At 46.1% G+C, this 144,179-nt stretch overlaps 1 protein-coding gene and 2 long non-coding RNA genes across 6 annotated transcripts; 1 reads left to right on the forward strand and 2 right to left on the reverse strand.

Moving 5' to 3' along the window:
* Positions 1–13,116: 13,116 nt before the first annotated feature.
* Positions 13,117–118,481, forward strand: HUNK (hormonally up-regulated Neu-associated kinase). 4 transcript variants are annotated; one of them, XM_082459768.1, is made up of 11 exons: positions 13,120–13,993; positions 54,225–54,517; positions 66,278–66,333; positions 71,706–71,841; positions 84,690–84,817; positions 92,958–93,093; positions 97,496–97,658; positions 101,528–101,611; positions 106,470–106,517; positions 111,843–112,023; positions 115,132–118,481. In XM_082459768.1, exons 1-11 carry the CDS (start codon positions 13,733–13,735, stop codon positions 115,788–115,790), a joined length of 2,145 nt encoding a protein of 714 aa, XP_082315894.1. In that variant the 5' UTR covers positions 13,120–13,732; the 3' UTR covers positions 115,791–118,481. The 4 variants fall into 4 exon arrangements, with proteins under 4 accessions (XP_082315897.1, XP_082315895.1, XP_082315896.1 ...); XM_082459769.1 differs by lacking the exon at positions 106,470–106,517 and having other exon boundaries at positions 13,119–13,993; XM_082459771.1 differs by lacking the exons at positions 84,690–84,817; positions 92,958–93,093 and having other exon boundaries at positions 13,117–13,993.
* LOC309659772 lies at positions 84,112–92,950 on the reverse strand. The gene is made up of 2 exons (XR_014262951.1): positions 85,125–92,950; positions 84,112–84,552 (listed from the first exon to the last, which is right to left on the reverse strand). It is a non-coding gene; the product is annotated as an uncharacterized lncRNA (long non-coding RNA).
* LOC309659771 lies at positions 97,665–106,459 on the reverse strand. Its single transcript, XR_014262950.1, has 3 exons — positions 105,490–106,459; positions 101,735–105,448; positions 97,665–98,249 (listed from the first exon to the last, which is right to left on the reverse strand). It is a non-coding gene; the product is annotated as an uncharacterized lncRNA (long non-coding RNA).
* Positions 118,482–144,179: the final 25,698 nt, after the last annotated feature.

Raw genomic sequence — 144,179 nt, forward strand, 5'->3', positions numbered from 1 at the left:
GAAACCAGGTTTACAACAAATGCTAAAGGAGCTTCTCTAGGCAGGAAACACAAGAGAAGGAAAAGACCTACAATAACAAGCCCAAAACAATTAAGAAAATGGTCATAGGAACATACATATGGATAATTACCTTAAATGTAAAAGGATTAAATTCTCCAACCAAAAGACATAGACTGGCTGAATGTATACAAAAACAAGACCCGTATATATGCTGTCTACAAGAGACCCACTTCAGACCTAGGGACACATACAGACTAAAAGTGAGGGCATGGAAAAAGATATCCCATGCAAATGGAAATCAAAAGAAAGCTGGAGTAGCAATTTTCATATCAGACAAAATAGACTTTAGAATAAAGACTATTACAAGAGACAAAGAAGGACACTACATAATGATCAAGAGATCAATCTAAGAAGATATAACAATTGTAAATATTTATGCACCCAACATAGGAGCACCTCAATACATAAGGCAAATGCTAACAGCCATAAAAGGGGAAATTGACAGTAACACAATCATAGTAGGGGACTTTAACACCCCACTTTCACCAATGGACAGATCGTCCAAATTGAAAATAAATAAGGAAACACAAGCTTTAAATGATACATTAACAAGATGGACTTAATTGATATTTATAGGACATTCCACCCAAAAACAACAGAATACACTTTCTTCTCAAGTCCTCATGGAACATTCTCCAGGATAGATCATATCTTGGGTCAGAAATCAAGCCTTGGGAAATATAAAAAGCCTTGAAATCGTACCAAGTATCTTTTCTGACCACAATGCTATGAGGCTAGGTATCAATTACAGGAAGAAATCTGTAAAAAATACAAACGCATGGAGGCTAAACAATACACTACTTAATAACCAAGAGGTCACTGAAGAAATCAAAGAGGAAATCAAAAAATACCTAGAAACAAATGACAGTGAAAACCTGACGACCCAAAACCTATGGGATGCAGCAAAAGCAGTTCTAAGAGGGAAGTTTATAGCAATATAATCCTACCTCAAGGAACAAGAAACATCTCAAATAAACAACCTAACCTTACACCTAAAGCAATTAGAGAAGGAAGAACAAAAAAAACCCAAAGTTACCAGAAGGAAAGAAATCATAAAGATCAGGTCAGAAATAAATGAAAAAGAAATGAAGGAAACAATAGCAAAGATCAATAAAACTAAAAGCTGTTTCTTTGAGAAGATAAACAAAATTGATAAACCATTAGCCAGACTCATCAAGAAAAAAAGGGAGAAGACTCAAATCAGTAGAATTAGAAACATAAAAGGAGAAGTAACAACTGACACTGCAGAAATACAAAGGATCATGAGAGATTACTACAAGCAACTATATGCCAATAAAATGGACAGCCTGGAAGAAATGGACAAATTCTTAGAAAAGCACAACCTGCCGAGACTGAACCAGGAAGAAGTAGAAAATATAAACAGACCAATCCCAAGCACTGAAATTGAAACTGTGATTAAAAATCTTCCAACAAACAAAAGTCCAGGACCAGATGGCTTCACAGGTGAATTCTATCAAACATTTAGAGAAGAGCTAACACCTATCCTTCTCAAACTCTTCCAAAATATAGCAGAGGGAGGAACACTCCCAAACTCATTCTACGAGGCCACCACCACCCTGATACCAAAACCAGACAAAGATGTCACATAAAAAAGAAAACTATAGGCCAATATCACTGATGAACATAGATGCAAAAATCCTCAGCAAAATACTAGCAAACAGAATCCAACAATACATTAAAAGGATCATACACCATGATCAAGTGGGGTTTATCCCAGGAATGCAAGGATTATTCAATATATGCATATCAATCAATGTGATACACCATATTAACAAACTGAAGGAGAAAAACCATATGATCATCTCAATAGATGCAGAGAAAGCTTTTGACAAAATTCAACACCCATTTATGATAAAAACCCTCCAGAAAGTAGGCACAGAGGGACCCTACCTCATCATAATAAAGGCCATATATGACAAACCCACAGCCAACATCATTCTCAATGGTGAAAAACTGAAACCATTTCCTCTAAGATCAGGAACAAGACAAGGTTGCCCACTCTCACCACTATTATTCAACATAGTTTTGGAAGTCCTAGCCACGGCAATCAGAGAAGAAAAAGAAATAAAAGGAATCCAAATTGGAAAAGAAGAACTAAAGCTGTCACTGTTTGCAGATGACATGATACTATACATAGAGAATCCTAAAGATACTATCAGAAAACTACTAGAGCTAATCAATGAATTTGGTAAAGTATCAGGGTACAAAATTAATGCACAGAAATCTCTTGCATTCCTATACACTAAAGATGAAAAATCTGAAAGAGAAATTAAGGAAACATTCCCATTTACCACTGCAACAAAAAGAATAAAATACCTTGGAATAAAGCTACCTATGGGGACAAAAGACCTGTATGCAGAAAACTATAAGACACTGATGAAAGAAATTAAAGAGGATACGAACAGATGGAGAGATATACCATGTTCTTGGATTGGAAGAATCAACACTGTGAAAATGACTATACTACCCAAAGCAATCTACAGATTCAATGCAATCCCTATCAAACTACCAATGGCATTTTTCACAGAACTAGAACAAGAAATTTCACAATTTGTATGGAAACACAAAAGACCCCGAATAACCAAAGCAATCTTGAGAAAGAAAAACGGAGCTGGAGGAATCGGTCTCCTGGACTTCAGACTATACTACAAAGCTACAGTAATCAAGACAGTATGGTACTGGCACCAAAACAGAAATATAAATCAATGGAACAGGATAGAGAGCCCAGAGATAAACCCACACACATATGGTCATCTTTTCTTTGATAAAGGAGGCAAGAATATACAATGGAGAAAAGACGGCCTCTTCAATGAGTGGTGCTGGGAAAACTGGACAGCCACACGTAAAAGAAAGAAATTAGAACACTCCCTAACACCATACACAAAAATAAACTCAAAATGGGTTAAAGACCTAAATGTAAGGCCAGACACTATAAAAGTCTTAGAGGAAAACATAAGCAGAACACTCTATGACATAAATCACAGGAAGATCCTTTTTGACCCACCTCCTAGAGTAAGGGAAATAAAAACAAAAATAAACAAATGGGATCTAATGAAACTTAAAAGCTTTTGCACATCAAAGGAAACCATAAACAAGATGAAAAGACAACCTTCAGAATGGGAGAAAATATTTGCAAACGAAGCAACTGACAAAGGATTAATCTCCAAAATATGCAAGCAGCTCATGCAGCTCAATATCATAAAAACAAACAGGGGCTTCCCTGGTGGTGCAGTGGTTGAGAATCTGCCTGCCAATAATGCAGGGGACACGGGTTCGAGCCCTGGTCTGGGAGGATCCCACGTGCTGCGGAGCAGCTGGGCCTGTGGGCCACAATTACTGAGCCTGCGCTTCTGGAGCCTGTGCTCCACAACAGGGGAGGCCGCGATGGTGAGGCCTGCGCACCGCGATGAAGAGTGGCCCCCGCTTGCCGCAACTAGAGAAAGCCCTCGCACAGAAACGAAGACCCAACACAGCCATAAATAAATAAATAAATAAATAAATACTTAAAAAAAAAAAACAACAAAAAAAAAACAAACAACCCAATCCAAAAATAGGCAGAAGACCGAAATAGACATTTCTCCAAAGAAGATATATAGATTGGCAATGAACACATGAAAGAATGCTCAACATCACTAATCATTAGAGAAATGCAAATCAAAAGTACAGTGAGGTATCACCTCACAGCAGTCAGAATGGCCATCATCAAAAAATCTACAAACAATAAATGCTGGAGAGGGTGTGGAGAAAAGGGAACACTCTTGCACTGTTGGTGGGAATGTAAATTGATACAGCCACTATGGAGAACAGTATGGAGGTTCCTTAAAAAACTAAAAATAGAACTACTATATGACCCAGCAATCCCACTACTGGGCATACACCCTGAGAAAACCATAATTCAAAAAGAGTCATGTACCACAATGTTCATTGCAGCTCTATTTACAATAGGAAGGACATGGAAGCAACTTAAGTGTCCATCAACAGATGAATGGATAAAGAAGATGTGGCACATATATACAGTGGAATATTACTCAACCATAAAAAGAAACCAAACTGAGTTATTTGTAGTGAGGTGGATGGACCTAGAGTCTGTCATACAGAGTGAAGTAAGTCAGAAAGAGAAAAACAAATACTGTATGCTAACACATATATAAGGAATCTAAAAAAAAAAATGCTCTGAAGAACCTAGGGACAGGATAGGAATAAAGACACAGACGTAGAGAAAGGACTTGAGGACATGGGGAGGGGGAAGCGGAAGCTGGGAAGAAGTGAGAGAGTGGCATGGCCATATATACACTACCAAACGTAAAATAGCTAGCTAGTGGGAAGCAGCCGCATAGCACAGGGAGATCAGCTCGGTGCTTTGTGTACACCTAGAGGGATGGGATAGGGAGGGTGGGAGGAGGATGCAAGAGGGAGGAGATATGGGGATATATGTATATGTACAGCTGATTCACTTTGTTATACAGCAGAAACTAACACACAATTGTAAAGCAATTATGCTCCAATAAAGATGTTAAGAAACAAAACAAAACACCACAATGGCTTGGTAGAATGGCTTTTATCATAAAGACAAAAGATAAGAAATGCTGGAGAGGGTGTGGAGAAAAGGAACCCTCTTGCACTGTTGGTGGGAATGTAAATTAATGCAGCCACTATGGAGAACAGTATGGGGGTTCCTGAAAAAATTTAAACTAGAACTACCATATGATCCAGCACTTTCACTTGTGAGTGCATATCTAAGGGAAATGAAATAAGTATCTTGAAGAGATATCTGTACTCCTATGTTCATTGCAGCAGTATTCACGATAGCCAAGATATGGAAACAACTTAAATGTCTGCCCATGGATGAATAATAAAGAAAATGTGGTGTATAGATATAATGGAGTATTATTCAGCCAGGAACAAGAAGGAAATACGGCCATTTGTGACAACATGGATGAACCTGAAAGACATTATGCCAAGTGCAAGAAGCCAGACGCAGAAAGACAAATACTGCACGCTGTCAATTATATGTGGAATCTAAAATTGTCAAACTCATAGAAACGGAGAGTAGATGGGACTTCCCTGGCAGTCTAGTGGTTAAGACTCCATGCTTCCACTGCAGGGGCTGCAGGTTCAATCCCTGTTCGGGGAACTGAGATCCCGTATGTCACGAGGCATGGCCAAAAATTTAAAAAATAAATAAAATGAAGAAATGGAGAGTAGAATGGGGCTGGGAGAAGGGGATATGAGGAGATGTTGGTCAAGGGGTACAAAGTTTCAGTTACACAGATAAATAAGTTCTGGAGACCTAATGTACAACAATGTGACTATAGTTAACAATATTCTATTGTATGGTTGAAACTTGCTAAAAGGGTAGATCTTAAGTGTTCTTAAACCACGCAGATAAAAAAAGGCAACTACGTGTGAGGTGGATATGTTAATGGATATGTTAACTGACTTGATTGTGGTGAATATTTTGCAATGTGTACATACACTATATCAAACCATCCAGTTGTATCTCTTAAATATACAAAACGTTTCATTGTCCATTAAAACTCAATAAAATTCTCGAAAACAAGATTATTGAGGCTTCTGCCTTGCCTTCTCTCACAGACTACTGCACTGGGGGGAAGCCAACTGCCTTGTCATGAGGACGGTCAAACCATTTGGAGAAGTCCACGTGGCAAGGAACTGAGGCCTCCTGAGAACAACCAGAATGAACTTTCCCATCCATGCCTCTTGGAACTGGATCATCCAGCCCAAGTCCAGCCTTCTGGGATGGAGCATGGGCAGGGCCTGATGGCCCAAGCAAGCGATATAAGCAGGTAGCTCAGACCTCCATAACCTGCACCCTTTTTGCACCCGCAGCTCTCCATCAGCTCGCACTTATGGCCACGTTTGGAAGGGCATCCCTGATGATACACTGATGGAGGAGGAAAAAGCACAAGCTTGGTTCTTGGTTGGTGTGTGAGGGTACTAGGCAAAAATACACAGTGACACTATGGCTGCTCCCAGGATCGGCCTTAAAGACGAGAACGAGGCGAATTCCTTCTAAGGGTGGCTTCAGTGGTGTACCTGGTCATCCACTGGTCTAGATGGAGAATATATGTCATACATCTACTATCTCTACACACAGACTCATCAGCAGTGACAAATGGCTTGGTCAGTTGATCAGAGGTCTGGAAGGAGAAACGTGGGAAGATCATCGTTAAAGGAGATCTGAGGTAGGGGCATGTGGATGGACCTATGATAGTAGGCACAAAGCATGAAGTTGTCTCTACCCATGTCAATACTCCCCAGAGAGCCTCCACCTTGAAAGGAAGAGGCTCTGACTGACTACATCTTTTCAACCATTCACTTTCTATTTTATTTTAAATTCACTGATTTCTAGTGTATGTCCCAGACGCTTTCCATTTTGACTTAAGACAACAATGACCAAAATAGCTTCTATTTTCGTGGCACATTCATGCATATTTGCCTCATTTTTTCCAGGGGACATTCCTGGGAACTAGGAATGACAGAAAGGAGTTATTGCCTTTACAGGTGGAGAAAACTGATGTCAGAGATAATAAGTGCCCTGTGGAGGGTCACTAAGCCAGCAGGTGAGGGAGTTTCTTGTTTCCAGACTGGTGTTCTGTCTGTGGCTCCTTGGGCTGTGGAGGGAAAGCAGAGCTGAGTCAACCAGCAGGGGGCGCCTGATTCTTGTTGTCTGGGTCTGGCCACTGACCGTCCAGAGCAGGCTTCTGCCATCAGCCTGCGTGAGTGTCTGACGTGTGACTGGTGAGTGCGCTCAGTTCCAGAATGCCCTTCCACTCACTGACCCTCCACCTACGGGTCACATTTTAGAGTTGCCGCACTGTGTGTGCTCACTCTCCAGGTGCCACTGCAGACCTGATGATGCCGCGTGGTTCTGCCCAGTCCCCAGCAAGAAAGGGACAGACGTTCGCACCTGCAAACGGAGGCCACGTATTTCAAGCCTTAGTGCTGATAATAACCTTTCCCTTCCTGCCATACTACAAATGTGGAGCTTGTTATGGAGGTTTATCTTTGCGGCATGAATACTGATTTTTTTTTTTTCAATTCTTTCTTTTTGATGTGAGCTTTCTCTAACAGAACTCAGTTTTGCTGTGTTTCTTTTTTCTGCTTTCTCATTTATTATGGTCCCCTCTTCGGCAACGGGAGAACCTGTGAATGACAAATTCATTTAATCACGACAGATTTGTATTGAGTACTTCCTGTGTGCCTGGCACCACGCATAGAGCACTGAACAAGAAATCCCAGCCCTCATGGAGCCTCCATTCTAGGGAGGGAGACAGATAGGAAACAAAATAAATAAGGAAAATATATGATTCGTCACATGGTGTTAAGTGCCAGGAAGAAAAACCAAGCAGAGAAGGGGAAGGGGGGTAGGGGAAGAGGTAGCCTGGGGGACGTCTGTTCTGTAAATGAAGAGGTCAGACACAGGCTCACAGATGGGGTGACCTCTGAGCAAAGACCCAAAGGCGGTGAGGGGGCTGGCTCTGCAGATACTTGGGAGAAAGCTATTCCAGGGAATAGATAACTTAAAGGGCCCACGGCAGGAGAAGTGTGGCTTCACTGGAGTGAATAGGGAGAGACAGGTCAGAGAAGTAAAAGGAGGGGGAAGGGGTGTGGGTCAGGGAGGGGGAAGGGGTGTGGGTCAGGGAGGGGGAAGGGCCTCGTAGTTCACGGGGATACTCTTGGTGTTGACTGCCAAGGAGAAGTGCAGGCAAGGAGAAACAGTCCAGAGGAGTATGTGCGATGATCACCTCCTGTAAAATACTTTAACTTCCAATCCTTCTCAATAGCCTCTCTCTGGAATTTGGAGGAAGGGGCCAAACCTTAGACGTGGAATCCTAAAGCCCAGGCTCCCGTGTGGCTGTGAGGTAGGGGATACATTTTTCTTACTGAAATAGCCATGACATCTGGCTCCTGGGGCCTGATGGAGGTACAACCATGATAAGACTCGCGCTCTCCTGGGGGCAGCCATCAGGATCTTGTTGGAAGAATGCACCTTTCTCTTCCTGACGTCAGCTCAGTGCTGCTGGGAAGCAGTCGCAGGAGGGCAGGCTTGGTACCACCATCCAGACTCCACACATGGGCATATCAGGAGTTGAGATGGGGTTCCACGGGTGTTGCTGAGCTCCTACAATATGCCGGGCATGCACAGGGGTTGGGATACAGCCAACGTCCTGGCTGCATGGACCTTAAAGTCTAGAGGGAGAGAGACACGCATAAACAAACTAATGTGCACCCTTCTGTCAGCTACTGACCAAATGGCACAAGGAAATATGGAGTAGAGTTTGGGGGTAGAGGATGGCAATGAGGGGACCTGGGGAGGTCTCCCTGCTTTCTGATCCAGAGCGCAGAACCCTGAATGAAGGGAGGGACAGACCACACGAAGATCTAGGAGAAGTGTGTTGTTGGCAGAGGGAAGAGCAAGGGTAAGAGTTCTGAGGTGGGAAAGAGCTGGGTGGCTTGCAGTAGGGGCAGGAGGGAGGTACAGCTAGTGAGTCTCGGGAGGCCAGATGCTGAAGAGGGAAGCAGGGGCTGCACCAGGATAAGGCACGTGGGCATCTTTTCTGTGGTGGGGGATCTGTTGGACAGTTTGGGGAAGGGAAGTGGTGTTGTGATAGGATTCCCATTTTTAGGGCATGGTTTGGGCTTTGGTATGGAAGCAAGGGATACCAGTTAGGAGGAGAGAGAGGATGGTAGCTTGAAGAAGGTGACGATGGTGAGAGTGGCCAGCCATGGTCACATGTGGGTGTGTTGTGAAAGTAGAACCCATAGCATTTGCTGAGGGACTGGATATGAGGCTCAGGAAGGAGAGGAAGCAAAGGATGATTCTTAGATTTGGGGGTGAGTTGGGGTGAAAACCTAGAATAGGAGTGGAGCAGGGTGTGTGTGTGTGTGTGTGTGTGTGTGTGTGTGTGTGTGTGTGTGTGTTGAGCCCAGTTTAAATCTGAGATCCTTTCAGACAGCCTAGTGGAGAAGAAGAGGGTTTGGTCACAGGACTCTGGATTCAGGGAAGTGATCCAACCTGGAGAAAATGCATTGGCTTCCTCAGTAATAAGGGTAGTTGTGTTTGTGGAATTCTGGGGCCTCCTTGAGTGACTTCTCCCCATGTTGTGATGATCACAGTATTGATTGAAGGAGTGAGAGCTAAAATTCACCACGTGTTTCTAAGTGCCAGGTACTGGGCTGAATGCTTCGTGTGCATTATCTCATTTAACCCTCACGCTTCCTTAATATCCCACTTTTACAGAGGGAGGAGACTGAGGCACAGGCAGGTGGTGAGTCACGATTCATTTTCAGAGAAGGACATCACTGCGGGGTGTTGCACGCTTCCTGCTCTCCAGTGCCAGCCTAGGCTGCCTCCACACCCCAGTCTGTGACTGAGGGACCCCACCTTCCTCAGCCTTTGCATTGTGCACATTCAACAGCTGAGTGCTGTGAAAAGATAACGGTGCACATGAACTCTGGGGACACGTGTTCAAGTCCTGCCTCTGTGATTTACTGGAAGCTTTGTTTGGGGAGAGTTAACATATAGGGTTCAGAGAATGTCTTCCAGGCAAAGTTTCTTCATGCCTCTCTTTGCTTTGCTCTCCGTTCCTTCTCCAGTCACCAGCCAGCTTTTGCCATCCTAACCCCCTCCAGACAACTTTCATTTCCTGGCTGTGCCAGCCTGATTACTTCTAATTGTCTTTGACTGCTTCCAGCTGGGTCTCCTAGCTGGCGTTCTGTGGGAGCACATAGACAGTCTCCCAGCCATATGGAAGGAGGGATGGAGAAGGAGACGGGAAGGAGGCAGCTGGTACGAGTCAACTGAGAAAGCTTTTCACGGCTTTCCAGCCCACTGTAATTGGTAATGTTTTTTAAAGGGTTAAAGCATCCAAATTAGAGAATGGCCCATCTTTGACAAGACAAACAATTATATTTGTTGACTGCCATGGGCAACCAACAATATAACTGCAAACGCTTTTAGAAAGTTATTAGAAGTCTCTTCTCCCAGGACGGAGGGGATCTTGCTGTCTGGAGCAATGAAGCTCCACTCATTTGAGAATCCGTGAACGATTGTTTTCTTTTTTTTCCTAAATTTATTTTTTGGCTGCATTGGGTCTTCGTTGCTGTGCGTGGGCTGTCTCTAGTTGTGGCGAGTGGGGGCCACCTTTCATTGTGGTGCGTGGACTTATTGCAGCGGCTTCTCTTGTTGAGGAGCATGGGCTCTAGGTGCGTGGGCTTCAGTAGTTGTGGCGCGTGGGCTCAGTAATTGCAGCGTGTGGACTTTAGGGCAAGCAGGCTTCCGTAGTTGTGGCTCACAGGCTCTACAGCGCAGGCTCAGTAGTTGTGGCACATGGGCTTAGTTGCTCCGTGGCATGTGGGATCTTCCTGGACCAGGGAACGAACCTGTGACCTCTGCATTGGCAGGCGGATTCTTAACCACTGCACCACCAGGGAAGTCCCACGATTGCTTTCATTTATGCAAATATATATTGAATGATGACCGTGTCTCAGGGCACTGTGCTAGGTGCTCTAGGGCAAATAGAATCTCTTGTTCTCAAAGAGTCTAAAAGAGAAGAAAGACATTCACAGGAAGTAATACAGGACTTAAGAAGAATGAGTGATATAGAGTAAGAGAGAAGGAGTAGTGATCAGCCTCTTGCAGCTCACTATTGTTAAACTACAGAGCCCACATGCTCTGGAACCCACACGCCGCAACTACAGAGCCCACACGCCCTGGAGCCTGTGCACCACAACTAGAGAAGAGAAAACCCGCACACCACAACTAGAGAGAAGCCCACGCATCACAACGAAGAGCCAGCGCTGCAACGAAAGATCCCGCATGCCTCGACAAAGATCCTGCATGCCGCAACTAAAAGACCCTACGCAGCCAAAAAAAAAAAAGGTGCAGAGGTGAGGAAGCCCCATCCCGGATAAAGACAGCTGAAATGTAGTGCTCAGGGACATCCCACAGGAAGAGAAGACATATAGTTTGGAATAATTAGTAGAGAATCTTCAATGACAGACTATGACTTTCAACAAGATGTTTTCTACGTGTCTATCTAACATGAGGGCAGTCCATTGTTTTGTGTACTAATTTGTCCTACATAAAGGAATTTCTGGGCTTATTCCTTATTAAACAAGGCCATTTCAGAGAACAGGACCTATAGTTCAAAAACCAGTGACTAAGCCCAGGAAGGGTAGGATTTGGACTTCTCTTTGGCATCCATCCCAGCTGATGGAATTAGCAGTGAACTTGAATCAGACCCAGGCATCAGGCTTGAAAAAGAACTAATGGACCTGGATTTTCTCTCTTCTTCACCCCTTTCCTGACCTCCACCCCGAGAGGATAATAAAAAGGAAAGAAAATCTCTATTTCATTGTAAATATCTTCCACCATGTTTGTGCCTGAATTGGCTGGCTTTTTTTTTTTTTTTTAGGCCATAAAGATAATTTGATGAACTGTCTCTGACATTTGCCTTACTCTATAATAAAGTGATTTCTAAATTTTCATACAGAGCTAATTATCCTAAAATTTAAAGAAATTCATACTCTATTAACACATAGGCTACTAACTGGGGAAACTCTAAAACCTTTGCAGAAAGAAGATGCAGAATGGTTTTGATCCCAAAGTGAGCTCCATATTCCTCGTCCATCAGATCTTTGTTGAACATTCACTCAGTGCGGGTCATATAGCCCCCTTCTCCCACCAGGTTACTGTCCTAAAATTTGATTATTGAATCGGAGACATTATAGCGATTGGATTGGCCTTGTGGAAATTATGGGGGTGGGGTGGTAGTAATGAAGTCCCTTAAGCACAGCAAGAAAAACATTTGAAAGTGTATTTTTAATATTGAGAAGAGGGAACAATGAGGAGACTGATGGAAAACAACCCCAGTCATAACACGTGAGTAGTCGATCATAGCATATTTAAAATTAGATCTACTTAAAACAGGCGTTTCTCTGGGTCACTTTTCACATGGGTCAGAAAGCCCCCAAGACACTGGATTAACGACTGCTGTGCACCCCCTCCTCTTCCCGCCCCGCCCCGATCTCAGAGCACTGACATGGATCATGCCATAATTGTTTACCGAGGAGTCAGTAGTGAAAGGAACTTGAGGACAGAATCCTGCCTTTGAACTCTGGTGCTGTAATATCAGGGGTTAAGTATGCTTGAAACGCTTGTGCCTTTTATCTGGCTGCTCAACAGGTAGCATTCTGTAAATGCCTCCCCCTTCCTCTACCCCCCCCCCCCCACCTCCCTGCCACGAGATTCCTCATTTTTGGTTTGAGAAGACGTTGGGGATCCTAGAGAAGATCAGAGTCGTCAGGGCAGCTGCACTTGTTTACGAGGGATGAGCAGTGTCAGGGCGCGCACAGAACAAAAGCCTCCAGGAGCAGGGAGCGCTGGTCCATCGCATCCTGCAATCACCGGCATCATTTCAACGGAAAGCAGAGAAGGTGTAGACGTACGAGCAGAGGCAGCAAATGCCCTGGTTCCTACGTTGCTGCTGCTACTAGTATTGTTGCAGCTGCTCCTCCTCCAACAGAGCGTTCCCGTCTGGTGTGAGCCCGGGCAGACACCCCGCCACCTCTCCATCCTTCCTTCCACCCATCCATCTATCCATCCATCCAGGGTCCAGAGGGTCCTACTATGTGCCACGCCCGGGGCTGGACACCAGGCACCTAACCCACAGTCCACCGAGTTCGAGAGGGCCTCCCTCCCTTCCTCCTGCCCCGGGTGGGTGCGGCTGGTAGTGGGGGGGATTTCTTCGCCGAAAGGTCCAGAAAGCCCGAGCCCCGAATCCGGGCGAGAGGCGCAGCCGGAGGCGGCCCGACTTGGGCGGCCCGGGAGCGCGCGTCTCCGAGGCAGCGCGAGGTCCCCCTGTCCGGCGCTCAGGTGGCTCCGCCGCCCACTCCGCGGCTCCCCTCCCAAGGCCCTCCCCTCTCCGGCGAGGGTCGAGTTTGGCTGTTGCGCGCGGGGAAGGAGGGGCTACGAGGGATTTGAAAGTGTACAGGCTGCGGAGTGGAGCTCGCATCTGTTCCCGCCGCCCGCGACCGGATTAAATTTCTGCAAATTCAAACTGAATGGGGCTTTCTTCTGCTGCCTTCCAGAGGGCGCCTGCAGCCCGCCGCGCGCTGCTCTCGGGCGGGAGCGGCCGCCCGGCGCGCAGCTAGGAGCCAGCGAGCCGGACCCGAGCCCGTGCGGGCCAGCCGGCGGCGGCTAGGGCGGAGGCTGCCGAGGCGCCCGGGCTCCGGGACCAGGCACCCCGGCTCCGGGACCGGGCACCGGACCGCGCCCCCCCTCCGCGCCTCCGCAGCCGGCTCGCTCGCCGCGCACCCGAGCGGGGCGACTGTCACTAGCCGCCCGGACGGGACCCCGGGCGGGGTCTCGGGGTCCCGAAAGGGGCCCGGGCGACCCTCCGAAGAACTTCTTGTGGGCGGGTCCCCGGTACGCTGTGGCCCGGGCGACCGCTATTGTCTACGCGCGGCGCTCGGCGGCGGCCCGGGGCGCGGGAGCCGCGGGCCGGGCGGGGCCGGGCCCGGGGTGGCGGCGGGAGGAGCCGGGGGAGTCGCGTGGGCCGGACTAGGAGGAGGAGCCGCGACCGCGGGAGCCGAGCCGGAGCGGCGCGGGCAGCGGGCAAGCGCGATGCCGGCGGCGGCGGGGGACGGGCTCCTGGGCGAGCCGGCGGCGCCCGGGGGCGGCGGCGGCGCCGAGGACGCGGCCAGGCCGGCGGCGGCCTGCGAGGGAAGTTTCCTGCCGGCGTGGGTGAGCGGCGTGCCCCGCGAGCGGCTCCGCGACTTCCAGCACCACAAGCGCGTGGGCAACTACCTCATCGGCAGCAGGAAGCTGGGCGAGGGCTCCTTCGCCAAGGTGCGCGAGGGGCTGCACGTGCTGACCGGAGAGAAGGTGAGCCGCCCGGGGCGCCGGCCCCTGGCCTTCGGGTTGGGGGATCGGGGCGGCGGGGACCCTGCGGAGAGCCCTGCGCTGCGAGTCTGGCTGCGGAGCCCCGGACGGGCGCCTCCCGCTCCGTCTGCTTTTCCTCTCGTGTTGAAAGCGGGGTCGAGCCAGACGCGCGCGCAGACCCTCGCAGCCGGGATACCGGCCTTTCCCGAGGGGCGATCTGGGGTCACTTTCCCCAGGGGGCGACTGGTTTCCCCGCGAAGCCGCCCCCAGCCTTTTTTGCTCCTCGAAGGGCGCCGCCTGGCGGACACCAGCGCGGGGGTGGGGTGGGCTGGGGGCTGTGGGACTCTGCTCTCCCGGCCGGTAGGGGCGGCAGATCAGTGGAGAGGCTGGAACCAGGAATGGAGTGAGTGGGCCCTTACGCTGAGGGTGGGAGAGCTGATTAGCCAGCCCTTGGGGGAACTTAGAGTCTGATCCGCACCCTGGGCTCTGGGTAGGAGGTGGGGGAAGGACGAGAGCCCAGGGACGTACCCACTTGTGCGCTGCGGCAGCTAGGGGAAGTTTTGCGTGCTCACGGGAGGGTTTTCACACGCCGCCCCTCCCTCCACCCACCCTTCCCAGCCCTGCATCCCCATATCACCCCCTCCCCACCCTCAAGCATTCCACCCCCTCCTTCCCTCCTCACTCCAGCCGCTGGGGTGGGAGCTGCAGTAAGGATCCCGCTCTGGCATATGCAGAACTACACACCGCTCTCCCCAGATTTCAGAGGTTGGGAGATGCCTTCTTATCTTTCTAGAAGAGGGGAAAGCAAAGGAAGAACCCCAGACACCTGCAAGGGCACCCCTTCCAGCCTTGTGAGAGGTTAGCAGGGTGTGAACCCTTGCCAGGCAAGCCTCAGCTAGACCTAAGTTGTAACTTAGATCTGTGAGGAGAAACCCATAATATGCATATGACTTACTTTTGAGGTGAGGCTCCAGCCGGAAGGCTGCCCCAGCCTGGGAGTTACCCTAAGCTTGGAGCTACTTCAGGCTGGGGTTGCCCCAAGCTCATGATCATGTGAGACTCAAGGCTCCCCCCAGGCTGGGGCTTGCTCGGCACAGGTGGGGTAGTAGCCCCTTTTTGTGGCCCATTCACAAGGGAGGCATCAGCAGTGTGGGTGGGACCGGGAAGCTCCAGGCTTCCTACCTGCCCTTCCACCCTCTGCCCTGGGATCCTCTGTCCAGCCTGGGAGTTCCTGGGAATGCACTGCTGTGCGACCTCTGATTACTGGGCGAGCTGTCCTGCCCCCCAGTCCCCAGTCTCACCTGGCTTTAATCTCCCTCCTCGGTTCCCCAGTGTGTCCTGGAGCCCCTTGCATTTGAGTGAAGGTCTCCATCACCCTTGTCACTTGTCCTTTTCCTACAGCCGCTCTGGGTGGGGTGCCCTTTGTTTTGGGTAAGTGGGGTTACAGTGAGCAGTTCTAAAAGTGCCTCTTGCTTGAATTTCCATGCAAAATGGGAGTGTTCAGGATGAACTCACTGAATTGAGTAACTCTTCAAAGAAGAATAAGAATAAGAAAAAACAAAAACAAAAACAAAAAACTCCAAACCTCATTCTAGTCCAACGGGAGCGCGGCACCGTTTACTCCTGGGTTCGCAGTGGGCTGGGAACTTAACACATCCCGTCATGGCGCGGGGATGCCCGAGGCCCCAGCTTGCTAACTACAGTGCACTCACTTCTCCGTGCCCGGCACGCGGGGGTAGAACTTTATTTTCATTTGAAATGTATAGGATTCAGTCTAGTTGTGTATGTTTCCTCTTGAAACTTAACAGAAAGAGACGAGGCGTTATGCGGGCAGCAGACTGGGCAACGTTAGGAGTACGCTCGCTTCCCTGCCCTGCCGCTCAGCTGCTTGGGGCTGCCTCCCACATTGTGGTCGCGGCTGTGGGTCCAGCTCCTCACCGCTGCATTTTTGCGCCTTAGCATCAGGCTGTTAGTTTTGGCTGAACTGCCCGAGGATGCACTCAGAGCTCAGTCCCTAGCGGGATGCTTGGGTTCTGGAGCTCTGTGCTGGGCCCGAAGGCACCCTGGAATGTGGGGAATTCCTGCCCGGATGGGGTCCAGTGAAGACTCCCCCTCACCCTTAGGTGCTCACGCCCGTTTATCTCATCTTGTCTTTCTTAAATGATGCATCTCACTTCCTCTCCACAAGGGGAGGAACAATTAATTGGATGTAAAATTATTGTGCTGGACTAACTGATTGGATCTAGTTAAGGAGGGTGGTTGTTTAGGGTGGAGCCGGAGGTTGAGAGATTTTTCTGATGTGCCCTACTTCAGCCCTGAGAATCAGCGCTCAGGGAATGCAGACATCGTGAGAAATCTGGATGTTAGTTCACTTAATGGCCAGCTTGCAAGAAACAATGGGTGTCATTCATAGCTTTTTATCACCTTAATGCTTAACTACAAGATTTGGTTTTTGGCAGATCGTAGAGATTAAAATGTTTGTGTGTGTGTGTGGTGTGTGTGTGTGTGTGTGTGTGTGTGTGTGTGTGTATACGTGATTCTGCCTGGGAAGTATTACTGAATTCATGAGTCCCCAGCCCCACTCATGTGCTGGATAATGTCTTACTAAGACCAAAACAAAGGTGAAGTCAACCTCACACTATTTGCAGCCTCCAGGTCTCTTTATAAGGTGACCTATTAAGAGGGTTTTCGCCCAGAAAGGGGTTACTCCTGTGAGCCAAGCAAGGGGACACCTCGAGGTGACAGGACCCAGAGGAAGGGAAACGAAGTGTCCCCAGAGTGGGTGATATGAGTGTTCCAGAAGGGCCTCTCCCCTCAATAATTCCCCCTTTGGGGAGGTGCATACTTTCTGGAGAAAGCACTTCACTTTTCTCCATTCCTTTTTTTTGGAAAGGACACAGACCACCGCGGGAGGGGAATTAAGTCATGAAGGCTGTCCTAAGAAATAGATGTATCCCCCCCACGCGATCCCCTGAGTGGAAGGATCCAGGGCAGCCTGTCCTGAGGAATCAGTTCATGAAAAATCTGCAAAGGGGGATGGAGAAAGGGAAGAAGGGGAGGTGCCCCACACCTGCAGTTGCAGTCTCAAACTGCGCACATTGTGTTGGGTGATTTATGCCAACATCCAGAGTATTACTGGCTTAGGATGCGTGTATGTGTGTGTGTGTGTGTGTGTTGTGTTGTGTTTTGACGTGGCGCACGTTTCCAAAAAGCTTTTCCTACGTGGCTCGCTGAGAATTACTGTCTGAGTCAGTCTGACAAAAGGAGCCGCTTTTTCCTGACTTTCATTCAGGCTTCAATCCTATCTTATCAAGAGGCTCCTTTTCCCACCACTGCCTGCAGGACAGTATTTTTTTTTTTTTTTTGGCCAGCCTCTCTCCAAAGTTGTTTGAAAGTCATTTGAATCCAGTTGGCCCTTTTACCGCTTGAAAAGAAAGGATGGCTTTGGGCAAGACCTAATTTTGTCCTCCTGTAGCTTTGAGTTGCTGCCATCCTCCGTTAACGCGGCTTTGAAAATAAATCATTCACTCGATCATGTGAAACTCTTAACCGGCACGTTCTCAGTCTGTCTTTGACTAAGTTGATGATTAGACAAGGAAAAATGATCACAAAATCAGACTTTGAAAAAAAAGGATTCTCAGTGGCTTTGAGACAAAGAGCAAAGTTGCTGTGCAGGAGCATTAAGTGATAACTTTGAAATACGCAGGAAGAGGTGTGCTTGCGGCCTCTGTATTGGTCCCCAATGCCTATGAAATGCATAGTCTCTGGCACTTGATAGGTTATTCATTTTAAAAATGAAAGAATATAGTTGCAGAGGCTTAGAGAGAGGAGCAGAGGGGTATCTCAGGTATAGAGCAGGTTCCACAGGCAGGCAAAGCTGCAAAAAGGGGAAAATAGTTGAGGCCACAATTACTTCTTTTTGTGATTAAGTCTCTCTGAGAGACAAAGTTAGGTACAGAAAACGATTGGTTAAGATGTTTAACTACCTTGTTCTAACCTTTGGTTAAAAAAAAAAGCCTGTTTATCACTTTCATTGGAGCTATTTTGGGGCTAAAAATAAGGGTTGCCTGCTTAGTAAGCTGCCAATAATTATGCTTCAAGCATGACAGCGCCAGATACCTGGAGTGAAGGAGTTACTAAAAATACAATTTACTATGTTTTTTTGGAGCAGGAAAGATGACTAATTTTAGAGGTGGCCTTTCGGCAGATCTGTTTTTAGCAAGTATTTCGGAAACAAACAGGTGCTAAATCCTGTATTTTTTTTTAAAGTGCTAGAAATTTAGGGGTAATAGCTCTGAGGCTCAAGAAATGCCTAGGGAACTGGAAATTCCCTATTAGTTCCCAGCAGGGATTTCTTGGCACACGAAAGGCATTGGGCAAAAGCACCTGCTCAGTGTGTTGCTTGTGATAAGGCAGTGCCTATAATTTCCGAGATTGCATGCTGCAGTTCACAGGCACAATCTTTTTGAACTTCCTGCCCTGCCTCATCTTTTTGAAGTCCTTGTGAATGATGGAAATTGGCACTTAGGGCTCGCTTCTCAGTGTTCATTGATACGCAGGTCCCATGGACTTCAAAGGGCGCTTTGAGTCAGCACAACAGCGCTGAACGGTGCCCACGAAGAGAGGCACAGCCTGACATTTTCTCTGCGGGTGTGGAGTCACCGGCACAGGCCGGGCCCAACGACAGCGGTCCGCACGCTGGTGGCCGTTCCAGGGCCGCGTGGCAATCATGCATCCCAGGGGTTAACTTTTCCAGGAGGTGTGGGGAGTGGCAGCCGTGTCTGCCCAGAGAGAGCAACAGACTGGGTGTCCTCTGTGGGAAGGTGGTTTGGACACCAAGTATCGTTTACCTTGGGAGGTACGCCCCATCTCGATTATTCATGGTAACCCGGCGACCTGCTCTCTTGGCTAATTGAAACCCGTAGATAATCCCCAAGCCTTACTTTTAGCAAACTGGTGAAACCTCTTCCTCCGCTCAGCCTGGGCCCTGGCCACTTTCAAGTGCTGACCTGAATTGAATTTCATGCTCTCTGATGAAATGGTGCTGGCTGGTAGGATGACCAGCAGGGAAGGGGTGAACCACGGGACCTGAATGGTACCCGAGGAGGCAGATACTTCTACAAAGGTAGACAGAGCTATTGCCTCTCCTGTCTCCTGAACACCAGCTCAGCGGTATAGCGCTTTGTGGCATATTCAGGGTCTTCCGTGCATTTTCTCATTAGTTGCTAGAAGCAACCCTGGGCAGGTGAGAACCAACTCGCTGGTGTCCTTACCTGTGTTGACTACGTGGAGGTATGCCCTGGGTAGATTTTTCCTCTGACCTTCTCTTCTCTATTGCTAGGGCTGCCCTAACAAATGACCACGAACTGGGTGGCTTAAAACAACAGAAATTTATTCTCTTAGACTTCTGGAAGCCAGAAGTCCAAAATCAAGGTGTTGGCAGAACCTCTGAAAGCTCTAGGGGAGGATCTTTCCACGCCTCTTGCAGCTTCTGGTGTTTGCTGACCATCCCTGGCATCCCTTGGCTTGTGGATGCAACACCCCAATCTCTGCCTCTGCCTTCATATGGACTTCTTTCCCCTGTGTGTCTTCTCTGTCTCCAAATCTCCCTCTCTTTATGAGGAAGGAGGGGAATGTGGTCTTAGGGTGTATACTCGGGACCAACACCTGTGAGGGGAGGAGAGGTGAGGGGAGGGACAAGGCAGCACTGGGCAGAGGCAGAAGTTGGGCCCCGATGCAGTCCCAGCTGAAGCCCCCCGCCCATGCCATGCTGCACTCTGGAGCTGAGACGTCCAAGCTGGGGCTCTGTATCTTTATATCTACTGAGGTGTCCAGGTTGGGGCGAGGGGACTGAGCCTTCGTAACTTTGGACCCTGGACCCGTCATTGGGTGAGGGCTGCCCTGGGAAGGAGGCGTGGCTTTGGACACTTGCTGAGGGTAGTTCCTGGGGCGAGCTCGCAGCAGAGGTCAGCAGCTGGGGAGGAAGTTCTTAGTCCAGAAGGGGAAGTGGGGCAGCGCGGCCAGGTGTCCACTGCTTACTGGGAGAGACAGGCCAGAGTCCAGGGTCTTGATCTGAATCCAGGCCGGATCCATAAGCAAAGCGGGCAGCTTCCCGCCCTACCTTGCCCACCTAGTTATGGCGCTTCTCCACCTGCAGTGAGGGGACAGCCAGAGTCTGCTTCCTAACAGTGACCATCCTGGGAATATTCCGGCCTCACGTTTCTTTCCACTTAGGATGCTCAGGGCTCACTGTTGGGTTTGTGGGTACCTTTGGGGTACTTTCATGTGTTCTATGTGTTTTCTCTTGAGGACTTTATGGCCACAGAGTTGGGCTAACTTGTCGACCAGCGTGTCTAATCAGAGACAGTGGGAGAGATCCTCCCTCCGCCATCACTCCTGAGTTGTGGGAAATTGGATTGTTGTCAAACAGAGTCATGATTCGGGACGTTCAGGTGACAGGAAGGATTGCTCTGGTGGGAGCCATCTCTTAACACCCTCTTACCACCTCTACCTCCAGTGAACCGGCTCTTCCCTACCCAGCTATGCAGTTTCTAATTACTGGATTCTTTCTGGTTTTTAATCACGGGTGTGTGTGTTTTAAGATTCGTTTGGCTAAAGTTTGGAATAGGAAATACAGACACGTGGTCTTAAATGGAAAGGTTTCAAGAGGGGATGCAGTGAAAGGTAATTCTGCCTTTACCTGTGCGCCTCAGTGATGGGTTCCTCTCCCCAGAGGCAACCCCACTTCTAGTTTCCTGTGTATCCTTCCAAACATACTCTGTCTGCATACAAGTGTACATACATTTGATACTCCATGTGCATGCATTTGTAAAGGTATAGATATAGGGAAATATATTTTTACACTATACATGCTATTCAGTATCTTGCTTTTTTCACTTAACAATATATCTTGAACATCCTTCCCCCAAATTACTACAGAATTGCCTTATTCTTTTTAATTACTGCATAGTATTCATCATATGGAGGTACCATGTTTACTTAGTCATTCCTCGATGAGTATGTCAATGGACGTCACTTAAGGAATTAAGCACAATTAAAGAATGGACATTTAGGTTGTATACAATTTTTTCTTATTCCCCAATAGTGCAGCAGTAAATATCTGTGCCTTTGTGTCATCTTGTAAATGTTTCAAGTATATCTGAGGGATAAATTCCTAGTCTTAGGTGAAAGGGTATGACTGGTTTTTTTTGTTTGTTTGTTTGGCCACACTGTGCAGCTTGTGGGATCTTAGTTCCCCAACCAGGTATCAAACCTGGGCCCTCGGCAGTGAAAGCTCTGAGTCCTAACCACTGGACTACCGGGGAATTCCCAAGGGTATGACTTTTACCTGTTGACGAATATTGCCAAATTGCCTGCCAAAGAGGTTGTCCTAGTTTATACTTCCATCAACCTGGTATGTGAGTTTCTTTCCACATCTTCATCAATATAAGGTACTCTTAAACTTTCTGATCTTTGCCAATCTAGTGGATTAAACACGGTATCTTTTTTATGTGTAGTTTGTCATATTTGTAAGTGAATTGAACATATTTCATATGTCCAAAAACAATTTGGATTTCGTTTCTGTTAATTGTTCATGTCCATTCTCCATCTTCCCTTGGTTTTTTGGTCTTTTTCTTATTGATTTATAGGCACTTTTTATATTTTAAGGCAATCAATCCTCTTTCAGTGATATATTTTGAAGCCTCCTCCACCTTGCTTGCTCCCTGTTTATTCTTTGTCTTTGTTTCTTGGTCATCCTCACCATTGCAGAGGTTATTTCCCTGGATTCTACTAACTAGTGAGGGGGCCATAAGGAGCTTTGCGGTTCCATGGACCCCTACAAATTGTATGCGTATAATTATATTTCTGGGGCAAGGATCCATGACTTCATCAGATTCTACAAGGAATTATTTACCCCCAAAATGTTAAGAGCCACTGCTTTGTTGCCTATCCGTATCAGCAATGCTGTCTGAATGGAGGTTTGTATGTTGGGATCAGGATTTGGATCACCTTGGCGTGTTAGCACCTGTGCTAATTGGGCTGAAGTTGCAGATTACACTCGGGCTAGGCAGGTGATTCTATGACTGTGACCTTGGCCTGGCATGCCTAATTTCTGCCTTCCTGTCCCCCACCATGCCTGGGTCACAGGGAAAGGGCATGATAGAATGTAGACAGAGTTTTGGAAGACCTTGACTCTTGCTAGGACATGTTTGAATCATGTCCCATTATTTCTTCATGGGAAAGGTGATAGATACAGTTTATGGTGGGTGGTTGAGAAGAAGGAGAAAGAGGAAGTATCAAGGGAAATGAAAACCTTTTAAGGAGCAATAGCTGTCTCTTAACTTGGACATAAAATGCACCGAGTCAAGTGTAAGCACGTGTGTAAAAATATTCCTGGGACCCTTTGGGGCTATTTTGTCCACCCACGAAGCCCTCCGGCGGGTGGTACTGGTGGAGTGAACAACTGGGCCTGTTTGGAGTCCTGGAGATCAGCATGGCCTCGCTCTGATGACCCTCTCTATTGCTCCTGTCCCCTGTCACTCTCTGCCCCCTCACCCTGCTTTGTCTTTCCTCAAAGTGCTTCTTACCACCTGTATTAGTTTGCTAGAGCTGCTGTAACAAAGTACCATACACTGGGTGGCTTAAACAGCAGAGACTTATTGCCACACAGTTTTGGAGGCCAGAGCCCAAAATCAAGGTGTTGGCAGGGTTGGTTCCTCCTGAGGGCTGTGAGGGCAGGATCTGCTCTAGGCCCCTCTCCTTGGTTTGGGGATAGCTTTCTTCTCTCTGGGTATTTTCACATTGTTTTCCTCTGTGTGTGTCTGTCTCTGTGTCCACATTTCCCCTTTTTATGAGGACATCAGTCATACTAGGGTCCATCCTAATGACCTCACTTGATGACTTCTGTCAAGATCATTATTGCCGAATAAGGTGAAATTCTGAGGTACTGGGGGTTAGTCTGAATGTTTGTGTCCCCTCAAAGTTCATAGGTTAAAACCTAATCTCCAGTGTGACAGTATTAGGAGGTAGGGCCTTTTGGAGGTGATTAGGCCATGAGGACAGAGCCCTTATGAATGGGATTCGTGGCCTTAAAAAAGAGACCCTAGAAAGCTCTTTTGCCTGTTCTGCCATGTGAGGATATAGCAAGAAGATGGCTGTCTAGGAACCAGGAAGAGAGATCTCACCAGACGCCACATCTGCCTTGATCTTGGACTTCCCAGCCTCCAGAACTGTGAGAAATAAATGTCTGTTATTTATAAGCTATTTGACCTATGGTATTTGTTATAGCAGCCTGAACAGACTAAGAAAGGACTTAAACAGATGAATTTTGTAGGGGACTCCATTCAGTTCATACCATCACCTGACCCCATGGTATATATTTCTGTGTTCATATGTTTATAATTTTTCTCCCCATTAGACTGTAAGCTCCATGAGGAAGGGATCACTGCTTTATGCTTCGTGGCTAGAATAGTATCTGGTACAGAGACGGTGCTCAGTAAATATTTTTTGAATGGATCAAAGAATGCTTTGATCTCCCCAGGCCATGAGGACGGTTGGCCAGAATGGTTTTGTTTTGTTTTGTTTTTTGTTTTTTTTTTGGTCGCGCCACGGAGCTTGCGGGTTCTTAGTTCCCCGACCAGGGATCGAATCCAGGCTCCCTCAGTGAAAGCATGGAGTCCTAACCACCAGACCACCAGGGAGTTCCCTGGCCGGGAATGGTTTGACAGCCCTGTCTCTCTCACTTCCTTGCAGCTCCTGGGTGCGCCTGTGTGAGCAGTGAGTAGATTGGACAGCTTGTTCAGCGGGCGCTCTTTGGGAAAAATCCCAGACCCAGGACAGCTGTGCCTTCTGCAGGGACTTGTTAAAGAAGTCACCTAGGTATCAGAGGGACCAGCCAGAGACAGAAAGATATTCTGCAATGTCATGGGACTGTTAATGGACCCTCAGCTCTTTCCTGAGAAAATGTACCAACACTGCAGCAGATGGGCGACGTTGCTATTTGCAAACATACATTTCTTTGGATGTTGCCCATGGAGATATATGGAGCTTTGGAGTCTGTCTCTTTAACTACAAATTTTTTTATAAGTTTATCAGTCTCTTAGCCAAATTGCTGCCAAAACATTTAGCAAACCTGCTTGCTTCTCTTGCCTGTTCTCTGAGCTATTTGATTCGTTCTCATCCCTTTCCTTGCGTTATCTCTGTCATTTTTTGAAGTATAGTTGACTTACAATGTTATGTTAGTTTCTGCTGTATAGCAGAGTGATTCAGTTTTATATATATGTGTGTGTATGTATATATGTATATATATTCTTTTTTTATATTCTTTTCCATTATGGTTTATCATAGGATATTGAATACAGTTCCCTGTGCTACACAGTAGAACCTTGCTGTTTATCCATCCTATATATAAAAGCTTACATCTGCTCACCCCAGCCTCCCACTCCATCCCTCCCCCAACCCCCTCCCCCTTGGCAACCTTCAGTCTGTTCTCTATGTCCATGATTCTGTTTCTGTTTCATAGATAGGTTCATTTGTGTCATACTTTAGATTCTACATATAAGCGATATCATATGGTGTTTGTCTTTCTCTTTCTGACTTACTTCACTTAGTATGATAGTCTCTAGTTGTATCCATGTTGCTGCAAAGGGCATTATTTCATTCTTTTTTATGGCTGAGTAGTATTCTATTATATATATGTACCACATCTTCTTTTTTTTTTGGCTGTGCTTCGCGGCTTGCAGGATCTTAGTTCCCTGACCAGGGATTGAACCCGGGGCCACAGCAGTGAAAAGGCCAAGTCCTAACCACTGGACTGCCAGGGAGTTCCGTGTACCACATCTTCTTTATCCATTCATCTGTCGATGGACATTCAGATTGTTTCCCTGTCTTGGCTATTGTGAATAGTGCTGCTATGAACGTAGGGGTGCATGTATCTTTTTGAATTATAGTTCTGTCTGGATATATGCCCAGGAGTGGGATTGCTGGATCATATGGTAGCTCTATTTTTAGTTTTCCGAGGAACCTCCATACTGTTCTCCATAGTGGCTGCACCAATTTACATTCCCACCAGCAGTGTAGGAGGGTTCCCTTTTCTCCACACCCTCTCCAGCAAGTGTTATTTGTGGACTTTTTCATTATGGCCGTTCTGACTGGTGTGAGGTGGTGCCTCATGTAGTGTTGATTTGCATTTCTCTAATAGCTAGAGATGTTGTATCTCTGTCATTTTTACCTCCTATTGAGTTTCTGTTGTCTTACATCCTGCCCCATGGCTTTTTGGTAAGGTGTCTGGCCATCCCTCTGACTCTGTTCAGATACTCTTGTGTCACGAATCTCCTCTCTTGGTCACGACTTTCTCTTTGCCAGAGCTCTGTGCACAGGGCGCAGGAGGGGTGAACAGCAGTGACGGATGCTCCCTGGGCACAGAGCATGGTGCTGACGGACAAAGCAAGCGGAAAATGCAGCAGCCGCCCATGAGGAGGCTTGCTCTCTCTGTTTCGGATGATGGGATGAAGCTCCGAATCCCAGTGATTCTCTTGTCTACCTGGAGCAGAGCAGGGTTTCCGTGACCTTCTGAATCACCAAAAACCTACAGGAGAGGATTGCGTGCTTGCCCTTTGCTTTGACCACGAGGATGTAATACTGATAACAGTAGTAATAATTAACATTTATGGATCGCATACCATCTGCTAGGCCATGTCCTAGATGCTTTGCTGCAGAATAGAATTTATTCCTTACAGAGGCTTTTGTAGTAGGCAGTGTTGTCCCAATTTTGTAGCTTAGGTTGACCAGGCATCCGGGGTGCCCAAGAGTCTCTGAAGTCCTGCATTTGGGGAAACTCCTAAGGTAACAGCAAAACCAGATGAACCCAAGAAGACATCTCATCAGTATTTGGAATCCTACTGAGGGTTTTCAAATGAAAGTATTAAAGAGCAGTTAATCAGGTCATGAATAAGTGATGAACGAACCAAAGCCCAAAACCCAAAGCCCTGGGCGTAACTGAGATGCTTGCTGTGGATGATGACCTCCACTTGTGGTCCTGGGTGGTGAGGGGGGCTTTTCCTATCCCTGGGCTCCAATATGCTAGGTTCACCGTGCACTCCAAGTCTCCCGGGTGGGCAGAGGTCCTGGTCTGCCATCTTTTACAAGTTCACAATGAGATGAAGAGCTTGAGCCTGCTGTGTGTGTGTGTATGATTAAATAAAAATCATAATACCGAGCTAAATATAAACACACATAACTCTTTTTTTCAAAGATTTTTTTGATGTGGACCATTTTGAAAGTCTTTATTGAATTTGTTACAATATTGCTTCTGTTTTATGTTTTGTTTTTTTGGCCATGAGGCACGTGGGATCTTAGCTCCTCGACCAGGGATCGAGCCCACACCCCCCGCATTGGAAGGTGAAGTCTTAACCACTGGACCACCAAGGAAGTCCCCACACATAATATTTTGGTAGCAGATTTTCTTAATGAAGGAAGCAATGGGGACTAGGAGTTACCTTGAGTAGCTCTGATTAGCGTTCAGTCTTAGTTTTAATACCTTTCTTTTGCATTGGAGGGAGAAAAATCTGTATGAGGGGAGAGAGGATTTTGAATAAAGGTGAAGCTGCAAATGCACGTCTTACGTAGCTCACTGAACAGTCCCTGAGAGTCTCCTTGTTAGACCACCCTCCTTCAAGAATGAACACAGATTATTTATTAAAAACAAAGCAGAACACCCAGTGCCTTTGCCTGCCTTATTTATGCAGACAGTTGGAGCTAGACTAGCTTTTCTACGCCTTTGCTCTGTCCCCATTTGGGCTAAGAAAGGACGCTGGAGCCAAACGGAAGGAAGTGCCCAAGTGAAAATGCAGCTGCAAGGAAAGTGAGTGTAAAGTCTGGGATCAGAATATTCTAGCATGTTACCTGAGCCCTACTTTAGTGAAACCAAATGCATAAGTGTTATCACTTACGTAATCTGGTCTTTGGGTGGAATTACTGTGGCTTTGATGTAGAAGTCGAAGTTTTTAAGTGTATTCTTTATTCCAGGTTAAAAATTTAATTAGAGAAACTAGTTGATGACTCAGTTCTCAGTTGAACATTTACGTTTATAATACTAATAAAAAACTTGTTTTGAAAACACTTCTTCAGGTTTGTAAAGTGTCAGTCCCACGGGATGACATTTTATTCTATTAAAAACTAACATTTGTGAGCAGTGGTTGTAATTTCAAGCCCGACTTGACGTAATGAAACTTGAATTTCCCTCTGGAGGGAAGGTGCTTTATGGCTATGGTACTCCCACCCAATTCAGTACCCTGAGATGCTTCTTCCTAGATCAAAACTGAGCTTTTTGTCATAGAAGCCATTAAATTAAAGCACCTGAGAGCACATAGAGTAACAAATGGTTTCTTTCCAATAATCAGACTTGGAATAATGTGCTACAGATTTCAGCAGGGCATATTTATTTAAAATATATATGTAAATCATCTAGTATAAATCCGTGTTTTTCCTATGATCAGCTATAAATATTTTTAAAATAATTTTTTAAAGTATTTTGGACCAAGTACATCGTGTTTTAGAAGTTTTTCAGCTAGTCTAGTCACTGGCACATTCTAGAATATTTGTGGTTTTTAATTAATCAAAATAAATCCTAGGCTAATATTTGTCAATTGCCATGTATTTTGTTCTTGCATAGCCACTTACATATACTATTTTCATTATTAACGCTACCACTTGCTACCACACTTGACATGTCTCATTATATACTCCCCTTCTGTTTTAGATACCTTAAAAAAAATTATCCTTTTTTAATCTGATTAATGAAACATAATTTTCCCCCCTGGTTCCTTGTGGAAAATAAACACAAACACGAAGAAGAAAGTAAAAATCACCTGTAATTATACAACCCAGCAATAATCACTGGGTTTAGGTGTTTGGGCTGGTTACATGTGATCCAGATATATATATATATATTTATACACACGCATATGTGAGTGTGTATATACTTTTAAAAAGCATATTTTGATAATTAGTAGGGTTTATCATAATTTGTGTACTTGATTGAAAATGTGTTTCCTCTTATGAACAACTGTTAATGATTTTTCCCCATTTTTCTCCTGTTTGTCTTGTTGATTTCCACAAACTCTTTACATATTAAGGATATTAGCTTTTTCATCTGTTATGTTGCAGATATTTTCTCCCAATTGATATTTGTCTTTTGATTCATTTTATGGTTCCTTTTTTGGGGAGAGGGTACATAAAATTTTATATTTTGTATAGTTAAACCAATTAGTCTTTTTTGTTTAGTTTTCTCTTATTTTTTATGCTTAAGTAAACTAGAGAGTTTGTTGTTGATTTTGCTTTATAAATTATCAGTGAGTCTTGCCAGTGTTTCATTGTCATCTGCAGAAAAATCTTTGTGTTGGGTAGGGATTTTTGACTGAATTTTCTAGCCTGTTGCATGATTTAACCTAATGGGGTCATGTACTAAAGCACAGGCTTAGGAGCTGAAAGCCTTGGGTTCCTATGGCCTTTCTGCTGCTACCTAGTATCTGTGTGATCTTGTGCAAGATATTTAAATCTTCTAAACTTCAGTTTTTGTATTTGTAAAATAATGATAATAATATCTCACGGGAATTCAATAGAAATTTGATTAAATATATATGTGTGTGTATAAAATACACATGTATGTAAAAAAAAAATATATATATACTGTGTATTTGGTGTGTATGTATGTGTATATATGTGTAAAGCACATAGTTAGCCTGAAAATGTATTCAATATTGTGTTAGTGAACAAATGGCAGTTGGTTATCTTCTTCTGTTATATTTTCACATTTATATTTAACCCTTAAAGATTTGTGTTAATTAGGGTCTTTCAGACAGCGAGTTAACAGACACCCACTCAGTTCATCATGGAAGATGGAGTTTATTTTAAGGATAAAGGGAAGGTGAGGAAGAAAGACTAGGGCTACAGCTCTCACCTCTGCAGTCAGCACCTCCCTGAGGCCTGGAAGGTCTGCAGGACTCCCCAGGGCCCTGGATGTCTGCATTCCAAACATTGCGCTTCCCTTCCCTGCCTCTGCCTGGAGCTTCCCAGGCTCCTAGGGAATATTCCTCGGTCCGGCCCATCCTCTCTGCCTTTTGGCTTCTCTGCCTCCTGGTCTTCACTTTCTACTCTTTCTAAGTATTATTTGGTTCCCTGATATTTTTTGAATTGGTGACATAGTGCTTGGAAGGTCTGATCGTTGAATCCATACTGCCCTGACCTTCTTGTCACCTTTTTGGCACTGAGCATCCTTTAACAGTAGAAAATCATTTTAACAGTAGAAGAAAGAGTCAATTTATAGGTGATTCCCCACGAGTTACCAGATTGGTATGGTTTAGAAAAATATATTAGACAACTTAGTTCTCCATGTTTTTGATTTGGTAGCCAACTCTTTCCTTAACACTCAGTAAAACATTTTACTGTCTTTAGGGGTTCTGATTTCTTCTACATTTGTGGTTTTGGGGATATGGCACTACATTTGTTAACTGGCCCTTTGCTAGAAGTTCCCATTATTTCCAGTGTGATCTAAGATCTTCTTAGAGTCCAGGATTGGATTGAGAATTTTTTATTGGATTATTATTGCCCAAATATCTGTGTTTCCATTTCCTATAGTGCCTCCCAAACTTACCCCCCCTTCAAAGGCAACTTTATTCTTGTACTTTTTCATCTACATTTGACCGCCAGTCGTCCTATGATGTGAGAATAGAATATTGATTGTTTCCTGTTGCCTGTGGGACAGGAATGCTTCTTGAATTAGAGCTAATTTTGGAGTTTAAAGTACTCAATGTCAACTTTTGAAGATAGCCTGTTTAAGATCACTTTGTTACACAAGGGAAGGTCATCCAAGGCTGAGGGGAAGGGAAAGGAAGAAAGAGAAGGGAAAAGAGAAAAGAGCTGATGACTTCTTCTCCCTCTTCTGAATCATTCCCTCTACACTCATGGAGAACTCTTTCCATTTTCATATTGTCCTTTTTAAAGATTTATTTCTTAATCTAAAGCCATTTGCTAGGTGTACTGTGAGGTCAGAACGTTCATGGCTGGAGAAGTTTCCCGGTTGTGAATGGTTTTTAAAGAAAGCATTACCTTTTCTTGGCCGTTGGAGATGATCATGTGTTTTTTCATTCAAACATTTATTGATTTCTTTCATTATGCACAGCTGCTGGCAACTTGTATGGGCTTTTGTACAAATGAGAAAAGGCATGTATGTCTAGACAGACTGGTTAAAAAAAGGTGTTGCCCTGGGCAGACTGTTTAGAAAAAGGAGTCTCCTTTGCTAGACCAGTTGGAAAAAGATGCCTCCCACGAGTGGCTGCAGCGCCATGGTACCTGGCACCTCCAGGGCACACGGGTTGGCAAGTCAAGTGGAGTTTGGGTTTCTGTCCCAAACGGCCCCTCCAATGGGTGTGTGTGTGTGTGTGTGTGTGTGTGTGTAAGGCACCAAACGCACTGTGAATAGGCAGAAGAATCAGATCTGCCCTCAGGAAACCCGGGTTCTAGAATCAGAACCAAGCCATGAACCACAAACACAGAGCTCATGGTATTACAGTGAAAATGTTTCCTCAAACCCTACTGTATAGCATAGGGAACTATATTCAATATCTTGTGATAAACCATAATGGAAAAAAATATGAAAAAGAATATATATATATATATATAACTGAATCACTTTTCTGGACAGCAGAAATTAACACAACCTTGTAAATCAACTATACTTCAATAAAATAAAAAAAAAAAGTTTCCTCAGAGAGTGACAGATGAAGAGTCCTAGGGTCTTAGGGAAGCTCCAGTAAAATTCTGCAGAATCAGTCCTGGTTCCTCTCTGGAAACGTCCACTGTGTTACTTTGCTCAGTAAGAGAAAGACAAGCAAGATGAAGCATCTGGGTGAGAAATAAATTCAGTTGTGTTTGTGTTACTCACTGTCCGGGAGACATAAGACATACTCCGGCATATGTAACGTTAAGATCTTGGGGAAATGCCCTTCACTGGAGCCTCAAGGCCTGTGACCCGACCCATCTCCTGAGTCATCATTCAAGCCGATGGAGAGGCCCAGGGCTCAGACTTCCTGTGTGTTAAGAGCTGCAGCAGCTGTTCAGCTGGGGTCCCATAGACCCTGCTCTATGAGTCTGAACCGAAAAATTCCCCCAAAGCACTGATTGCACCTCAGGCCCCTCAGCACCATACCTCCCTTGGATGGCTAAATAGTGTGACCGCTTAATAAAGGGTCAGCGACAATTACATGCAAGTGGAGAGAATGAGAAGCAAGAATCTTTGAACAGAGTTGGCTTTTGTTGTTGTTTTTTCTGGGAAAGGAACGTGATAGTTTTGGGTTTCTCCGTGTATGATCTGAGAGGCTCATCCATCTCAGTGTGACAGAGGAAAATTTCAACATTAGGAGAGTAACTTTTGATTTATCACAAACAGCTGGGTGGGCCATGCCTCACTGGTACCCGGGCATCAGTGACCTTTTCAATATAGTTGCTCAGTGCGGCTTCTGCCCCTGAAAGGGTGTGTAAGCTGGTGCTTGGTGTTTGCAATGGTTGTGAGCCACTGTCATCCTGAACATCCTCACCTAGAGACCCAAGTCTTGCATCTCTTGGGGTTTTTGTTATGGGCTGAATTGTGTCCCCCAACGCCCACCCCCTGCCCCCAAATCCCATGTTGGAGTCCTAACCGCTAGGACCTCAGAATGTGGCTGTCTTTGGAGATAGGGACTTTAAAGAGGTAATTACAGTAAAACGAGGTTGTATGGGTGGGCTCTGATCCAGTAGGACCGGTGTCTTCCTAAGAAGAGGGGATCTGAGAAGCTCTGCCCTGTGTTCTCACCTCTCTGCCTTCCGTGGAAGCCTGCCCATCTGTGGGGCTCCCAGCTCAAGTCTGGGTCCGGTATTTCTCAGCCTTGATGTTCACCCACGTGCCCCTTGGTGAATCCCCACCTGGCAGAACCATTTTATGATTCGTGGTTACTATCAGGACCAGCTTTGTATTTTGGGGTTTTATTAGTGCAAAAGTAAGTGTATTGAATATGCGTTTTGCCAGCTCTCTTTTCTTCCAGACTCTGGAGGCCTCTCCTCTGTCTCTGGGTCACCCCTTGGAGAGGCCCAGCCTTGAACTTTGCTGTGGATTTGGGTGGGACAGGGCAGGGGCGGGGCGGAGGCTGATTAACGTCGGCCCAGCCCTGAGGGAAGTAAGGAGTTCAGGAAGTTTAGGGGAAAGGCAGTTTCTGCTGATACTCAAAGAGATGGATTTGAAAGTAAAGACTTTGATATCCGCCAAGCATCCAATCAGTACGCTTAAATAGTTTGCTGGGAGCCTCTTGGGGACTACCGTTTGTGAACTTACTCTCCTTTATGGTTCAGTGTTACAAACATTGATGATGGATGTTACAGGGGAAACAGTTTCAGTGATTATAAGTTATCACCGTCTTCCACTGTTCTGATAGGTATATGAGTATAATGGGGGGAAAGCTGAATCCCGTACTTAGTGCTACAGAGGAAATGGCTTTAGGGCTGGCGGTGATTTCCCGATGAGCTAACCCTCCTCAGATCTTCTGTTTCCACATTCTGTATCCGTTTCCTGGGCCCGCCGAAACAAAGTACCACAAACAAGGTGGCCTAAAACAACAGAAATTCATTGTCTGACAGTTCTGGAGACGAGAAGATCCGAAATCAATGTGTCATCCGGGCGAGGCTCCCTGTGAAACCCGTAGGGGAGTTTTTCCTTGCCCCTCTTCCAGCTTCTGGTCTGCCAGCAAGCTTTGTGTTTCTTGGCTTGTAGCCGCATTACTCCATCTCTCCCTCTGTTTTCACAAGGCGTTCTCCCTGTGTCCCTTCTCTTCCCATGGGGACACGAGCCACCTTGGATAAGGGACCCTTCCTACTCCTGTAGGACCTCCTGTTGCCTTAACTAATTACATCTGCAATGACCCTGTTTCCGAAGAAGGCCCCACTCCAAGGTCCTCAGAGTTAGGATTTCAGTGTATCTTTTTGAGGGGACACAGTTCCACCCCAAACACATCTGTCTCCTGCGCCAACAATCTGTGCCCCCCGATTGCCTCTTTGCCTTCCCTCAGAGGCTTGGTGTCCTCTCCTCCAGCTGCCTCAGCCCCTCCTGGGTTCTTTGCAGCTCCTGTGAGTTCCACTTCCGCGTTGCATTTTGATTTTATCACCCACTGACCAGTCTCTTGGCTGCATTCAGGTTTAGTCCTTGTTCATCCTCCCCATCCTCAGTTCCTCAGGGCCAGAATCCATCCTAACCATCTAGAAACCAACTCTATGCCACAGCCCTGCTTAAAACAAAAACAAAAACAAAGCCCTCAATTGGTTGGTTTTCTTATTACCTACAGAGCAGATTCCAAATTCCATCCCCTGCGTCCAGGCTTCTCAGTGTTCAGTCCCCGAGCTGTGTTCTGGTTTCTCTCCCATCAGCGTTCGTGTTCACCCAGGCCAGATGGGTTCTCTGTCCTTGGAGTGTCCTTTTCGGGGGCCTGTGGCATGCCTCTGCTCCCTGCTGGTGCCACCCGCAGGCCCACCCTTCCAGCCCCTTTGAGACGCCCCTTCTTCCACGGAGCCTGCCCTGATCTGCCCGACCCGAAGCAGTTTCTCCTGCTTCTGTGTCTTCCTGCCCCGTCACCTCTCGCACTCCATGTGACATCTTGGTCACGAGGGTGCATGTGTTAGCTTCCTCATCGATTTGTAGGATTGTTTAGGTAGAACCAGGTTTTAGTCATTCAAAATAAATACTCTTCTGTGCCTCTTCTGATGTTTCGCACATGGTGGGACTTGGCAGCTCGGGAGAACCAAGGTCTTCCTGGGGAGGCTCTGGCTGCACTTCTGAGGCTTTGTCACCGTGCAAGGGTTTCCTTCGGACAACATGACTGCTGTCCTGTGTGAGACCTCAAGTAATCAGTACTCTGGAAGAAAGCTTTTATCCAAAGTCGGCCGCTGGTTTATTGTGGTTTATTTTTAACTTCCTGATGGACCGGATGTGGAGTGGTTGGAAAGGATTTTTCCAGAGGTTTCAGGATGAGCTGGGTGCCAGTAACCCTAGTGTCCTGGATTCGATTCCTGGGACTGCCTAACAAAGAACCACAACCTGGGTGGCTTAGAACAACAGAAACTATTATCTCACAGTCCTGGAGGCCAGAGGTCCAAAATGAAGGTGTCGACAGGGCCAGGCTCCTTCTGAAGGCTCTAGAAAGCATCTGTCCAGACCTCCCCTCTAGCTCTGGTAGTTCCTTGGCTTGTGGCAGCATAACTCTGACCTTCACATGGCCATCTCCCCATGTGCGACTGTGTCCAAATTTCCCCTTTTTATAAAGATGCCAGTCACTGGATTAGGGCCTACCCTAGTGACCTCATCTTAACTAATGACATCTGCAGTGACCTTATTTCAAAGAAGGTCACATTCTGAGGTACTGGGGGCTAGAACTTCAACTTGAATGTTTTGGGGCACACTTGAACCCGTAACACCCTGTAGAGCCTGGGGTGTGTCTGCTAGGTTGACTTGGGTGAGGCACTGCAGTTTGCCAGGGCAGAGGGAGGCTCCCTCAGAGGGGAAGGAGGTGAAGAGAAGGAGCTGACCATCCCCATCCCCCCCGTTCCCCTCTAGTCCCTGGGAAATAACTCTGGTCCATACACCTGGCTGTGGAGTCACTGTAAGCCCTTCTCCCACGGGGAAGCCTCAGGCTGGTGGCAAGAGTGACCCACCGGGCTTGGGGTGCCTTCAGAGGCCAGCAGGAGTTGGTAGACCCTCTTGGAGAGAGCTTTCGAGATCTCAGAGTTAAGGTCCCAGCATCAGTCACATCTGTGTTTAGCTGATGTTTAAACTTGTAACTTGCCCTTTTCTGTTTATACTGTCCCACCTGTACTATTTTTTTTTAAATTAATTAATTAATTAATTTTTTTTGGCTGTGTTGGGTCTTCGTTTCTGTGCGAGGGCTCTCTCCAGTTGCGGCAAGCGGGGGCCACTCTTCATCGCGGTGCGCGGGCCTCTCACTATTGCGGCCTCTCTTGTTGCGGAGCACAGGCTCCAGACGCACAGGCTCAGTAGTTGTGGCTCACAGGCCTAGTTGCTCCGCGGCATGTGGGATCTTCCCAGACCAGGGCTCGAGCCCGTGTTCCCTGCATTGGCAGGCAGACTCTCAACCACTGCGCCACCAGGGAAGCCTCCTGTACTATTTCTTTCTCTGTTCACCAAGTGCTGCGCCTCAGTGTGATTGAACTACTTCCTGTTTGCTAAGACAGATAGTGTAGGATGTCTCATTAAGCAGTGGGAAGATGTAGAGATTTGGGAATTAGGCTTTTAAAGTGACTGATGTGGAGAGTAAAATAAGTTGTTTTTGTTTTTCTTGGTTACATCGAATTACCTGATTTAGCTGTTTACAATAATCCAATAATCCACTGGGTAGTCCAGCTCCGGCTCCAACTCAGATCCAGTGGCCCCTCTACATGGCAAGAAGAGCTTAGCTGTGGGTTGAGAGTCAAATTCAGGCTGTACCAGTTCCCAGCTGGGTGACCTGTGAGCAAGTTTCTTAATCTGTATAAACCAAGAGTTTCCCCTCTGGTAAAAAGGGGAAAAAGGGACTTCCCTGGTGGTCCATTGGTTAAGAGTCTGCACTTCCATTGCAGGGGGCACGGGTTCCATCCCCAGTTTGGAGAACTAAGATCCTGCATGCCATGCGGCGTGGCCAAAAAAAAAAAAAAAGGGCAAATAGTAGGATCTATGGGAGTTACATGAGACAATGCATGTAAAACGTCTTGCAGAGTCTTGCTTGGCAAGTACTTAATAAATAGGACTAGTCCCAATTTGAGCTTTATATGGCTTGGTGACTGTGGTCTACGTGTGTACTTTTTAATTGGTTTTCACACTATGCAGTTGACAAAGAAATGGCAATTGCCCAAATAGCTCATTAATTTTATGCTTATAGACCGCTAAACTAGACAATTTAGATGACTAAATGGATTCCTAGCCAGCTGGAATATTTCCATAGCTTCAGTTATTCAGACAGTTGTCTACATTGATTGATTGATCGATTTATCTGGACCACAGAGACACAATCCTAATTACAACAGGAATTTTTAATACTATTCGCACTATGAATCTTTTCTTTATGTAATGATAAAAATGTGTTGAATATAATGAGATTATCACTACGGATTCACTTTAAAAACTACGATGATGATCAAAGTATTTTGTTTTTCCTTTTTGAAGGGGGAGAGGTGGAGTTTGCAACCAGTAAATCTTGTCTCCTATGAAAGACACTATTAAAATCTTTCCATCCTGATTTTGACATAACAAAGCTCCATTAATTTTGATGGAAGAAATAGATAACTGGCACTTGGCCCAAATTCACAGTATGGGACCCTGTAGTGTAGGAAATCATAAACTGGGTAATAACTCCCATCACAGGTATACCTCCACCAAAACTTAAAAAAAAAAAATCTCAGAATTTAAAATGTATTTTCATAGTTAGTGATCCCTTTCTTTTAAGTGGGAAACATCCTTTTGAAGTCTGTGATAGTCTGTTCTCTTGAAATGATTCTTTTATTAGACTTGACTATATAAATATTTATGTTGCTGTGTGTGTATATTTCATGTTGTTTCATCAGTTACTTTTTTGCCATCAGAATAACACAAAATGTTTCCCAGGTATTGACGATACGGTTGAGTTGAGAAATAATTTAAATTCTTGACCAAACAGACTAGTTTATTCTTGCCACAAAAATTACCTTTGCAGCAGACCATTGACTAAATGATGAATAAAAAATGTATATTTTAAAAGAATTCTGAACATTGGTGTCCTGGTAGAGTTGGAATAATTACATTCCAGTCAGGGAATTGCCACTTTGTCTGTGTCACCCTGGGCAAATCCCCAAACTCCCATTAAATACAATTTATCCTCTCCCATCAGTGGAAATAAAACTAAACTCCTAATACTTTCTTAAATGGTCACATTTTCAGAGGGACTGTGCTATGAAAAGTGCATTTTCACAAGATGAGAAAGGTTTTAGAGAAAATAAGAGAAACGTTTGAAGTTGTCTTTCTAAAACATCAGATTGTATCTAATGGGATGAACAATATTGATTAAAAATGGTTTCCCCTTTTTTTTGATAGCTGATTTAGACTATGTGACTCTTAAGTCTTGATACCATTTAAGAAAAGGAAATGGTATTAACAGAAAAGTAGTCTGTTGGGGATGGGTGTGAATTTCTTATCTGACACTTGTAGTTACTACGAGAGTTTTAAAGACTTCTTTAAGGAGGATGGAGCCAAAAACCAATTCTGTTCCTTCCTAGAACCATCTCAAGACCCCCCCTTTCCTGTAAGCTAAGCAATTAGTCACAGCCCTCTGTCCAACATTCACATTATGACTATTTACCACAAAGGACTGGATTTTTATGCGCACGTATTGAAATCCTGGCAGGTTTTTGACCTGGACTTGCTTCAGGAAATCTTCTTTTGGAGTCCACCCTTGCAGCCCCTTTCTGTCTCTGTTTATTTTTTGCTAAACTTTAAATGGACGAATGGTATAGAGTAGAAAGCATATTTATCTGGTGTTTCCTAAACTTTGTGCGTCACTAAAAGCAGCTGAAAAAAAGAAAAGAAAACCATGGTGACAAATGCATATAAGACAATGACCTCTTTTTTCAAAGATACGCAGGAAGTACAATAAATGTCCAAAATTAAGATGCAAAAGATATGTTTATTTGTAGAAAAGTTAATAACTTAAACTAATAAGTATATTGAAATGCATAAGCAGGGAAAACAGGTGACAGATAAAAAGAAACTCAAAGCAATGTGATTGTTGGAATTGAGTTTACTCAGGTCACATTGTTGGTGAGTCCCCTTCTCCTTTACATTTGTTGCTTCCTTTCTTCTAAAATTTGTGAGAAGTTTTCCTGGGTGTTACAGATTGAGTTGTCTCCCTGCCACATTCCTGTGTTGAAGTCCTAACCCCCAGTAGCTGAGAATATGACTGTATTTGGAGATAGGGTCCTTGTATTTATTTTTAATTTTTAAATTTTTTTATTTTTTGAAACTTTTTGATTTTTTTAATTGAAGTATAGTGACTTACAATGTTGTGCTAATTTCTGCTGTACAGCAAAGTGACTCAGTTATATACATATATACATTTTTAAAAAATATTCTTTTCTATTATGGTTTACCCCGGGAGATTGGATATAGTTCCCTGTGCTATACAGTAGAACCTTGTTGTTTATCCATTCTAAATGTAATAGTTTGCATATCCTAACCCCAACCTCCCAGTCCATCCCTCTCCCTTCCCCCCTCCTCCTTGGCAACTACAAGTCTGTTCTCTATGACTGTGAGTCTTTCTGTTTTGCAGATAGGTTCATTTGTGCCATATTTTTGATTCCACATATAAGTGATATCATATGATATTTGTATTTGTCTGTCTGACTTACTTCCCTTAGTATGATAATCTCTAGGTCCATCCATGTTGCTGCAAATGATATTATTTCATTCTTTTTAATGGCTGAGTAGTATTCCATTGTGTATATGTACCACATCTTCTTTATCCATTCATCTGTCGATGGACATTTAGGTTGTTTCCATGTCTTGGCTATTGTGAATAGTGCTGCTATGAACATAGGGGTGCATGTTTGGAGACAGGGTCTTTAAAAGGTGATTAAGTTTAAATGAGGTCACTGGGGTGGGCCCTAACTTAATTTTAAAATGGGGCAGGACCCTATCTTCCTTGTCCTCCTCCATGTCCTCAGACTGCCTTTTGTCTGTGGAAAAACTTTAGCCAAAGAATAAGTTTAATCAGAGAAGTGAGAAAATGCAGAAACAGAAGAAAAGCAGTCAAACAGAACAAAACAATAATAGTTTAGTCAGTAAGTAAAGTCAAGGACCATTAGTTCCTTCTCAAGGGCTATAGATACTATTCTGAGCCGTATCCTGTGAGCTGTCTGGTAGATACTGAAACCCCCGCCAGGTGGAAGAAGTTAACTACATGATGACCAGACTGTAGCCATGACATAGGCTGCCAGAATTCCAAGAATTGGCCTCAAGAAAATAGGAACAAACTGACCCTGGAACTGAAGATTAACTGTACTAAAACAATCAAGATGACGCTGGTCAGACCACCGATGACCAATTTCAAGATGACCGTCAGAGCTGCCTGTGCTGTTTCTGCATGGAGCCCCCTTCCCTCACCTATAAAAGCTCTTGCCCTGATTGTCAGCGGGGGGAGTTGGCCTTTGGATAGGAGTCCGCCCTCCTTCCAGGTTGCCAGCCTCCAAAATAAAGCACACTTTCCTTTCCACCAACCTGGCCTTTTTATTGGCTTTTGAGTGGCGAGCAGCCGGACCCCACTTCCGGTTACAATATGACTGGTGTCTTTAAAAGAAGAGGAGGTTAGGACACAGGCATGTACAGAGGGAGGGCCACGTGAAGACTCAGGTAGAAGACAGCCATCCACAAGCCAAGGAGAGAGGCCTCACAAGAAACCAACCCTGTTGACACCTTGATCTCGGATTTCTAGCCTCTAGGACTGTGAGAAAATAAATTTCTGTTGTTGAAGCCGCCCGATCTGATGTCATTTGTTATGGCAGCCCTTGCAAACGAATACACTGGGAGACGTTAATTAAAATGATTGAAAGAACAACCTGTATTAAAAAGAAAAAAGAATCAAATACTGGAGCATTCTGGTTTCGCCCAGGCCCTCTCCACGCAGACCGCACCCTGTGCACAAGTGCCTGCGAACGCGCACACACTGCCTGCCGAGCCCCTTTGTTAGCTGCTTGTGAATTCCTGGCCCTTCCTAAAAGCCATTATCTGCTGTCAGTGGAAGCGGAGCTTTCAGGATTCCCAGCAAGTGGAAGAGAGGCCGGGAGGATTTATGGTGTCATTGCAGGAACACAAATTCTCCTTTCACACAGACTGACACCATAAATGGATGCGTATAAATCAGAGCAAGAGTGGAAAAAAGACCTAGTTTCCCCTTTCTGAAGAGCACAGGCACTGGGGCTAGCCCTGATGTTTAACGCGTGATTTACGCGGAGAGGAAGGAAGCTTCGTGTGCATGCGGCGCGGGGAGGCCATTGCAGACGCTGATTGAGGACCTCGTGTGAAAGGGCAGCAGCCGCCCCGGGCGCTGGGGACGCGAGGGCTGATAAGGATTCCTGTGCTCCGTGGGTGCACAACTATTATTTTGACTTTCCTTTTCTGGAACCACTGCATTTCTCCCTCCCCCGGGCCTTTGCCCTCTCTCATTTTCTGGGGGCTGGTGAACTCTTTTCCACCTGAGCAGTACGTCCCTCTTCTTGAAGGCTTCCACGAGACACCCCCCTGTCCCCCTGCAGTCTACCCTTCCTTCCTTCCTTCCTCCCTTCCTCCCTCCCTCTTTTCTTTCCTTCCTCCCATCCTTCCTTCCTCCCTCCCTTCCTTCCCCCCATCCTTCCTTCCTTTTTTCCTCCCTTCCTTCCTTTCTTCCTTTTTTCCTCCCTCCCTTCTTTCCTTCCTTCCTTCCATCCTTCTTCCTTCCATCTTTCCTTCCTTCCTTCTTTCCTTCCTTCCCTCCTCTCTTCCTTCCTTCCTCCCTCCCTCCCTTCTTTCCTCCCTCCCTTCCCTCCATCCTTTCTTTCCTTTCCTTTCCTTCCCTTCCCTTCCTTCCTTCCTTCCTCCCTTCTTTTTTTCCTTCCTTCCCCTCCCCATTAGCACGGTGTGATTAGAGCAGTAATATCCTTATCCCACTGTGTTGTCACCATTGTTTGCTCAGTTTTAACTACAACTAATGAACAGTCACTATGTGCCGAGCACTTTACGCGGCGTATCCTGGCCACCACCATCACCTGCAGTTTACTGATCAACAATCTGAGGTTTACTGAAGTTAAGTTTCTTGCCTGGGATTTCTCAGTTCTGGAGCTCGACCTTGGTTTGGCTCCAAAAGGTGTGATTTTATTCTCACTACAAATCTGTGCGATTGGCGTTCTCCTACACAATGTGCAGATGAAGACCAAGGAGCACGTCTTCATTCCTTCCTTCAGTCACCAGGCTTTTTTGTTGAGTTCTCTGTCTCAGGCAGACAGCGTGCTGGGTCCTATGCTCAGAGGGTGAGTGACTTGGTCAAAGTCATGGAACCAGGACTGCCTGTCTAACCCTGGCCACGCTGCACGTCTGCCTGTGGAACACTGGAAGTGTGCCTGGTCTGAACTGAGACGTGTCGCGAGTGTAAAATCCACATCAGACGTCAGAGACTTAGTATGAAAAAAAAGCGTAAAACAGCTAGTTAAGAATTATTCACAATATGGAAACAAATGTCTGTTGGATGGGTGGACAAAGAAAGTGTGGCATATATATAATAGAATATTATGTAATCATGAGAAAGAAGAAAATCCTGCCATTTGTGACAATATGGATAAATTTGGAGCACATTATGCTAAGTAAAATAAACTAAACACAGAAAAACAAATATTGCATGATCTCACTTATATGGAATCTTGAAAAATCAAACCCATGGAAACAAAGAGTAGAAAGGTGATTACCAAAGGAGGGGGGTCACAGGGAGCTATTGCTTAAAGAATGAGGAGCTTCGGTTTTGCAAGATGAAAAGAGTTCTGGAGATGGGTGGTGGTGACGGTTGCACAACAATATGAATGTACTTGATACCACTGAATGGTACACTTAATACTGCTTAATTTAAACTACAATGAGGAATCACCTCACACTGGTCAGAATGGCCATCATCAAAAGTCTACAAACAATAAATGCTGGAGAGGGTGTGGAGAAAAGAGAACCCTCTTGCACTGTTGGTGGGAATGTAAATTGATACAGCCACTATGGAGAACAGTATGGAGGTTCCTTAAAAAACTAAAAATAGAACTACTATACGACCCAGCAATCCCACTACTGGGTATATACCCTGAGAAAACCATAATTCAAAAAGAGTCATGTACCACAATGTTCATTGCAGCTCTATTTACAATAGCCAGGACATGGAAGCAACCTAAGTGTCCATCGACAGATGAATGGATAAAGAAGATGTGGCACATATATACAATGGAATATTACTCAGCCATAAAAAGAAACGAAATTGAGTTATTTGTAGTGAGGTGGATGGACCTAGAGTCTGTCATACAGAGTGAAGTTAGAAAGAGAAAAACAAATACCGTATGCTAACACATATATATGGAATCTAAAAAAAAAAAAAAAAAAAAAGAGGTTCTGAAGAACCTAAGGGCAGGACAGGAATAAAGACACAGATGTAGAGAATGGACTTGAGGACATGGGGAGGGGGAAGGGTAAGCTGGGACGAAGTGAGAGAGAGGCATGGACATATGTACACTACCAAATGTAAAATCGATAGCTAGTGGGAAGCAGCCGCATAGCACAGGGAGATCAGCTCGGTGCTTTGTGACCACCTAGAGGGGTGGGATAGAGAGGGTGGGAGGGAGACACAAGAGGGAGGAGATATGGGGACATATGTATACGTATAGCTGATTCACTTTGTTATACAGCAGAAACTAACACAACACTGTAAAGCAATTATACTCCAATAAAGATGTTTAAAAAATAAAAAAAATAACGCTTGATTTTATATTAGGTGTCTTTTATCAAAATAAAAATAAATAATAAAGAACAAACAAAAACTTCATGACTATATGTCTCACTATGACTATTATGTGAAACCATTTAAAGAATGAAAACGTCATTTGGCTGACAGCAGTCGGGCTGAATGAAAGTTGATAGAATGTAAGCTAGTTAAAATTTTGCTCAAAAAAAAAATTATGCAGAGGGGGAGGTAAGGGGGCATGGTGGCTTGTGCCAGATCATGAAGGATTTTTAATTTCTCCTCAAGGGATCGATTTTCTTTTAAAAGTTTCTGAGCACAGAAGATGATCATAACCGTCCTTAGAAAGAAACCTCTGATGCCTCAGTGTGTAGAGAAGGAAGAAGGTGGAGACCTGAGGGAGCCCCGGGGAGCCCTTAGGAGGCTGGGCCAGCAGCAATGGGGGTGGCGAGGAAGGAAACTTCCAGAAAAGACTTAGTGACTGGTTGCCATGGAAATTGGGGGCTGGGGGGAGAGGAGGAGGGAGTCAAGTGCTCAACCAATAGGTGGGGATGATGATGGCCTCAGTGAGGGGAGCACAGAGAGCGATTCACTCAGAGGAGGAACATGGCGGGTATGATCTTGGAGAGGCTATAATGGGAGGGTTGGATGCCGGCTGTCCGTCTGGGGTGTCCCGCGGGCAGCCGGGAGTTGCTGTTCTCAGCCAGTTGACAGTGATGGCTGGCGAGGGGTAGTCAAGCCTAACCATCCCATTATCTTTTGGATTCCACGGATCGATTTGCTTCTAGATGATGTAATTTGTGGCTTCCTCCATATTGGCCCCGAGTTACATTCTGGGTCATTAAAAAGTGGGGCGGAGCTAGAAGAGAATTGGAGCAAGAAGAGGCTGCTGGGGGCATCGGAGTTGAAGAGTATTTGAGACAAATGGACGTTCAGTTTTTTAACCAATATATTTATCGAGGTAATGTATTTGGTGCTTTCGGAGCCAGGCGCTGTGGGGAATACCAAGATGAATTACCCATGGTCTCAAAAAACTTGTAATCTGTTACTGAGCTGGGGCTTTTTGACCCTTTTCCAAAACCAAGGAGAAATGATTCTAGCATTACCTGTTTTAATTCATCATTTAATCCTCATCTCCCCTTAGGATTCCTGAGCTTTGGTGAATTCCAGCTGGGCAGGGAATTGGGGGTTGCTTTTATCCTTGTGGATAATAAATACACTCTGATGACAAATGAGGCATGCATATTCTAACTAAGTAGGCGGGCTTTTGATAAGAATTCCAACAACTGCACAACTACTGCCTTTTGTGGGCAGCTTGGCTGGTCTACATAGCCCTCTGAAAGTTCTGTGCTTTGCATTTTTCCTCCTTGCAGGAACCAGTTTCTGGTTTCCCACCCACAGGATGTTTCTAGGGTGTCAGGACGTGATTTGCTTTCTGAATCGGAGCTGGAGTCAGGGCGCAGAGAACCCCGGTGATGGTGGCTTCAGAACTTCCCAGGGTGGGTGTGGGAGGGTCTCCCAGCCCTGCATTGCGAGCTGGATTCTGCTCACATCTGCCCAGCACTGGGTTCTGTTCTCATCACCAAGATCAGCCCTAATGAGCTCTGTTGTTTAAACTGGGGAAAGAAACTTTTCCCCCTCATTTCCACAGAGATGGCCGGCGGGGAGCCAGGGGTCAGAGCTGTTGTGCTCTGTGACATAAATAGCAGCAATTAATGGGCCTCATAAAAGACAGCGATTTGTGTGTGCTGTCCAGCATCATTTCTCTGTGAATTGGGGCTACCCTGAAATTAATTATAAAGCCAGCAGAGGATATTTTCTGCTTTCGGTTAAATAAGTATCCTCCGCACAGGCACACTCTCTACTCCAATGCATTTACACATATACTGTTTCTACGGGAAGAAGGCGTGAAACCAATTTATTTTCAAATCTTCCCACTGGGTCACGCCAATGACCACAGGTTTCAGCCCTTTTACACCGAATTCAGGCTTGGGCTAGAGCCTCAGAGTCCTCAGTCCCTTGCTGTTTTCTTCATGGCTTTTGGGATGTCCCCCCCAGCTCACCCCTGCTCAACTCACTTCAGCCAGTATGGTCACCTAGATATTATTGTTGTAATGAGATCTACAGAGCAAGCCGTCCTATCATCACTGATAACTTTCATGAAGATTCTGTATTAGTCCGCTCAGGCTGCCCTAACAAAATACCACAGCTAGGTAGCTTAAACAACAAATTTATTGTCTCACAGTTCTGGAGGCTGGAAGTCCAAGACCAAAGTGTCAGCAGGTTAGATTTCTCTTGAGACCTCTCTCCTCGGCTTCCAGATGGCCATCTTCTTGCTGTGTACTCGCATGGCTTTTTCTCTCTGTGAGTGAATCCCTGGTGTCTCTTCCTCTTCTTACAAGGACACCAGTCTTATTGGATCAGGGCCCCACCCATATGTCCTCATTTAACCTTAATTACCTCTGTAAAGAGCCATCTCCAAGTAGTCACATTGAGGGTTAGGTCTTTAACATATGAATCTGAGGGGAGACACAATTTGGTCCATAACAGGTTCTGATATAGTTAATAGAATCTTTTTCTTCCACCTGCACTTGGCATTCATTCATTCATTCAAGAAATATTTATTGAGTGTTGTCTATGAGCCAGAGACTATTCTGGATGCTGAAAACATGACAGCAAAGGAGACAAAGAACTGTTTCTTCCCTTCGAGAGCTGCCATGGGTCAGGCAGATTCCACACTCAGTCAATGAGTTCTACAGGATTTAAGAGGTGATGAGCCCTACGGGGACAGATAGACTGGAGTGAGGGGATGGTGAGTGCCAGGTGGGTGTGGCTGTAAATAGGTGGGTCACGGGAGCCTCTCTGAGCGGTGACATCTCGGCAAGTCTCGGAGGTGAGGGAGAGCGTGTGTGGCCAGGGCGGGAATACACCTGTCACATTCGTGGAACTACAGGAAGGCCCGCAAGTAAGCAGAGGGAATGAGAGGAGGTGGGAGGGAGATGGGTGTCCAGGCACTGTCAGTACTTTGGCTCTTTCTCTGGGAGAAATGGGGATTCTAGGTGCTTTTGGGTGGTCCTTGCTTTGGGGGAACTTTCCTGCCCCTCTAGATTAGCTGTTCTAGAAAAGGTGACAGATGGTTCAGACAAGTTTAGGAGGGAGAAAGGGTACGTGGCAGGGGCACAGGCCAGAATAAGATGTTGGGGTAGGAGGGACTTAGCGGGCACGAGGGGGAAGAATGAGGCTGCTTCTGTGGTGGACACCAGGTCCCCAGACGGCACATTTCACCGCCGGTCATGGGTGTCCTCTCCAGCACCCCTTGTCCTTGGTGACTTCTCCCAGCTCTCAGCCAGACTCTCAGGAAGTAAGGAACTGCTTTCTGCAGCAGGATGGCTGGGCAGCTCCAGTCCACACGTGGTGAGCAGGGGACCACAATCCCCCGCCTTTAGCTTAGCAGGGATTCTGAATTTCTCTGTCTGCTCTGGCTCACCCAGAGAGGGTCACCAAGGATACCGTTTGTTCCATGTCATCTCATCTATTTTCTAGCGTGGGCATTTAGTGTACATCGTCTGGCTTCTATCCGGGAATCCACAAAGCTCACATGTAAGTAGGAAGGACTGGAGCCACCCATCCATCTTCCCTCTCCCCCGCCCTCCCTTTCTCCCTTCCTCTCTCCATAACCTGCACGATTGTTGGCTGTGTCATCGGTCCAGTACACGTTTCTTGAGCTTCTTCTCTGTTCCTGACACTGCTAGGCACAGGTCGTGGAAGGGTGAGCACTGTTTGAAGTGACAACGGGGATTGGGGTTCTGGAAGAGTATTCTACGAAAAGGATGAGGCTCGAAGAAGGGTGAGAAGGACCCAGCAGGGCTGATCCCAAAATCTGGGAGAATTTTATGCTGTGAAGGAGGAATGTCCTATTGGAGCCCAGTGGAAAACCAGAATAGAGTAAGGGGATTATGAGTGTTGCCACGGGGGCGGGGGTGGAGGGCGTGGGTGCAGCTCTAATTAGGCTGGTTAGGGAAGCCTCTGACGAGGTGACATCTCTCAAAAGGGGAAGGGTGTGTTTCCGCATCACAATCATGCTCGAGCTGAAACCACGTCCACAGGTGGCGTCACATTTTATAATTTTAATGGTTGAAGGGAAGGCTTTTGGTCTGCCTGTGTTGTAGCTTAGGAAGGGGAGGGCTCGAGTGGCCAGCTTACCCAAGGCAGGCATAGAGATGACCCCCAGCTCACCATCCTGACCCGCTGTAGCAGACTGCTGGGACCTTTTGTTCTTTTTTTTTTTCTTTCTCTCACGTACTTGCCCTAAATGAGCCAAGCACAGTGTGGAAGCCAGGAACACAAAAGTGAGGAGGCTGGGCAAGTCCTGCCTTCCTGGAAATGACAGTGGAGGGTGTCCCACACCGTGAAGAGTGTGTGTGATGGGTGTGACAGCTGGGGAGTTGCAGGGTGGCCCGAGCCAGTCTGGGGTGGAGAAGCAAACTGTAATCTGAGGTCGGAGAGGGGAGTGGGAGTTGGGAGTTGGCCTGACCGAGAGAGCCCTGTGTGGGAGGGAATTCCAGGCAGGGGAGGGCGGGGGTGGGAGGCATCTGGGCGGGAGAGGATGGTGGTGCAGCAAGCAGCGGATGGAATGGGGGAAGAGAGGGGGTGGGGAGGTCTTAGGAGGTGGAGGTGGCAGGCCCTGGTGATTAATTAGGTGGGGGACTAGGGGTGCGCTGGGTGGAGGAGAATGCACAGTTGGGGTGCAAGGACACCTGTGGAGGGAGGTGCTTCAGGCTGAGCTGGGGAGCCCCAGGGAGGACCAGGGGGAAGTGATGGGTTTGGGGAGCCAGTGGACCATCCAGATGGGAGGGGTCCACAGGGCCGTCAGAGCTCGGGGAAGAGGCATAAGCAGGATGTAGGTGTTGGGACTGGTCAGCATATGGACGGTCGTAGGGGTCCTGGAAGTGGAGGAGATGGACTGTACATCCCTAATGTGAGGAAGGATGGGGCCTGGGGCAGAACCTTGGGAAGACCGGGCTGGGAGGAAAAGCAGGAGACCAGGAGGGAGGGTGACCTTGTGGACTGGGTAGTCGGGAGGCACCGGGGACCCTGACGAGGACTGCAGGGAGTGACGGGGATGGAAGCTGAGCGGCAGGGGCTTCCTGGCTTCTCTTCCTGCACAAAACGTGCAAATCCTAACAGTGGACACTTATCGAGGGCTTCCAGACATGTCCCCGGTGCTCCCCATCCTTCCTGGGTTTCCTCATTTATATCCCCAGCATCCCCACGAGGTAGGCACTATTATCCCCGCTCCGTTTTTTATAACAGCGAGGAAACTAAGGTCCAAGCTACCAGGTGGCAGAGGTAGGCTTTGAAGTCAAGGCACCCAACCTTGGAATCTGCATGTCAGGCTGCTGTGCCGTTCCACCCTCTGAACTGCCCGGGGTGCGGAAAACTGGGGGAGGGCAGGAAAGGAACTATCAGATCTGACCCCAGTCCTTGGAGAATGGCCGCTAGCCCTTGGTTCTTACAGTTACACTCTTCTGCATAGTAGAATTGTGCGATGCTCGGGTGGTCCGTTAGTCTGCTCAGGTGGCCATAACAAAAGACCACAGACTGGATGGCTTAAGTGACAGACGTTTATTTTCTCCCAGTTGTGGAGGCAGGAAGTCCAAGATCCAGGTGCCAGTAGGGTTACTTCCTAGGGAGGCTTCTCTCCTTGGTCTGTAGATGGCCGTCCTCTTGCTGTGTCCTCACATGGCCTTTCCTCTGTGCATGTGTGGAGAGAGAGATCTCTGGTATCTCTTCCTTTTCTTATATGGACACCAATCCTATTAGATTAGGTCCCCACCCTTATGACTCATTTAACCTTTTTACCTCCTAAAAGCCCTATCTCCAAATATAGTTACATTAGGGGTTAAGCCTTTAACATGTGAATTTGGGGGCGGGGTGTGTGTGGGGAGACAGTTCAGCCCATGACAGATGGTCATCTTAAATCACTATAAAAAATCTGAATTATGGCCACAAATGGGCCTGAAGATCCCTCTCTCTCTCATAGTGTACACTTGGCATGTAGAACAGTGTCAAGTATATTTTAGGTGGTTAATAAATGTTTGCTGAAGAAGAAAAGATTCACTTGAGTTTAACATACAGTATTTATTAAGAAACCAACATGTTCTGGAAAGGAAGCTCTTTTTGGCTAATTTCCATGTAAGAAGAAAATCCTGCTGATGAGAGCCTCCTATTCTCCGTGCATTCTGATTATTTAAAACATCATGGTATAAAATTGCTTTAATTAAAGAAAGGCTGAACTTACACAGCATACATTGTCTAATGGGTAATACATATATGTATATTTCTGTGATATTAGAGAGTAGTTTCTTTGATCAGTGTTTCCCTCCCTCTCCGTTGTATGGAAGATGCATCCATTTTGCACCTGCCTTTTCACTTTGGAGATTGGATATGTGAACAATCCTCGACATGTTTCAGAGGAATGAGTTTTAAAGGCAGTGAAGGGTGATCCAGGATGAAGGGATGAATTTTAAATCCTGTTAACTCTGATCCTACGTAGACAGTCTCAACTAAGTCAATATTTAAAGAAGATGAGAGACTAGACTGATATTAAACCTCCTCCTTGGGATTTAAAAGCAACTCTATTCCAGAGAGTTCGAAACACTGAAATGAGGTTCAGGCTTCTTTTTCTTCTTTTAAATATGCTAAAGCGACAGGTCAAGGAAATGCACATTTTTTTTTCTTGGCTGAACTAAGCTTGAATGCTTTTCACCCTCTACAGGTTGCCTCAGTGAAAGTAAAATGATAATGATAATAAGAATGTCAATTTAAGGAGCTCTTACTATGTGCCAGACGTTGTACTGAGCGCTTTACGTACGTTATCTTAGGTACCAGTTGGTTTGTCGGAGTGTGTGCCGTGACTGCAGCCCCGTGCTTTTGTGGACCCCGCATTCTAAGTACAATTCTATGTTGGAATTTTTCTCCTAATACGTCACAGGGGCCATTAAAGCATGAATGCCTTTCTGCAGCTGGCGCCTCTCCTGGAGAATTGGGATTCACGCGCTTCGGTCCCTCCTACTTCCCGTGTGGGAGGGAGCGGTGCTTCCCATCCCTGCAGAGCAGACTCTGCCACCTCTTCCTTTCCTTCCTCAGGATCCTTCCTTGCAGTCACCCCTTCTTTCCTGTATCTTCTATTTCACCACCCCATAGCTGCCCTCTCCTCATCTTAGATCTACTCACTCTTTTTTTTTTTTTCTTGGCCTTGGAGGATTTCCTTTTCTTTCGTATGAGCTTAGTTATTTAAAAGTTTGCTGATTTTATCCATCATTGATAGGTATTTTTTTGGCGGGAGCCTGGGGGGTGGGGTGGGGTGGGAGTTGCCATATTGTGAGAAGTGCAACTTCTTTTCTTTGGTGGCGTTTGGTCTTCGTTGCTGTGCGTGGGGTTTCTCTTCATTGCTGTGCTCTGGCTTCTCACTTCTCTTGTTGCGGAGCACGGGCTCTAGGCGTGCAGGCTTCAGTAGTTGTGGCACGTGGGCTCAGTAGCTGTGGCTCACGGGCTCTAGAGTGCAGGCTCAGTAGTTGTGGTACACGGGCTTAGTTGCTCCGCGGCATGTGGGATCTTCCCAGACCAGGGCTCGAACCCGTGTCCCCTGCATTGGCAGGCGGATTCTTAACCACTGCACCACCAGGGAAGTCGCAGAAGTGCAACTTCTTAATAAGAAGTTGATGAGTGATCAGTTTCAGCTGTGGTATACTGGCGCTGTGTTAATCTCTCTCTACTAAGTTCCTAGCACCTTAAGACTTTGCTACTTACTTGGAAATATGGGGGCAATCTTACGGCTTCCTCTGTAAAATTTCAGGAGGCTTTGCAACTTGGATCCGTCGAAGAGTTGGAGTTTCGGTTTATTAACCTTTCACAGCAAAAGTTCCTGTCCCAATGTGCTCAGGATGCAACTCAGAAACTCCCCTGACACCCTCCCCTCCCCTCCCTCCTACCCTCGAGGACCAGCTTGGGAGTTCCAGTGTGGTCCTGGGACTTGGGGCCTCAGTCAGTCTGTGCAGATTTAATTTCACTCTTTAAAACTCTCCTGACTAAAGCAGTTTATCTTTTCAGCTAGAGACCCATCATCACACTGGGCTCCCCCCAGGTAGAATTCGTACCTGTAAATCTCTGATTACTGTCAAATTAAATTAGATGCCTCCCTTTGCCGATCATTGATCATTGCCTTTTCCTTAACTTCCAATTCAGCTTTTCCCTTTTCGGTTGTTACAGATGAAGTTGATTAAATGGTTTTGTGTAATCAAGAACGGATTCCATTTTCAGTATTATCAATGCAGAGCTTATAAGTTTAAGGTCGCTTACAAGTAAGGGTGTTTAAAAATAGAGAGGGGGCTTTATAGAAAACCTTCTCCAGGTGAGGCTGCCTAAGGGTTCAGGGTTTTCACGGAGGGACCCTCAGAATCAGTAGAACTTGGGAACCAAGATGTCAAATGATGGTGGAACAGACACCTGGTGTGTTAGTATCCTGCTGTAATGCATTATCACAGACTTGGTGGCTTAAAACAACAGAAATTCATTCTCTCACAGTTCTGGAGGCCAGAAGTCCAAAATCGATTTCACTGGGCCAAAATCAAGGTGTCGACGGGGCTATGCTCCCTCTGATGGCTCTAGGGGGATCTGTCCTTTGCCTCTCCCAGCTTCTGGTGGCTGCATTATTCCTTGGCTTGTGGCTCATCCCCGCCATTTCCGCCCCGTTCGCCACTTCTCTGTGTATTTGTGTGAAATCTCCCACTGCCTCTATTTTATAAGGACACTTGTGATGACATTTAGGGCCCACCCAGATAATCTCGATTAATCTCATCTCAACATCCTTCACTTTTTCCAAATAAGGTCACTTTCGCATGGTCCACAGATGGGGCCTTAATGTCTTTGGGTGGCCATTATATAACCTACTCCAGGCAATTAAAGAGCTAAATAAACTATCCTAATAATAATTGTGTGCTCTGTTAAGAAAGGCAGATCGTTTTACTGCTGGGTTTTCAGACTGCTGTTTATTCAGAGTACATTTAAGAATTTCACTGCCAAAGGGTGTAATTTTTAAAACATTGCAACATAGACTCGAGCAAAGACAGAATCTAATTGTACTTTCCAGCATTCCTCTTTCTCTCCACCTCCACAAGATGATGGATATATATTTGTATGTATAAATATGTATTATATATATATATATATATATATATATATATATATATATATATAGGTATGTGTTATACATATATACACAAATGAGTACAGTTTTGAAAGCTTTTAGTTTCATATATACTGGACTCGTAGGCCAAACTACAGCCCACTTCTGTGGGCTGACAGCACCAGCCTCTCATGGCCCTGGGACAGTACAGGCCCCCAGCTTGTCTGGTCCAATGGCTGATTGTCCCCTGTTAGTCACATCTTTGGTTTAAGGGCCTGAGAATCTCCATTGATATGGGTGAAGGTGGTCCAGAGATACACACTTCTGGTTATGAGTCCTGAGGATGTAAGGTACAGCCTGGTGACTTCAGTTCACAATACTGTGTATTTGAAAGTTGCTAATACTGAAGACCTTAATAGTTCCCATCACACACACACACACATTTGTAACTATGGTGATGGATGTTAACTAAACTTATTGTGGTGATCATTTCCCAATATATACATATACCAAATCCTTATGTTGTACACCTAAAACTAATACAGTGTTATAGGTCAATTATATCGCAATTAAAAAAAATAAAAATTAAAAGAAGACTGTTCCCCAGAAGAGATAATAGATTAAGCTGTTACAGCTCTTTTTGCTTCAATGGTTAGAAAAGAAAGGTTCACCGATTTGCTCAGTTAGTGACCTGTTGGTCACTCACTGTTTATAAACTGCTGTGTGCGGTGAGGGGGGAGCGGTCCCTGTTTTAAGGGAGGGGTGGGAGCTTTAAATGGTACCGCAGGCAGTGGGTGTGGTGGGAGCGTAAGGAAGGAGGGTTGAAGAGACTTCCTGGAAGGGAGGTGGGCCTGGAGTTAGCGTCTGCAGGACCAGGCAGATTTGAAGGGGTGAAGTGGGCTTGTGAGTGCAAGCTTGGAGAGTAGCAGAACGTGTGGTCTGGGCAGTGAGGAGACCCGCCCTGGGGAACTGGGAGTCGGGACTGGTCAGTGGCGGGGCTGATGGGGAGGGAGCTTCAGGGCTGGGCTGAGGCTGTGGACCTTGCTCTGTGGGCAGCAGGGAGCCGCCGGAGAGCTTTAAGCAAGACATCAGAGTTCCAGACCCACTGATTTCGAGGATGAATTCGAGGGGCCAGGATGAGCATCAAGGAAAAGAGGTAGCACGCTGATGTCATAGCCCAGGCTAGTGGTGGATAGACTTTTATTTTATTTTATTACAAACTTCTGTCAAGAAAATAACGTTTGAGCCCCTTGCTGCAAACATGTATCTATCTATCTATCTACATCTATCATCTATCAATCATTTGCTGATTGATCTATATCACACCTCTGCACATTGAGTGCATTATGAAGCCGTTAAAAAATATAATTACAAAAAAGGAAATAAATAGAAATGGGAGGTCCACTGTTTTTGTCCTGCAGCCCAGTGGCTTGGTAGCCTTGTATGAGAACGTCCCTGGGGTTGCTGGAGTCTCACGTAGAGACAATGCGTCTGGGCGCTGCGAAGCAAGGTCCTAAATGAACCCGACCTGGCATGGGAACAGAGAGGAAGGAAAAGTGAGGAAGGCAGTTAGCAGAAGGTATCGACATGATGTCACTGGCTGGTCACATTAGAAAGGAGCGAAGACATAAGTAAGAAAAGAAGAGGGCCAAACGGTGGTGTGCTTTAAGGCCAGGTGAGTGGATTGGTGACAGCCATTGAAGGAAGGGAGAGTGGGGAAGGGTGCAGACTTGGGCAGAAGGGACAATCTTCCCTTCCCCTCCCTCACGCCATCGTTACTTCCATTCTCCTGTCCCTCCCTCCCCGCTTCCCTCCCTTTATACAAAGCTGGAGGGTCCACACATGTGACATGTTGACTGTGGGGAAGTGACCTAGGAGGAACATCCAGTGGGCAGCTGACATACCTCTCTGGAGCAGCAATAGGCTGGGCCTGACTTGGGGCCAAGAGATAACCTGCACAGTGATTCACAGGGAACGAGGTAACCATTGGACAGAGGTGGCCTGGCCTGAGGTCCTGGTACAGGGCAGAGAAAGGGTGGGGAGGAACTGGGCATTGCATCCGCCAGCTCCCTAAACACGCCCTAGAACTGAAGATGGGGCAGATTCGGCCGTTTCAGAAATGGAGTCATGGGGGGACCCAACCTGGAGGGATGGTGGCGAGGCCGGAGAGGGAGCGGGGAGGGGCCCTTTGCTGGAGGAGAACTTGGTGTTTCACCCTGCGGAGAACCAAGTTTAACACTGACTCTTCACGGAGGCTTCCGGACCACCATTTGAGTTTGCTTGAGTAAATTTCATTCTCTTCCTTCATAAATGAATCTTTTGATCTTCGCTGATGTTACATCTTTCTTTTCTCCCTTGATGCCACTTCAGATAAAGTTCTTCTCCTGGTGCAGACGAGTAGCTATGTATTTTCCTAGGGTTTTGTGAATAGTCAGGGAATAAACTTTGCCTGCAGTGTCTGACAACAGCCATATTCTTGGTGTCTCCTTAGGTGGCCATAAAAGTCATCGACAAGAAGAGAGCCAAAAAAGACACCTATGTCACCAAAAACCTTCGGCGAGAGGGGCAGATCCAGCAGATGATCCGCCACCCTAACATTACCCAGCTCCTTGATATCTTAGAGACAGAAAACAGCTACTACCTGGTCATGGAGCTGTGTCCTGGGGGCAACCTGATGCACAAGATATATGAGAAGAAGCGGCTGGAGGAACCCGAAGCCCGCAGATACATCAGGCAGCTCATCTCTGCGGTGGAGCACCTGCACCGGGCCGGGGTGGTCCACAGGTAAGGGCCACGCCATGACGCTGATCGCCAACTCTGTGCTGAATGGACGGCACTGTGCTTCAGCGTGCTCCAAGCAAGGTTGATTCCTTGCAGCACATTTTACAATTCTTCTGCAGTTTTGTTTCATGGACTTGTTTTGTGTGTTGGGTTAATGCTAACATGGGGTTAAAAGAATAACGTCTGAAGCCAGAGTTGCCTGGGCTCGCATCCTGGCTCTCTCCTTTCATTGTTGTGTGCCCCTGGGCTAGTTAGTTAACCTCTCTGAACCTCAGTTTCTTCTTCTGTAAAATGGGAATATTCGTGATACTTATCTCGTGGTTGGTATAAGGGGAAATGAGTTAATATACAGAAAGAGGGACTTCCCTGGTGGTCCAGTGGTTAAAACTCCACGGTCCCAATAGAGGGGGCCTGGGTTCGATCCCCGGTCAGGGAACTAGATCCCGCATGCCGCACGGCATGGCCAAAAAAAAATTAAAGAAAAACTATATGTATACGGAAAGAGCTTGGAACAGCGTTTGGTACATAGTAAGGGGCATGTTTAGTGTTGGCGGCTCTTATTATTATTATTTGCAAAGTAATGAGAACAGTTGCTCAGGTGCCTGAAAGAAGCATCAATGTTAAGATGGCGTGAGATTGTTTTTCAGCAAGTGATGGTTCTTTCATTGTATTTGCTTTACATATGGTAGTTGCTAAATAGCTGTTTCATTCAGTGGAATTGAATCACCACGTGAAGTGTGAACTTGCCCTTGAAAGAGAGGCGTGTTCTCCATAAGCCAAACCAACCTTGCAAATAATTATGAAAATCAAACTTTTTTTTTTTTAAACAGCCTATTCCTTCCTGAGGAGGAGCTTTGCAAGCAAACTGAGCGGAAACAGAATTCTTAGTAGTGTTGCTGTTGGTGGTGGGTGCTGACTTTTAGTGCTAGACTAAATAAGGTCAATATGATACAATAAAATAAAAAAATGAAAGTGCCCTCTTTTCCTCCCAAGAAAGTGTTGACTTCACCAATAAATGCATAGTTCTTCCTTCATGGAGTTAAAATTCATAATTACTCTGGGTTGTTGAGAAAAATTAGGGCTCATGTTTGATTCTCATTTACAAAAGCAAGATCAAGGAATTATATATATATGCACACACATATGTTTAAAATTTTTTGTATTGAGATACAACTCACATACCATAAAAGTCACCATTTTAAAGTGTACAATTCAGTCGTTTTCAGTATATTTACAGAGTTGTGCAACTATCACCACTGTCTAATTTTAGAATATTTCCATCACCCCAAACAAGAAACCCTGTACCCATTGGCAGTCACCCCTGATTCCCAGCCCTCCCAGCAGCCCCTGGTAATAACCACTAATCTGCTTTCTGTCTCTATGAACTTGCCTATTCTGGACCTTTCATATAAATGGAAACAGTATATGGTCTTTTATGAGTGGCTTCTTTCACTTAAGTTTACCAATGGGATTGGCACGGGGGAATGCTCTACCTTGTGTGCCTGAATCTGGGACACTGTGGGGAGGTCCTGGGCTCGGGCGGGGGGACACTGGGAGGAGGTCCCGGGCTCAGGGGCAGAGGGGTGGCACTGGGGGGAAGGAGCCAGCCTTGGCCAGGCCCCATTCAGACACATCATTTTCTCACTAAGGTAAGAAAACCTCTCCTTGTACATATTTTTAGTCACACACATTGTCACGAAATCACGATTCATTAGAACTCTTTGAGTTTCGATCAGCAAGGAAGGGAACATTCAGAAATTTTAAGTGAATAACACTATTTTTGGCTCTTTCCAACAATACCCTTGTGTAACCTGCCGTGTCAGAGCTCTGCCGTTATTAGGAAAATGATGGTCGTAAGTGCTCCTGGTTCTGTCTTTGGTGATTAAGATGACAAAGGCAGAAACCTGACGAATGAATCAGCTTGGGTTACCCACTCGGCTGGTCACGGTGGCAAACAGAAACCGGGGAAGAGCTTTCCAAGAGACTCGAGGTGTTATTACAAGGGTTTCGTGCTGTCAAAAATCAGATGTGCACTGAGCTTGGAGCTTGGAGGACAGCAAAGGGAAAGCCAGCAAAGCCTGTGCATTGCTCGCTGGTCCCTCCCCCAGGAAAATCTCAACAACCCTTTTCAAGTAATTTTAACAAAATCCAATCCCTCTCAGTGCAATTACTGTCAGAATGTCAAAGGAATGAATTTAATAATGTTTTGATAGCAAAGACGGTGCGCTTTTTCTCTCTCTGATCTCCAGCGTTCTACTTCTTCCCCCCCTCCCTGGAAATATATTCATCACCCAATAGTGGCAAAGGCTCAGATCTTTTAAAGTTAGGGAAGATTGGAAATACAGGTGTTGTTTCGGAGGAGTTCTTTTATTTTCTTCTCTAGAAATCATGTTAATGAGTGTCACCTATGCACACATGGGCATAGGTGATTAGGTGGTTGAGACAGCACAGGAAAACGTTTGTTTAGAATATATTCATGGGTGGCTGTATCTGGAATGTCTTGATTTTCTAAGGTTCTATACGTCTCATTTTTAGCAGCCGTAATCTGGCTGGTATCCTATATGCTGTAGCCTTTTTCAGTGGTGGAGAATCTTCTCCTTTATGCTACGGAGGTGGAGTGAATTTCATAAATTATTTTGAGGTTAGATTTTTCAAATGAGTAGGAGAGTTTAGATAGCATTTCAGAGATGTCCCGGAGTCCCTAGCGGGAAGAGTTCTGAGCAAACAGATTGGATCATCCAAAAGGATTTAGGATGAATTTTGGTGGCTACATTATATGATTTAAAGGGCTTTTGGTTATGTGTTAGAGGATGCTTTAAAAAGCACAGTTCCTGATGAGGCTGGTACTATATCGTCATGTCATCATCAACTTAATGCCTAGCAGAGCCCTCATTTCCTGTGAAATTAAATCTAAATATTTAATTATCTCCCCAGAACTATTTAAATATCATTTAAAGGAAGCAAATCTTTAAAAATCTTGGAACTATTACAAGTGGAAGGGAAAAAAGGAAACTAAACGTCTGTAAAGCAGATTTCCTTAGCTGGCAGAGAACTTCATTTAAAACTGGACCTGCCGTAGCTTCCGTGTCTTCTACGACAGGGCTGTTGTTCACTTTTGCAAACTTAGAATATGGTCTTAACTTCTTCATTACACCATTTGAGGATTGCCTGAGATACTTCCGGTTTAAAATCTAATGAGGGTTTTTTTCTTTTTTTCATTTTCTCTTCCGGGCTCACCCAGCAGGGTGCCATAATCTGATGATTTTCCTATTGTACAAAGAGCGTTGACTCTTCACATCCATCATGAAGAATACTGATTCTGCCAAGAGGCTACTTTGAGATTCCTCTGTTCATTCAAAATAACAAAGTCCAATCAAACTGTACAGACAAAACATACCTGGGTAACTCAGTACCGCCGTCCCCTAAGCAGGAAGAGACAAGCCATAGGGGCCCGAGGACCGGGAGAGAGACACAGACGATCAAAGTGAACGCGAGCCTGTGTGTCAACACGGCTGCGCCCAGAGCCGTGTCTTTATTCACTCATCAGTACTGGGGAAGGACCTTCTGCACTTGGGAGGACTGTGGGGCAAGAGAGGGGACTCTTCTTTGTTCTCATGGGCCTGACAAGAAGCAAGCCCCTCTTGTACTGGTGGGGGGTTTTAAGAAGTTGTTTTAACTTTTAAGTTTCCCTGGAGAGGGGAAAGAGGGCAAGGCAGATGAGAAGGGAGTGACTTCTGCTCACATCGGGGGCTGTTGGAGATACCAGGGCCTGAGCACACATCTGGAGGTGCTGGTTATACAGATCAGAGGTTTTTTGTTTAATTGAGTTTGAAAAAATGTGACAACTTTGTGGACTGGGGTGCACGGTGGTCGGCCATGTGGATTTTAAAGCCAGACCGCCTGCGTCCACGTGTGGGGTCTACCACTTAAAAGCTGAACTGTTGCTGGACTTCCCTGGTGGCGCAGTGGTTGAGAATCCGCCTGCCAATGCAGGGGACACGGGTTTGAGCCCTGGTCCAGGAAGATCCCACATGCCACGGAGCAACTAAGCCCATGCACCACAACAACTGAGCCTGCGCTCTAGAGCCTGTGAGCCACAACTACTGAATCCACGTGCCACAACTACTGAAGCCCGCGAACCACAGCTACTGAACCCCGCGTGCCTAGAGCCCGTGCTCCGCAACAAGAGAAGCCACCGCAAGGAGAGGACTGCGCACCACAGCGAAGAGTAGCCCCCGCTCGCTGCAACTAGAGAAAGCCCACGTGCAGCAACAAAGACCCAACACAGCCAAAAATAATAAATAAATAAAATAAATAAATTTATGAGGAAAAAAAAAGAAAAGCTGCACTGGGCAAATCACTTAGGCTTTTTTGCCTCGCTTTCCAGAGCTACACAACAGGGATAAGGGATTATCCACTTCATGTTGTCGTTGTGAGGATTAAATGAGTCAGTTCATGTAAAGTGCTTAACACCGAGAGCCTTAGGAAGTACTGAGTACGTGTTTGCCGTAACTACTACTGAGTCCACCTCACTCATTTGATCCACAGAGGCTTGAGTTCTGTGTGCTCAAGGCCTCACAGCTGTTCTCTGCTCGTACTGCCCTTGCAATCTTTGGATGAATCGTATTCATCCTTCGGGTCCCAGCTAGGAAGCTCACGTCCTCCAGGATGCCCTCCAGGCTAGGACCCCCGGTCATAGATTCCCCGGCACCTTCTACTTTGATTTCCAAACACTTTTCACAAGATAACTGGCTTGTTTGCTATCTGTCTTCTGCATAGGCCACCATATAGCCCAGCGCCCAGCCCAGTACTCACACAGAGAGACTTTGTTGGTTAAATGAAGGGAAACTGAACGGATACAGTTAGTGTCAGAGTTAGCACTGGGATGGAAGCTTTTGGTCACCCATTCGTGTTCTTTCTGGAATAGTCCATATTCTCCCTGGAGTTTTAAGGGAGTTTCTTCATTGACTTCGTACCAATTTGTTTATTTTTCAGGTCACAATTTGTAGAGTGGCATCTTTTTAGTGAATGACCAGCTCTTTCATTTTATAAACAGAATTTGTTTCCGGAGCATTGTAGGAACTCAATAAAGGTTTCATTTTGAATAAATAAATCAGGTACATGCTTAACAAATTGTTCTTATGTTTTACCAAATTGCCCATCTTGTAAATAAATCAAAGATTAAAAAATCATTTGGTTTTAATACAGTGCTTTTGAAGATAAAACCTAATCAAAAACAAAAACAAAAACAGAAAAACCTCTTGTTCGCGGCAAAATGCTTATTGCCTTGGGGAGTTATGTGCTTTTCTTGAATGCTTTATTCTTAGCTTATTACTGAAATCCATCTTGTGGCCATCTCCACAGGTACAGCTTTCGCCCCTAGACCTAATCCTCTGTGGGTTTGGTCCAGGCTCCCCACCTCCTGCCCGGGCCCCTTCTCTCTGACCTTTCCTTCGAGGGCTCATGCCCCCCAGTACTGTTTGCTTATCACCAAGTGAACCACTTAAGTCTTTCCTGGAGTCTCCCCCTTCACTTTGTCTTAGAACCTTTAACTTCATATCCTCCCCTGGCCACACCAGCCTCTCACCTCTTACCTGTTAGTGGTTGCTCAGCTGGGAGTGGCCCATTTTCTCATTTCCGCCGTGAATGGCCCTGCCAGGTGGCCCTTCTCATGACGCCATTTTCCAAAGAAGAATCAGAAGCTCAGAGAGTTTAAGTAACTTGCCCAGGGCGGCTCAGCGGGTCAGTTAGAGAGACCCAGCCTCCAGAGCCTGTCTCCTTCCCTCCCCAGGCTGCCGTGTTGGTCCAGGCCTTGCTCAGCCCCTCCGCCCTGGGCCTTCCCCAGCTCTCCCCCATGTCTCCCTGTGTCCTCTTCTCCCTTCCCTGGAGGCCTGGCAGCCTTCATTTTATGCCCCTCCGTTCCTCACTTTCATCTTGGGTCTCAGCGCTGAGTGGCCCCTGGAGGCTCTCGAGTTCAGGCCCGGGGTTTGTTAGAGGCCTGACCTTCGACCTTCACTGCATGGCCAGGTGAGGCCCAGGGGAGAAACTCTTCCTGCATTCCCATCCCAGTATTCTGGAAGCGTGTGCGTGCAGGTGCACACAGACACACGTACACACGAACATGTGTGCTCGCACACACACGTGGGTGTGCGTGCAACACATATTCGCACACATGCAGTCTCGTACAAGTACCCGTACACGGATGCGTGCTTTCCCCGTAAGCGTGCACACACACCTTCCCACTCGGGCCTCTGCTCTGCAGCGTGCCGGGAGCCGCTGCTCCTCCCCTCCCCCATGGCGCCCCAGGACCCTGTGTTTGCTATGGCAACAGCCTCCTCCCCTCCACCCCTCAGTCTGGGAGGGCAGAGTTCCTGGTGGCCAGTCTCCAAATCTTAGAGATTATCACTTTTAAAGAAATGCAAGGAACCTCTGGGTGGGTGGGTGGGTGGGTGGGGAGGGGGAGGGGTGCTTGGTAGCCTGTGGGTGAACCTTTAATTATTAGTTGCGGCCTGTTCGAGCTTGTTCTTTTGAAATAACCTAGAACAAAGGGCTGGTGATTAGGGCTCTCCCCTTGGGCCTTCTCTCAATCTCTGGAAAGATGCCTACCCACCCCCACTCCCCACCCCCAAACACCGAAGGGAACAGGACCCAATGTTTGGTCTGCCGAGGGCCGCCATGATGAGTCCCACTGGGCATTTTTCCTGGAACTGCCCAGTTACTAGAGATGGGTCCAGAAGCCTCTGAGCCTGCACTCTGGGTCTGGCTGCCTCATGCTTTGCCAAAGGCCACTTCACTGGCTACTTTCCTTTGTTCCTAAGGCACACCATTGCCACTCCTGTCCCCCAGCACTCTCCTAGTCAGTGGGTCCTCCACACGCGCCCCATCCCCTTTCTTGCTTGTCCTGACTCCTCTTGGAAGCCCCTTTGGCCAAGGAAAAGCTATTTCCTCTCCATCCAGGGACCGTTTTCTTTCCTTCCCTTTGGCTTTCAGTTACAAGTTCACACCACCTCAAGTTTGCCAGCCACAGAGAGGAACTTCTCACACTGCAGGTCGGGAGGAAGAGCCCTCCACTTCTCTCTCGTCTCCACAAAGTGGTTAATCCGATCAAGGACCATACATGGGAAATTGAGCATTGCCCCATCATCAAGTGCAAACCAGTCAGCTGTCAGAACCTTCCTTCCCATCTGACAGATCTGACACTTAACACAGACAAATATTCTGCTTTCGGGATGGAGCTAAAAACCATGCTTTTCACATGGACCATGGGGAGGTTTTCTGGATTATAGAGGCCTGCCAGTATGTGTGTGTGTGTTATATATTTAAGGTACATTGTGATACACTAACACTAAAACCTTGTGAATAAATTCATCCTTCTATTACTCATGTAGTTATCTTTCAGTTTTTGGCCTTTTGGGTCATATGTTGAGTAGCTGGGCAGAGGGTCTGAGTGGCCCACTGTGCTGAATGGATTCGTAATTAACTTCAGACGGTAAGGATACTCCGCAGTGAACATCCTGAATGAGGTGCTTGGTGGTGGCCGTAGCATTCCTAGTACTGATCTCTTAGGAAGGGGGAAAATATCCAAGAGCTACTTAAAAAATTAATAGATTTTATTTTTAAAAGCAGTTTTAGGTTTACAGAAAAATTGTGCAGAACTGCAGAGTTCCCACCTCCTTCTACATTGTTTTCCCTATTATAAGCATCTTATGATAGTGTAGGACATTGGTTACAATTGGTGAACCAATATTGATACATTATTATTAAATAACATCCACAGTTTACATTAGGGTTCATTAGGGTACATAGTACATTAGGATACTCTTTGTGTTACACATTCTATGGGTTTTGACAAATGCATGATGTCATGTAGCTACCATTATAGTATACAGAATAATTTTACCACCCTAAAAAAATGTGTTCCACCTATTCATTCTAGCCCTCCTCCTGCAACCTCTGGCAACCAGTGATTTTTTTTCACTGTCTATAGTTTTGTCTTTAACAGAATTTGGAATCATACAGTATGTAGTCTGTTCAGACTACTTTCTTTCATTTAAAAACATGCATTTAGGGTTCCTCCATGACTTTCATGACTTGATAACTCATTTCTTCTTATGGCTGAATAATATTCCATTGTCTGAGATGTCCCCCAATTTGTTTATCCATTCACCTACTGAAGGATATCTTGGTTGCTTCCAAGTTTTGACAATTACGAATGAAGCTGCTGTAAACATTCGTGTCCATAAGTTTTCAATGCGTTTGGGTAAATACCTCGGCTAAAACGACTTTAAAATATGATTTTAGACCCTTATTTCCTAAAGAGTCAGAAGGAAAGTCTTCTTCTCCTCTTTCTAGATAAATCTCCAAAGACAAAGCAGGAGGTGGAAATAAAGCCAAAAGAGGTTGAATGTTCCCTTCATTTGGGTAGATTAAGTACACTGATCTGGGCAGAGGCTGATGTAGCTACCTTACCATTAACTAGCCATGGAGGCAGTTAGATTGTTATCACTGAAAACTTTTAGAAACCTTAACAGAAGGGCATGGGTAAACAACCCGTTAACCAGGTTTGTTCTGAGCACTTTTCCTAGGGGTTGGGGTGGGTGGCTATGGGATGCAAAGGGTGAAAAAAAAAAACTGATTTCATTTTTCTCATTTTGCCTAAGAATTACATTTTAATGCTTTCTCCCCTGGTTTTATGACCTTTTCCCGATTTTAAAAGTGGGCTTTTTTTTTTTCCTTCTACATTTTTCTCTTAGTTTTAGCCTTCTATTTATATCATTCTTCTAATCACTGTGGTTGTTCTCTGGGCTTTTGTGGCCCCAGAATTATCCAGCTTAGTCTTATTATTCTTGACAATCGCATTCTTTTACCTCACCTCTTTAAGCTGTTTTCCTTTATAGTATTTGTTCTGAACCAAATTTCTCCTTTAATGCCTTAGTGTGGCTTCCATGCTTCCCAGGGAAAGAGGTTTAATTTTACTGGAAACAAACTGTGGCTCTCCTTTAGATTAAAATAATGCTGCTGCTTTATAATCAGTTTTCACAGAATCACAGTTTGGGCTATTGCTGGCACACTGTTTTTCTGAGTCTGTGCAAGTGGCTGGGAATTACCGTATATGCTTGAATATAAGGGTGTTGTCTTCTGTCCCCATCTTCTTCAGGAAAGAGGAAGTGTCTTACAGAGTGCTTGCAAAGTCTCTGATAGTATGGGGGTACAATCTCAGTTACTTTATTTTCAACAACAAAGGACCAGTTAACCTTGGCCTGACTCACTGATGACTTTGGGAACTCTAGAAGTCGCCTGAGGAAACCAATAGAAAGGGAGGCATTTTGGGCGGCTTTAATAATAACTTCTAAAGAGATATGACTCACAATTGTGATAGTTTGTGAGACCACTCTAAAATCGATTTACTCAGCAGATAATTTATAGAGATTTTAAATGGGCTCTTGTTATTTAAATGACTTGGGATAATATTTCCAGCAAGCACATCACAGACAGATTCGAAAAGTGCTTTATCTCAAATATCCAATCCACTTAAAGATCATCTTACACTGGAAACAGCGGGAGATCATTCTGTCATCCTGCTCCTGCCTGCCACAAATTTGAATGAAACTGTGTCATAAAATGTGAGGGTGTGGGAACAATATTTCTACAATTAATTATGTTAAGGTGATAGCATATGCCCTTAAATAAGATGGTGCAGCTTCATAGGTAAATAGTGTAAATAGTCATTTGATAATTTCATTGCATTTCTAAAAATTATATATTTGTGTTTTCCAAAAACCCTTCTGAGGGGCAGGGTCTTCCCACTGGGAAAGTAAGGAGGATCATCTTGTATTGGGGGTCGCCCTGCATTTGGACATATGTGACATCTTTTAAAGCCTGGCACAGTTTTTCACGTGTATCGTTTCATTTGAATTGAAGTGCAGGTATACAGTTCTTCCCGTTGGTGGGTGCATGTGGATTGGAGACTATCGATTTACCTTCGCCAGCTGCCAGGTTCAACGCAATCTCCCTTATTCAAGTGCCCAGCCTTAAGGCTACCGGCCACCTTCCAATTTTGAAATCCACTGGTCACTGTTTAGAGCCCATCTTTTTCTGCGCTTGACTCCTTAACGCTTCTCGTCTTGAAATGCTGCCCTTTTGTCGTCCTGTGCCAATACTTCCCCGACTCTTTCTTCCCAGCCAGCTCTGAATGTCGGTGTTCCCACCAGCATGTCGTCCTTGGTCTTTTCACCCTCATTCTCTACCCTCTCCCCTGGGCATCTCATGTCCTTTCCAGGCTCAGCTTCTACCCATACTGAGGTTGAAAATTGGTAGGCTGGATCTTGCCTGCAAGGTTGGCCCACGCACTGTGATTGTTATTGTTGTTTTAAATGTGAATTTGTTGCCAACATTTAAAAAACTGGGATGGAATCTAGATTTCTGGCTTCTCTTGGGAAACAGGATGAGCTGGCAGTGCTGGGACCAAGCTGTGAGCCACTGGCCCCGCTAAATGGGACACTTTTGCTCTCCTGGCTACCACGGTCCTAGCAACTGCTGCTTCCCTTGCCTCTGCACTTTGAAGAAGTGCTATCAGTTGCCATTTCTGTTTATCATGACCACACTATTCTAGTCCTAACAATAGAGATAAGAGGACAAAAATAATTCTATTGGCCATGTCTCTATTCAGAAGTGGGAAAATAAAAGCTGGACCAAGAATGCTGTGTTTCAAAATAATGGAAGAAATCATTTTGTGTGTGTATAGAAGGGAAGAATATTCTTACATATTTAATGTTCATGGTGTGTCTGAATTGACAGGCTGCAACTTAAGATGCTCATAGTCGTTGACATAGATGGCTTATACTTTTGCCCGTGTTTTTTCCTTCTGAAATCCCAAACGATCTCTTTGGTAATGTAGATTCATTGGTATTTGCTGAGTATGGAATTGTGCAAAGGTACTGGGGCATAGTGGTAAGCAAGGCAGATATGTTTCTTGCCTTCAAGGGGCTTACAGTCAGCTTGTACAGATACCACAGGCCCCTCACACTCAGCATGACCCTGGGTGCATTTCTCCCTCCCACCTTCTGAATCATCTCAGTGTCCATGATCAAAGTCACCCATCTGATTAGCAATCTTCATTCCATCTGCAAACTTAATTTCCTTTGGTCATGTAATGTTAACATATCCTTGGGCATAATACCAAGGATTAGGACCCTGACATCTTTGGGGTCTATTTTTCTGCCCACCATAATAGCTGCTTGCTAAATAGATTGATTTATTATCACTTGCCAACTTGTGGATTGGGCTCCAAGCATGGAGGTTGTAGGACCGATAATTATGTTAGCTTTCCATTTTTTTTTTTAAAAAACTGTCTCCCTGAATCTTCCTTACTCTGGCTGGTTTTGCTCACCGTCTCACAAACATGTGGCCACATTTGTATTTCCCTGACTGTTCGAACAGTGCCTGCCTTGAATGATGCTTCCACTGTCTCCTGGTCTTATTAACTTCCAAGTTTCAGCTTTGGTCCCATTTCTTTTGGAAACTGATTTGTTCTGCCCTTCTTGCTCCCCATCTTATCTGAAATCCTTTAGCTTTTTCAGTCTGCAGCAATTACTTATATCATGTTTTATAAATATTTACTTATTGATTGTGTGAGTTTTGGCAGAAAGCCTTATGGGTTGGTTCAAAGTGGCTCTAAAACAGTTCGTTTCCCTTGAGAAGCAAAATGTTATTCCACCATTTCAAGTGCTTATCTGAAATGTTGTATGGTTTTGTTTATTTCAGAGACTTGAAGATAGAAAACTTGCTGCTAGATGAAGACAATAATATCAAGCTGATTGGTATGACTTTTTTTTTAAAGCAAGATTATCCTCTAAGTGCTGTGTTATCAATTCTCAGTTATTTGTTTCTGACTTTGAAAATTATCATGGTCTATTTCTAATCCCCAGACAATACATCTAGTTCCCCTCCTTTTACCTGCAACATTTAACAATGGTTTGGAAAAAGAAAATTAATTTTAATAATTTAGACATAAAACATGTTCTTAGGATTCTTCAAACTTCTGCTTCTCTGTTAATTCAGATGGAGCTGAACTTTTATAGGGGTTCTTTTTATCTGAATTCACCAGAAAGCTTCTTAAAAATAGTGGAAAATAGTTTGGTTCAGAAATGCTGCCCTTAGCTTGGACATGCCTTATTTTACTTTTCAGTGAATGTAGAGGCACTGAAATCAGGGGGAATGTGACCTACCTTCTCATTTTAATATCTTTAGCCAAGCCCTATAGTACACTGATGGTCGTGCAAAGAGAAATCCCCACAGAGGGATCCTTTAGAGGTCTGTCCCAATCAGAAGGAGGTTCCAGGATGGAGTGAATCATAATTGGTGTACAAGTCAGGGTCCAGAAGAGAATTCACTCCATGGCTTATTCTCTAGAATTCCGCTTCTGTTTGCCTGTTTTGTTGCTCTTGGCAAAACCTCAGGGCATCATTTTTCCACCCAGATGTTAGCATCATCTTTTATTCCTTTCTTTCTTTTCCCACCTCAAGTGCAAGTAATTCCTTCCACCTCAATGGCTTGAAAAAACTTTATATTAGAAGAAAAGAGAAGGATCAATAGAACTTTGTGAATTTTAACTTTTGTACCCAAGAAGGAAATTTTGTTTGTCAAATACTGAAAACCATCTCAAGACTTTCTAAAACGTATCATTCAAGTGACCAATTATATTCTTTGGAAGCCCAGTTGGCTTCCAACCCAGTAACAGGCAAGAGGCTGCAAGGGACTCCAGACCCCTTGGCTGGGTGATTAGGCACCACTGACAGGTGTTGATAAATACACCCATTATTAGGAGATTAACAATTAAGAGGAAACCAGTTTTTTTCCCCCAAAGATTTTATAGGAGGTATTGTTAAAAGATTCCTGGATGATTCAAAGAATTTTTTTTTAATCAAATTGTTTTACTATTGCATCTGAGTTGTCCTGAGGGCCAAATGCAGCAGCACTAAACAAGGCAGACATTGAAATGCCTGCAGGATGTCTTTCTGGTCCTGGTTTCCGGGATCTGCGGCATTAAACAAAGGCATGTCCTGGTGAGGGGGGTGGTGAGGAACGGAGGAAAGGAGATTGTTTTTTAGGTTCCCTGGCAGGGTGACCTGGAACTTGTCTTTGGAAAGTGTGTAGGTGAGAGTCACAAAGTTGCCCTAAAGCTGCAGAGATTGTAAGAGAACAGGCTGTGTGAAGGCTGGATTTCCATGACCTTACGAGTTAGAATAATCCACTTCCCCTGCGCACCGTCTATACTGAGGCTGGTAATTCCAGAAAAGTGCAGGCCACCGGCAGGGGGTCTCCCTACCCACCCAGCATCCCCTACACTGTTTCTTCCCTTCACTTTGCCTCACTGTCTGCCCCTGTGCTTGCTTTCCCTTCTCTCTCTTCAAATGATAGCCTTAGACGACCATTTGTGAGAGTATACAGTGTTGAAAAGCACAGATCTTTTCATTGCTGAGAAGATCCTTGAAGAACCAACCTCTGTCAACAGCAGATGCATTTAATAAGTAGCTCACAGATTGGCCACATAATAAACCCTCTTAGAGGAGACCTGTACAAATAAGATGAAGACAGGATGGACCTAAATTAGAGCCCACAGTTGCCTTGGGATGAGTGGTGGACCCTTTGGATAGCAGGGACCATTTTACTCAGTCATCATCTCCCAGCTCGGCAACTGCTGGATTGGTACCCACGCAGGGATTTCAGCTCATCCAGACAAAATGGGCCATGTCAGAAACCAGGTGTCAGAAACTGGAATTCCCAAAATTGTTCAAAAGGAGGCTCTGATAATTAGATGTCCTTTTGTTAGAACTTTTCACTTGGTGCCTAATTCTCTCATGATCAGCTAAAACCAAAGAGTGCTAACGCAGGTCCTAATGGAAGGAGACATTATGCCATCCCAGAGGGCAGCTGGGAATTGCGTTTTGTTTAGCAGAATCTGTGTTTCCTCATTTCTTTCATAAAGAGGAGGCCGAAGGAGGGGAGGGAAGATGCTGGAGGCAAGGAAGGCCCATGGTCTTGTGGGTTTTCTTGCCCCTGGGTTGGGCAATTTGGATCAAATGTCTCTACAACTGTCCTTTTGCAACTTCAAAGTCCTTTGAACCTTTTCTTCAAAGGAATTACCTAGTTGTTTATTCAAAGGTTGATTATAGCTATTACCATTTTCTCTTAATAGTTTCTCTTTGAAATAATCTGATTTAAATAAATTTACTTAAGCCATGTTTCAAGTTAACTAGAATTAGCTGGAATGAGATTTGATTTAATCAGGATCCTTCCCCCGCACCCCCTTTAAAAAAAAAAAAAAGCAGTTTGATGTTTTTAGTTTAGTATAATCTTAAAATGTATCAGCCACAACTTAAAACGATTTTGCACTTCAGTTTTCCAAAACAGCGTTCGTTTGGATGTCTTTTGAAATTCATTGCGTAGCTCCCAGAAAATTGGGTGATAATTGGCTTATGTGTTTACCAAATCTAATTGAGGCAGACCCATGTGACATTACTGGGAGGCGAACTTCTCCCTAGTTTCACAATTCTAATTATAGGCATATGTGTAAAATTTTAATAATTACAGTTATGAATGTGAAACATATTAGTTATTTCTCTACAATATATTTTAAATTAAACCCTTTCAGCTAGGTCAACATAAGTCACTTAAAATGTAGATTTTATCTTCTCCATTCCCCAGATCCTCTGCTTATTTATCTTCTTGAAACTTAAGACAAGGCAAGAGGCTGTGTGCACAAGCTTGCCTGGGAGCAAAGGGGGGTGATCTGGTCTCTTATCTCCCCTCCCCTGCCCTCTTTTAAGATCAAGCACTTTGTTGTAGACCCCAAGTCAGGAGGTGAGGGAGTAATTGAAGGAGTTAATGGAACCCCACGGAGATTCGAAAGGGAGGCTTTTAGTTTAGGGGCTCTTAGGAGACTGGGCCTCTAACATGACTGTTAAAGAAATTTTCCTTGAAATGTTGGCCCGGTTAATCTGATGTGTATTCCATGGTGCTACCTCTCCATCTTACCATGGTGGGTGTTCTTTACACATTGGTTGTTTCCTTAAGTTTCCTTTGGGAGTTTTAAGCGGCCATTCAGTTTAAAGCTCAGTATGATTTTTCTACTTATGATCCCCCCACTTCTCCCACTTCAGTGATACCACAGGGTGGGACCCGAGAGCAGGGCCCTCAGATCCTTCTGAACAGAGATCTCCTCCTAATCCGAGAGAGCCGTGGAGCCCCTGAAGGGCCTTTTTGGGCAGGTTATGTGCGGTCTGCTAGTGCAGGCTGGGCCGATGGGAAAAGAAATCGGGGCCTTTTGTCTCCCTATTTGTCAGGGTGGGAGCGCAAGAGTAGAGAGCAGAGGAAGAGAGGAGGAGGGAGACTAAGAGAAAGGAATAAAATCATATTTTAAAAAACTCTTCCAAACAAAAGAAGAGTCAAGTATGTGAACAGGCAGCATTCCTGGTTGGTTTGCTCACCCCGATTTTGGTTCTGATTCTTCATTCCAGTCTTGAGCTGAAGAGTTTGGGTGATTTTCAGAGCCTTGATGTGTTTTCAGAGCTCTGCTTGGATGGGGTTCTATTTATTTATTTTTTTAAATTTTATTTTTTAAAATTTATTTTTGGCTGCTTTGGGTCTTCGTTGCCGCACGCGGGCTTTTTCTAGTTGCGGTGAGCAGGGGCTACTCTTCGTTGCCATGGGTGGGCCTCTCACCCTGGTGGCTTCTCTTGTTGCGGAGCACGGGCTCTAGGCACACGGGCTCAGTAGTTGTGGCTCGCGGGCTCTAGAGCGCAGGCTCAGTAGTTGTGACGCATGGGCTTAGTTGCTCCGTGGCATGTGGGATCTTCCCGGACCAGGGCTCGAACCCGTGTGCCTGGCATTGGCAGGCGGATTCCTAACCACTGAGCCACCAGGGAAGTCCTGGGGTTCTATTCAGAAGCGCTCTTTCCTTATACAGATTACACCGGCGACTGTGGGGAGAATTTTTGGTGGTGCATCTTGACCTGTGGTGTGTGAGTAACTTCGTGGGCTCGCAGCGCTGACCCACCCTATGTCTCTCCTTTCCTGAGCTTTTCTACAGCTTTCACAAGAGCCGTAGCTCTGCAGGTGGAGACGTGTTAGCCTCAAGGGGAAAACAGTCAACGAAATTAGATGTGTATCTTGCCAGTTGAGAAAGTGCAAGGGTTTTGTTCCCGATGTGGAGCCTGTCTCTGACCACAGCCCCTTTCTGACTGAGCCCTGGGGGCTGAGCCTTCTGTTTGGGGACCAGAACCATAATATTTACATTGAAGTTCAAAGGAGGAGCCATGCTCTTAATTCTGCAATCAACAAAGATTGAGGAAAGATATCGGTTGAGGACCTAACACTAACAGCCCTCTAATGACCTGTCAGTTGCAGGATCTGTAAGGTCAAAAGTAAACACAGCACAAAAGGCACAATGGACCCAGTATGGCTTTAGATGCACTGGGCGCTTCTTTCTTCCTCCCCCCTGCCTTAATCATCCAGGAACAAAGCAATGCTAGGACGTCATTTAGTCTAGTTCTCATTGCTATCTTTCCGGCGTTATTTTTCCGGCCAACACTCAGCGTTGTCTAAATCGTTGGGTGTATTTTTCCCCCCTCTTCAAATCACCATATGTTGCCTCATGCATTGGGAGCATTTTTAAGAGACTTGCATAAAATGAAAGCATTCAGCCAAAAAAGTCAGCCCTAACTAGTTGGGATCGCATGTCACCTGGGGTGACACCAACACCAGCCAGAGAAAATCAATCTTCCTTCGGCTTTTTCCCACTTGGCCACTTGGAAGCCAGCAGGCTGACTCCAAGGACTTCTGCTCGTTTTCTCCTTCTGCCTTAGTCCTAGAAAGCAATCCTGTCTTTTTTCTGGATGACTCATTTCCAAGATTTGATGAAAATATGTTTTGGTTCAACATACTTTTTAGCTCTCGCTGGATTTGACTGTGAGGCCTGATAGAAAATGTTTCCAGTTCAGCAAGGGAACTTTTGTCTTGAGACCCATATCCAGAGGTTACGGTTCACAGCTGCTGGGTTTCCTTTTGGATGTGAAATGATGTGTTAGCCCGAGAGAATGTTTCCTTTCCTGCTGCTTCCCCCAACCCTCCCCCCTTTTTCATTTCCATGGTTTTCTAATTCCGGGCTGGTTTTGTCCTCCCCTCCTTGCAGACTTTGGCTTGAGCAACTGTGCCGGGATCCTGGGCCACTCCGACCCGTTCAGCACACAGTGTGGCAGCCCCGCGTACGCCGCGCCCGAACTCCTCGCCAGGAAGAAATACGGCCCCAAAATCGATGTCTGGTCCATGTGAGTTATTGAGCTTCTAAGACTGAATGCTCCCTCCTGCTGTCTCCGCTGTCCCCTTCTTATGAAATAACCTTTGAGTATTTGATGAGCGTGAATTATAATGATAGGCTCTGGGATATGTATGCAGTGATTGTTTGGAGTCCTGACTTCCACCTCTGTTCTTTCTGTCTTTTCTCCACCAACTGCCCAAAAGGCCTTTATTAAAATTCATTAACGTGCTGGAAGGGAGGAAAACAGAGCCGTGCCCTCGCCGAGATCATGTTCTGGTTTCACGAGTCACTCATGTCCTTCCCCTGCTTGGAGTCTCCCAAAGCTTTCCGTCAGCATCAGCATAAATCCCAGCCTTGGGGCCTGGCCCCAGACCTCGTGGGTCTGCCCACGTCTCCTGCCTCTGCACCTATCACCCCACCCTCTGCTCACGGCTCTTCACACATGTCGGCTTCTGTTTTGTCTTCCCCACCTCTGGGCTTTGCACTCGCTATTTCTTTTCTTTTATTGAAGTATAGTTGGCGTATAATATCGTATTAGTTTCAGGTGTACAACATAGTGGTTCGACATTTATGTATATTACAAATTGATCAACACAATAAGTCTAGCAACCATCTGTCACTGTACAAAGTTATTGCCATATTATTGACTATATTCCCTATGCTGTAGATTACATCTCAGTAACTTATTTATTTTATAACTGGAAGTTTGTGCCTCTAAATCCCCTTCACCTATTTTGCTCAACCCCCCCATCCCCCTCCCCCCTGGCCAGAACTTGCTGTTGCTTTTGCCTGGAATGCCATTTCCCAGCTCTTTGAATGGCCCGTCCACTCCCACATTCCACTGTTAATCCAGTGTCACCACTGCAGAGTCCATCTCTTGTTCCAGGGATGCCTCAGCACCTGGCACAGAGCCTGGGCTGGAGAGGGATGGAGGGAGGGAGGGAGGAAGGAAGGAGGAAAAGGAGAGAAGGGAGGGAGGGAGGGAAAGAGGGAGGGAGGGACAGGCACTTCATCCAGGTGAACAGAAGCTAGAGGGTCAGGGGCTAAAACTGGCAGAGGAAGCAGACAAAGGAATGTGAGGCAGTGAGGGGATTTCAGGAAGTTCTGGTTGGAGATTATTCAGAGGAACCAGAGATGAGACTGAGATTCTGAGGGCACCAGAATTCCCTGAACTTTCCCAGAAAGGGCCAGCTCTCCCTGGAACCGCAGCTCTGCTTGTTCAGCCAGCGGGTGAGACCAGTGAGTGGGGGATCAGCTTCCGTTGCTGAGGGCTCGGAGTTAACTGTCCCCTTTGCTCCTCAGGACAAGCTGTGAGGCCGGCTCTTACCCTCTTTTACACAGACAGGAGGACAGCTCTGTGGTTAGTGTGGCCCAGAGCCCCCCAGCCTGTAGGTGTGGGAACTGCGCTTGGCACTCAGGGCTGTTCACGCCTCAGCCCGAGCTCCCGGTTCCTTCCCTCTCTCCAGAGGATGTGTGAAGGCTGCAGGTGGAGAGGGTGCCCTGTGCTGCTGACCTGCTGGGGGCCACTGGGGTAGGGGGGAGTGGCGGAAGGAAGCAGAGGCAGAGGATCCCTTCTCTCTGAGGTGCGCTGGGTGGTGTGACTGGCAGTGCTAATCACAGACTCTTTTTATACTGTGCCCAGGCGGGCCTCAGAATCCTTCTCAACACAGCCCTCCAGGCAGCCAACACCAATGGGTCAGAGTCAATACACAGGTGAAATCCATTCTTGGTGTCATAAGTGTCTGGCACGTAATCTGCCCTTAATAAGTATTTATTTACTAATGGGTGAATATGAAAGTTTGAGTCTATAGTCATTCTCTCTCCTTAACAGTTAGGGAACGTATTTAGGCTAAATGGAAAGCTTTGAGAGGGATGATTTGTGTACCAAAAAAAAACCAAAAATAAATGTGGAGAATGGGGAGTCTGAAAGACCAGGGGTTCAGGGGTGTCACGTAACTGTGGTGACAGGCAGTGGGGTGGGCGACATAGTGATCAGAGGGAAAGAGAGGTTGGAGAAGAGGTGACAGTTTGCTCTTGAGGTCCTGCTCTCGAGGGGACTGGACAATACAGTGTCATCCCTGGTTGTCATGGTGATGAAGCTCAGCCTGTGTGAGAGGGACCCTTTCTGGCCCATGACTAACAAAGCGGGCATCTCCGCAAAGTCTAGAACTGTTGGTAGAAGGAAGGAAGGAAGGAGCCAGTGGATTGTCAGAGCTGTAGGAGAGCGCCTGGCCTTATAACCAGCCTGGGGTCACTCGTCCCCTTGTGTTAACACTAAGATGGGGACAAATCATTTATCCTGTGTGGGGAAATATAAAGGAAAATGAAAAGCACAGGCTGCAAAAGGCAGCACCATCCTAGGGTCAGTATTAAGCTCAGACTTTGTTCCTACCTCTTCTTCCAAGTCCCTTGACGCGGGAAAGGAATCCACATTTAGTGACCACAGATGCTCCATTTCTTAGTTTTGGGGCCCCATGATTAACATAAAGGGACTTGGGACTTCCCTGGGGGCACAGTGGTTAAGAATCCACCTGCCAATGCAGGGGACACGGGTTCGAGCCCTGGTCCGGGAAGATCCCACATTCCACGGAGTAACTAAGCCCATGCGCCACAACTACTGAGCCTGAGCTCTAGAGCCCGCGAGCCCCAACTGCTGCGCCTGTGTGCCACAACTACTGAAGCCCGCACGCCTAGAGCCCGTGCTCCGCAACAAGAAAAGCCACCGCAATGAGAAGCCTGTGCACCACAACGAAGAGTAGCCCCTGCTCGCCGCAACTAGAGAAAGCCCGCACGCAGCAACGAAGACCCAACGCAACCAAAGATAAATTAAACAATAAATAAATAAAATAAAATAAAGGGACTTGGTCCATTGCCACCTGCTGTGTCGCCATCCATCCAGTGACTCTACCCAGAAGTAATGGTGGCCTCGGAGGAGGGCAGGTCAAGGGGAAACTGCGGGAGGAATGGAGATGACCCGAGACCAGGATGCCCGGACTCTCGCCTCCCGCCCCCACCCTGGCTGCTGGCCTGGTGAGGCTGTGTCTGGGGCAGCTGGACACTTTGCTAACCTCCACTTAATTGCATTTTTTTCAAGAAGATGATGTGCAGCTGAAAGTCTCCTGAAAGCTCTAATCGGGCCATATTCTTAGTCATGATACCATCAAGTAATGTATGTGAAAGGCTTTGATAAACGGTTATACACTTTACAGACACTGGGCTTCAGCTGATCACGGCAAAGCTCTGGAGGCCCGTGTGGGATGCGTCCAGGTAAACCAGAAACTGCAGCCCCCCGAGTCCCTGTTCCGGTGCCCTGAGGTGGGGAGTTGACGTGGAGTAAATCCTTACCCTTGCTCAGCCACAAAGGGTCATGTTTTATTCCTTCTTTGAAACGAGGTTTCCCCAGAGCAGCTCTGGGTTAGCTGACTCTCTGGAACATTCCCTAGGGGAAGAGACCACATGACCCACACCTAATTCACAGGGATGGTATAAACTCAGCCCTTTTTAGAAGCTGTTGATAAAGCTTAAAAAACAAAAGGAAGCTATGTGAGCCCTATATTGGCTTACTAGAGATTTGTTCATTCGGCAGATATTTGTGGAGTCAGGCCCTGTGCCGAGTTCCGAGTGCACAATGGTCCGTCCTGCTCCTGTAATGATCGCTGTTAACCCTCACATACCTCCCACCGAGTGACGAGCAGCGTTCCAAGGGCTCTGCGGGTTTTAGCTCATCTCGTCTGCCTCACAGCGCTTCAAGGGAGTGCTCTGTTGTCCCACTTTACAGATGAGGACACTGAGGCGTGAAGAGCTGAAGGCACTTTCCCAGATAACTCACACAGCTGGTGCGCGATCAAGCCAAGATGGACTGAGGTGGTTTGACTCTGGAGTCTGCCTTTAATCGTCACCCTCTACTGCTTCTACTATGTTGTACTTCCTCTTGTAGGGTTTACAAACTAGTGGGGCAGACGGACAATTTTTTAAAAAGCTGTAAACTCAGTGCGGTAATGGCTGTGGAAGAAGTGGGCAGGATGCAGGACACAAGGATGGGGGTGGCCTCTTGAGAAGACCTCAAGGCCAAATCCTAAGGATGAGAAGAATCAGCTATGGGAAGAAGAAGGTGTGGGAGAAGGCTGTAGGCAGACAGAACAGGATGTGTGAAGGCTGTAGAGTGGGAAGGGGTGGGAAGGGGTTTCAATTTTGCCCTAAAGGTAGTGAGAGACTATTGGACAATTATAAGCAGGTGGGTAACAAAAAGTTATGGATTGAATTGTGTCCCTCCAGAAAAAGGTATGTTGGAGTCCTAAACCCCAGGACCTCAGAATATGACCTTACTTAGAGATCGGGTCTTTAATGAGCTAAATGAGGTCATTAGGATGGGCTGTAGTCCAATATGATTGTGTCCTCACATAAAGGGGAAACTTCGACACAGAGAGAAGACTATGTGACAATGAAAGCAGGGATCAGGGTGATGCATCTAGAAGCCAAGGAACCCCAGATGGCCAGCAAACCACCAGAGGCTCGGGGAGCAGCAAGGAACAGATGCTCATTCACTGCCCTCAGGAGACACCAACACTGCCAACACCTTCATCACAGACTCTGAGCCTCCAGAATTGTGAGATTTCCTTTGTTTAAGCTCTGCAATCTCAGGAAAGGTGAAAGGTGAGTAAAAACTCACCACTCCAGATCCCAAGAGCCATTCTCCTTCCCAGTGAATCAAGTGCACTAATTGACAAGTGAAACGGACTAGCTGAAGTCTTGGTCACCCCTCACAGCTCCCCAGCAGAGGTCACCAAAAGGTCAGACCATATACCGAAGTCTCAGTCCTTGCTGTTCCCCATACATTATTGGCTGCATGAAAACCAGAAACAAAAGAAAACCACCAACACGTAGAATTTCATTCACATAATGATGGGAGAGTCCCTGGAGCAAGAAAGGACAAGCCTTGGTGCAGAAGCACTTTTCAAGAGGCCTCTGTGTCACCTTTTCTCATGTCTCTTTGGGCAAAGCAGAGTGCATGGCCAAGCTCAGAGTCAAAAGGAGAGATAGATTCCACCCCCGATGGGGGAGTAGCAAAGAATTTGTGGCCTTTGTTTTTTTTTTTTGTTTGTTTGTTTTGCAACTGAACATACTTATCTACTCCTATGGACAAGTGTGTTACCCCCAGAGTTCATATTTTGTAGCCCTAACCCCCAGTGTGATGGTATTTGGAGGTGGGGCCTTTGGGAGGTCATGAGGGTGGAGCCTTCATGATGGCATTGGTGTTCTTTTAAGAAGAGCTTGCTCACTCCCTGACATGTGAGGACACGGGGAGAAGGTGGCCGTCTACAAGCCAGGAAAAGAGACCTCCCCAGAACCTGGCCACGCTGGCACCCTGATCCAGACTTCCAGCCTCCAGAACTGTGAGAAAATAAATTTCTGGTGGTTAAACTACTCTGTCGGTGGTATTTTGTTATGGCGGCCCAAGCTGACCAAGATACCTGCTTATAGGTGACCTAGAAGTCTCACCTGAAAACAAATAGAGCATGTCAGGAGGCACGGTGCTGAGAACAAATGAGGCTGCCCAGCTGTGTTAAATTCAAGAAGGCATCGGAGGAGCCTTTAATCTGCTCCTGAGGGATGACGTGGAGTTTGCCAGATGGAGAAGAGGAGGGGAAACTTTCCAGGCAGAGGGAACAGCCTATGCAAAGTTGGGTAGTTGTGAAAAGTCTGATTCCTCTTGCTCTTAATCTTGGAGAAAACAAAACTTCAGAACCTTCTTTAAGAGGTTACTTTTCCACTGCTTTGGGGTGTTGTGTCTGAGATACTGGTTAGGTTTCTGTTTGGTGCCCACGACTTTGCTGGCGGCATTGGAAATGGAAAACCCAAAGAGAATTTAATTTTAAAGGCTGTTTAAAAAGAGAGTGAAAGTGGGACCAATTTTCTCGCTGGGTCAGACACCAGTATTATAAAACATCCCTTTTATTGTTCTGAAACAATAAAATGAAGAGTTCGCTTCCAAAATCAAAGCAAACTCCCGTCTCCAGAGGTTTTTTTTGGACCTTGACAGATGGATGGGGCCTTTCTTCAAGACTTCTGACACTGACTCAGGAAGAAAACCAGCTTGTCATTCAAGGAAAGCTTGGGAAGGAAAGCTCTTCCCCACAAATGGAGCCCCCAAGATCCTCCTCCTCTAGTGAATCAGGAATTAACAATGGAAATGGAAAAAGGTGTGTGCCATCTTGGGGAATTCCCGTTATTTTCAGTGGTCATTGTTTTTGTTTTGAACTGTATATGAATACCTTTAAAATCATTCACTTCTTTCCTTTAACCCCTATGAATGAAATATCTATATCTCTGTCATCTCCAGTGAATTTTGAAACTTCAGACACAAAAATTAAATATTCATTCCGGTGCAGTGAACTTTTTTTTATTGCAGCTGACTTTTCCTCAGAGTGGCATATATGCTAATTAAAAAAAAACCCTTTAATGCAGATGTACTTTTTAAATGAAAAGAATCCAAATTAACTTAATTTTCAAAATATTACAATGCTCTTGGGAGAACTTCGGTGAATCTCTAAGGGTAGGGAAAACGGAAATTGAGAGTTCTATCCCCAAAACATTGAGAAGGCAACATTTTTTCACCAAAGCTGCTCTCTGCTCTCGTGGGGGCATCTGAGGTGAGGGAAGCATTTGTGTGAAGACCTGGTACTTAGTGGAGTTTCCTGCATAATACACCCAGAGCACATTCCCAGGCTCACTGAGTCTGTTTTCACTTTGTGGGAAATCTCTGTTCCAGTGCTGTCCCTTTGGGTAGACAAGTTGGCCGAGGGGTGCCATCTTGTTCCCAGCCCTACTATCCCCATATAGACCTAAGCATTCAGGAGGGAGAGCGGGAGAATTTGTTCCAGTCCTCAGACTCTGTTTTGTAAAAGTACTACCAGACACCAGCAGCTACTTCCAGGGCTCAAATCTGGAAGGGTAGCCTTTTCTCTTCATTCAGGCCCCCTTAAAATGAAAGATGGCAGGAGAAGCAGGCAGAAAGAGGAGCCTGATGGCTTCTTTTGGGTAGTTTAGAGCTTTTGGCTTTTCAAAGAGAAGGTTTCTTTAGCTTCTGAGCTTTTTCAGTTATAAAATACAAGACTTTTTTGTTTTTGTAGCCAGCATGTGCATTTAAAATAGAAGAGGAAAAGGAAGAAAGGAAAAGTCGGCGGGAGGTGGGGGGCAGAAGCCTTAAAATCCACAAGAAAATAATTGCTTGCTGAACACAGACCATTTAATGGAGCAGTTGTGAACTTTGAGATTTACCAAATGGATGGATCTGTACCTGCTCTAGTTTTAAGACCTTAAATCAGAAGTTTGATACTGAAAGATGGAAGGCTATTGCTTTTAGGCGGAGAGTTATTTTTAATTTTTCCAAGGCAGTTTCTTTCTTGAAGAATCACACAGAAGCAAGGTGTGTCAGCTGAAGGTCCTCTCAGTTTCACTCTGGTATAAACTGGGCTGCCCACTGACCCTGTGAGAACCTGTGTCCACACCCTGCCCTGACACCGTAGCTCTGCCAATTGCTTTGTCCCTTGTGTCTTGTTAAAGTTGCTGGCCGACTTCTCCAGGGAGCTGTGACTCTATGTCTTTCCTTTCAGAGATGCCAGGTGATACCCCAACTTTTCCTCCAGGGAATATTTCTGTGTTTCGGATTAATATCAGGACCACAATTTGGCTCCTGATTTAATCCCAAAGATTCCACATTTACATTTCCCGGGACCCCTTCCTCTCTTCTTCCAGCTGCCCTTCAGTGGCAGTTTTTCCTTCTTTCTTGACATCAGAGTATTCCACCTGGCCAGTCTCTCTGGATTTGCTTCCATCCTTATTTCTTTCTGCTTGGAAAACCCTGAAGGGTATTTGCTTGTTGCCCTCCTTTATCCCAGCATCTCATTACTTTCTTTCTTTAAAACTATCTGTGGTTCTTGGGGGCCCCATGTCTGCCATGGAGAAGCGAGAAAGCCCATGGGCCATGTTTCAAAAGACACATCAGGAAATTCTGAACATGTTTTCAAACTCCTACTAATTCTATGGGATTACAGAGGTTTATAAACCGCATTCCACATTTTTCCCTTGGTATTCTCACATCCTTCTGAAATGTCAAAGGGACTGGATTTCTCTTTATCCAGATATTAAACGTGTATGAAAACTCTAGGGGAGGGGAATTAAGATGCTCAATCTGGTTTCCCTTTTCAAATCTCCTGCGGCTGTAGGACTATTAATGTACGTTTCCATTATTATTTGGCAATAGGTACAAATACAATGGTAGCTTTTTATCTCTCGTTTTAAAAAGTTTTGTGATGAAATGACAGGTCACATTTATCAAGCAGTAAATTTATGCCAGGCACAGCATTCAGCACTTTCTGTGGCTTAGTTCATTTGACCCTCATACAGCCTGAGAGGTAGGTACTATTATTATCCACATTTTATAGATGAGAGACGCTGGATGAGAGAGCTGGGTCTTCTTTACAGATTTGTGACTGTTTTTTGTTGATGATAAACTCCTCCAAGAGAAATGGAAACCTGGAGTGAGTTTGGTAAAATAATCAGGTAGAATTACTATAAAAACCACTTGCTCGATCCTGGTCTGACCACAGAGTTCACGGACACCATTTTTAAGACAAGCATCTGCTACCTTTATCTGTGGTCACCGCCAGATCATGGAGAGGGGCAGTGACTGGAGGAGATTTTTTTTTTTTTTTCTTGGCTGCTTTGGGTCTTTGTTGCTGCACGTGGGCTTTCTCTAGTTGTGGTGAGCGGGGCTACTCTTTGTTTTGGTGAGCGGGCTTCTCATTGCGGTGGCTTCTTTTGTTGCGGAACACGGGCTCTAGGCGTGCGGGCTTCGGTAGTTGTGGCACGTGGGCTCAGTAGTTGTGGCTTGCGGGCTTAGTTGCTCCGCAGCATGTGGGATCTTCCCGGACCAGGGCTCGAACCCGTGTCCCCTGCATTGGCAGACGGATTCTTAACCACTGCGCCACCAGGGAAGCCCTGGAGGAGATTTCTGTCATCTTTTGCAGCCAGGGGTGACAAGGAGACAAGCAGTTTGATGTCTTAAGAACTCCTTGAAGGAAGAAAGTTCATAAAGCTTTTAGAGTCAGTTCTCTGACCCCATATTACACTCACCAAAGTTCTTCAGTTGGATCCCCGTCCCATTACCATAACATGCTACCTCATGTAGCATTCTGCACTCTTTCAGGCACCCCGCCTGTCACAGGATGCTCTGTGTCCCTAAAGATAAAGGGAAATAGAAAAGGTCATAGGGCGATATTCATCAAACTTCAGTATCGTTCACTCTTCTTATAAAGGAAGAACATTCTTGGTAACCCCTCGTGTTGACTTGTGATTTTTATTTAAGTTTTACTTATTGTGCATGCCTGTAAAATTAAACTCCTTTTATTTAGGGTCCTGTAGAAATGAAAAACCAAAACTCATTTACAGGTTAAATCTAACCAAGACTAAAAGAACCCCCAAATATTCAAATTAGCAACATTCACTAAAGGCCAAGCCTACTGTGGGTGGGAGCTGAATTGCTGTACACAGTCTGAGTGTGGTTCTCACTGCTGGGCACAGGCTTTTTGAGCTGCTCAGTCCTGGCTTGGGATCACTGCACTCACTCACCACTTTTCACTCTTTGAGTGGCTTTTAACCTTGAGTGTGCACGGGAAGCACGTGGGGGGTGAGTCCCCACCCCCCGAGTTTCTAACTCAGTAGGTCTGGCGCGGGGCCCAAGAATCTGCATTTCTAACAAGTTCCCAGGTGATGCTTCGGCTGCTGGTCTGAGGACCACACTTTGGGAACCACCACACTCTCCAGATCATCAGGGGACTTTCTTTCCCACAGATATAAGCATAGAGACATCACTGACAAATTAAGTCCACCTCTGCTCCTTTCTCATTGGCCTATGATAATAAAGGTGGTATATTTTAGCACACACCTTAAGAAAGGTGTGTGTTGGTAAACACAAATGCAAAAGCAGGCACTGCAGTCAAGTGTGTACAGTGGAGGTGACTGGGTTATATGGCGGCCGTCCCATGTCCCTGGTTGGGCTTTGTCAAATGTTTTAGTATTGTCACCACAAGAAAAGCAAAAGTAGGACTGCTGAGCCCCTGAAGTTGTGTCCCTGGGCCTCAGTTTGAGAATCACTGTATGGATTGGGTACCATAAAACACCTGCGGGAAAAATGATATTGTTTAAGTACCAGGCTGTTCAGCTGTTTAGCTGTGAGTGTCAGAGCCAGGATTAAGGCACGCAGAGGTGAGCGGGGACAGGATTGACTGGTCGTGTCCCACAGCCAATGGGTAGAAGTTGTAGACTTTGGCTTAGTATTTGAAGCCCCTCCCCATGCATTGCCCTGAATGGCCCGAGCTGACTTAGGGAGGTTGGAAGCTGTTTGACTCTGAGGTTCTTCAGGGGTCTCCAACAACAACCTCGTGGAGTGTCCCATGGGGTTTCCATCCATAAGAGCCATGTGTCCAAGACCCCTTTGAATGCAAAAATGATAAAATTTGGAGGCCCTCTTAGTTTTCCCCCTCATCAGTCTCCAAGCATCCTCCAAGCAAGGATGGTTGGCTCTGCCTCAAACAGACCCACAATGCAGCACTGCATCCCAGTTTCTCAAACAGGTTACATCCCCTAACACCCCTTCCCTCTGCCCCCAAACTGGCTCTCCTCCCAGCTTCCTGTCTTCTATCACGATCACCACCATCATCCGGCTTTCCACGTTTGCATCTTGCTTCCCCTTCAAACGTCTCTATTGCTAATTTGCCTTTCTCTTTCCACTGCATGCCATCCCTCCCGTTCAGACTTTAATAACAACATGACACAGTCTCCTGCGCCCCATTCTGAGCCCTCATCCACTTAATGCCAGGTGACTACTCCCCAAATTATCTGACCATAGAAGGTTTATTCGCCCAACATCTATTCTTGTCCTGGGAAACGTGTTCCACTTAGCACACACAGGAAAACGCTGCTCTAAACGGCTCTGCATGTGCTTTGTTCATTCTTGTCTCCATTTCTTGGTCTACACAGTTTATCCTCATATCCAGCCGGCCAAGACAGATAAGCTCACACACATATACTTACCCCTGAGAGGCCTCCCATCTTCAAGTACTTATTATAGTCCTCTGTCTCCCTTAATTGAACTCCTCTGGGGTCAAGAGCAGCAGAGTTCAGCATTTTCTTATCCCCTCTGCACTCACTATTTGAAAGAACTGTGCTTATTTATTTGTTGACTTGCTGGTTGTCAGCCTTCACCCAATTCTAAGTCCAAGACGACAGCTCCTTGTCTGGTTCCCCATCCGCCCCAGAGCCAGCATCTATTCCACTAGCCTGGGCCAGAGAGCCGACCTGCAAGCATCTGTGGAATGAATGTTGATGTATCAGTCTCCCTAACTCGACTGCGAGTTACAGAGCAGGAACTGGGTCTTGGCATATGCCTGCAATTCGAGAATGATCTCTAGCTGGAGCCTGTGGGCTCTGTACCTGTCCTTCTCCGGAGCGGCTGTGATTCAGAGGCACCTTGGTGGAATTGGGCCCCAAGGGTCTTCATTTCAGTCAGTCTCATTGGATTTGTTTGGACTGGAGATCCTGTTGCCTCTTTTAAAAACATTCCCTTGGGCGCTTTTGAACACTTCAGACCTCTTGGCAGGCAAGGCATTTCATGCCCATCAGGAAATCTCATCAAAATGATACTAGGTTTGCACATCAGAAGAATAAAAATCCTCCAAGAGATGTTGCTGCTCTCTGGTTTGGCTTTGGGTATAAGTATAGTTAAGCCCATTCGGAAGGTATTCTGACCACATCTGAGATATTGGGCCAGAGCTGGGTGGCAGAATCTCACAATAAACAATAATATAGAAAATAAGAGTGGGAAAGAGACTTCCTTTCCCTTCCCCACACCCAAAGGAATTTCTCCAGTGACAGGCCAAAACAGAACTCAAGGGAAGAGCAAAACACCAGTTTGGGGTATGAGACTTTTGTCTCAAAGGGCTGAGTGGTAACCAGGCATGCTGGCTATGCCGTGACTTGCCCTCCTGTGCAGGGTCTTGCTATGTATTTTTTGGTCTGGCCTCCTCTCGGCTCCACCTTGTAAACTGTACTTGGAAAACCACATCATGGCAGACCTACTTTTTTTCGAGGTTCGCATTTACATGAGGTTCCCCAGGTATTTTTGACATCATTTGGTCTAGACTTCCTTCCACAAGGAAGGGACATAGTTTCCCCTCCTTACTGGGATAGCTCTTGAAGCTCTTTATTTATTTATTTTTAATTAATTAATTAATTAATTTTAAATTTAATTTTATATTGGAGTATAGTTGATTTACAATATTGTGTTAGTTTCAGGTATACAGCAAAGTGATTCAGTTATACATAGACATATATCCATTCTTTTTCTGATTCTTTTCCCATAATAGGTTATTACAGAATATTGAGTAGAGTTCCCTGTGCTATACAGTAGGTCCTTGTTGTTTATCACTTTTATATATAGTAGTGTGTATCTGTTAACCGCAAACTCCTAATTTATCCCCCCCCCTTCCCCTTTTGGTAACCGTAAGTCTCTATGTCTGTGAATCTGTTTCTGTTTTGTAAATAAGTTCATTTGTATCGTCTTGAAGCTCTTTAAACTCTTCTTATTGCCTGTCCACATCGTCAGAGTTGTGCTTTCACCCACGCCTTTCACATTCGCTGTTTCAGAGCAGAGCTGAGTGTTCTAGAAAATGACCAAGAAGGAGCACCGAGGTGGACATGAAAGTGGCAGGACTGCAGCTTCCCCAAGCCCACGCCCTCTTTGCCATCCTCTCCCTGGGGTCTTCTTCTGGTCTCATGCTCTGGTGTCTCTCTTTTCAGAGGTGTGAACATGTATGCCATGCTGACCGGGACCCTGCCTTTCACGGTGGAGCCCTTTAGCCTGAGGGCTTTGTACCAGAAGATGGTGGACAAGGAAATGAACCCCCTTCCCACCCAGCTCTCCACAGGTAACGCACCTGCCACTCCGATTCAGGGCCCAGGGCTGCATTCTAACCACCGGAAGCAGTGTTTGTTTTGCAGCACTGGAGTTAGGACGACCCTCTGCTTGCACTCGGTCTCTTCCTAGTATTAAAGCTAAGTCACAAAAAATGGTTGGGTTTCCCATCTCTAAGGAGGCACTCTCCTCAATCCTTTCTTTTTCCGTTGTAATTCTGAACCCCTAACTTCCTCCTTCTGCACAAAATACACATATCAAAAGGATCGTATAGTGTCCCTTGGAAAAATACTTTCAGGCTGGTGTGTTTTAAAACTCACCATAGTATCATGTTGACTTTGAAAAGAATGTTGATCATCACATTTCTATTGTGTCTTCCTTAGTCAAGTCACTGTAAAGAAATATTAGTTTCATTCAACTTTGGTCTGGGATTTGTTTAGCAATGTGAGTTTTTGAGCCTGTTCAGGAGCTTTTAAATATATATAGGTTTGGTTACTTGATTAGACTGAATCATCAGGTGTGTTTGGAAACTACACTCAACTTTACCTGGTTCACGTTTCAGTAAACAGTTCGTATTAAGGTTTGGTTTCAGATCCAGCAGATTAGTACAGTTTGTTCTTTGGTTTATTTCACAATTCACTTCAAGTTCCTGGCCTTGGCTTGGCCTTGACAGTCATTTAATTGGCTCCTTAGAATAAACTCAGCTTCACTAAGATAAGGCATGTGGCCAAAAAAGAAAAAAGGAGTAATTATTTAATTCCAATGTATGAAACATGGTTAAAATATAGCATTTTTGTTTGACTACTATCAGGTATTTTTTTTCTTGAGTTTATAAAGCATCCATGAGCCTGACCCGGAATTTAATGCTTGCCAAATGGCACCCAAGCTGAAATGCATTCTTATAGGTAATTATCTAATTCGGTTCATACTTTCATCTCTGCTGGGGAGGTTCAAATCTCTGGAGGCTGAAAGCAAAGGCGGCATTATGTACTTGGAAAGATGAGTTACACAGTTCTGTCGTTGTAAAAGAAATAGTTCTGCACCAAGAGCCATAACTCCTGGAGTTAGAAAATGTGCAAAATGTTGATTGAATTGTTATATTTATGTTTTAGAGCTTTCTGAAATGTTGAAAGTGCTGCAATGAAAGCACATTCATTCATTCATTCCATATTTCACATTAATTCACTTATTCCATGAATATGTCCTGGGCATCAACTCTGTGCTAGGAATGCTCTAGGCACCAGGAGGATAAAACAGTCTCTACCCATATAGAGCATACATATCAGCAGGGGAGGCAAAAAAAATAACATATAAACAAACACGTGTGATGTTTAATAGTTTAAGTGCTCTAAAGAAAATAAGATAAACCAGGATAAGGGGATAGAGAATAAAGATAGGTTTTTGTTGTTGTTGTTGTTGTTTTTTAACCAATTACAATTTTTAAACACCTTTTTGTTGTGGTGTAATTGTGGATTCACATGCAGCTGTGAGAAATCATACAGCGAGATATGTTTACCCTTCACCCAGTTTCCCCCATTGGTAGGATCTTAAGTAACTGTAGTTTAATATCACCACCAGGACCTTGTTAGAATCCATTGAGCTTACTGAGATATGCCTGCACTTGTGTGTGTTGGTGTGTATTTAGTTCTATGCAGTTTCATCACATGTGCAGAGTCATGTGACAGTTACACAGTCAAGATAGGGAACAGTCCCATGACCAGGATTCCTCGTCCTACCCTTCTGTAGCCACAGCCAACTCCCTGCCTCCTAATTAACCCCTGGCAAACACTAACCTGTTCTCCAACTCTACCATGTGTCCTTTCAAAAATGCTGTATATTTATATATATCACTTTTTGTCACTCAGCATAATTCCTTTGGGATCCGTCTAAGTTGTTGCACGTATCAATCCTTTGTACCTTTTTCTTGCTGAGTAGTAGTCCATGGTATAGATATACCATAGTGTAAATATTCACCCGTTGAAGGACATTGGGTTGTTTCCAGTTTCCAGCTACTATGAATAAATCTGCTGTCAACATTCATATACAGGTTTTTGTGTGAACATGTTTTCATTTCTCTGAGATGAATGCCTAGGAGTGAAATCGCTGGGTTGTATAGTAAGCACATATTTGGTTTGTAAGGAACTGTTACACTCCTGTTCTGAGTGGCTGTACCACTTGGCATTCTCTCTAGCAATGTGTGAGTGATCCAGTTTCTCTGCATCCTTGCCAGCATCTGATACTCTCACTACCTTTTATTTTAGCCATTCTGATAGGGGTCTAATGATACCTCATTGTGGTAACAAAAAAGATTTAATGTTTATAAATAAATTCAATCTTTCAAGGTAGTCTCTTTAAGGGTTATATAGTCATAAGTACTGCCATCTTTCAGAGTGATTCTGAAGTTCCTCTTATGATTCAGAGCCTGTTTTGTCCTAAGTGGCCCAATACAAAGAACAATAGGAGGTTGTTTGTATCCTCATGCCTGGAAAAAGCAGACAGTGTTCACTTTGAATCCCAGTGAAACCCTAAAGAGCTGGAGCTGCTTCTCACTGTATTAGTCAGGATAGCCCAGGTTATGCTGCAGTAACAAACAGCCCCCAGATCTCGGTGGCATAAGACAACAAAGATTCTCTTTTTTTTTTTTTTGGTCACGCCATGTGGCATGCGGGATCTTAGCTCCCCGACCAGGGATTGAGCCCGTGCCCCCTGCATTGGAAGCACAGAGTCCTAACCACTGGACCACCAGGGAATTCAACAAAGATTCATTTCTCATTCCTGCTTTATGTCTATGGAGAGTTGGATCAAAGGTCAAAGCGTTCTGCTCATTCTAGTTAGTCAGGGTCCCAGACCAATGGGGCAGCCACCATCTCAAATGTATCTGATCCGTGCAGAGGGAAAGAGAAATCTAGAAGGTCTCTTATCAGCAGTGAAATCTTCCACCAACATTCCACTCATAACTCCTAACTTTCTAAAACATGTCACATGGCTTCACCCAGCTAAAGGAACTGAGGAAGTGCAACCCTACCATATATCTGTAAGGCAGAAAGCCAGAAATACCCGTTGATCAAACAGCATTATTAGTGTGAGCCACAGGCTGTAGGAGGAGGAGCGGGGGTGGGGGGTGGGCAGTGGTCCCTGCCATCGTCACTGAGGAGGGTCGGGCAGCAGGGCAAGGAAAGGTAGAGTAAGAGCACGAGGAAATCAGTCTCATTACTTCTGAACCAAACTTGTTTTTACCCCCAATACTATTATCTGGCCTTAGTAGGCTAGGCTCTAAGTGTCTTCTGATTGTGACAATTAAATTTACCCTTAAAGAAGTAAAAGTTGCACCCCTGAAAATGTTAACAACAAAAAAAAAAGTCCAAAGGAAATTCCACAGAAGAAAAATTAGAAATGTTCCAAGCAATGTCAGCATCCCTGGAGTTGGGGTCCAACCTCACGTAGCTCCTGCGCTGAGCAGACAGTTTTGACTTTGGCCTTAAGCTCTGTGTGTGCTTGTTAAAGATCTTCACATTCCTACAGGATGTTGTGGTCTTGACTGGTGAGGCATGAACAAGCATGAAGTGCATTTCTATATCTGATTTTACAATTAAGGAATTTGGACATTGCCCTCCCCCTTTTATTCTTTTACCATTGGGATGTGTGTATATCTACTCATCTTGGGCTTTAACCCTTTGTGCCAGTTACCAAACATAGCGTTGGCACATAGTAGTTGCTCCGGGAATCTAAGTCTCTGGCACTTGTGTTAAAGTGTGTGGCCTGGGAAGGCAGCTCATAGATTCATTTGACTACTCAGATATGGGATCTGGCTCGATGTGGTAGGGCCCAGAGCTGTGCCCCAGCTGCTGAGGAAGCTCAGGTCATCTTCTTTACAGAGGGAATGACTTCAGTTTTGGGGATCAGCCACTGCCCTTCCATCAGCCCCCTGCTTCTCCAACCCTTTGTTCTTTGCACCCCGAGTTTACCACTTCTCCCTTCTACCGTGCCTGGCTCACCTTCATTTGTGATACTGTATCATACTGCCTTGTTTACATCCCAGAATACTAGCTTACAGTAACAAGAGTAGCTGCCATTTACTGAATGGCCATCGGTAAGTGCTTTTCATAGTACCTCCTGTTCTCAAAACAACTCTGTAAGGTAAGTTCTATTATTCCCAATTTATTAAGGAGTAAACTGAGTCTCGGTGAGGTCATATAGCTTCTCTGGTTTTTAATTTGCATCTGCTTGACCCCCAAACCTGAACTTCCCTACTATACTGGGTTGCTTCCCTATCTTTCTTTATGTTATTCAGTATAAGGTGCCTCCGCTCCCCTCCCCACCCCAGATTTGGTGGTTTTATCTGTTGTCCTCATGTTTTGAGTGATATCAAAATTGAAACGTCCAAATTGAGGATATGCCATTTTATTGTGTCTCACTAACACATCTTTATTAATTTGATGATTCTATCATTCATCCTTTTTTTGAGAATATTTATTTGGTTGCGCTGGGTCTCAGTTGCGGCAGGCGGGCTCCTTCGTTGTGGCACGTGGGCTCCTTAGTTGCAGCATGCGAACTCTTAGGTGTGGCATGCATGTGGAATCTAGTTCCCTGACCAGGGATCAAACCCGGGCCCCCTGCATTGGGAGCGCAGAGTCTTAACCACTGTGCCACCAGGGTAGTCCCCTATCATTCATGCTTGTAATGATCTTTCCACGTCTGTTGTATAATAGCACTCTTTTTTAAGACTAAGTTGGAATAATTTTTGCCAAATTTGAGCTGAAAAAGAGCACAATGTTATTGCCCTTGTGAGTGCATTCTGCACGCTTTTGAAGATTGCCTCTCTTCTCCACCACGTAGTCTGAAAGCTTAAGCTGTTGGGATCTTGCCAATTCTGGCTTCTAGACAGTTTCTCTTTCTGCTTGTTGGTGCTTGTACATCACAGAGTTGTGAATGCCTTTCATGGCTTTCACGTTTACCTTTTCATCACTACACCTCAATGATGGCACTTAGAATACATTCCAGACACTCAGTTCAGATCTAGAGGGTTTTGCACCATGAAGTCACTGAAGTGATGCTGAAGGTGGGGTGTTAGGATTTGTGAGGGTTGAGCCAATGCCAGTTAAGATTTCTGAGATGGCCAACAGGCACATGAAAAGATGCTCAACATCACTAATTATTAGAGAAATGCAAATCAAAACTACAATGACATATCACCTCACACTGGTCAGAATGGCCACCATCAAAAAGCCTACAAATAATAAATGCTGGAGAGGGTGTGGAGAAAAAGGAACCCTCCTACATTGTTGGTGGGAATGTAAATTGGTGCAGCCACTATGGAAAACAGTATGGAGGTTTCTTAAAAAACTAAAATAGAATTACCATATGATCCAGCAATCCCACTCCTGGGCATATATCTGGAGAAAACTCTAGTTCGAAAAGATACGTGCACCCCACTGTTTACAGCAGCACTATTTACAATAGCCAAGACACAGAAGCACCCTAAATGTCCAGCAACAGATGAATGGATAAAGAAGATGTAGTATATATGTACAATGAAATATTACTCAGCCATAAAAAAAGAATGAAATAATGCCATTTGCAGCAACTTGGATGGACCTAGAGATTGTCATATTAAGTGAAGTTAGTCAGACAGAGAAAGACAAATATATGATATCACTTATATATGGAATCTAAGAAAAATGATTTAAATGAACTTATTTACAAAACAGAAGTAGACTCACAGGCAGAGGGAACAAACTTACGGTTACCAAAGGGGAAGGGCAGTGGTGGGGGGAGATAAATTTGGAATTTGGGATTAACAGATACATAGTACTATATATAAAATAGATAAACAACAAGGCCCTACTGTATAGCACAGGGAATTATATTCAGTACCTTGTATATAACCTATAATGAAAAAGAGTCTGAAAAAGAATACGTATATTTTTATATATGTGTGTGTGTGTGTATATATATATATATATATATACACACACACACACATATATATGAAAAAAAAGATTTCTGAGAAGCCTCGACTGTCAAATAATTGTTGTTGCTGCTTTCTCCTGGGAGGTGATGAGGAAGGAGCTTCAGGTGTGGGAGACCCCAGCTGGCGTCCCATGGGCTGCACTGGAGCAAAAAGTTTGATGGCTTCATCTGTCTCCTGTGGCTCTTTCTCTAGGCACAGGGTCAGGAGCTCACACAAGCCAGTCCAGACTTTGGAAAGCTGCAGCTCGTGGAGGTAACAGGTTTTGCACCGGAAGAGTGTGTACCTTCTGTGACATGGAGCACAGAGAGGGAGCGCGCCCTGTGTGGGCCATCCCTACGCTTGAGCCCGCATGGAGACCCCAAGCGCTAGCTTAGAAGACGGGCTGGGATGCATGGCTGTGCCCCCCATGGCTTTCCAGGACAGTGGAGAATATTTTAATCCCTTTTGCTCATGAGTCAGAGGGATAGTCAAGACCCTAACACAAACTTCAAAGAGCTCTAAGGATGTTTTCAAAGTCCTTTTTGGATAGGAAGGCAATATTTGTGATGTCCACAGAAAGAAAATTCACCAGTAGAGATCTGAACTAAAATTACTCGTGCTCATCAGCAATTTGTGAAGGCGCAGAGCGCTTGTTCTGAAAATAGAACAAAAACACGCATCCAGTCTGTTCTTAGCTCTTCTGGTTAATCATACTCTGAGAAAGCCTGGGTTGCTGTTCAGGTCCTTTGAGGGTAAGCAACAGAGATGTCTGTAAACCGAACATCGTTTACTGAATAGCCTCCCCGTTTCAACTCATTAAGCTCACATCTTTTTTTCTTTGACCAATAGATGCCCCTGATAAAGCAAATATAAATGATCTTACAATATAGGGGAGGTGAGAGAAGGGAGATAGATAGAGGTTCCAACAAGAGGAACCCCTCTTTTGGAGCCCCACTAACATTGAAGAACATTTTAGAAAAGTTTTATTTGGAGACCCAGCTATAAACCTTAGAATAGTAAATGTATCTCATTGACTGTTCTGGCATCTACCCATATATTTTTACCCACAACGTTCTCAAAGGGAAATGACCTTCTGGTGACCTCATCAACTGTGTGGGAACCCACCTGGAGAGGTTACCTGGGGTCCTGAACTAGCAAAGGTTATTTCTTTTGGGTTGATTCTGGCATCAGAGTTAGCTCCTTTTTTGATGGCTTCATTTTTACCCCGTGAAAAATGGTTGACAGTAACACTCATCATTCTGTAAAGGACAGTTTTTGAAATGACAACTAAAGCCTGTGAGAAAGTGAGAATTTTTATGACTTATCACTGAAAAGTTAGATTATCTTAGAAAACTGAAAAATAGCTTTGGAGAGAAGATAGAAAAGTTTGGTGACCAAGCAAATTAAGATTATTTTCCGGAATCTATTGCTTGGTATATTGGAAATTGGATATCATGTAGAAAGCTACATAAAAGAGTATTTTTTTCTCTTGCAAGGAGAATATCACAATGCTTCATAAAATGAGTATAAATAAGAAAATATCCTGGTCCCAAAACTCAAGCAAGACAGACCATCTTCATTTTGAAGGAATCCCTGGCATTCCTTGTCCATATGAGGACCTGCATATTCTCCTGCTGAACAATTTTGGAGCCTGTGACCTTCATGTGCATTATAAACGTATTTTCCCATGTTGTGTAGTTGTCTCCATTGTTATAATCTTAAAGGATGCATGTATAGCACAGGGAACTATACTCAGTATTTGGTAATAACCTATAAAGAGAAAAGAATCTGAAAAGAATTTGTATATATATAATATATAAATATATAATTATATTATATATATAATAATATATATATATATTCCTCAAAACCTACCTTGAGATCAAGCACTGTCTTTTTACTTTCTTTTATCCCTCTTTGGCTCACCTTTAGCAGTGGACCAGAGAAGAAACCACAGCGGTGGACCATAAGATAAGACCACAGGTGGTTTGGGGAAGTACAGGATGTGGGGAGACCCGCGCTGGTTCGTGCTCTACCGTGTTCCAGGTGCACCTCTTGGACAGATATCTTAAACTCTTGACTTATGACACCCAGAGATCCAGAAAATAGATCAGCAGTGGCTCAGGAGGTGTGGTGGGTCCCCTGCCCTGGGTCTTCCTTCAGCCTGTAACACATGCGTGTTCTCTGCTGAATGCCTTTACAGGAGCCGTGAACTTCCTGCGTTCTCTCCTGGAACCAGATCCTGTGAAGAGGCCCAATATCCAGCAAGCACTGGCGAATCGCTGGCTTAATGAGAATTACATGGGCAAAGTGCCATGCAATGTCACCTATCCCAACAGGTAATCAAGTGCACACAGAGGGACTCCTCCTCGGGCAAGATGGGGCCTGTCTTACGAGCCCCTGAATGGTTCTGGAGAGGAAGCTACACGTGATTCAAGGAAAGGCCACGCCTCTCTTGGTTGCCCTTCCCCACTCCGCACACAAGAGGGAGGGTAGGCGGGGCCGGCCCGTGTGGCTGTGCAGAGCGCGCCCTGCAGGGGGCGCCCGGCGGAGGGCGTGTGGGCGCTGAAATCAGGCCGCACTCCCCTTATCAAACCTGCGTTTTTCCAGAGCAGCACCTCTTTCTAATTCACAGCAAGGGACCGTGTAGACTAGCTATGACCTGAGTGAGTGTGTGTGTGTGTGTGTATGTCTGTGTTTGAGTGTGTCTGTGAGTGTATCTGTTTGTGTTTGAGTGTGTGTGAATGAAAGTTGCAGCACTGACTTCTCCAAATGATATGGGCAGGCAGAGCTCCGTCTTGGGGAGGAAGGTCTAGAAGAACTTCAGGGAGTGTGGGTGGACAGTGCTGGACCCGCCTCCCGGCTACTGGGCCACATTTGCACTCGCCATGGCCATAGATAGCTGTCATCTACAATTCTAGCGTTTGACTTGTGGGAGGTAATGTAAACAAAGTTTAGGTTACTTAGGTTACCAAGGGAACCTGGAAATAGACTGCTGGTTTCCAGTGCTGGCTCGACTTGGGCTAGTACCTGAAATAGACACCGGGAATATTAGCCCAGTGTGAGACGGAAAGCAAAGCCGAGGGGCCGTACCTCATCACCAGGGCTCACGCTGCCTGGCACGCCCAGGTGTGCTCTCTGTAAAGGAGGAGGCGCTGGTGGCAGCCAAATGAGTCATTAACCTAATGTAATCATGGTCTAAATGAGCAGAATCAATCCACTCAATGCAGCAGCTGTTAAAGGAAGTGAAGCCGCTGTTAAAAATACAGTCCCTCCCCCACCCCCACCCCCCTCTGCTTGCTGACCACATCTTCATTCACAAAGATTCAGGCCCAGGCATCTCATTTTGTAGCTTATAAACAGGCTTTTGTAGATTAAAACTTAAATTCTAGTAACCTATACTGGCTTTGCCAGATTGGTCATTTTTGCATTTGGACTTGGTCAAAAGCAATAAAGGCTGCACATGATCTAGTTGGGTAGATTGTAAAAATGGTTAAGAGCTTGTATATTAAGGAAAACAGCAGCTCAATAGCTTCTGTTTAGGTAAGATTCGTTACTCATTTTATACTCGAGGCAAATCAATGTCCAGTTTTTAAGTAATGAAACCAGAAATCTCAACTATTGGGAAAGACACGTGTTATTTACAGTCTTTATTATGAAAAATATATGATGCAAAAAAAAAAAAAGTGCTTTTGATGATTATTTTTCTGGTTTTACCAGCACACAGATGAAGGGAGTAAGAACATGTGACCAGGGAAAGGAATATTTTCTTTATAAAGTCTATTTTATAGCTTCCCGACATTCATAGCCCCAGATTTAATTATTTTAGATGTTGTCAATGTTTTACGTCTGGGAAAGAGAGAAAAAAAAGGTCCTGTGTTTTATATCACTCTTCTGTAAAGCCTTCTGTTAATTCATTTGGGCCTCCAGGTTGATATCCCCAAGACGCAAGAGGAAAATGTCTTTAAATGTAAACTCTTTATGATGAATGTTCATGCCAGTCGGTCACAGATGTTTGCTGTGTGCCAGCCTCCCCTCCCTGTTCTGGGAGCAGACATTTTTTTTAGAGCCGACCTTGGCTACCTCCTTCCTGCCCTGCCTGGGCCTGGACACTCTCCCACACCTCCAGTTAGCTCTGGAGATGAGTGGGAGGGAAAGCAGGTCATTGGTTCACAGGACAGAATTAAACCAAAGTGGAATAAAATTGGATTTAATGCAAATTTACTCAAAATTATACCTAGTGTTCTGGAACATTTTTTACCATTGTCTATATCATCAAAACTTGGAGGGATACGTTTGTTCTCTACATCTGTGTCTCAATTTCTGCCCTGCAAACCAGTTCATCTGTACCATTTTTCTCGTTTCCACATATATGCGTTCATATACGATATTTGTTTTTCTCTTTCTGACTTACTTCACTCTATATGACAGCCTCTAGACTCATCCACGTCTCTACAAATGACCCAATTTCGTTTCTTTTTATGGCTGAGTAATATTCCATTGTATATATGTACCACATCTTCTTTATCCACCAAGGGGGGAAAGTGGCGGGGGGGAGGGGTTGGTGGTGGGATGAACTAGGAGATTGGGATTGACATATATACACTAATATGTATAAAATGGATAACTAATAAGAACCTGCTGTATAAAAAAATAAATAAAATAAAAAAAGAAAGAAACTTGGAGAGATAACACAGGTTCAACAACTGATACAGGAGAGCACTAAATACATGCATTGCTTATTGAAAATGTTTAAAATATTACTCTCAGTCAAGAGCCAGTCCACAGTCTACGTTTGGCAGAGTTCACCTGTTTTGGAAGACAGCAGGTACAAAGGGCAGAGACCAGGTGTCTCCCCCTGCTCACTTTCCTCCTCTCTCCTCCACCCCCAGCCCCACCCCGCTGGCACCCCACACCCAGGGCACCCTCCCTTCCAGGGCCTGCTCCTGGTAGGGGGCGGGGCCATCCGTGTGTAGCTGTGGGTGATTGGCCAGGGGTGGGGGGGGAGGGTTACAAAAATCATGATCTGATTGGCTGGGAGGTGAGGCCATGAGGCTGTGGTCTGATTGGCCAATGTCAGGGCAGTGATCTCATTGGCCAGGAGTGAGGTCAAGCAGCAGTGGTGTCATTGACCTAGGGCAGGGCTGCTGGCACGTGGTTGTTACCAGATAGTTTCAAACAGTTGTGCTTTCTGTGTTAAGTGCTGTGGCAATCTTCACGTAATTGTATCCTTTTTAAACAAACGTTATTATTTTTAACCATTAATCACACCAACCATACTCTAACCTGCTTTCTAGAATTTGTGATTTTGTAGCCAACAGGAGTGAGGAAGGCAGACTTTGTGGTTTTTTGGGCACCTTTTCTTTGGACGGCACTTAGCCAAATAGAGGGAGAACTGACCTAGGTTACAATGGTCAACAGACCTAGGTCTGCCCTTGCTGCCCCTACTAACGGGCCTGTGAACTTGGCAAGTCGGTTTCCTCTTCTGCACCATTATGGGGTTATACTGTGTGGTTTTTCCTAGTGTTATGGTTCTGAGGTTCCACCAGAAATGTCTTCAGACTCTTTGGCGGTGGTTACAGAGCTCTCTAGCCAGATGTGCTCGCCTTCCGCTCACAGAGTACTGTATTTGCATCTGTCTTAAGGACTGTAGCACGTTCTCTCTGATGACACACCTCCACTACCAACACACATACTCTCTATGCCCCTCAGTCTGTTTTTGTGTTCCCCATAGCTGCCACTTCTTGCCTATGTGTCCCTGTGCAAGTTACTTCCCTGTTGTGGGCCTCAGTTTCTCCATCTGTAAAATGGGGATAGTAACGGTACCTACTCATAAGACTGTCATGAAGAATAAATGAATTTATTTTCTCTCTTCCCCACTGGAATGTAAACTCCATGAGGTAGGGACTTGTTGAATGAACGAAATGAGTGAATGAGTGGTTAAATGAATGCCTGGCATTCATTTCTTTGGCATTTTATCCCAAGGAGTTTATCTTCATAATACTCCTGTGTAGACGCTTTAACCTGTCCTCTGAGAGCACTTTACTTTACAGCTGAGCCCCAAATCCCCTATTTGTGAACTTGTGAACTCACGTTGTTCCTTTAAACACTCTCTGGGCTGGCTCCTGAATACCCTCCTTTCCCAACTCAGCTTCCACCCAACCTAAGTGTGGGCTCCACCCCATCTCCAATAAATACATTTTAAGGAAAAAATGTCAAATTGTAAAGAAATTTGGGACAATTGGGGACATTTGAATATATTCTAGATATCAGAGAATATTAAGAGATTACTAAAATTTTGTTGGCTGTGTTGATGGTATTGTGGTTCTACAGGAGATGTCCTTGGTTTTTAAAGATGCACGTCGAGGTGTTTAGGAAAAAAGATGTCATGATGTTTGTGATTTAAAATACTTTAGGAAAGAAAGGAAGGGAGGGAGAGCTGGAGGAAGGAAGGAAGGAAGAAAGCAAGGCAAAGTGTTAACAATTGGTTCAACCAGGAATTGGGTACACACAGAGGCTATTAGACTATTCCCTTTACTTTTCTGTATATGTAACTTTTCATAATAAAAAGTCAAGTGAACGAATGAGTGTATGCATGGACTGATTGTCCATGAGGGGGCCCGTGTGTGTGCTGGGGGGGCGGTTTCTGTGCTGTCATGTTTGTGACCATCGCTAAGGAGGCCCTGGAGCCTCTCAGCGACAGTGGAGAGGTGACTGGCTCTCTGTCCCTCTGCCCCGCAGGATTTCCCTGGAAGACCTGAGTCCGAGTGTGGTGCTGCACATGACGGAGAAACTGGGCTACAAGAACAGCGACGTGATCAACACCGTGCTCTCCAACCGCGCCTGCCACATCCTTGCCATCTACTTCCTCTTAAACAAGAAGCTCGAGCGCTATTTGTCAGGGGTGAGTGGAGCCCCGCGGTGGTTTTCTCTGCTCTCTGTGGAAGAACGAGCTCTGACATTTGAAATGTTTCCCAGTTACTGACACTTGATCTGAGCTGTTAATTGAAACTAATGTGAGGCTGAGTTTCCTGAAGGTGGGATAAAATAGTAGCAAAACCTGCTTCTCAGGGAGCGCTTTTTATCTGAGGTGTTTTAAAAATATTCTCCCACAGAGTTAAGCTCTGGGCAGGCTCGTGAGAGATTCAAGCCTCTTTTCCTTTCAGCTTCTTGTTGCCTTTTTGACTCTGTTTCTCTCGGCTCCTTGGGGTCCCCACTTAGATGCACTGGGGCTTGTGTAATCATAAAAGTTGGGGAGCAGAGCCCCTCAAGCCTTCACCTCTAAAGCATGGTAGATGAGAAAGCCACTATTTACATTTACTTCTCTAGAAAACAAAAGTGAAACCTTGGCCCCTTCACTCAGTCTGGGCATCAGATAGTCCAGGTGTCGCGTGTGTTGAAGATGAAGGAGGTAGAGCTGGGAGCCTGTGTTGGGCCATGGTACCCTCATGCTTTGGTCACCTTCATCCTTCTGCCTCATGAAGTTCATACGTGCCTGAGTGAGGGAATTTACATGCTTCAGTGTCTAGTTTTGACGAAATCAACTCTTTCCAAATGGACAATGGATAAAAAAGAATTCTGCAAAGAAAACTGGATCACAGGCAGATGGATTGTGCATATCTCTCCTTCTGTTTCTCCTACTCAGAACGGTGACGACTGACCAGATCTAACAGGAAGTCAGCCAGAGAAGTTTGGAACTGTCAGGAAGCCCATCTGAAATTTGATTTCATACCCATTCCTGAAAGATGATCTTCACCTTGCCTATATGGCACCTTGAGATCAGGTCGTATGGGGTCATCACTGTTAGGAAGACATTTAGAATCCAGAACGTAAAGAGGAACTTCTAGAGTTTTGCGGTGCTATTTAAAGTCATGTGATAGCCCAGTATCCCACAAAATTCCACTAAACAATAGGCTTACAAACCTTTTATGAGGTTTCTACATTAAAGCTAAAGATGAAAATTCACCGATAGTTGGGGAAATGATATATTCTCCCTGATGAGGGAGAAAATGACCAAAATGATGCCCAGAAGACAGCATGACCAGAATGTGTCTCTTATTAGCAAGTGGATTTGGGAGACATCTAGAAAACATTGCCGAATAGATGAAGAAGCTTGACGGGAGATTTGTTAAACAATGGAACAAAAGTATAGATGTTTCTAAGCTGATTCAGCTTAGGGTATTTCCTAGATTTGGCTTCAACAGGAAATTATCCACAGAACAACTTTTTTTGTTGGTGAGCCACCAAAGGAATGATGTACATGAGAAGAAACATTATAGTAAAAGGCATTTAAAAATAAGAGCAATGTTTTATGGGGAAAAAAAAACGTGCTCCAGAAGCAGTGATGGGACGAAACTTCGGAAGGGAATAGATATGCAGCTGGATTTCAGAGCCAGTGTCACGGTCACAGGAAAGCTACTGCAGGAGAGAAGTGGAGTTCAGAAAGATGAGACCTTTGATACATAGTATGTTATTTATATCATTTTATTATGTGATAGGAGGGATCAAGAAATTCTCTCACACCAGAGAACAGAGGTCCTCTGTTCACCTATGATGATGAGCTTAAAAGACATGTTAGACTTGAAGCCATTTCTCATTTCTCTTTTATAAGAAGACCATATGTCCTATATTTCTTTCTTATCTTATCCTTTTAAATTCCTATTTTATTGCCTATTTTATAATGTACATATGTTAGTACAGTACATGCTTATAATTTATAAATAAATGCGCACATATTGTAGATGCCTGCTAACAACTTTTTTCACTCATATGGGCTCAAGGTCACACCATTTAGGAACCACCATGCTAAGGACAAGTAGTTCTCAAGTAAAAGGAACAGAGGAGGGTCACACGCTGATTTTCTTTTTGAAATGATGAATGTTGTTCAAAAATTAGTTTTGAAAAATGTTTCCATGAAACTGACTGTAAAGTTTATGATTTCACATATTTAAAGGATGACATTTCTACTTTCCTGAGTAAGCTAGCAGATTCAAACATTCTTCTTTTGGCAGAACCAGTTTTCTGGATACTGATCAATAAGATAGAGGGGCTTTTGTTTTTAAAATAGTTTCTTTCCTTATTTAAATTATATTTTTAATTTTTGTCTGTGTTGGGTCTTCGTTGCTACACACGGGCTTTCTCTAGTTGCGGCGAGTGGGGGCTACTCTTCGTTGCGGTGTGAGGGCTTCTCTTATTGCGAAACACAGGCTGTAGGTGTGCGGGCTTTAGTAGTTGTGGCTCGCAGGCTCTAGGGCGCAGGCTCAGTAGTTGTGGCGCATGGGCTTAGTTGCTCTGTGGCATGTGGGATCTTCCCAGACCAGGGCTCAAACCCGCGTCCCCTGCATTGGCAGGCGGATTCCTAACCACTGCACCACCAGGGAAGCCCTAGTTTCTTTCTTATGTCTACCTCCACATCTACATATGCAAACTTTGGTTACTCACACTCTTAATCACGCGGCTAATCCCAAGTAAGAGACATTTGTATGAAGCTCTCAGGGCATGTCTTGCCTTCTCTGGATGTCTTGCCATCTGCTGTGTTTGCCCAGCATCAGGGTTACAAATGGTGCAGTTTGCAAAGCTCTGTGGTTTTGTCTACTGAGAAGTTCCCTGGAAACTCAACTAACTTAGTTCTAACTGGAGAAGGTTCTCTCTTATTTTATTGTCTGTTTCACCCTTAAACCTTAAATCATAGGACATAGCTGGTGTGAGAACCAGTGTCTAGGTGGGTGGCTGCTTTTAAGAATGAATTATTCCCCACAGACAGCCATAGCTGGTCCACTCAGTAATTTCCACACAAGGCTAATTTAATTGCACCTATGCACTGGTCCAGTTTTGGCTATCATTAACCAATTACTAACAGCCGTGTATAATTTTGAAAGCAAAACTAGTGAACTAAAAAGTAAAATATTGTAACTTAATTATTTGTCATTTCTCCCCTTATCCCTTGATTCTTGTTTCCTCTTTCTAAAACCTAGAAGCGTGGATTTTAATTTGGAGAGCCTGTAAAGGCATTCTGTGAATATTTGTTGGCTGAAAAATTAATCAGTCATTTAATTTCACCTGTCGCCAGAGAGGATTACACCTAAATAGTGCCCCTAGATCATCTTAGGTGTGGTTATCTGTCTTCTTCTTTAAGCTATATTATGAATTGCTGTGACATTTATTGGGGCAGGGGGCAGGAACTAGGGCTTTTTTTTTTAATTGAAGTATAGTTGATGTACAGTGTTGTGTTAGTTTCAGGTGTACAGCAAAGTGATTCAGTTATACCTATATATATATATTCTTTTTCAGATTATTTTCCATTATAGGTTATTACAAGATATTAAATCTAGCTCCCTGTGCTGTACAGTAGGTCCTTGTTATTTATCCATTTTAGGGCTGTTTTTAAATAAGCAACATCTGTATCCCATTCAGTAATTCAGTAAAATAAGGTATTCTCCCCAGGTCACATACTTGGTTTCTGCTTTCATGTCTTAGAGTGGTCTTCATCGCATAGATGAAAGGACTGAGGCCCAACAAGGAGCAGTGATGTGCCCAGGGTCACCTGGCCCTTTCCTGGCAGAGCCAGGAACAGAAATAGGTCACCTGATTCTGGGTCCCGGGCTCTCCCCACACTCCGTCCTTGGATGAGGCTTTGCACTGCAATTAAGTGCCTTGCCAACCACTTTCTGCCCTTTCTCAGCCAAGCACTGGTTTAAAAATTAATGAATGCTTAATGGACATTTCTATTTCCTGTGAGTTAAGCCAGGCTTTTTTTCTCTTCTCCTCTGGTAGAAATCCGACATCCAGGACAGCGTCTGTTACAAGACCCAGCTCTACCAGATAGAAAAGTGCAGGCCCACCAAGGAGCCCTATGAGGTGAGTGGCCCCCAGAGCAAACCCCAGGATCTCTTAGGAAGAGTGGATTTCCATTCTGGGGGGAAGGGGGGAAAGGAAACCAATTATTGTGGGACACAGAAGTAGCCAAAGACAAATACTTACTTAACTGAGCCTTTGAGAAATGGTTTACAGCGGGGCCACCATCGTTCAGTCTCTAGACTATGGTTCTCAGCTGTGGCCACATAGTGGAATCCTTGAGGAGCATTGTAACATCTGGATGCCCAGGCTGTACCTCAGACTGATTCCATCGATCCATTCTTGATCCCCAACGAGGTCGGGGGTCAGTATTTTTTAAAGCTCCCTGAATGGTTCCCAGTGGAATCAAGGTTGGATCCGCTGTCAGATCTCCAAAAGGTAAAAACGAGGTGCTGAAAAATATAAGTGTATGTAACACTTGGCATCAGGAGAACAAAGTACAGTGAGGAACAGGAAAAAGTATCTGGAGCAAAAGCCTTTCCAGTCAGCTGTCCCTGGTGACTTGATGCTACCTAGAATGTACCTGAGAGAAAATACCAAGATTCTTTGATTTCAGAGTAAAAACTGGTATCATATTGTCCCAAATTTGGACCCCAAATACATGCTTGTTAAGAGACTGTGCCTGGGAACTCGAGATCCAAGGCCTGGAGCACAGGGTAAGGGTCCCCCCACCAGGACTCCTCATTCGCTGTTTTGTCCAGTGGGGCTCCCCTGTCTTCTCAGTGATTTTCCATGGAATATGGAACGAGCTGGGCTGCGCTCCATGGCGGCAGCAGAAAGCAAGTGGGACACAGCCCAGGCCAACCCAGTGACACGGGTGACGGGGTTGCTGAGCTGCCGGGCACCACGTGCAAATGCAGCCACCCCTGAGCATCGAGGCTGGGGTAGCGTGGGGTGGCCGTAGGAGGAGGGCGAGGCTGGTCAATCTAGACAGCCTGGGGGATGGCACAATTTAAGGAAGCAGAGAAAAGGAGACGCTGATGACAGAGAAGCTAGCGAAGATAACGGGGCAGCCGGAGACCCAGGAGGGAAGGATGTCAGGGAGGACATGGGAAAGGTCAAGTATAAGGCAGCCAGTGGTGACAGCTGGGCAGTTTCTTGTCCTGGAGGAGGTGGAGAAGGCAGAAAGGAGATTGCGTGGGTTTGGGGGAGCGAGGACCGTGAGCATAGACCTCTCCGTCGATGCCGCTGGCAGTGAAGAGGGGCTGGGGAGCAGGTGGGCAGGGAGGCAGAGGAAGGAACTCCAGCGATGGGTGGGGAAGGGCATGCATTCAGAGCAGCCAGGGTGGGCCCTAGCCTTGACCCCAGGCTGCAGGCCTCCTTCCTCTGAGACTGGCTGTGAGGCAACCAGCATGATGAGGACGGAGATGAGCTTTTGGAGGGGCAGCGGGGGGGCGCGGTCTGGGGCTGGGCGGGAAGCACACGCATGGCTTCTAGGGCTGGGAGCGGGAGAGCAGAGACGGTGTAGGGCCAGACTCCCCTGAGCTCCACACCCCTCCGGCCAGTTGCTTACTGAAACTTCTGTTGCGTGAATGAAGGCGTCTCAAATCCAGCACACCTGGAACCAGCCCCACCTCTCCTCCCCCATCTCCCCCCACCCCTGGCCCCTATTTTCTGTCTCCAAATGGCAGCCCCACCCTCAGTACAGGGCAGAAACCCGGAAGACCTTTGTATTCCTTTCCCTCACCCCGGGAGCCAGTCTGTCGCCAGGTTCTGCTGATTTGACTGCTGAAGCTCTCCAACCCCTCCACTCTCCATCCGCCCCATCCTAGCCACCATCACCTCTTGCGTGGACCTCAGCGGCAGCCTCCTTCCTAACTGGTCCCGCTCCTTCCCCGTGACTACCTGGCGCTCTGTCCACACACCGGCCAGAGCGAGCGATTCACACTCAAGTCAGACCATGTCACTTCCCTGCTTGAAACCTTCAAAGACTTCCTTAACCTGGAAGGCAAACTCTGTGACGGGGCCACCACGTCCCGGATTGAGCTGCCTTTGCCAGCTCCTCCAGCCTTGTCTCCCGGGCCCCACACACAGCCCTGCTTCTTGCTTTGTGCTCAGTCCCATGGGCCTTGAGACTCTGTGCTCTCTTGGCTGCCAGGGCTGGGCACACCCTGTTCTCTCTTCCAGAATGTTCTCCCCACCCCTCTCTGCTGAGTTAATGTGTATCTTCAGATCCCATGGCAGGGTCATGTCCTCGTGGACCCCTGCCGTTCTCTGACCTCTGCCACTGGGTTGCATCCCTCCAGTAAACACTGTCACACACATTCTGCTTCCTGGGGCTTGTCCCATTGGCAGGGTTCTGTCTGTTCAGGGATTATTTGATTATCGTCTCTTCCCCACTCTGGACTGTGAGTTCCTTAAGAGCAGGGACGGTGTCACTTTTGCTCCTCACCGTGTCCCTAGAACCTACACAATGCCTGGCACCCAGTGGAGGCTCAATACATATTTGCTAAATGAGCAAATGAAATAATCAAGTGGACCTTGGCCCAAGTCTCAGAAAATAGAATTGGGCCAGCATCTGGGGAAGGTCGAACATTCCAGGTGGGACACCTAGAAAGTAGGGGACCACCTGCACCATAGCGTGCAAGTCGAATTATCATCACCTGATGGCCATGCCCTGCGGCAGGGAGGGACCTCTTACAGTCACTTGCGGGGAGGGTGGGTACCTCGGCTGGGGTCCAGGGGATACTGAATTCACTGGTAGGCTCCCCTGCCTCTTGGTTTGACTGTTTAGGGCCTCAGGTAATAACAGAAACTTAGATGTACCGCATGCCCCTATGTGTGTGCCCTAGGCAGCCTCTAAGCCACCTGGCTGACGCCCATGTCCTTGGTTGCCCTCGTACCCGACCTTGCTTGTGTGTTAAGTGTCAGAACCGCAATGGGAAAGGGGCCTCTTTTTTTCATCCAGATTATTATTCTCAGCTGATTATTTCATTTGGCCCGGAAAACACATAGTAAGCATTTTAAAACATTTGTCGAAATATTTAATGGTTAGGGTTTCAATAGGAATGCTAATGGGAAGATAGCATTTCAATTTTCTGTGATCCATTTGTTTTCTCCAAACTGCAGTGATACTTGTGCTAATTAAATTACAGGCTCTGACTAGATGATGCAACTCCTCTCTGTTGGAACCTAGAAAGTGAAATGGGGCCAGTTAGAAAAAGTGGTGAGAAAGTCTGGAAGAAGCCAGATTTTCCAGGTAAAGCCCACTCAGAGCCTCTGTGGGGCTCTTCCCAGTTGCCATCAGCTGGTCCAGGAGGAGAAGCGGCCAAGTGGCAGGGGAGGGAGGTGTTGTGAGCCGGAGCCGTGGAATGAAGTTCAAGGTTGTACACAAGCTGGCTGGGGAGCGGCTCCAGGGCCATGTCCGGGCATTGAGGGCAAGTGATGGTCTCTTTCTTCTTCTCGATCCTGGTTCTTTTTCTCCAAGGAGACAGAGGAGCTGAATTAAGTGGAAAAAACTTCCCTCTTGGGACTACAGTGCCGTCATTTTATGACTTTACCACTTTCTCCCCCTCTTCTTCCTGTAACAGGCAGAGATTATGTCTGGAAAAGTGGGACACTTGTCTCACCTTAGGCATGTGCCCCAGAGATTCCTTTTCCTAAGACAGAGGCCCTGGGGGACCATGGGGGTGGTGGCAGAGCAGTCATCATTTCTAAACTGGCTTATTAAAGCTGTAGAGAGCCAGGAGCCAAGTTTGTTTAGTCTTGAAGAATAATGCTAATTTGTAGCAAAATGTAAGTTAGAATTAGCAGGGCTTCTCTGTAGTGTCAAAGTAACATTGCAGTTTTGGAAGAAAAGTTATGCAGGGGTGGCGGAGGGACTGTATTAGTTTGCTAGGGCTGCCGTAACAAAGTCCCACAAACTGAGTGGCTTAAACAACAGAAGTGTATTGTCTCCCAGTTCTGGAGGCCAGAAGTCCAAGGTCGAGGTGTCTGCAGGATTGGTTCCCTCTGAGGGCCGTGAGGGAGAATCTTTCATGCCTCCTAGCTTCTGGTGGCTGCTGGCAATCTTTGGCATTCTTTGGCTTGTAGAAGCATCACCCCGATCTCTGCGTTCATCTTCACATGGCGTTCTGTGTGTGTGTGTGACCAACTTCCCCCTTTCTATTAGAATACCAGTCACATTGCACTAGAACGCACCCTGATGACCTCATCTTAACTTGCTTACCTCTGTCAAGGTAACACCAACACTCCTTCTTCTCAAAGGCAAAGGAGAGCAAACTTTCACACTCCCCCCTCCCCCAAGCTTCAAAGAGGATGTGACGGGCCTGTCCTGACCCTGTCTTCAAGTAAGGCCACATTCTGAGGTCTGGGGGTTAGGACTCCAACATATGAATTTGGGGGGAATAAAATTAAACCCATAACGGAGACTCTAAGTTTAAAGGTAAAATATTACAATGATTTTTCTTTGTGTCATTTTAAAATCTGTACAAATTTTTAAAATCAAGTATGGAATCAGGTCAAGCTGAATTGTTAGAAATCAGAACAGTGGTTACCTTTGGGGACAGGGAGAGGATGCTGGGAACGAGGGACTTCCAGGTGCCAGCTGGGTTCTGTGTCTTGATCAGGGTGCCATTTCGATGTGTTTTTGCTGTTTGAGGAAACGTATTGAACTCCTTACTCATCATCGGAGCACCTCTGTGTTATGTGTCCTAGACTTCAATAAAAATCTTGCCTAGAAAATCTATCCAGGGCAGGCATTAGGACATCTGCTGCCTGCTTCCACGACAGTTTGGTTTCTTGTCTATAAACTTTGAAATGGAGAATCCTCAACCGGAGCTGCAAGTGGGAGGGGGTAGAGTTTAGGAAATAAACAGCAAGTGCAGCTTCTTGAATTGTTGAAAAATGCTGCTTTTTACAGGCCTCCCTGGGCACCTGGACAAGAGACCTGGAATTTCACGCTGTGCAGGTAAGAACTGGGGGGGTTATGATGGCTTAGTCAGTTCTCCAGAGAAACAGAACCAATGGGGTGTGTGTGTGTGTGTGTGTGTGTGTGTGTGTGTGTGTGTGTGTGTGAGATGCTTGGACACCCAGGGAAGGGCTGATGTTTCAGCTTCATCCCCATGTCTTCTGGAGGCAGAATCCCTTCTTCCTCAGGACACCTCAGTCTTTTTCTCTTAAGGCCTTTAACTGATTGCACGAGGCCCACCCAGACTGTAGAGGCTAATCTGCTTTACTCAAAGCCTACCAATTTAAACGGCAGTCATATCTACCATATACCTTCACCGCAGCATCTAGACTGGTGTTTGACTAGACATGGGGTACCCTGGCCTAGCCAACTTGACACATGAAAGTAACCGTCACATGTGACCCTGAAGGTTGGCAGATCTCTGCCCAGGGCTCTGGACCTTGCACACCTCCATCCTGTCCTAAATTCCAACATGCAGAATCCTGTTGTAACTGTCACATATGACCCTGAAGGTTGGCAGATCTCTGCCCAGGGCTCTGGGCCCTGCCCGCCTCCATCCTGTCCTGAATTCCACCGTGCAAAATCCTGTTGTCAGTGGATTTGTCAGAATCCCTCAGATCAGATCAGTGCTGTCTATGCGTAGTTGACCATTTTTTTACTGTCTCGCTAAAACTACACGCTTGGCTATGCGTTCGTGTTTCTACCTGTAAAGAAGTGGGGTTTACAACAGTCCAGGGCTTCCCGGCTCAGTGGCCTAATTTATGAACCAAGCCCTCTTTTTTCTCAACTCAGTTGCTTGTTTCCTATGGCAAAATCAGGCCTCTGTGGCTTTCCCTTATGGGATGGGCAACAAGGAACCAAAATCAAGCAGCAGACAACACCTGGGCCCCTGGGCCATCCCAGGTGTCCACGATCCGCACCTGGTTCTGATGTTCCAAATGGCCAGGTGAGGTTGTCTCATCATCAAGGGGACACCAGGCTCCAGAAAGCCCACGCTGAGCGGACTTGAAGGCTCCTCAAAGAGGACAGCTTTAGCTCGCCTCCAGTCCCCTGGCCCCTCCGCTGTGCCATCACTGACACTCTGTGGTCAGTTCTGCACTGCGCGAGGGGCAGGTGGCCCCGCTGGGCAGCACTTCCTCCTGCAGCCCGGGGGTGCGGGGCTGAGGGGGTGGCCCCAGGAGGCGTGGCCGCAACTGTCCTAGTTGAATGAATGCCTTTGCCTTTCAGACAGTGAAGCAGGCAAGATGTGGGGTTCATTTTTATAACCGAAGAGCTTAGGAAGGACCCACACTTTTGGTTATAGATGGGGAGGCCCGTCCCTCAAGGGGAAGTGACTTGCTGAAGGTCACCTGGCCGTACCTTCAGGAGCAAAACGGGAAAGGCAGGGGGAGGGCTGCGGCTCTTTGGAGCCAGGAGCCTGGAGTCGCAGGGAAGAGTCTAAGGGGACCCGCGCCCTGGAGCTCAGATCTCAGAAGCTGAGGACTGGCTCCCCGCTACTCCCCGGCCCGGCTGCCGAGCCTGCAGACGCCTCCCTCCCGTAGCCCAGTGGATCCTCGCTCACTGGTTTCTCCCTCTCCTCCATCAAACAATCCATGACATCCAAAGAGTCTTGGGTAGGTAACCCTTTAAGGGGTCACATTTTCAAAGTGTCCAGCTTTGTAAATGTCCACGCACATGTGTGGTGGTTGGAACGTGGTTGAAAGAAAACAAGAAGCTGTTTTGTGTGGGGCTTGCTTGCGGTCTCCTCTTGGATCTGCCTTGGGGGTGCGGACTGAGCATGAGGGGGCGGAGAAGACCCCTGAAGCTTCAGCTCCATCGCCCACCCTTAGGCGCACGCGGGGGAGGGGCGCACCGCCCTCCCGTGAGAATCACAGGGAAACCAAAGAGGCCTGAAGGCAGCCAGCGTTGCTGGGTGGGGTGCGCGGGAATGGGTGCAGGCATGTCAAAGGGGGAACGTACTTAGTCCTTCTGGAGATCTGTTTCTGTTACATAAGGCAATTCAGCGTCCTGCTTCCTGGGAAATCTCTTTTGGAGAAAATAGGCCATGCAAATGAACAGGTAGAATTGGATGATCAGTTGCATTTGTAACCTGTATTTGGAAGGCATGAGGATGGCTGCTTGTAAACAAACTCGTTTCCTGGGGACTGGTGACCCTTCCACCGGGACTGACTGACCCAGGGGATTGTCCCACATAGGGAGTGGTCCGGTGATGAATTCTTGGTATCTCCCAAGAAACTGGTCACTATAACGTCACCCAGTCTTTCTGGCTGGAGAAAGGTGCTCTGGGGGTTATGGAGGAAGCGCCATGGTTCAGGATCCTGGGATTAAGTTCAACAGGGGAGCCTGAGCAAGCTTTCCCGCAATCTTTAGTCCTAAATCCATGTCCCCTTTCTTCTGCCCCCATTGCAGGCTTTCTGCTCATTGCCAAATACCCCTTTGTTGGTTGTTGGAGAGATTCCCAGAGCCAACCTTGGTCTCTTCCTACAGAAAACTCTCATACCTTGTACACCTCTTGGTTCATGAGCTCTATCTGGGTGGTGATACTGGCCCCCCGAAAGCTTGCATCTTGATCCTTTAGCTTTGAGAACCCACAGAGAGTTAGAAAAGGGCTGAGCTGGACCCAGGAAGCCGTCGGCAGGAAGCCCTCTGAGTGCAGGGAACGCAGGGCAGCCCAAAGGAAGGTGTGCTCATCATTCTTAAAAAAATCCTTAAAAACGGGCCGGGGGCTGGGGGAGGGGGGGACTGAAGTTTTGCTTTTTCTTCCAAATACTGTTTTACAATGTATCACAAAAGCGTGTTTGATTTCTTTTTTCCTGTTTAAGGTGTTATCAGGTAGAACTTACGAGTTTTCTCGTAAAAACAGAGATAGAACGGAGCAAAAGGATGGAATTCTGCCAGACTTTTCGGGACAGGCCCTTTGGCGCCTGGGGGAGGCTGGGGAACGTGAAAGCTCACTCTCCTTTGCCATAGAGACGGGGGCCTGTTGGTGTTTGATAGAAACGGGGAGAGGGGGGCAGCGGAGAATTGTGCTTGGCCTTGACCTGGAGCGGATGCCCTCTTCCCCCTCTGTAGTGTCCTGCCCACGGCCTCCTCTGTAGCATTCCAGATGCCGACCCGGAGCCCTGGGACTACAGTGGGGTCCCTGCTCCTGGCCAGTCGCTGTGCCCAGCCTTCCTCTATGGCACTGGAAACACCTGGCCCTGCCCCAGGCTTCTGGAGGGCACTGTGGAGTCAAGCGTTAAGAACACCGACTTTCAGGGAGGGCTGTGAAAAACTGAGCTGCCGTCTGGCTCCTGGATGAATTCTTTCTTTTTTTTTTTATTGAAGTATAGTTGATTTACAATGTTGTGCCAGTCTCTGCTGTACAGCAAAGTGACTCAGTTATACACATTAGACATTCTTTTTTTATATTCTTTTCCATTATGGTTTATCACAGGATATTGAATATACTTTTGTGTGCTATACAGTAGGACCTTGTTGTTTACCCATTCTATATGTAATAGTTTGCATCTACCAACTCCAAACTCCCAGTCCATCCCTCTCCCTCCCCCCCCCTCCGCCTTGGCAACCACCAGTCTGATCTCTATGTCTGTGAGTCTGTTTCTGTTTCGTAGATAAGTTCATTTGTGCCATATTTTAGATTCCACATGTAAGTGATATCACATGGTATTTGTCTTTCTCTTTCTGACTCACTTCACTTAGTATGATCATCTCTAGTTGCATCCATGTTGCTGCAAATGGCATGATTTCGTTCTTTTTTATGGCTGAGTAGTATTCCATTGCATATACGTACCACATCTTCTTTATCCATTCCTCTGTCGGATATTTAGGTTGTTTCCATGTTTTGGCTATTGTGAATAGTGCTGCTATGAACATAGGGGTGCATGGATCTTTTTGAATTATACTTTTGTCCGGGTATATTCTGGGTGAATTCTTTACCCACCACAGTCCCCTCTGCAAGAGGGGATAACAGTATTTGCCTCGTCATGGGTCGTGCTCTTAGAGTAGCGTCTTGCATTCCAAGCATCCTCAGTAAAGGTGGCAGTGGCTGTCCAGAAGCTGGGGAGGGTGTTTGCAGAAGTTTCACCTCTGCTTCATCCCACTTCGCCCCTCCTCAGGTGACAAACCACCTCAGCCAAGGTGTAGGCCCCAGGGAGCTATTGTCCTCATGGTGACACTCAAGGCTGGGCTGGGCGTCCCCACTGTCCATCTCTTCCCAGTCGTTCTTTCCCACTCAAAACCTGGACATAATGAACCCCGGTTCGTAAAGGCTCTGAAAATCCTCATTAGAAAGGGCTACCTGAGTGCAAGGGGATGTTTCCTCGAGAAGCTTTTCAACAACATCAGTGAAAAATAGATGAGCTCTCTTGAATTGCAAATGCTCTTAAGGTTTAAGGCAAAAAATGTGAAAATCGGTCTCTTTTCCCCCCCGCTCCCTTGTGGTGAGGTCCCGATTCAGTTGCCTCTGTTTAACAGTAAACATCAAACGTAATCTTTAGGGCCAGAAAAAAGCTTCCTTTTAGCAACATCACCCTTCCCAGAAGCTTGAACCCAATTAATTTTAATTCAGCTCCGTTTCCACTGGCTTTTTTGTTTTTGCTTTTTAATATTTCAATAACTATTTATTAAGCTTTCTCTCTGTGCCTGCCTTCATGCCCGAGGCTGTGGGGTGGAAGATATATAAAACAGTCAAATTCACTCCTAGCAGAGGGATTATAATTGAGTTAAATAAAGGCAAGACTGACAGCACAAGTGGCTGAATCGTGCCAATTTAAGTACACAAGTAAGAGCCCACGTGCCCAGTGGGGGTAAAGGGGTCAGAAACTCACCTAGACTGGCTCAGGGCTCCGTGGGCTGGTCGTCCACCTCCTCGGCTTGACTGAACACACAAGCGCCGAGGCAGCAGTTACGTTTCCTCTGCAGAATTGCCTTTGCAAAACCACTACCGTGGGCAGAATCTTAGGGCTCTGCTATAAATAAGACAGCAGGTTTCCGGGAGTCCTCATCCGCTTTGCCTCAGTTTGTTCAGCTTGTTCGAGAATAATGGGCCGCCCAGGGATGACCTTGCCCTTGTTGGAACACGTCAAAACGGCATAGGGCAGGGAGCTGGGGACCACCGGAGCCTGCTGTGGCCCAGGGGGAGGGAGGGAGGTTCCCTGGAGCATCCGCTGGGCCTCAGCGCTTGCATTGTTCAACACGTAGCTGAGAGCCTAGCATTTTGGAAAACTGGGGTTTCTTAACTCTACTTCGATAACTCTTCAAAGAGGGACCCCGTTGTGTATTCTTGTGTGCGTCTGAGTACCTATGTTTGCTTCTGGTTGGAAGGATAAAAAGCCCAAAGAACAAGAAAAAAGAGGGGATTTTCTTCACCGGCCATTTTCCAAGAAGTTGGATAAGAACCTGCCGTCGCACAAGCAGCCCTCGGCCTTGCTCATCACGCAGACTCAGAGCACCAGGGCCCTGCTGAGGGACCGGAAGGCCGCCAAGCCTGGCCTCCCCGACAAAGGTGGGTCAGCTCGGGGGGCTCTCCAGGCCGTTTGTGTTCAGCTGCGGGGCCGCCGTGTACCCCATGCTGCTGGCTGTGTAGGCCCCTGGGACAGACACGACTCTCGTGCCCATGGGGAAGCAGGATCAATGCGTGCAAGGCAACCTGAGAATAAGCAAATCCAGACTCCCGGGTGCTGTCTACCGGTGTGGGCAGGATTTGAGAAAGCAGAGGTGGGGTGCACGGGATTGTGGGAGCAGAGATCAGGGGGTAAGGTATTACAGGCGTAGAGATTTTGGTGCAGAAAAAGAGATCAGGGTGAAGGAGCAGAGATCGGGAGGAGCGGTTTTGCAGGAGCAGATGTCAGGGCGTGTGGTACTGTGAGAGCAGATATCAGGGTGCGTGGCATTGCGGGAGCAGAGCTTGGGGTGCATGGTATCATGGAACCAGGAACGGGTGTTCAGTACTGGAGGGGCAGAGATGGTGGTGCGGGAGCGGTGATGGGGGCGTGCTCTTGTGGGAGCCTTCACCAGAGAAGTGCACCCTGAGAGGCATGATGTGGGCTTTGGGGTGGAGGTAGGGTGCTCAAACCCAGCTCTGTAGTTGCTTGCGGCCCAAGTTCCTTACCCACTGAGGATCTTAATTGGTTCCCTTACTTGTGAGGAAATCTACCCGTCAGAGCTACTGGGTGGATCGAATGAGATACGTGTGTGGGCTACTCTGCCCCATTCATCATCCAGCACGTGAGATAACTGACCCATATGGGTCTCCTTCCTCGGGCGCAAGCATCCAGCGATGCAGAAGGGGGGCTTAACACACACTGAGAGCCGGGAGGCGGGCATTGGGAGCCGGGGAGCATCCTGAAGCCAACTGTGGGGTAGAGGAGAGGTTCTCCTTACGGAGGGCGGATGGGAGAGATTGTGGAGTCCAGTCTTTGATCTCTTTGTTTTAAATTGGAAGAGACTGAGGTTCCAGGAGGGCCCTGGCTGTCTGAGATCAACCAGTGGTTCCCTGGGGAAGCGGGAAAATATCAGAGATTCAAAGAGCACCAAGCAGCACGGTCCATTTGACTCTGAGACCGGTTCTCACCCAGAGAACAATTCCATTTAGGTCAGTTTCACTCTGCAGGTTTCAGGAAGGCAGGGACCCCACTGGAGGGGCTGTGCTTGTCCATCCTTGGGGGATACTCCTTTCTGGCTTGGGAACAGGCAGCAAATCCTGTTAGGACCCGTGGCAGCGGCGTCCTATGGATTCCCCAAGGAAAGTCTAGGTCAGGGCTGCATATTTGGGGGTAACTTTGCAGCCCCAGAGGTGGAGTGCATTCCTCGATACTTTCCTGGACCAACTGTCCTCTGTTTCTTTGCATTTTTCCTTCCCCCTGGGATTTGAGAGCTTGTTGCTGAGAAGCACCCCGGAGCCTATATAATTGCTAGCACTGACCACTCACTGTGCGGTAAGCACTGTTTCAACTCTTACCTCAACCCAGTGAAATCATTCTCACCCCCATTTCTAGAGACGAGGAAATAGCCCAGAGGGTTGTCCAAAGTCAGAGAGCTGGTGAGTGACGGCATCCAGATTTCCAACCAGGCAGCCTGGCTCTAGAGCTTTCTCTTCCTGACCAGTGTAGCCGACTGCCTCCCGGGAAGGATGGGATGAAGAGGAGCTGGCAGTCATGCTCAAGGGTCGGGGCTGGTGACTGTGCCCTTCTTGCGGGGGACACTGCAGTGTCTGGCTCTGTGCCCCGGGGCTGACTTTGAGCGAGGGATCAGTAGGGCGAGTGTGGGGGGCGTCCTCCCAGGATCTGCACCTCTGGGGAAGTGAAGGAAGCAGGACGGCACGGAGGGAGAAGCCGGGCTACAAGTTGGGAGCACGCAGCCATCTCAGGGAGGGACGGGGACCTCACGTGCCAGCTGGAACACTGGAGACGTTAGCCATCGATGAAATTTTCCTCCTCTCTGCCGGTGAATCTCAGGCATCTGTGCTGGCCCGAGGAGGAGGTTTATTTCAGGATCTGTGTATTTATTTATGTAAGGCGAAGGATTCCCAGTGCCCTGGGATGTCCCCGAAATCTCTGCTGGGGGCAGCAGCTTGCTCCTGCCTCCGGGCCCCGACGGGGCCTATGAAATATGATGGTAGGAAAAGGCAGCTAAGATAGGGCCTGTTCCACAGGAACTTGGCTTTACTTCCCTCACCTCCAAACTCGTGGAGGTTTTCCCTTTCTTTTCTGGCAGAGTCTGCAAACCTGGATTCTAGTCTGTGCCAACTTGAGATGGAAACCCTGGGGGTCGGCTGGTTGCCTTAAATATACAGAGGAAGAGTGTTTCACCCCTGTTCAGAATTAGGTGAGGCTCCGGTGAGACCAAAAACCATGAGGGAGCCTTAAAAAGGAAGGGGATTCTGACCCGTGCTACACTGACACGGAGGAACCTTGAGGACATTGTGCCCAGTGAAACAAGCCGTTCACAAAAGGACACATATCGCGGATTCCACTTATACAAGGGACCTAGAGTAGTCACATTCATAGACCGGTTGCCCCTGGCAACCACCGTTAGATTTGCAAGGTGAAGAGTTCTATTTCACAGCAGTGTGAATGTACTGAACATTACTGAACTGTACACTTAAAAGTGGTTAAGTAATAAATAAACACTTTAACATTCATGTTATGTAATTTTTACCATATTTTTTTTTTAAAAAGTCACAAGGGAAACCCTCCTTCCAGCTTTGATTATCTGAGGACCAAATTTGCAAGTCCTCAGAGAGCTGGTATCCACGTGCTTCCCCAGTTTTGTGGTCGTTCTGTTGAGCCATGGACCTTGTTATTAAGGCTCTTCGGCAGGGTCCAGAGTTTTAAGCACCCGAAAGGAGAACAGATGTTAAGCTGGCGCCATGAGGCAAATCAGAATCCAGGAGGCCTCCCACCACCAGCCTTCTGTGCCCTCCATTCTAGGAAGACCGTCTGATTCCCCATGGGGAGAGTGGGATGCTGAGGCCATTCACTTCTTGGTTCCATCTGACCTCCCTGGATAACGCACTGTCTCAGTGAAGCTGGAGGTCAGAGCAGGCGGGAGTGGGCCATTGGCACTGTTTGCGTGGCCGTCTTCATGTTTCCTTTGCTTTCTTGGTGTGCAGATTCCTTCGGCTGCCGCAATATTTTTCGCAAAACCTCGGACTCCAGTTGTGTGGCTTCCTCCTCCATGGAGTTCATCCCCGTGCCACCCCCCAGGACACCCAGGATTGTCAAGAAACCAGAGCCCCCTCAGCAGGGGCCTGGGAGCGCTGGCATCCCTGCCAAGGAAGACCCCCTGATGCTGGATATGGTGCGCTCCTTTGAGTCTGTGGATCGTGATGACCAGACGGAACTGCTGTCCCCGTCCCATCACTATAGGATTCTGAGCTCCCCTGGGGGCCTGGCTCGAGGGAATCCCGGTGAGCGGACGCTCTCTCCCGTCCTGCTACCTGGAAGCCCGTCACCTCTCCAAACTCCTTTGCACCCCACTCTGGTCTCCTTTGCCCACGAAGATAAGAACAGCCCCCCCAAAGAGGAGGGCATGTGTCCCCCAGCCCCGGGGCCTGGCAACGGCACCACACAGCCCTTGGGGAGCCCGAACTGTGTGAAGAGCCGAGGCAGGTTCCCCATGATGGGCATCGGACAGATGTTGAGGAAGCGGCATCAGAGCCTGCAGCCCTCCGCAGACAGGCCCCTGGAGGCCAGCATGCCCCCGCTGCAGCCCCTGGCCCCCGTGAGCCTCTCCTTCGACATGGCTGACGGGGTCAAAGGCCAGTGTTAACCTGGGCCAACGGCGGGGTTCTTGGCATTTCTAAGGAAGGCAATGGAGCCGCTCCCTACATCCGTCAGGGCATGAAGACTCAAAGGCCTCTCACAGAGCATCCTTCACGGTCTCACCTCCTCCTGACATGCGATGTCCCCACAGCTGAAACCCACAGACCCAGAGCCTGTACAGCCCAGTCCCGAGTAGGGCCCCCTGGAGATGCTGGGATCCCCCAGGAGGGTTGGCTGTCTGTGCGTCCAGCTCCAATCACGCACGGCCTCCTTCCTCCCACCCACTCACCAGCCCTCCACCCGCCCCCCTCAACTGCGCTGGGGGTGAGAACCCAGCATCGGGCTCTGGGCCACTCAGATTACAGACCCTTCCGAGCTGTTTCTCCACTTCGTGCTCTGTGTGTGCCTCTCAACGGATTGTTCTCTTTTCAGCAGTCAGATGGCGGCGTCACAAACTGGTTCACCCAGGCACGGTTTCCCCTCTTTTCATAGAGGTGGATCCCTGCAGGGGTGGCAAGAGTTGGCGACCTGGAGCACCCAGTCCCATGAACCCCTGGGGAGGACAGGCAGGAACCTCCGAAAGCAGCACCGCCCCCTCTGAGCAAGAAGGGGCATCTGGTCAAAGGCTGATCCGAGCAGTGGGGGCGCCAATGAAAGGAAAGGGCCGATGGGGACACTCATTTGCCAAGCGGGGTCTTGACAGATTTCTTTTCTCTTTTGGTTGAAACTTGCTAATGGTGGAATTATCTTCTCCGAAGATGATTTTTCTTTATGTGATGTCATTAAACCGAAACAACATAATTTTTAAAAACCTGGATGGAGAGATGAGAATTGATTTCACCAAACTCCTGTTCTCACGGGAGGATAAGCGTGGAGGGCATCAAAGCTCACCCAGGTAATGTTTTGAGTGGCTGGTGGCCCACGCTGGCCTGCAGGAGGGGCGAGATCACAGCTGGCCATGTGTTCTTCCCATCGGATCAACAGAGCCCTGATCCTGCTGGAAAGTGTAACACATAGTTACAGGTGGTTATTCGGAAAGAGAGAAGAGAATTAAGGTTGGATATGGATGTACTCGGAAGGCACCATCAGCTCTGTGCAGTGCGGTTTTCAAGCTGCCAAGGAAACAGGCATGATTTAGAACTCAGCCAGTTTGCCGTGGGCTGTGAGAGGCTCGTCTGGAGGGCATCACGTTCAAAATACAGTACCGTATCTTCTTTGAGGACAGCAGCATTCCTCACACAGGCTTTGAGTCCATGTTCTGTTTTCACACCTTTTGCCAAGGATGGAACCAAAGATGCATCTCTGGGTCTGTGTCTGTGCCGTCCCTCTGTACGTGTTTTGTGGACCCCAGCGTTGTCTGACCGTGTGTAGCTTGGAGCCCACCGGGGGCTGTCTCCACCGGGGCCTGGGTCCTGGCACCTGGCGGGGACCACTTGGTGGTGAGCAGAACTGGCAAAAGAAGAAGAAGAATCAGCACAGGTTGGATAGAGGTCAGTTCGGAGACGGGTTACACTACAGCCTGGAGTCTTTGACCGTTGGCTGGTGCAGGTGCGGCCAGAAACCACTAATGCGGCCACCCCAGGGCTAGTCCTCCCAGCCCACTGATTCCGAAGAAAGGCCACGGCCTTTGAGCATTTGCAAAGCCTGCCTTCCCTTCCACCGGCAGCCAGCCTGTGCCGGAGAGTAGCTGGGATGGTCCTTCGTTTCTTCTCATTCAGCACTGGTGACCTCCTTCTGCCCCAAACGTCTCTGACTGAGCAAGGCGAGAGCGGATACTTGGCTGTCCCCAGAAGCCACTGCCGTGCCCAGTCTTGGCCGACCTTGACAAGACCTGCGGCTGCTGCTTCCCCCCGGATGGGATCACCCCAGCCCTAGGGCTAGGGAGCAAGTCAGGCTCCCCGCTGTCGGTGGCACTCCTTTGGATGGCTCCAGACCGGGTTGTGGAACTTTCCGTTGAAAATAGAGCTTTTTAAGCCGAGAGAAGAAAAGCATCTGAGAAAGTCCCTCTCTCCATTTGACATGAAGTGTTTGGTTTTTGATCGCCGAAGAAGCCTTTTTGAAGATGGTTTCCAGCTGCAAGTGCCGGCTCTGCAGGCTTGCAGGCTGCGTGCCTGTGAACTTGGTCTAGCTCTTCATGTCTCTCTCTTGTGTTTGACTTGCCTCGAGAACATGAGCATTTCTGTGTCGCTGTTAGCTTGCTGGGACGTGCTCCCCGATCCTCGTATGCTTCCAGAACGGCTGCAGGCTCTCCTACGACTGACCAACTGCATCGCCACTGGCAACTTGAACTGTGAACTCAGGTTTATTCCAAACCCAGTGAGAGGTGAGGGGGGAGTGAGGAAGGGGGGAAACTGTATTTTGTGTGTGTGAGCACCTGACAAATCTATGGAATCGAGTGAGAGAAGAAATGTTAATTCTTTATTATTTTATTATATTTATATGGAGACCTTGATTATCCCTTTGGTAAGTACAAAGCGTGTTGTCTCTTTGACCCATGACTGTCTCTCAGTAGTCTGCACCTGTGAGCTGAGTCAGCCTATAGTTACTGCCGGAAGTGACAGCTATCATCGTGTGACATCCGGGAGGAAAAGTCGGCTTTCATCGTACCATCTGGTCATAAGTAAGGACTGTATTTATGTCACCATTATTAAATATATGTACTTTTATAACGACTGTGAAATACACTTTTCCCTCACTATGACTGCTTCATTTATTGGCTGATACATCTTAAAATTAAGAGCACGTTGCAAAATAGTGGTATCGTCTCCTACGTAAAGTTCTTGGCCCAGGAACTGACAGGATACAAGAGGGGAACGAGGTGTGGGTATTTGAGGGCATTTTTGGCTTCGTTTCACTTGCCACAGGGTGTCTGCCAACGTCTATCTGCCTGACGTACAGCAAATGGCAGTTCAAGACGAATCAGCATTTTTCTTTTTTTTTGTGGTGGTGGGGTGGGCGGGTCAGGATCTTCCTTGTAGACTCTGAAAATGGCACATGAAGAATGCCATCTGTGAACATTACCTCTAGCTTTTGTCCTTGTTTGAGGGTTGGGGGAAGAGGAGTGATGAGTAGAATGGAAGGGGGGTCCAGACGGGGTGTTTGGATTGGCCCAGTTCTGACTTCATTCATAACTGTTCACAAAACATTTTTCATGTCTACAGACTTGCTGAAGCCCTGTGTCCCCCTACAGTGTGGCTCCCCTGTACGGTGTAGCATGGTAGAAAGTGAGAGGCCCGCAGTTTCCACTACGCAAAGCTCGCCCTGAAGTTTGATGGGGTGGGGATTGGGGGAGGCAAGAAGGTGTATCTAGTTTTGATGATGATATTTTCTTTTAGGAATCAGAACAATTTAGAACAGAAGGGACCTGAGATCATGGGGTTCAACCCAAGCTTTTTTGAAGAAGAAAAAACTGGGGCCCCAAATGGTTTAAGGACTCTCCAGGGTCCCTGAGTGAGCTGGTCCCTGAGTGGGTCTGGCGGGGCAGGGCACCTTCCTCAAAGAACACAGAGAAATCAGAGAGCATGGCCGCCGTGGGCAGAGGGGAAAGTCAACAGCAGATCGAGCCGTCCTTACAGCACGTATCTTTGGGGTTTCCACGTGGGCCTGGTCTTTGCTGTTTTAAGTCGTTCTCAAAATTGTGCAGTTTCTTGAGATTCTGAGCATCACACGCTTTCCGTCTACCATCAACTCTTTTTTTTTTTTAACTCTTTATTTTATATTGGAGTACAGTTGATTAACGATGTTGTGTTTCAGGTGTACAGCAGAGTGATTCAGTAATACATATACATGTATCTATTGTTTTTCAAATTCTTTTCCCATTTAGGTTGTTACATAATATTGAGCAGAGTTCCCTGTGCTATACAGGAGGTCCTCATTGGTTATCTATTTTAAATATAGCAGTGTGTACATGTCAGTCCCAAACTCCCTAACTATCCCTCTCCCCTCCCTTTCCCCCCAGTAACCATAAGTTCGTTCTCTAAATCTGTGAGTCTGTTTCTGTTTTGTAAATAAGTTCATTTGTGTCATTTTATTTTAGATTCCACATAGAAGTGATATCATACCATACTTCTCTTTCTCTTACTTCACTCAGTATGACAACTCTTGAAGCTAGACAAAGACTCTTTCTTTCTCAACAGATCTCCCAAGTAAGCAGCCATCCTGGATAGCCTTGTTATCTATGTTAGCTGTTAAAAGGCTGCTGGGTTTTACTAGATTAAGTCAATAAAATACTTTCTATATAGCCATGTCATAACGTGAGACCAATTCAGAAAGAATGTGAGACTGATATTTTTAGGGGGTCTGGAAGCCTCTTGATTATTGTATTTGTTTTCTTTGTAAGACCCTCTAAGTGTTACAGGCACAGTTAGAATAATTCAGAGCAGTACTGGGAGCTGGTTCAATTTAATGTCATCACTTTTCAATGAAAAGAGCATATTTCCTGAGTAGTAAATGAGTGTACTATTTGTGGCAGATTTTTTTTTTTTTTTTTTTTTTGGTCAAGGGTGCTTTTCAGACACCTGGTTCCAAAGACAAATGGAGTCTGTATTTGCACTTCGTTTCTGTGGACCTGTTTTCAGGACACACAGTTACCTCTGAGAGCTGATGCCTGTGGCACCAAGGGCCTGGGGGTGGGAAAGGGTGGGGAGCATCTCGGCCTTTGCAATTAATTCCCTTCTACATGTATATCCACGTTTGAGCTGGTGTGCGGATAAGGAGGTCTTTGGGGGCATGAGCTCTGGGAGCGTAGACTAGACTGATGTGCAGCAAACTCAGGGACTAACCAGTGACACATCACAGAGTGGACAGTCCCAGGATGCTGCATTATTTACAGGTGAAAAAAATAAATGGCTGCAATTTAAGGGCCTGAGTTAGTTACACAACATATTCCTTGTTCAGAAGATGGCCCATAGCTGTTTTTTTTTTTTTAATTTATTTACTTTATTTATGGCTGCATTGGGTCTTCGTTGCTGCACATGGGCTTTCTCTAGTTGCGGCGAACAGGGGCTATTCTTCGTTGCGGTGTGAGGGCTTCTCATTTTGGTGGCTTCTCCTGCTGCGGAGCACGGGATCTAGGCGCGCGGGCTTCAGTAGTTGTGGCTTGTGGGCTCAGTAGTTGTGGCTCGCGGGCTCTAGAGCGCAGGCTCAGTAGTTGTGGCGCACGGGCTTAGTTGCTCCGCGGCATGTGGGATCTTCCCGGACCAGGGATTGAACCCGTGTTCCCTGCATTGGCAGGTGGATTCTTAACCACTGCGCCACCAGGGAAGTCCCCCCATAGCTATTTTGAAGAGAAAGTCTTTGGCTGATATTATATATAAACCCTCAGGAATAACAAAATTTATTTTTTCTAGCCCTTGTTACCACAGCCAGCTAACAAAGAGCAGAGTGTAAGCCTGTGTCAGGAATAAGGCTTCTTGTCCAAGGTTAGGTAGTGAATTCATGGCAGGTCTGAAATGAGCGTGCCTTCTGTGATCCTTCACCAGCGTTCGGCTCTTCTCTGACAACCAGTGTGTTAGATAGATCAGCCTTTGCTATGATAAATTAAACCCCAAATCTCTGTGATGTGTGCAATAAAGCTTTATTTCTTACTTACACAAACGTTTATGCACTTTGGCTGACTCCAGAGTAGCTGTCCGCTATGTGGTGACTCAGGGATCCAGGCTGCTTCCAGCTTCCAGTTCTGTCCACTCAAAATGAAGCTTCTCTGGCTGCTACAGCCAAGGAAGGGCGAGCTGGAGGGCTTCCACTGGCCCTTGAGAGCTTCATGAGAGCTGGAGCTAGTCCTGTGGCCCTGCCTGTGAGCAAGAGCCTGAGAAATGTGTGGGACCGTATGGATATTTTGGGTGCAGTGAATGTTTCTGCCACAGGGGAAGTGCAGATACCTCTCCCTTAAAGGTTCCCTAAAGTGGGATTGGCCTTTCCCATTGTTACACAATTATGGCACCTCTTCATGTGTAAGGACTGTTTGTTCTAAATAAAGGGATAAGCATTGTTAATTATAGATACTTCCTTTAATTTAACAAGAGTGTTATAAGCTGAATTGTATACCCTCAAAATTTCATATATTGAAGGCCTAACCCCCAGTACCTCAGAATGTGGCTGTGTTTGGATATAGGGCCTTTAAAGAGGTGAGTTTAAAAAAGGCCACCGTTAGGGTGGGCCCTAATTCAATCTGACTGGTGTCCTTGTAAGAAGAGGAAATTTGGATACACAGAGGGGACACCAGACAGAACAAAGACCATGTGAAAACACAATGAGAAGGCGGCGTCTGCCAGCCAAGGGGAGAGGCCTCAGGAGAGACCCAACATGCTGACACCTGGATCTTGGACTTCTGGCCTCCAGAACTGTGAGGAAATAAATGTCTGTTGTTTAAGCCGCATGGTCTGTGGTATTTCGTTATGGCAGCCCCAGCAGACTAACACGGTGGGGAGGCCAAATAGAAATATTTATATATTCTACAAATCCTACAGATTTTGTCCCGTATGTTGAATCTCATTTACCCTTTTCTTGCAACTAAATTACTCCCAGAAAGTTGTCCCTTTTTTGGAGTGAAATTCCACCTTTTCCAAGTGTCCCCGCTATGCTAGACCCATGTGCCAGTTGTTTTCAAGTATATTTCTTCCTTCAATCCAGAGACCCACAGACTTTTCTGTAAAGGGCCAGATAGCAAATACCTTATGCTTAGCGGATTGTCATGCAGTCTGTGGTATATTCTTCTTTGTGTTTTGTTTTTGTTTTTCTACAACCCTTTAAAAATGTCTGGTGGGCAGACAAAAACAGGCCACAGAGATTTTGGCCCTCCGGCCTCCCGCTTTAATCCTCACAAGAACCCTGGGGAGTGGTCACATTGTCTCTATTTTACAGGTAAGTTGAGGTAGCTTTGCCCAGTTCACACAACCAGCACTAATGCGGTCACAGGCCACAGATGTTCAAAATGTCCCACCACCCGAAAAGAAGAGAAAGAGAGCTCCTTCCTGTATTGCTTTTGGTAGATTTCCACCGCTGGTTCCATCCACGGGCGCGGCGATACTTCAGGAGAACGTCCTGGTCACCAGTCTGCCGCTGCCACGATTCGTCCCCATTCTCGGATTCATCCTGCTTCATCCACGCAGAACAGAGCGTGGCCCTGGTGCTCAAATCACATTCCATTCAAGCCGTTTCCCATTCTCTTTGTGAATGGCCTCTCCAAAATAAGCTCTTGCTTGCTCATAAAAAGAGAGAGCTTAGCCAACATTTGAGGGAAAATGTCTAAATCTAGAGCAGATGTGTAGCTGCGTGATGTCTTGTAGATGAATCATGACCATTACTCGAACCTGAATGACACGGTGTCACCACCGGCTGGACCAGCGTCCCCTCCACTGAAAGAGGAATCGTGCCATCTGAGTCAGAGAGCCCATTCAGAGCCCTTCCCACCATGGCCACTTCAATTACGCGAGCCATTCTCACTTTCAGAGCCTTTGGGCCCAAGTCACAGAATCACAAGGCCCTTGGGGTCACCTAGTTCCTGGGCTTAGTCCCCCCCAGGAGCTTGGGGCAGTCCACAAAGAGCAACAGGAAACATGGGTTCTCAAGATAAGCATGAAGCAGCTTCTTGGAGCAGAGCTTTTATAACTCACTGCTAATTAAAACAATTTTTTTTTTAACTTAAAACTAACATATGTCATGTATTCAGATGCAAAATTAGTGTGAATATTGTGAATCCACCCCTGATTGTCCTCTCTGCTTTGGATATTTCAGGGGATAATTTTAAGAGGCAGAGTCAGGGTCAACCTCCCTCATTTACAGATGATGCTTTTGAGGCCAGAATGGAGAAATAAGGCATGAGGAACTCAAACTTGTCATTGGCAACATCTGCCTCCATGGTCCGTTCTCTTCCCACCACCCTGCATGAAGAGCCCAGAATTAAGGGAGGGGCTGGGGATGCTTAGGAATGTCACGCTGTCTGAGGTCTACTCGTTCCCTCTTGCAAATTTTGGGCCACAGAGAGGGTGGATAATAGAAAGAAGGAAATTGATTTGTGAGGAGTATTTGAAGGAAGAGGGTATGTGTAACTGCTCTCTCCACCTTCCCAAGCATGGTTTGTCTTGCCCTTCTCTGGGTACTCCTGGTCCTCCACGAGTACATCCAACACAGGGATGGATGGGTGGGTGGATAGTAGATAGATGGGTGGGTAGACGAGTGAGTAGATGATGAATGGATGGGTAGGTGGTGGATGGATGGGTGGGTGGATGGGTGAGTGGCTGATGAATGGATGGGTGGGTGGTGGATAGATGGGTGGGTGGTGGATAGATGGGTGGGTGGTGCATAGATGCGTGGGTGGATGGTAGATGGATGGGTGGGTGGATGGGTGAGTGGCTGATGGATGGATGGGTGGGTGGTGGATAGATGCGTGGGTGGGTGGTAGATGGATGGGTGGGTGGATGGGTGAGTGGCTGATGAATGGTTGGGCGGGTGGTGGATAGATGCATGGGTGGATGGTAGATGGATGGGTGCGTGGATGGGTGAGTGGCTGATGGATGGATGGGTGGGTGGTGGATAGATGGGTGGGTGGTGGATAGATGCGTGGGTGGATGGTAGATGGATGGGTGGGTGGATGGGTGAGTGGCTAATGGATGGATGGGTGGATGGTGGATGGATGGGTGGGTGGTCGAACTGATGCATGAATAGTATTAAGAGTAAATGTGGAGAGGAGTTAGATGACTTCAATTAGTGGATGGCTGAAGGGCACTTCAGGGAAAGGAAAATACTGCTCTAACCCAGAGTATAAGCCCGCAGATATATCATAAACATTCAAGCAGAGGGCCTGGGATATAAATAGGGCTCTCAGTTTGGGTACCAACATCCTTCACAGAAGACGGCCAGAGTACTGCCTCCTCCTAATATTGGTCCATTCGCCATCCTGGAAACAAGTAATCATGGGCCTTGGTTGTGTGGTGAAGCCATTGTCCCCATTTCTTAAAGGCATGTATGTCCACTTGACTGTTTTACTTTGGTGACTGTATAGAGATTTGGCAAGAAGGTGAGGCGATTATGAGAGAAGCTGGGACAGTTACCTGGCCTCTTCCTCTCCCCACATGGTTGCTTACTAGCCTAGTTTACTGAGGCCCAAACTCTTCTCTGTATCCTAATACTGACTCTGAAATGCTCCTTCTTATTTTCTTTCATATCTTGTCATCCCAATCTTTCAGCTCTGTTGCACACAAATCATCTAAAAGCTACAAACAGATAATGCATTTTTACAAGGGAGATAGAATGTCTCACCCCAGCTGACCTGGTCTCTTCCCCTCTGCTATGGGCTGAATTGTGTCCTCCCACAATTCATATATTGAAGCCCTAATTTCCAATATCTCAGGATATGAATATATTTGGAAATCGGGCTTTTAAAGAGGTAATTAAGTTAAAATGAGGTTGCTGTTAGGGTGGGCCCTAATCCAATGTGACTGATGTCCTTATAAGAAGAGGAAATTTGATCACACAGAGAAACCAGGGATACACAAGCACAGAGGAATGACCATGTGAGGACACGGGGAGAAGGTGGCCATCTGCAAGCCATGGAGAGAGAGGCCTCAGGAGAAACCAACCTGCCAGCCCCTTGATCTTGGACTTCCAGCCTCCAGAGCTATGAGAAAATAAATTTCTGTTGCTTAAGCTGCCCAGTCTGTGGTATTTGTTATGGTAACCCTTGCAAACTAATACACCCACATATTCCGGGTGTGGAAATAATGAAGACTACCCAGTGAGAACAGACAGAGGCTATTTCTCAGAGCTCGCTGTAGCAAGGGAATCAGAACCATCTCAACAGCAGGCAGGGGTGTGGGAAAGCTTCGTAGTGGGATCAAGGGAAGGCTTCAGGTGTGCCCCGATTGGAGGCGGTTGTCATGGAGAAGCTGGAGACAGACTAACTAGAAGCAGGGCACCCTACGTGATTGGCTAGGGGAACACAGCTGGCTTCTTCTGGTTGGTTTGGAGTTGGAAGCAGAGACAAAACTAGGGAAATAGGCAATCACTGACCAATTCCTGACCTGCTGGGCTGATCGTTGCAGAGGGTGTAGTTTGGTTTTGCAGGCTGGTTACATCAGAGGTTGAAACTCAAGAGTTCCTCTGAGAGCTTTATAGCGTCCCACTCCTGGGCATATACCCAGAGAAAACCATAATTCAAAAAGACACATGCACCCCAGTGTTCATTGCAGCACTATTTGCAGTAGCCAGGACATGGACGCAACCTAAGTGTCCATTGACAGAGGAATGGATAAAGAAGATGCGGCACATATATACAATGGAATATCACTCAGCCATAAAAAGGAATGAAATTGGGTCATTTGTAGAAACGTGGATGGACCTAGAGACTGTCATACAGAGTGAAGTAAGTCAGAAAGAGAAAAACAAATATTGTATATTAACGCATATATGTGGAATCTAAAAAAAATGGTATGGATGATCTTATTTGCAAAGCAGAAATAGAGACACAGACATAGAGAACAAATGTATGGATATCAAGGGGGAAGGAGGGGTGGAATGAACTGGGAGATGGGGATTGACATATATACACTACAGATACTATGTATAAAACAGATAACTAATGAGAACCTACTGTATAGCACAGGGAATTCTACTCGTTGCTCTGCAGTGACCTAAATGGGAAGGAAATCCAAAAAAGAGGGGATATATGTATACGTAGAGCTGATTCACTTTGCTGTACAGTAGAAACTAACACAACACTGTAAAGCAACTATACTCCAATAAAATTTTTTAAAAAAATAAAGGATTGAATTCAAAAAAAGAAAAAGGAAAAAGAAAATCAGAGTTCAATTTCCATTTGTACAATATATCCTGTACCTCACTGGTGTTCTCATTCCATTTATCTGGCTGTGTTAGTCTCTGAGGACTGCTGTAAGAAATTACCACAAGCTTGGTGGCTTAAAACAACAGAAATGTATTCCCTCACAGTGCTCGAGAAGAGAGTTTGAAATCAAGGTGTCAGCAGGGCTGTGCTTTCTCTGAAGGCTCTAGGGGAGGACCTTTCCTTGCCTCTTCCAGCTCCAGGTGGTTCTTGGCAATCTTTGGTATCCTTGGGCTATAGACTCATGACTCCAGTGTCTGCCTCCATCGTCACTTGTTCTTCCCTGTGTGTCTCTACATGGCCTTCTTACAAAGACACCAGTCATTGGGTTGGGGCCCTCTCTAACGCAGTATGAACTCAATTTTAATTATATCTGCAGTACTCCTATCTCTAAATCAGGTCACATTCTAAGGCTCCAGGTGGACGTGAATTTTAGGGGAGACACGATACAACATACCATACTGGTTAAGGACTCTCTTCTGCTGTCACCAGGGCCAGAGGCCTGGCAAGTCTGGACCTGACACAGGGCCTTGGGCACCACGGGGGAGTCAACTCTGTGAAGTCTCGAGATGTTCAGAACTGAGCATGTTAGGAAGTGATGCTTTGGGTGGGAACTTTGGGATGCTCAGAGGCAGGGAGGAGAGGAAACCACATCTGACCATGTGGAGTGATTGGCAGGTCCACCCCAAGGAAGGCGGACACTGGGGCCAGGTTGATGATCTGGTCACCTCCTGACATAGACTTTCACAAAGAGAGAGACAACCTTCGGTGGTGGGGGATGCTGAATTGTGGGAATGCTGCGTCCAGGGGTTTATGAAGTCTTGATTCTCCACAAAATCCATGGATCAACATACTGTTTGTCCTAAAACTCTATCTTCACATCAGAATATTCTCTGGAGTTTCAGCCATGTTTATCAAGCCCCAGAGAAGGACCACATTCAACTCAGTGTATCCAAAACAAATTATCTCATTCTGCAGACCAAATTCTCCTGGTCTCCCTCTTGCAGTGAAGGGCACCACAGACGCCTCCTTGCCCAAGCCCCATCCTGAGCATCATCCTGGACCACACTCTCCCCTCACCTCCCACTTCTCGTCTATTCACAAATCCTGTTAGTTCCACCCTCCAAAGACGAAGGGCTACCAAGGGCTAGTATGAACTCCACATGGAGGTATGAAATCCACTCTCCTCTCATGCCACTTAGCATGGGGCAGTGGAAGATGCATCAAATCCAGAACCATCTGCAAAATAAGAATTTGGGGTAATAAGGTAAATGAGGATTAAATAGTTAATATATGCAAGACACTTAGAAGAGTCTGATACAAAGCAAGTGCTATAGGTGTGTAAGCTATCTTGTGGCAGTTTGCTGTGCTGTTGTACAGAGTACCAGAGTTGAGAGGCCTGCGTCCTCAGCCTTGATCTGCATTAAGGAGCTATGGACAAGTTGCCCCACTCTCTAGGGAGAGATTCCTCACTGAGATAAAACAAAAACAGTTGAGTTCAGCCCCTTGAGAAACTGAACTCGTGTTCTAGCATTGCTGCCATTTTTCAGAATGCTTCTGTGGAATTCTGTTTTAGTATTTCTCTTGGAGTTCAAAATGTTCTTTTTTTTAATTGACTTTTTATTTTGGAAAAATGTTAGATTTACAGAAAAATTACAAAGATAGTACAGAGAGTTTCCCTTACCTGGATATTCCTTACCCAGTTTCCCCCATTGTTAACATCTTACTTTATTAGGGTATATTTGTCACAACTAAGAAACTGACATTGTTGCATTACTATTAACTAATCTCCAGACTTTATTTGGGTCTCATCAGTTTTCCCATTAATAGGACATTTTCTGTCCCAGGATCCAATCCAGGACACCACATTGCATTTAACTGTCATGACTCCCCAGTCTCCTCTGGCCTGTGGCAGTTTCTCAGTCTTTTGTTGTTTTTCATGACCTTGCAGGTCTCAAGGAATACTGGCCAGGTGTCCTGTAGAATGTCTCCTAATCTGGGTTTTTCTATTGGTTTCCTCATGATTAGACTAGAGTATGAGTCTTTGTAAGCAATTCCATGGAGGAGAAGTACCCTTCTCAACGCATTGTATCAGGGCGTACCTGGGAGCCACATGGCAACATGATGATACGAACCTCAATCATTTGGTTAAGGTAGAGTTGCCAGGTTTCTCCGTTGTCAAGTTCCTGTTTTTCCCTTTCTCTAGTTTTTGGAAGCCAGTGACTAAGTGAGAAGAGGTGAAACCAAGCTCCACCTCCAGGAAGAGGGAGTATTACATACATTATTTGAAATTCTTCTTTAAGAAAGATATGTCTCTTTTTGCCCATTTGTTTGTTTATTCAGTCACTTATTAATATCAGTATGGACTCGTGGTTTATAAATTTATACTTTAGGTTATAATCCAATATACATTATTTATTTTGTTGCCCAAATTGTTCCAGTTTTGGGCATTGGGAACCCTTTCAGGTTGGTTTCTGCATCCCTTTGACATGCTTCCTCCCTTCTGTTTTTTTAACACTCCCTTACTTTCTGGCGTTCTAAGATGCTCCAGGCTCATCTTGTATTAATACTTTCCCTGCCTCTGTCCTAGAAGCAGCCATTTTTCCAAGGAGCCCTGATTCATTATGTTCTTTTCAATGCCACCAACAGTGCCAAGTCCAATTCCTTTGTGAGTGGATTTAAAAAATATTTTAATAACCAAACATCATTTGGAATCTTATCTGGTGACATAGATTGGTAATCAAGTGAGTTAAATAATCTCTTTCATCAAAAACTATGTGACAGAAAGTAAGTGGTGAACCAAAGCAATGGTATGGTTGAGAAGCAAATCACAGCCAGTCTTTTTTTAAAAAGTATTTAACATTTCTCAATGACTTCTGTGTTTATGCATTTAAAAAATCTGATCAACTCTCGGCTTTTGTGGGATGAATTAAGAATGAACAACGTCACTGATGCAAAAGAAACAAATGAACACTTCCTTCCCTTTTGCTTTTGAAAGGGGTGTTTTTCTTAAGTCTTAAGGATGTTGAAGTTTTCCATCATAAATGTTGAAACTTAGCTTCTGGATCATAATAGAAACACCACGTTCCATGATTAGTTACTATTTTTCTCAAAAACATGTGTGCTTGTTCACTTCTTCAAACCCCCCTTGAAAAATCAGAGCAAATGCCAAGGCTTTTTAGCTTTAAGTTCATGAATTAAAATTCTTGGCAAGTTTTCACAGAAATCTCTCTAGTGTTCAAGTCCTCTTCCATCTGACTGTAACACTTCAGCCATCATGCTCACAATTAATTGTCCAGTGTGCCGATCTTTCAGCATTTCCACTGCTCTTTTGAGTGAGAAGGCAACTCCCCGTTCTCCATCGCTGAACCAGCTCTTTCCTTTCTCAAGCCTTCCGTGACAATCAAGAGCTCTCTTCTTTGCCATATGTTCTTGGCTTTTTCTCCCAATGCTTTCTTTTGAAAAAAAAAGTCAGATGTCTAGCTTGCCCATTGTTTTATTTTATACAAAATTGGAGACTCTTTGCTCTTAAAACTGCCATCATTTTTACTCAGGCATGAAGCAACATGCACATCCTCTTCAACCCCCTGGCGCAGACCTGTCTGCTTGGTGTGGGAAATCCTGCAGCCGTCAGGCAAAGGCAGGTTACAGCAAGTCCCTTTTAAGATCAGTCTTTGACTTCCACAAGTCTCACGGGTCACCCCTTTGGATACACAGAAATCCACTGCAGTGGATGGACAGATATTCGTGGTGCAAAGGTCAAAAATGTTTGTCTTGTGTACGATGATTAATTTTACCTGTCAACTTGTCTGGCCATGGAGTGCCCAGATTCAACATTATTTTGGGTGTGTCTGTGAGGCGGTTTCCAGAAGAGAGTCGCATTTGAATGGGTGGACTCAGTACAGCAGATGGTCCTCCACAAGGTGGGTGGGCATCAACCAATCCATTGAGGGCCTGAATAGAACAAAAGGCGGAGGAAAGAGACATTCTCCCCTTTTATTCCTGCCTCACTGCTGGAGCTGGGACATCTCATCTCATCTCTGGCCTTTGAACTGGGGTTTATACTAGATGCTCCCCTGGTTCTCATGTCTTTGGACTTGGACTAAATTATATCACCAGCTTTCCTGGGTCTCCAGCTTGCAGAGGGCAGACTGTGGGATTTCTCAGTCCCCAATTCCTCATGATAAATCTCTCTCTCTCTCTCTCCCCATATGTGTGTGTCTGTGTGTGTGTGTGTCTGTGTGTGTGTGTCTCTCTCTCTCTCCCCACATATATGTGTGTGTGTTGTGTGTGTTTGTGTGTGTGTGTACACCTCTATAGGTATATATGTTCTATTGGTTCTCTTTCTCTGGAGAACCCCGACTAATACACTCTCCTTAGAAGGACCACATGTCATCTGGCTAGGAACCACCGCCAGAAGTTCCCCACCAAGCTGTCTTCTGTAGAGCCTCATACACCACAGCGAGCCCCTCCAGTACTGCCCTACCTTGACCCAACACTATTCCAGCTTGGATCTCTCCCCCTTCTCATCCCAACACATCCAAACTTTTTGAAGATGTTCTCACATTTGCTGCTTCCGTTTCTTCACTCTGTTCCATCCACCAGGCACCACTGCCTTCTGGCATCTTCTCCCACTGTGTCATTGAAATTGCTCTCCACCATCATTAGGAACTTCCTCATTGCCAAATATAATGAGTATTTTTTTCATTTATTTCACTGGACTGTCTCTGTTATGGACTGAATTGTGTCCCCCTGCCAAATTCATGCATTGATGCCCTAACCCCAATGTGACTATATTTGGAGATAGGACCTTTAAGGTGGTAATTAAGGATAAACAGGGTCATAAGGGTGGACCCTAATAGGATAGAACTGGGGGAACTTATAAGAAGAGGAAGACACATCAGGGATGCACAAACACAGAGGAAAGAACATGTAAGGACACAGTGAGAAGACTGCCATCTATACAAGCCATGGAGAGAGGCCCCAGGAGAAACCAACCTTGCTGACACCTTGATCTTGGACTTCCAGCGGTATTTTGTTATTGCAGCCCTAGCTGACTCATACACTTTTTTCCCTAGAAACTCTCTACTCTCACAGTTCCGTGATTCTCCTCTCATCTCTTTGACTCTTCCTTCTTTATCTCCCTCTGGATTTCCTCTCCCCTCACTGCTTTCTAAATGCTGGTGTCCCCACCTCCTATCCCCAGCCACCTCACTCACTGTCATTGTTTCAGCTCCTCCCTCCAAGCCAAAGTTGTTAACATCTATATCTCCCTGAACTTCAGACATGAGCGTTCAGTCTCTGGTTGGAAATCTCAGCAATCTCATAGGCACCTCAAAGTCAACATGTGCAAAGCCAGACTTACCAGCATCCCCTCTGAATCTGCTCTCTTTCCTCCATTCTGTTTTCTTCTGCCCTGAGGCCCCCAGGCCAGAATCCTGGCTCTTGTGCTTGATTCCTCTCCTTCAGCTCCCACGTTCAACCAACCTCAGGATCTTGCTTCTTCCACCCCTTCATTGAAGCCACTTCCTTTCAATAGCCTTTACACCAGTCTTTATCATCTTGGGTCAAGCCTATTGCAACAACCACCTAAGTGGTCTCCTGAAATCCACCCTTCATCCACTTGGTCACTGATCTTCCTAATATTAAACTCTGACCATGTCACTCCCCTACTTACAGACCTTCATTGGCTCCCTAATAGCCACAGGCTACAACCCCCACTGCTTAGCAAGAACACAGGGCTCTGTGCAACCTGGTTCCTGCTTATCTTCCAAGCTCAACTCTCACCATTCCTTGTCTGTAACTGTGCTTTAGCAATGCTCAGCTGCTTGTATTCCAACACACATATCTGCTGTCTTCTCTGCTGGGTCCCTCTCTCCCACTTTTCCTGTCCATTTTGTAAGACTACGTCCAATGTTCTCTTATCAAGGAGACATCATTGTCCCCACTCCTACCATCCTGGAGTGGGTCATCATATGCCTGTATTAGTTTCCTATTGCTGCTATAACAAATCACCACAAACTTAATGGCTTAAATAATACAAATGTATTCTCTTACACCTTTAGAGGTCAGAAGTCTGAAATGAGTCTTATGGGGCTAAAATCAAGGTGTTGTCAGGACTGGTTTCTTCTGGAGGTGCTGTTTTCCTGCCTTTTCAGCTTCTAGCAGCTGCCTGTGGCCACTTCAAAGTTATATCACTCTTATCTCTGCTTCCTTCATCATACCTCTTTTTTCTGACTCTGACTCTCCCTTCTATTTGGTAAGGACCTCTGTGATTAGATAGGGCCCACCTAGATAATCCAGGGCACTGCCCCCCTGCCCCACATGATAACATCTTTATATCCTTAAGTTAATCACATCTGCAAAGTTCTTTTTGCCATAAAAAGTAATATTTATAGGTTCTGGGGATTAGGATATGCATATTTGGTGGGGGGCATTATTCAGTCAACCACAACTCCCCTCTCTGATTCTCCCAGAACTACTGATGCATATACTGATCGCTTCACTTATTACGTTAGTTTGTAGTTGTCTATTTCTGCATCCATCTTGCCCCTTTTACCCCCAACTGCTCTCCAGGCTTCGGAATCATATCTTTCTCATCTTGTATTCCCAGTAACAGCTGTGCCTGGAGCATAGTGGGTGCTTAGCAAACATTTGTTGAATAATGAAATGAATAGAGATCTCATCCTGGTTTTAAGATCTGACCTTTGGCTGGACTTGATGTATGCTGAGATTGCCCAAGAATTTAGTAGTTCAGAGAGTAAAGAGCATGGCAAGTTGTTTGCCCCCCTTGTACCTAGCGCCCCTCCGCCCACCAAGCCAGGAGAAGCAACATGCACCACGTTCAGGGAGCTGGAGGTCAGGAGTGCACAGGCAGAGCAGCCCTGCAGAATTTGGATGGGGAAGGCTCCCTGAGGGTCCTTTCTCCACACACAGGGTGGGGTTTGAGGTTTGGAGATATTAGTATTGCCAGTTTTTCATGCTGCCAAACCACACAGAGTTGAAGCTCGTGATCCCATTTGGACCCAGCAACCACCCTCCCCATTGTAGTGTGTGGGCTGTGAATTCCCTTGATTCTGGGCCAAGCCACAAGCTGTGGGTTTGGGGCCACCATCCAATCCTCCCATGGTGGGAACCTGGCACCCTGATCTGTGGCTGTGGCCATGCACCCACTGACCTGGGAAATGCAAGGCTGTATAATGGCTGTTTAGCAAGGTTACCACAGGGCCACATGTCCTGCCTTTAGCCTCCCAGTGTGGCTGGCATCTTGGGTCCTGAAGGTCATCAGGTCCTGTGGTCCTTGCTCTGGGCTGTGGCAAGGTAGAATTGGGGGAGAGGTCTTCCAGGTGGGTATTAGTGTTATGAGTCAGTTTTTTGGTGAGCAATTCACCAGACTGGAAAATAACAAGGTAAAAGGCCTGGAGGGACACAGAAGACAAATTTGTGTCTTTGAGGTACACAGGGGAAAACAGCCATTCCAGATTTGGGTCTGGGAAGGAGAGTTTAACAACAGCTGATCCAAAGGCAGAGCCTACCCTTCGGTGGCCTGATATGGGCTTGTCAGGAAAGTAGCTGGCTTGGAAGATGAAATGAAGGCCAGTGTGTTAGTTTCCAAGGGCTCCCGTGACAAAGTACCACAGGCTGGGAGGCTTAAACAACAGAAAAATATAGTCTTACAATTCTGGAGGCTACAAGTCTGAGATCACGGTGTCAGCAGGTTTAGTTTCTTTTGAGGGCTCTGAGGGAGAATCTGCTCCAGGCCTCTCTCCTAGCTTTTGGTGTTCTCGGGCTCTCCTTGACTTGTAAGTGACTGTCTTCTCCCTGCATCTTCACATCATCTTCCCTCTGTGCATGTCTGTCTCTATATCCAAATTTCTCCTTTTTCTAAGGACACCAGTCATTTTGGATTAGGGTCCATCCTAATGACCTCATCTTAACTTATTTGTCTCTATAGAGACCCTATCTCCAAATAAGGTCACATTCTGAGGTACTGGGGATTAGGACTCCAACTTATCTTTTTTTGGGGGGATAGAATTTAACCTATAACAGCCAGTCAGCTAGGAAATGAGAATTTTTGCTCAGAACGATGTTTCTTCTCGAGAAGAACTTTCTCTGCAGTTTGTAGGGTGGGTTACGATGGGAGAAGGGGTTAGAAAGGGACGGAGAGTCTGCTGAAAGACACCAGAGCCCCCAGGTTGTGATTGAACTTCGTAGAAAAGCTTCCTGATCATCAATGACAAGGCCACTAGTCTGTTTGTGACAATAACATTCTTTCCTGTTCAGAATAGAGCATCCTATCTTTAGCCTGGGCGGGGACTGATGCCTTTGTTGTCTTTTCAGCAATTGCTCTTCTGGTTTTCATCTCACCATTCATTATAGGGATGGTTATTATAATTCCTTCAATAAAAATTTATTTGTGTTTATAAATATAGATTTATAAATCTATAAATATTTGTCTATGAATAACTTTTTGTGAGTCTTTGGGGATCTAAAAATGAGACTTTCTTTTGGCCCTTGAATATCAAGAGACTCATGTTTCTATATTTGACTAGAAAATAGCAGAGGGTTTTTTAAAAGTGAGGGATTTTTTCCCCTAATTGTAATAATACAGTTGCATTTTAGCAAATCTTGAAGGTTAGGAAAAAAGGAAAAACCGTTTACCCCAAATCCCATGCCTAAAAACATTTGTAATTCTTTCCCATGCATTTATAAATACAGTTTTACCCTTTATAGGGTTTGTTCATTTTACTATTATTTTTTAACTTTTTATTTAGAAATAATTTTAGGCTCATACAAGTTGCAAAACGAGTATGGAGAGTTCCCATGTACCCTCCCCCAGTTTTACCCAGTGATTATTTTAATTTTTGGCTGCACTATGCAGCTTGCAGGATCTTAGTTCCCCAAACAAGGATTGACCCGGGGCCATGGCAGTGAAGGTGCCAAGTCCTCACCACTGGACCACCAGGGAACTCCCTTATTTTTTTAAATTGTGGTAAAATATACAAAACATAAATTTTAAGTGTCCCATTCATTGTCAATAAGTACATTCACATTGTTGCGCAACCGTTACTACCATCCATCTCTAGAACATTTTCATCTTGCAAAACTAAAACACCTGACCCATTAAACAAGAATGCCCCATCATCCTTCCCCCAAGCCCCTGACCACCTCCATTCTACTTTCTGTCTGAATTTGACTATGCTAGGCACCTCATATAAGTGGAAGCATACAGTATTTGTCCTTTCAAGACTGGCTTATTTCACTTAGCATAAAGGCTTCAAGGTGCATCCGTGTTATAGCATGTCTCAGAATTTCCTTCCTTTCTGAGGCTGAATAATAGTCCATTGTATGACTATACAATGTATACTATGTATAATACATTTTCTTTATCTATTCATTCGATGATGGATACTTGAGTTGCTTTCACCTCTTGGCTATTGTGAATGATGCTGCCATTAACCTGGGTGTACAAATATCTCTTCAAGATCCGGCTGTCACTTTTTTGGGGTCTATACCCAGAAGTGGAATTGCTGGATCACGTGGTAATTCTATGCTTAGTTCTTTGAGGAACTGCCATAGTGTTTGCCACAGTGGCTGCACCATTTTACATTCCCACCAGTGAAGCACAAGTGTTCTAATTTCTCCACATCCTTGACAACACTTGCTATATTCTGTCTTTTTGATAATAACCATCCTAATGGCTGTGCCTAGTGATAATATCTTCTATAACCATAGTGCGATTGTCAACATATATAATTTTTTAAACCTTATTTTTCTTTTTAATTGCGTATGCAATCTTTGTGGCCACCAGCTTTATTTACTTAACAAAATACAGACACATAACAAAAGCATTTGGCCCTGTCACTAAAACCTCTTCATAAATACCATTTTATTTGGCAGCCTCCTACTCCACTGTGGGGCTATGGCTTCCCTGCCATGAGTGGACTTGTAAAGAGAAGGGAGGGTAGTGTTTACTCTTCCCAGGCTGCGAGGCCAGCAGGTCACTGGGTCTCCTGTGTCCTGGGTGACTCCCTGAACCTGATGACCTGGAGTGGGGACACCGAGTGGGAGAAAGAGACTTGGTGAGTGATGGCTCCTTTTCAGCTTATTGGTGCACTAAGCCACCAGACTTGGAAATATCGCGATAGCAGGTCCATAGGGAACCTTCATTTCTAACACGTGTTCTTGAGGCTCAGAAGGGAAAACAAAAGTCTGGGGTTTGCTTCAGTCTGGATGAGCGTCAAGCTAGCAATGGCTGCTTGCAGAGGCAGAGCTGCTCCAGTAGCGACCGTTTGGCCTGGACATCGAATCCAGGGCCCTTGGACCTCAGGACCTCAGCAGCTGCCCTGGCTGTCCCCACTGGATAAAACACCCCTCAACTGTCCAGGGCCCTTACAACTGTTCCCCTGAGTCCATAATTACAGAGCCCTCCTGGCTTAGTTTCCTGTAGCTGCCATAACAAAGTACCACAAACAGAGTGCCTTAGAACAGCAAAAATTTACTCTCCTACAGTTCTGGAGGCCAGAAGTCTGAAATCAAGGTGTCTCAAACAAAAGCTCACTGGTCTTGGGCAAATTACTTAATCTCCCTGTACCTCAATTTTCTCATCTGTAAAATGGGAGGATATTAGCACCAGGGGACACTCTTGATGTCCAGGTGTCCAGGAATCCCTTTTACCCATTCTACACGTGCATCCCCCAGCTTCCATGTGCTTTGCTCCTATATGCTTGCACCTGTATCCTTCAGATGCCTGCCACTGGATCTGCTTCACCTGCAAGGGCATGGAGTGGAAGTGCCAGGGAGTTGACATCCCTGGGGATGGCCGGTAGCCCAGCGCTGGCTTGTGCTCCTTGGAGATGAGGCAAAGAGCAATGACCTCCCCGTGGTGGGAGCGGGGCTTGCAGTATATACACTTGCGGCTTTCCAGGAAGGGTAATGAGGGCATGGGGACCTCTAGGTAGGGTAAGGGCCTTGTCTTGGTTTTCCCTGGACTTGCCCAGTTTTCATACAAAGTCTATTGTATTAGTCTACTCAGGCTGCCATAACAAAGCACCACAGAGTGGGTGGCTTGAACAACAGACGTGTATTTTCTCACGGTTCTGGAGGCTGGAAAGTCCAAGATCAAGGTGCTGTCAGGGTTGGTTTCTGGTGAGACCTCTCTTGCTGGTTTGTAGATGGCTGATTTCTAGCTGTGTCCTCACATGGCCTTTCCTCTGTGCAAGTGCAGAGAGAGAATCACTGGAGTCTCTTCTTCTTATAATGGCACCAGGCCTATAGGATTGGGGCCCCACCCTTATGACCTCATTTAACCTTAATTACCTCCTATAGGGCCTATCTCCAAATACAGCCACATGGGAGTTAGGGCTTCAACATAAGAGTTTGTGGGGGTGGGTGGGGAACACAAGTCAGTCTATAGCTTCCTCCACAAAGGCTGGTCACCACTTCATTAGCAAGACACACAAGCCTAAAAGACAGCCTACTGCCTCTGGCCTCCACTTGATGCTTCTGTGCTTACATGGATGATGTGGGACCCTTGCCTTGGCTGCCACAGCTGCACCTGGCACTGCTGCCGAGGGGATGGGGTTCTCCAGGGCCCCCTGTGTATTTCCCCCAGCCTGACCTTTCTTTTTGGCAGCTGACTGCAGCCTCAGAGAGTCTGAGCCAGGAGTATGAGTGGCAGGGACATACCAGGCATTGCCCCCTTTCAGCATGATGGGTGGGGAGGTTCCCAGAGGAGTTCATGTTGGCAAAGGGCAGGGAAACTGTGGATGAAAGGCAGCCTCTCAGATATCCTCATCCGCTGCCTGGAATAGGCATGCGGGTCTGGCGCCCAGCCTGTCGCCATCCGTGTGATGCCAAACAGCTCCTGGGCAGACACAGACAGGAATTTCAAGGCAAGGCCTGTGTCAGTGGTCCTCCCTGACAGCCAGAAACCCCAGCTTGATAGTTTCAAAGGCTTGGGGCAAAACATACCACCGTAGTGAGTTAGACCAGTTTATAAAAGAAGCTCCAAATAGGAGGGTTTGCCAGCATTTCTGTTTCATGTCATCCTGCTATTTGATTTAACTGTTTTGGTGAACTTTCCTGATGGTCACGATGGTAGTGGCCAGGGAAATGTTATCAAATCTTCTTGCATTAATTCTGGAAGATGGTTCTTAATGATCCCAATGCAAGCGTTCCCATCTCTTCATCTCATTTGGAATGATTGCAGAACTTTCCAAGGGATCTGCCGGATTCCCTGCAGAAGGTGGCCCTCACTCATCCTGTATCCCTGACATTTTGCAGAGCTGTAACTTTTGGAGGTAGGCTATGGACAGACCAATTCACAGGCGAAAGAAATGCCTTATGGCGTTTCTGCAATGCTGGAAGTTTCAGGTTCAGTTCTGAACTTTCCTCTTTCCTGATGGAATAGGAGGAAACTGAGAAGGGAAGGAGATAGGAAATGGCATTTGGTGTATGGAATAGAAATCTGTCCTTCTACAGGAGAAGGGGGGAGGGGACACGCGGACATTCCATCTTGTAAATGTCTGTTCACAGGTGATGCTAGGTGGTTTCAGTTTCATTTCAGAGGGGAACCCAGACAGAAAGCTCTTTGCTGAACTTCCAAATCTCAATTTTCTCTGGGCAGGGAAGAAAGAAGATCTGCTAATGAAGAAGATACCCAGGTTTCGACAGCTTATTAGTTCTATAGTTTTATTGCTCAGAATCCAGTGCACATGTGAACAGGCAGGACTGCGTCAGGGCATAGATGGGAGAGTCTTTTAGGAGGAAGAAGGAGAAGGGTCTGGGTAACATAGAGGTGGGATAACTTCCTCTTGCAAAACTCAGTGCTGGTTATAAGCTCTGATTTCTCCAAAGGAAATCTCCACATGACCAATGGCAAAGAAAAAAATGACTCATCTCTCAAGACTGCCATGAGTTATGATTTCAATAAACCCTGGATACCACGCTTTTATTAAATCCCCAACTACCTGCCACTTTTGTCGGTATAATGGTAGTATTTCACTGTCATTAAAAAAAACCCTCCAAAATCAGAATCATGTCCATCTTGAGGCAGACCTAGGGAGTTATAAGCTTAAAGGTCTCCTTACTTGGAAAGAGTGGAGACCACTTCTCTCAGTTGTTCAAAACCCTCCTAAGGAATTGTACTGTTGCTTTTAATTCCTATTTCTGGAGTTCCTAATGAGGTTGAACATCTTATATTTATTTGTCATTTATATTTTTCCCAGAGCGTTTGGCCCACATCTCTTTCCTTAACTCTCTCTCGGAGCCATTTCAGAATTACTGGGGATTATTAAGGAGAAGGATTACTGGGGATTATTAAGGAGAAGGGTGTATTATTAAGGAGTAGGGGATGATGTTGGGGGAGAGGAAGGAAGGATGAGAAGAGGAAGATTCTCAAACCCAATCCCCTGCCCCAGTAGCAAATCACCTCCCACTCCTCAGGGCTACATTCCCTCCACTTTATTCCCATTTTTTCCTCCAAGGCCAAGTCCAGTCTCTTAGGGAAGATCTCTCTTCTAAGATAATTTATTTTTCCAAGGCCCTTCTTTCTCAATCGTTCCACTTGGAGAGAGGAAAACTTTAGTCCTGGATCCTGACCTCCTCTCGGGTAGAATGCCTCTGAGGACAAAATCATAGATGGTCCTGGTGATCCTCTTTCATTTAAAAAGTAAAATACTAGTATTTTAATTGGCATGAAGCAAAAGAAATACCCAAATCCTGGCTTCATGACTTTTCCTTCCCACAAGGGAATCAGTAAGGCAGAGGGCTGTCTGATTCAACATTTGCATGAAAATTCAGGCTCCTCCCCAGGGATGCGAGGGAGCAGATGCTGCCCCTGGAGCCTCAGAGAGCCCTGCCTATGCCTTCCTCTCTCCTTCCTTAAAGGTCTGTGACATGCTGGGCCCACCCCTGAGTTGTATGTCCTTTCTAATAGTTTGTAACATTTAATCCTTGCTGTCGTGTAGGAAATCACCTTGATCTAGCGGTAGCCTCCAAAGAGACCACCCTGAAAACAATTCCAGTGGTCCCTGAACAGACAGCACACAGACCAAACTAAGACGCTTGAATCTCATGGTTTCTTAAGTGAACTTAAAACACACAGCAAGAAGCAAAGGGGCTGGGATGGGATAGTTACCACAGTTAGCATAGCGGGCAACCCACGTGAATCCCTGGGTTACATGGCATACACACACCCTGTCTGTACAGCTGCATCAACCTTCTGCAGTGATGGTTTGGTGCCAAGGTTGAGCAGGGGTCAGCAGGCAGAAGGTTCCTGGGGTCAACGTACACTTGTTCTGCTGGAGAGATGCGGGGGCAGTTATGCCCAGTCATAGCTGGAGTTTGCCGACTAGCTTACTGAACAGCTGTGGGTTTTATCAGCATTCCTTGGGCAGAGCACATGGGGATTCAGAATGGGACATACTGAGTGCCACAGACGGGTGGCCAATCCAGGGATGACAAAACAGTCGGCTTAGAGGTGGCATGACCCATACGTTATGACTTGGTCTTTCCATCCCTTTCTATCTGTAAGCAGAGCTCTTGCTAGTCCATCCATTTTTTAAAAAATCATACAACATCATTTACAGGTTACTAATTTATCATCTATATTTGACATTTCTTACAAATTCTGCTTATGTCTTACAAGCTACTTGCTTATTCATTTTTTGTACTTCACCTTATTTCATCCAACTCATCTCATTTCCTATCCTCCATCACAGAATTGAATATCCTCAGATAATATGACAGATTCATGTTATACCTGCTCGTGACCTGCACTTTAGATGACAAAATCCCAAGATTACCTTTTAAAAAAGTGAATCAGATTTGTCTTATATTTAAGGCATGTAGCCATCGCCTACATGGAAGGTTTCAGGGAGCTGCATCAACCTTATTCTGACTAACCCCCATCCCATCACTGGCAGACCCCAACGACTCAGGACTTATCTAGATTAGGGTTTGGAGATGACATCTGACCTAGAAACACACAAATAGGCTGAGGCATTGTGTCTGTCCAGATTGATGAGGTCCAGTGAAGAAAGGCAAATGCGATGCATGGCAGGATTCCTTTGAGGGAGAAAGAAATCTCTTTTGTGTGGAAAGAATTCAACCTTGCCCAAAGAGAGGCTGGCCTTTGTCCTCAGCTTCTAGGAGGGGACATCCAAGCCCTTGGGATGTCATGCTTGATGGGAGTGTCTTTGTTTGCCTGGAGGTTTTGAGCCACATCAACAATGTGACTTAGGGTGGGGACTTTGGGTTACACGGTATCAGCTGACGTCTGGAAGAGCTGGAGACTGAGGTCAACCACGTGCGGGCCTGACCAGGTTTAAACGATGGAGCGCCAATAAAGGCTCTGGACTCCAAGGCTTGGTGAGCTTTCCTGGTTGGCAGGGCCCTGTGTGGATTGTGACACACCTGTACTGGGAGAGTGATGCTGGCCTGACTCTAGTGGGAGAGAACAACTAGAACTCTGCACTTGGATCTTGCTTGGCCTCCACCCTATGCTTCTCTTCCCTAGTCTGATTTTAATCTGTATCCTTTTACTGTAATAAACTGTAACCATGAGTAGAAAGCTTTCAGTAAGTTCTGTGAGTCCTTCTAATGAATCATCAAACCTCAGGGTGGGGGACTGTGCCCCCCTGAACTTGGCAGTTGGTGCCAGAGGCAAGGGCTATGTGTGCACAGCTCCCGGGCTTCACATCTTCCCAAGCAAAGACCAGCAGTAGAGGGAGGAGAAAGGATGGAGGCTTCATTTTTCCCTTGTGACTAATTGTGCATCTTGCCTCCTCTATCTTCCCCTTCCCTTCCTTCCACTGGTCCTGCACTGGCCCCCACTGGGACCAGATCTCCAGTTATCAATGAAGAAGTGGAAATGATTGCAGAGCACTTATCTTCATGGATTTCTGAGCATTTCATACAGGAATCCAGCTAAGCCTTTCCTACATTACAGGGTGAATTAGAAAAGCAGGCTCAGATTAGCATCTTTTATTTGCTCTTAGGTGCAGAATAAGTTCATTATTTGGCCCAAATGGAAGAGCAAGCCTCTCATTGCTTCCATGCAGTCATCACCTGTGGAAGACAGGGTTTCTGCACCCTCTCTGAGCCAGGACCAGCCTGTCTTTAGATATATCTCATTCAGTGTCCCAAAGCAGGGCTGCCCGGGCTTCATTTGAGCTGAGGTGCTTTTACCTCTGACAACCAAGCATAGACATGAATTAAAGAGAAGCAAAGCCAACACTTCAAGTGAAATGTCAAGTTCAACCATATGAATTTTCCTTTTTTGTAGGCCAATTTTACATCAGCTTAATACCTACAAGTTCACCAACAGGTAAAGCACTGGTTCACAATTTGACTGCACATTACACTGAGGAGCTTTAAAAACAAAACGAAACAAGAACAATGCCCTGGCCATACCCTAGACCAATTAAATTGGAATCTCCAGGGTTGGAACCCAAATGTCAAGACTTTGTTTCAAAACTCCCCAGGCAATTTCAATGGGCAGCTGAGGCCAAGGATTTCTAAAACAAATTAATATGTGTAGTTTCCATGAAATCATCAGTAGACCTTCCTCATTGGAAACAGTCGTTTAACACGTTTGCTGAGAGCTCACCATGAGTCAGGCACTGATTCGACCCTAGGACAGCAGGGAGCCCCTGCCTTGACTCATGGCAACTCTGCTTCCATTGCTCTGCACACCTGTACCTGGGGTTATGCCAGCAGTCCTTCTTCAGGTGTTCTCTAGGCTGGGTTGTTTCTTCCAGTGGGCTCACCTGTAGGCACCTCTTAGGACTCTTTTCAATGACTTGGAAGGCTACACTTTTCCTATGGCCTCCTCCAGGAATAACAATCTTCTCTGTCCTCTGGGGCCATGTTTCTCAAAATATGGTCCAGGGACCACCTGCCTCAGAACCACAAAGGGATGTTTGTTTAAATGAAGGTTCTGGAGTCAATATTTTAAACAAGCCCCCCTTCCCAACCAAGATGATTTTAATGCACCTAGAGTTTGAGAACCAGCTGAAAGATTTGACCTGGTGGCCTGGCCACAAGGTCTGTGTCTTACTTCTTCCAGCCATGCTGGCCACCCTCGCCACTGACCAGAGGCCACACGGGGTGGGCTGGCCTCCCAGGCCACAGCCCTTGGAGTTTCATCTCTGGGGTTTGCCCTGACTCTCACATCTTAGTAAGATGCTGGGGCCCTGAAGTACCTCATACCTCCCCTCAGCTTAAGGGAGAGGTCTGTGTTCATGTATTATTTATCTGTTATCTATCTGTCTGTCTGTCTATCTATATATCTATCCATCAATCATTTATCACCTATCTATCTATCTATCTCCATGATCTATCCATCCCTTTCTTTCCTCCCCTTTTCCCTTCCTTTCTTCCTGTCATTGAACCCACTATGTGCCAGGCACTGTTCTAATTACGTGGGATGTATAAATGAACAACACGGTGTAAAATCACTAGTGTAATGGAGCTTGCATGCTGGTGGGGGAAGAAAGACCATGTTTTCTGGGGCAGCAATGACTTCAGGGCACAGACCTGTTGGGAAGATACCCT

The sequence above is a fragment of the Balaenoptera physalus genome (assembly GCF_965194825.1).
Source record: "Balaenoptera physalus genome assembly, chromosome: 4".
Classification (NCBI taxonomy): Eukaryota; Metazoa; Chordata; class Mammalia; order Artiodactyla; family Balaenopteridae; genus Balaenoptera; species Balaenoptera physalus.

What these genes read in the sequence shown, in the direction of transcription:
- HUNK (XM_082459768.1), top strand. Translation starts at nt 13,733, where the DNA reads ATGCCGGCGGCGGCGGGGGACGGGCTCCTGGGCGAGCCGGCGGCGCCC. An exon ending in CAATAATATCAAGCTGATTG is followed by an intron (nt 66,334 to 71,705) that starts GTATGACTTTTT and finishes CCCTCCTTGCAG; the next exon opens with ACTTTGGCTTGAGCAACTGT. An exon ending in TCGAGCGCTATTTGTCAGGG is followed by an intron (nt 97,659 to 101,527) that starts GTGAGTGGAGCC and finishes CTCCTCTGGTAG; the next exon opens with AAATCCGACATCCAGGACAG.